We start from the raw sequence: 126,447 nt of genomic DNA, 5'->3' as shown, positions 1-126,447 counted from the left end.
TACCTCCAGGCGCAGGCACTGGTTGAGGAGCCAGTGGAGCAAACCTGCCTTCCTGGGAGGCTTCTTCACCGCTGCCTGTCATTTACTTGGAGCTGAACAGTATCTGAGACTATGGTCGGCCTTCTTTTGAGAAACATGTATAATTCTTTATTAAAGGTGACTGCAACAAACTGACAGGATGTGATCGTGAGAAAAACGTCTAAGCCAAAGAATTAAGCCTCTCTCCACACATCCCAGAAGCCTGATACCACCCTCTTTTAAAATATAAAGTTAAAACTAGGCTTGTTGGCCGCCCAGCATTTTGATGGCAAAACAGCCCGGTTTCTGGAGGAAACCCTGGTCTACATAAGGAGTTCCAGGCCAGCCAGGTGTGCATAGTGAAACCATGCCTCAAAAACTAAAGAGAGGATCTGGGCATCTTTGATCCCAAGACTCAGAAGGCACAGGCAGAAATATAGAGTTTGAGGCTAGTCTACAAAGTGAGTTCTGGGATAGCCAGGGCTACACAGAGAAAGGACTTGAAAAATAACCAAAACAAAGTAATGGTAAGAAAATGAAATACTGAGGTAAAGTCCAGGGAAGATGTGGAGTTAGAGACTACATGAGTCACTAGACAGAAATAAGGGTTCTGGAAATGATGGTGGGCTCCCCCACTTAGTGAACACTAAGAATACCCATGTAATAGTTCATGTAAGGATGTTACCACCATGCACATAAGTCCTTTGTTAGCTGGCAATTAATGGGCAGGTTCTTGTTCCAAAGCACACTATGCATCAAAGCTCAGGGATACAGCATTTATTAAGGTGCAGACAGGTGTAGGTGAGAGGAACCAAAACATTTGTTTTGGCTATGCATTCGGCAGACATTTTGGTTGTACGTCTGCCATGACCAGCCCACTATATTGGCTTTCCCTGCTCTGGGCCACTCTGTTACACAACCATCAGTGAGTATACAAGATCTCAGCAGAAGCCATGATCTAGGAATTCAGGATCAAACAGGTTCCAACAGATACTTGGAATATCTATGTAAGTGGGCAGCTGGTTACCAGATAGAATCTATGTTCCCACTTCTTGCAAATAGGTTGTGGAAATGTGACCAAATAATTGTCAGGATTTGGGTCTGGAGCCCCAATTTTTTTGTTATTGTTTGCTGTTTTTTGTTTTGTTTGGGGGGGGTTGTTTTTTGCCTTAATTTCTACATTGCTAAAGCACTGTGACTTTTCAGAGATCTGTGGAGTTTTGGCCTTTTCTGTTCAACTATCTGTTTGAAGCAAGAGGTAGGGTTAAGAGGAACCAGTTGAAATGAAGTCAGAGATGAGCATTGCTCCACTTCCCATGAAATGAAAAAACACTAGGCTAAATACTTAGCACATTAAAAGCAAACCCTTGCCCTCTGCCTTTTCCACCCGTCCCAATTCTGAAAGTAGACCCTAATCAGGAACCACCAGCATGGTCTGAGAACTGGCAGTATCATAAGCAATCCAGAGCCCACTGCCAGGCCCAGGCCCAGGCCCAGATTCTCTCTAAAATTAGGGGAAACCTTTTTGCATTTGAATGGTTTTGGCCATTTATTCCAAACAAGAATGCTCATTCTTTACATGTTCTGCTGGTCCAGAACTCCCTGTGTAGCTACTTAGCTTAGCCTCAAGTTAAAGACATGTCCCTATACTTGGCTTTGAAAAAAGACTTGTTTTAATCCAGGATATCCTGGGTTGGCTTGAAACTTGCCTTGTAGCTGAGGATGGTGCCCTCAACTCTGATCTTCCTGATTCCCAGGTATTGGGATTACAGGTGTGCAGCCACTACACTTTTGGCTTTTAGTCTGACTTTTTTTAAAAACAAGATCTTGTTATCTTGGGCTGATCTGGAACTCTATGCTAATACTTTTTCAACCTCTCAATGTTGAACTACAAATGTATCCCACCACAGCCAGCTCACACTTCAGTGGGGCTGCTTACTAAGAAGCCTGATGACCTGAGTTTGCATGGTGAAATTCACATAGAAGTGAAGTACTTCCTACAGTACTCTGACCGCCACATTCACACCCATATGCATAGAATTAAAAAGTAAAACATTGAAGAATCCTCAATGGGACTGCACAATCTATTTTGTTGTCAATTAAATCAATTCATGTGAAAAGCCTTGTTTTGTCATCTATGCCAGAAGCAGGATAGAAAACTGTAGTGCACTGAATTGGTTGAAAGAAGACCTCCAAGTTAAAAATATTCCACCACCTCTATGTGACCCACAGGCCAGAATATACTTTTGCCAAAGACGATGGATGTTCCTGCACCTTTCTATGGACCTCAAATACTGTCTTTTCTCTATCCAGAATTTATAGGAAGTGCTGTAGACACCAAAAACATCAAAACATGGCCTTTCAAGATGCCCACTAATAACCACTTGTCAGTTCTTTCAGGAATCCCCGTCTTCCCTTGAGCCATCTCATTTCTCACTTACCATCTTTTCATTTTGAGACAGGGTCTTGCTATGTAGCCCAAGACAACCTTAAACTTCTACCTCCTAAATGCTGGGGGAGGCAGAACAGCCAAGCTCTGTAGCATATTTTATTTTGCTTACAATGTTTTACCTGCATGCATATACAAATACCACTATGTACCCGATACCAAAACCAGAAGAGGGCAGTAAATCCTCTGGAACTGTAATTACAGGTGATTGACATTAGTTATGTTGGTGGGAAGCCAGCAAGTTAACTTGTCACTCCTTCCCCAACTTTTGGTTTTTGAGAAAGGTCATGCAACCTTGTCTCACTGCCTGGTACTTTACTGCAAGATTACCTCACATACCTCACTTGCTGAGTTTTGAAATTAAAGGCACACACCACCACACCCTGAAGTTTCTGTGTCGCCCTGCCTCTGCCTCGAAAGTACCAAAACTAAGGCAAGTACAGCCACTGTCTGCTGCAGGTTTTGTGGGTGTTTTGAATGTGTGTATATGCAAGATGTGTATGGTGCTTTGGAGATCAGAGTCTTGCTATACAGCTTTTCTAGCCTCCCTTATAAACTCGGCACCCTGAAGTCATGTGGCGTACATCTTTAATCCTAGCATTCAGTAGCAGAGGATGAGTTAGAAAGCATCCTGGTCTAGAGAAAATTCCAAAACAGCCAGGGCAACAGAGAAAAACCAACTGGGAGGGAGGAGAGGGGAGAGCAGGTTACTATACCATAAATAGGTGTAATTTTCTGTTTTATACCTAAATGTAAACACTAGGTCATGCCATTTTCCAACTTAGTGGACACTACTTCCTGAACTACACCAGGAAAACAGAAAAACCAAAGCACCCAACCTCATGTTCTACATGCTGAAAGACAGCACCTTCTATGAAAAACGGACTAGATTCTCCCACAAAACCGAACACTACAGGGGTTTCAGTTTTGAGCAGTTTTTCATGTATTTCAACGTAAACCTAACTACTGGGCTACAGGTATGCCCCATAGGTAGGACCTTACATGCCAAATGCACAAGTTTTCTGTTGTTGCTGTTTTAGATTCTAATTATGCATTTTATCTCTAGCTATGTCCATCTGCATGTAGGGACCATGTCAGAAGATGGCATCAGATCCTGTGAAGCTAAAGCGGGTAGTTCTGAGCTGCTAAGAAACTGAACTCAGTGCCTCTGCAAGTACAAGACACGGCTGAGGCAGCTCTCCCTGCCTAAGGCCCAGTTTTAATTTTCTATTAAGAGCCAATGTTCTTATAATAATTCTCCGTATTTGTAAAGACCACAAAACTACATTCCAGTCAATCATGTAAAAAATTTACGAACTGATGGTGACACTTCCTTGAAGGAGATTAAAATTTTTTTTTCCCCCCGGAGCTGGGGACCGAACCCAGGGCCTTGCGCTTCCTAGGCAAGCGCTCTACCACTGAGCTAAATCGCCAACCCCTGACCTTCATACAAATATCTACAGGAACATAGTATATTTAATTCATTAAAGGACACGAAGGGCAAGGCACCAATTTTTTTTTTTTTTTGAGGCAAGATTTCTCTGTGTAGCTGTTCTAGAAATTAGACCAGGCTGGCTTCTGAGATCTGCTGGCTTCTGCCTTGAGTGCTGGGATAAAAGGCATGCACCTGGCTTCAAGGCACCTAATTTATTTACAAAGGAGGTCAAAAAGTTAAGTCTGCCTCAAAAAAGAAAAAGGTTGGCTGTGGTAGTAGCTGGTACCTTTAATCACAGCACCTGAGAGACTAATGCAGAAAACGTTTTAAAACCAAAAGGTTGAGGGCTGGGGATGTAACTAGTTTTATTGTGCACATGTATATGTCACAGCTGTGTGCAGGTCACAAGGACTTTGTGTAAGCCTGTACTCTTTCCACTTAAACATGGGTTCCAAGTTCAGCTTATCAGGCACCATTACCCACTCAACCTTTGTGCCCTCCCTCAACATTACTGATGTTTGAAAGCAGGCCATTCCTTATGCTGGTGTCTACTTTTAGAAACAAATTTACTAGGATATTTAATATGCTTGTTTGTACTCAGGCAGTGAAAACTCCAAGATTCTCAGAATTCCTGGTGTGGAAATGTTTGTCACAGGCATGACATAGCTGATATACTCCATACTGACATCAATGTGACAGACCATAACAGACTGATAACTCTATTTACATGGAAGATTTTAAAAAAAAAAACAAAAACAAAAAAACCACCCAAAGTGAAAAACTACATGGCATGGAGACTGTATCAGAACTACTAAATGGGAAAACCACCAGTTGTGTTTCAGAGAGCTGAAGTAGGAAGGGTGGCTTAGGGCTAACCCTAAACTACATCCTATCAACTTGCTTTTATTATCTAATCTATAAAGCAAGGGCATAAAACCAGATGATCCTAGGGGGGTTGGCAGAGCCAAGGAATCCAACATAATAGAGCTAAATATAAAGTCCTAAAAAAGCGTAAGTACCATACCATTTTGAGTGAACTGATAACTAGGGGCATTGTGACAACAGGTCAAGAGAATGTTCTTTAGTGCATGTCTTTAAGTCAAAGCACGATTGTGGACTCAGTTCTTTTTTTCCACCTTACATGGATTTCAGAACTAAACTCATGCTACCAAGCTTATGTGTCAATTGCCTTTACCCACTAGACCACTGGACCTTAGGAGACCCACAGAGAACTCTTCATAGCCCTGCGAACTAGTAAATGGTATTCTTCTATCACCAGCTTTTCCTTATTGAAGGCATTACTACTTAGCACAGAAAGAAAAGTCCAAACTGTCATCTTTGAGTCCTCCACATTCCCCTCTTTAATATGGCATTTTGTTCTATATACATTGATGAAAATTTAAAACAAACAAAAGGAACTTTAGTCAAAACTCCCCTTCCTCCTCCAGCTTTATTGGAATAGTTTAAAATTACATTTTCTATTTTCTAAGACTTCAGTTGCTTTTTCCATCTGACTTTTAAAAACTGATTACAGCAAATGAAACACAGTTGTCTAAGTGATATAGTATACAAAAATAACATCTTGATTTCTGTGAAAATGCATTTCTCTGCAATTCCTGAATAGCTCCAAATTATGCTAACTCTGAGCATCGGATGTTTACTCTGGGTTTTAGATTTAGTCTTTGAAAAAATGTGTTCTACACCTTTGCCATCACCTTCTGTACGTCCAGCATCAACACTGGGATGAAGATGCTCCTGTATTAGGCTTTAGCCAGATTCCCTGGCATAGCCTTCAACACATTTGTCTTTTCAGTTTACTCCCAACTCAACTGAATGTTCTATGAGGGCCTGATGCAGATGTTACTCGATGTTATTTAATAGCTACTGAGGTCAGACAATCCAAGGCCGTCATTATGCTAAGAATTAAAGTTATTCATGGAAGCTTAGATGCGTCCAGAATTGGTTTTACCTCCTACATGGGAACACACTCAAACCCAGAAGGGCTTACTGGTCTGACTGAACTCTTCCCATTCATTAATCCCTATTCACCAGTGGCACGGAAAGGGGGTTCTTTAACAAAGCATTATACATAACACCTCTACCAAACTAAACATAAACTTTTTTTTGTAGTTAAATGCAGAAATTCGGTTTTTTTTTCCACCCCTTTCCTCCTTTTACACTGCAAGTAAAGCTCACTGGCCTGGGAACAGCCTCTATCTGCCAACCTTTGGCCAGTGAAGAGGATTCAGAGAAAATAATACAACCATCAATCAGAAAAAGGAGGGGCGACAAAGGAAAATAATTAGGCAGTAGCCTCAATTGTGCATTCCCGTGCAAGATGCCCTGACTCGCCACAGCGGTAACAGTTGACTTCACTTGTCTTGCTGCAATTGATGGCTACATGACCAGTTTCACCACACCTAAAGAAAAAGGGGAAAAAAAAAAAAGGAATTTACAGAGTTTTGACACTGCATCTTAGAATAAAATTGTTCTCAAATCAATACGGAAGGAAAAACTCATTAACACAAATAAGTATGTTTTTCTTTATAAGACTATCCTCTTTTTTTTTAAAGATTTGTTTATTTATTATATGTAAGCACACTGTAGCTGTCTTCAGACACACCAGAAGAGGGCATCAGACCTCATTACAGATGGTTGTGAGCCACCATGTGGTTGCTGGGATTTGAACTCAGGACCTCTGGAAGAGCAGTCAGTGCTCTTAACCACTGAGCCATCTCTCCAGCCCCGACTATCCTCTCTTAATAAAAGAGACATTACTGCCCAAGTTGTTTTTAAATCCTTTACAATGCACTCAAGTGTTTTCTTTCTTCTTTAAAAGGACTATATGCTGTTTTACTTTTGAAAACAGTCATATATAAGCCAATGCAGGCCTCAAATACCACCTTCTAGCTCTGTGTTATGACTATGTGAGTTAAATCATCATACCCAGCTAAGATTCTACATCTTTGTATCTTCTAGCTAACAGAGAAGATTAAAAAAAAAACAAACTAAGTTCTCAAAAACCTAGTCATAAGAGATTATTTAGTTCCAAGCCCAAAACCTCAACAAAGATGTTGTTTGTAAATTAATCCCTAAGGTTTCATTTATATGTCCCAACAGCACTTAGTAACTATACCACATACAAGCCACACATCCACACATAAATGGGAAGTCTTGGTTCAATGGTGGAGTCTGCCTACCAGGTTTGAGGTCCTAGGTCCAATACCTAGTACCACCAAAAAAAAAAAAAGGAGCAGTCTCTCTTTGTCAGGAATGGTCGCCCCATCAGTTAAAACTGCCTCAAATTAAAGGGCCAATTTGGGCTACATAGTGAACTCCTCTCAAAAAGGGAAAAACTAAGATGGCTCAGTAAGTAAAGTCATCTCTGCCACTAAGCCTGATGATGATCTATCCCCTAAGGAAGAACAAGTCACAAGCTGTCCTCAACAGACACTACCTCCACAAAGTTTTTCAGCACCCACTTCATGACTCACCTATAGCACTTCACCTTGGTGCAGTCTTTTTGAATATGTCCAAATTCCCCACAGGAATAGCACTTCTGCTCATCCGCGTGGTCACAGTCACGAGCCAGATGGCCTGGCTTGCCACAGTTGTAGCAGCATTGCTCTCGCTCTCTCTTGGGCTCCTTGCAGTCCTTGGCAATGTGGCCACCTCTACCGCAGTTATAGCAGGCTTCAACAATAAGGAAAAGAAGCAGACCAAGACTATAAAACCTTTCTAGAATAGTATGTTTACCACATGCTACAACCCTCAACGCTAGGACACCTTACAAAGCTGTGTGTGGGACACACTCACCTCTCAAGAGTATCGAGTGTTAAACACTTACCATCCTCCTGAAGATCACAGTCCTTGGCAAGATGACCAGACTCACCACAGCGGTAACAGATGTCAGGAAGAGACGAGGAAACAAACTGGAACCCTATTTTGAGCAGAAACAAAAAGAATTGGGATAATCAGGCCAGTCCTGTTATTAATGAATGCTGGAGTACTTCAAATTTTTTTATTCGACAAAAATACCTCTATCCGAGGTAAAACCACCTCTGCCGCGGCTTCTCATTCCACGACCCCGACCTCCACCAGTAGGGCATTCCCTGGCCCAGTGGCCAGATCGTCCACACTTGAAGCATTCGTTGCTGCTCATAGCTGCAGTTAGAGCTTTGGAATATCAAAAAATATCATTAAACACTTAGAATTCCTACTGGCTAGAAATACACCCATTTATTTACCTGAGCTTCATATACCTACTACCATATGCAAAATGAAAAACTCTGAAACTCTATCTTACAACTTCTACACGAGGCATGTGGATTAACATGCCTGTGTTAATAATCTCAGCAGTACTTCATCATTCCAGGTCCAGCCGTGTGGGTGTGTGCATGCAACCCATATGTACCTACTGCCCAAGGAAACCTAATACAAAAAAAGAAGCTTACTTTTGCCCAGGAATATTAATCTAAAATTTCAAGCCAAGAAAAGTGGAAGAGAATCCAGAGTTCCAGGGCAGCCCAGACTACATATATTCATTCTTTATCAAAAACTTGAAACAAAAGTAAACCACAGCCACTCGGCTCTAAAGTCTAATTGTCTTAGATACTATGCATGCAAATTACCTTCTCCCTTAGGCCAGGCAGCTCAGTCAGTACTCCCCTTTTATGTGCAACTGCATTTAGTTAGGGCTTTTACAGATTCTGACCATTCCCCATAGAATCTTAAAACATGGCTGAGAATTATGACTTTCACAACCTGTGACTGTCAGATTCGTCTAGAACCCCCCTTATTTGTTACACCCTTTTCCAACTTTTAGGAGCCATCTCAATGCCAAATCTATTAAAAAAAAAATCTGAATGTATCTCCCAACCTCAAATTCAGATTAAAACCCAGGGTACTTGTTAACAGCTATCAAAGCACACTAACAATGCTTTTACTCATTCCTGGAGGGCGAAGACTGAGTCATCTCATCTTTGAATCACTGCAGCACACCATACAGTGATCCTTTTGCTAACAGTTAGGTATCAAGGCTTTTGCAGAGATGGGGATGTCCTAAGTCCTTTCTGCTCTGTACAACTTGTATCTTATACAGACCCAATTCAATCTGATCAAATACTAACAGTAAAGCACTAAACATGCTTGGTATCACAAGTTACTCTACCACTAATTTACTGCGTTAAGTTTTCAATTAAGTGCTCATTTAGAGAAGTCACTCAAGGGGTTGGGGATTTAACTCAGTGGTAGAGCACTTGCCTAGTAAGTGCAAGGCCCTGGGTTCGGTCCTCAGCTCTGGAAAACAAAACAAAAATCAAAAAACAAACAAAAAAAAAACAAAAACAAAAACAAAAAAAGAAAACCAAAAGAGTAGTTAAACTCCACTTTCTCAAATCATAGGTATGATCCTATGTAGACTTTTTTAGGAGCAAAGGCTTTTGCTTCCAATAGGGATCAAGGCTCACTCTTTAAGGAACATTTCTGATGAGAAACAACTAGCCAAACAAAAAACCCAGGCTGAAGAGTTGTGGAAGGACTAGAATTCTCTTCCCAACATTGACATGGCTCCAGTTTCAAGAGCCAGCCGCCACTAGCATCTAGCATCAGGTACACATATGGCAGGCGCGCATGCGCGCGCGCACGCACACGCACACACACACACACACACACACACACTCCTATAGCTGCAGACAAAAAGAGCCATACAAAATAATAGTGCTAGTATAAAAAGCAAATCAAGAAAGTTCTCCTCTTTCTCTCGTCCCTTTCCTTCCCCTTGTCTCATTCTCCCATTAAATCTCTCCACATGGGGGGGAAAAGTTCTAAATGGAAGAAAAAAAGTATCTAAAAATCCAAGAGTAGTTGAGAATTTCCACTAGAAATAACTAAAATGAGCCAGCAGCTAAATCTCCATCTCACTGTACCTTGTCACACAAGCTCAGACCTCTGGAGAATTACTATCATGACGTGCTACACAAAATGCCAATATGAAAAAACAAATATGGGCTACAACTGTAGTTTAGAATAGTGTTGGCCTAGCATTCTTGAAGCCCTAGGTTCCATCTCCAGGACACACACACACACACACACACACACACACACACACACACACACACACACACACACACCTAAGCAAGGGAAAGAAAATATACAAAGCAGTATTAGGCAGTATTATTAGGTATTATTAGTGGCAGGTGCATGTCTAATATCCCAGCATAAGGAGGCTAAGGCAGGATGATCAAGTGTTTAGAGCAATCAAGCACTAACATGATGGTGTGATAAGATCTCAAAAAAAAAAAAAAAAATCAATTCCAAGCCCAGAATACTACTTTTCACTGCTGTTAAGAGAACAGATGTGTTCTCTTCCTTTTGCTAGTTATCTTAGCAGTATAAAGATTCTAGAATCATGGTTAAGTTCAGGTAAGCTAGTAAACTTGACTATTATGTCATCTCAAAGACACATACATGGCCCTCACCAACTATGGTGTGTGTTGAGCTAACTTTACTTCATCTGGCTTTAACACAGTGGTTTACATTTATTTTTATGCTCTAGACCCTTAAGTTATTTTTCCCAAGCAAAGGGGTATCCCTGCCTTAGCACAGTTGTTATACTGAGACCGCAGGGCAGTTCTTGCCCTCTGAACATACTTTTATGCTCCAGTAAAATGGCTTGGCACAACAATACACGCACTATTATACAAACTAGATATAATAAAAATAAAAAGCAAGATACAGCCTGTTACCTGATTCTGGCCACCAAAGAGTATCAATGGGAGAAACTGTTTTACCCTACATATCACTCACCTGACCTTGGTTATTTATACCCATATCTGCCTGCCCTGACTACCTGTGCAAAGGCTTAATTTTGCTGAGTACCTACTGTGTCAGCCATAATTTACACAATCTACTATCTTAACAAGTCTTCAAGTTATGTATTCTTACTTCTTTTTAATAAGGAAATGGGGTGGCTGGACTTGGTGGCCCAATTCGTTTAATCCCAGCCCTGGGGAGGCAGAGGCAGGCAAATCTCTGAATTCAACGCCAACCAGGTCTACAGAGTGAGTTTTAAGACAGAGAGATCTACAAAGAGAATCTTGTCTCGATAATAATAATATAATAATAATAATAACAATAATAATAATAGAACAAATCTAAGAACAAGTGACTTACTTACTAGAGGCATACAGGTAAAACCTCGGACTAACAAGATGCCAACAGTTTGCCTCTAAGTCCTCTAAGGCTAGCTAAGTGATAAAGAAAAATGCTTATACATACATGCTTCTTATATGTATTAAATCTCAATGCAGAAAGAATAGATTCACCAAATAAAAACTACAACAGGTGAGACACTGGAGTCATTTTTTAATTCATTCACAGTAGTCGTTCACAGAGATTTGATTTTAGGCCAAAATCTTTTAACCTTCTGAGTGTTAATACACACAAACACTAACAGCTTAATTTCACTAGCTAAATACCCTCATTAGTAATTATGGAGTCAACTTCAGATTACTGTAGCACTCTCATATATTTCTTTTATCTCCCCTGCTCCAACCTCTTTTGGAATAGGGGACTATGCAACCTCTGATGGCCTGGAATTTAACAGATATAGGAGCCAGTCCTCAAATTTAAGAGATGGGCCTCAGTTCTGGTATAAGTGTCACCACTCCTGGATTTTCCTACCCACTTAGAACAGAATTTTATTCTTTAGCCTAGGTAGGCTTCAAATTTATTTCCAATCCTGCCTATCCTCCTTTCCAAGTACTGGGATGATAGAGGCCTGTATCACTACATCTGGCTTGTGCTCATAATGTACAAAGTCTTCCTATTTGCATGAGGCCGTAAGTTCACTTTATTATCTCAAGTATTTAACAACCTGAAATTAGTGCCAAAACCAGAGCCCTATTAAGTGAGGCAGTGTGGAAAAGAGCATTCCCCACATAGCTGACCAGAATGCCTTGGTATTAGTATTCTGGCTCTCCACTTACTGTCAGGAGGCTAGGAGAGGAAGGCAAAAATCTCTCTGGCAATGTATTTACCTAATAGAGCAATCACTCCAGCAGTGACTTATTCACTATATATTGTTTTCAGGTCTAAAGGTAAAAAGAATCAAGTCATATCCATTACCAAAACCTTAATATTTGCAGTTGTTCAACTGCCAGAATATAATCCCTTGGTCTTCAGCTGACTTGGCTTGAAAACACTTTACAAACTGCACATCTCTTTGAAATAAATTACCTCTTGCTATCAATATGAGAAGAAACAGTTCAAATACAAGAATGTCCTAATGTGAAGTAGGAGGTAAATACAGATATAGTAGTATTAGGTTTTAAAAATTTGTTAACAGGAGTTGTAATTTGAGGGAAAAAAATTAAGCCCTTAATTCAGCCCTTGGGATTCCAATAAATTATTCCTTTTATAGTCCAGCATACAAAGAGTTCCTTGTAGACAAGAAGCAAGCTTAACAAGCTTTCTTTAAAAGAAAGTATCTAGGTCTATGGGGGTTATAATTTGATAAGCTTCAATTTTAACCACGTTAACTTTCAATTTTTTAGAGTTAAAGAATAAAGTGATAAGGACTACAGCTTATGTATCTTTTTAAAACTTTCAAAATCTTACATTCAATATATATGCTAGGAGCAAATAGCTAACAAACTTGCAAATTTAAACACAAATTCATTGGCGTAAACCTTTCCAAAATTGGGTCAAACAACAGGAAATGAGAACTTTTATCTCATAAAAAAATTTGTGTAAATGGGGATAACTTAATTCCTTTTTTCTTTAATGCAAATTAAGTGTCGTGATTTATTTTGTCTATTTTGTGTCTTCAAGAATATTGCCAAAACCTAATCAGCCGATTGCTGTGCAATGTCTCCTTTTCTTAAGACCCCCACCCCCACCCCAGATGTAGTCACTTCCTCTGAAAGTGCCTGGTGGCCTAGGCCATGTGCTTGACATGTGGCAACAAGCAAAAGCTTTACCTATAAAATCAACACCCAAACCCAAGTGAGAGCGATTAAACCGTTCTAAAACAGGTTTTCACGCTAACGAAAAATCTAGATTGATCTTTGCCAACTCTACTTCCGAGGCTTGCTTGTAATTTATATCCGTTTAATCCGAGAAATATTGGCAAAGACCTCTGCCGCCCTGATGGCCTTAAAGGCCTGACAACCTGGAGTCCTTTCCACCCCGCTCCATTTAAAAAAAAAGGGGGGGGGCAGGTTTGAAGGACCTAAGGCTTGAATCTCATCGACTCGGGAGTAAGTGGCTCCTTTTGAGGAGCGACGTCAAATAAGCCTTAGGAATATAAACTACAAGAAATCAGGAGTTTGAATAAAGATCGACAGTACGGAGAACCGAATCCAGACTCCTGAGCACTACAGCGGCATGCGCGGGCTTCGTCACCGGCCGGGTGCTGAGGCCCCGCAGCCGCTGGCACATGGCCCGCCAGGCCTCCACCCTGCGCTCGGCCTGGGGACCTCCACCACGACCAGGCGCTCTCCCCCGCCACACCGCCCAGTTTCAGGAGTTCCCGCCACACTGGCCCTCGGTGCTAGGCCCGCGCGCGACCCTCCTCGCCTCGGCCCCAAGGACGCCAGGCCTGGTGGCCACACGGCTGAGGCCTGCGTGGCCGTGGGGCCCGAGCGAGGCCCCCGCGCACCGACCCCAGTGCCCGCGCCGCAGGACGGCCAGAACACCCGCCCGAGTGCGGCGGGCCAGAAACTCCGGCCCAGGCGGCAGTCGGGCCGAGCCCCGCGCCTGACGCAGCAGGGCGCAGGCCAAGGTGCGGCCGCCATCGTGCCTCGCAGTTCCGGCCCTCCGTCGGTCTCAGCCGTACCAACCCAGAGACCTCCATTGCGCAGGTTATACCATCGGCTCTCACCTTCGGCGTCTGAGCTGCCCACAGCGGAGGAGACTCGGACGTAGACCCAAGAAGGAGACTCGCAAAGCAGCGGCTGTTTATTTTCAGGGTCCTTGCCTGCGCCACACGCGGGTCTGCACACGGCCCCACACACGCCGCTGCGCACGGCTCTCCTCCGCCTCGCCCACGGGTCCAATCAGCAAAGGAAGCTACGCCGGCCAATCAGAATCGCCCGCTGGGAGCGCGGCCTCGCGCGAGGGAGGCAGAGGCGGAGCAGATTGCTCCACGCCCGGCCTCTTCCGTTCTGCCCGGATCGCGGCCTTCCCGCTCGTAGCTAGGATCTGTGGCTCCTGTGGATGTTTCGCTGCTTGCCCCTCGATCCTTTGCTGGCCTTACTCCAACTCCGAGTGATGGTTCTCGCCAGCTGTAGCCTAGAGGACTGTCCCAGGCAGTGGTCTCTGCTTGCGGGAGCCAACTTACCCCCTTCCTGGCCTCCCCTAAGCCTGTGGGGCTCAGAAGCAGGCCAGGTTTCCAGAATACACACACTTAAGTTTGGGGGAAGGACGTAGTGGCCTGATCATAGAAGCGGCTGTGGCTACCATTACGGTCCATGGGTTTTGTGTTTCCTGGGTGTAAACTGACAGCGCGCTGCTAGTGGCCCTGGTTTGCAGTAGCCCCAAATGAAAATGCCTAATGAGGTTGAAGACGGTGACAGGTTATTTGTGTCACAACACTTCTTGTGACCCATAATGAATGACATCCCTAGGTTTTATGTATGAGAGAGGAGGCTAGGAAAGTCATTGACCTGGGCTACCCCAATCAGGAGTGACCTTCCGTTTGTATTTCATGGTGTCTCCAAAAGAGATTCTGTGTATAGTCATAGGTCCTCAAAGCAGAAGGCTTTCGTGTAAATTTTCCCAGTAAGTCCTGGGTTTGAAACCCAGCAGTACCACCACCACCACCACCACCCGCTAAATTTTTTTTCCTATATAAATTAAAAGATTCTAGAACTCTGTCCCATTTTGATGAATTTTTATTAGAAACATGAAAAATCTGGAAGTCTCAATCTTGAGTTCTAAAATGTACTAAAGTTTGTTTAAATTTTAGGTCCCGCAAGTGACTTTCTCTTTAAACTTCAACATGGGCATGCAGAAAGATGACTTAGAAGTTAAAGGCACTTGCAGCTAGGCATGGTGGTGCATACCAATCTCTTGCACTTGGGAAGTAGAGGCAGTAGGATCTCTTGTCTGTCCAAGTTCATCCTAATCTACATAGCAAGTCCCAGGTCAGCCATGGCCTCATAGTAAGACCCTTGGGCTGTAGATACGGTTTAGTAGAGCACTTGTCTCCCTTGCACAAGACTCTGGGTTCCATTTCAACCAAAGAATAAAATGTTCAACAACAGTGAAACCCAGTCTCAAACAAAAAACCCACCACCAGCAACAGCAACACATGCTGCTCTTGAAGAGAACGAGAATTTAGTTCCAACATCTATAACCTACTGGAACGACTACCTATAACTCCAGCTCCAGAGGATCTAATGTCCTCTAGCTCAGGATCTAATGTCCCGTAGCTCAGGAGAGGCACGTAAATACACTCAGCCACATACACATGAATTCTTTGTTGCTGTTCTTGCTGTTTGAGTCAGTGTCTCTATATAGCCCTAACCATCCTGGAACTCAGTACTCATAGACCAGGCTGGTCTCGAACTCACAGAAACCCACCTGTCTCTGTCTCCAGAGTTCCTGAGATTGTAAGCATGCCACCATGCCCAGCTTCATTTTTTTTTTCAACTGAATGCAGAAATCTCTGAAGACATTGAAAGGCAGGGGATACGGCTCAACGGTAGAGTGCTTGGAAAGTGTGAGGTCCTGGTTTCCAGTACCCAGTACCAAAACGAACAGAAACTCCTAAGAGTCTGGAGAGATGGCTCAGCTAAAAAGAGCACTGGCTGCTTCCAGAGGACCCAGATTCAACTACCAGCTCCCGAACGGCATTTTGCACCCATCCATAACTCCATCCTTTTGGCCTCCACGGCACCACACCCAGGGACTACACAAACATGCATGCAAGCAAAACATCAATGCACATAAAATGAAAATAAACCTAAAAAAGTTAGAAGGTGAGATTAGGATGAACCCTCCTTGCCAGCAGCTGTCCTCTCTGGGTGACTGTGGAGACGTGAGCCACTGTTATCCCTAGCACGTCATCTCAGTGGATCCTTCCGGTTCTAAAACTCTGACTGATTAAGAGACATAAAACCTAGGTTTATATCACCACTGTTACTCACCAATAGCTTAAAGCACTCAGCAGTTGGTGTTTAATCTGTGTTAATGCACAGCGATTGTGTGAGTGCATTTTAAGAACATGTGTGCTGTTTTTAAACCTTTAAACATTATCATGTTTTAAAGCATAAAAGGTTTGGGTAGCACAAAAAAATCATGCCTCCAATCATGTTGGAAAATCCATAGCAAGTGATTAAGCTATAGCATCAAGCTGACCAGAGGTAAAATGGTAGAGTTTATTTCAACTGTTTCTTAATGGAAGTTTTATACGGCATTATAAATGTACAGATTCCCTGGGCCTGGTCTGATTGTCAAACTCTAGTATCTTTTTCTTTTCTATCTTTCTTTCTTGTTTGTTTGAGACTGGGTCCCAACCACAGGATGACTTCAAAGTCATCAGCTCTATATGGACTCTTTAACTCTTTAACCAGTGGTTTTTTTTTTTTTTTAAGATTTATTACATGTATGTGAGTACACTGTCGCTGTCTTCACACACACCAGACACAGACATCGGATCCCCATTACAGATGGTTGTGAGCCACCATGTGGTTGCTAGGAATTGAACTCAGGACCTTTGGAAGAGCAGTGCTCTTAACAGCTGAGCCATCTCTCCAGCCCAGACCTTGAACTCTTAATCCCCTGTCTCCATTACCCAAGTGCTGGGGTTCAGGCACACGCCAACATATCTACCCTTGCAGATAAAGCAATTGCAGACAAGTAGCATCTTCTTTAGTCGTAGTAGAGAGTATGTATAAGGTGAGGCTATATACGAAGTCCATACTGTTCCAGGACACGAGAACCCTAAACTGTTTTTTGCTTTTGAGCCAGGATCTCACTATGTAGTCTTGCCTGGCCTCGAACTCACGGATACCTGCTTGTGTTTACCTCTTTTTACTGGAATGAAAAGTGTGTAACATCGTGCCAGGTTAAATTAATAATTTTATGGCTTGTTTCTAATTTACCATTTTAAGTACAATCGCACATAAAATGTTTAATCTTACTTCTAGGCCCAGGGATGGAATGTTTCTTATATTACAAATTGCTTTGAAGCTGGGTGTGGTGGTGTGACAACTGATGACTCTTCACTTGGTGTCCAATATTCTATAATTATCACTATTTATAAAACGAGACTGGCCGTGAGGCATTATGGTAGTTGGCAAGGAGATCTGTAATGGAAGCTAACTTGTAATATGACCACCCATTTCACTAGAAATGTTTAAAAATAAAGAAGGAAAAAAAAGCCCGCTTTACCTAAAGCTAAGCTGTGGGTCATCAAGACAGTTCGACAAGAAAGTGTTTGCTTCCAGGCTTGACAGCCCGGGCTTGATCTCTGAACCCACATGTTAGAAGGAAAGAATAGATTGCCCCACCCTACCCACAATTTGTCCCCAAACATACACAAGCATATACATACAAAAATATATAAAGTATAATTTTTCTAAGTTAAGCTGTCAATAGTACTGAAGAAACGGCCTCCTGTAGCAGTCTCTGTCTTTGGGATGGGTTTTACCCCTCCTCCATCCCTGTCCAGGGTTAGCCATTGTGCCTCGTGTCACGTGGGTTACAAATGTACTCACTTATCCTCTAGACCTTGCTCTTGAAGAACTTGCTGGTTAGCAGGGGCCGTAAGAAAGCACAGCGTGTTGGAGAGAGGACCAACTGACAAGCACTATGACTCAGCACGGTTCCGTCCTGAGAACAGGTCACAGTTGAGCAGCTACCCTGGCCAGCTCTCCATTTCCCATTCGGTGCCCAGCTTCACAGCACAAGCCTTAGATGCTGCTGTCAGGCTGAGATGATACATAGGTCTTTTCCTTTCTGTTTTCTGTGCCAGCAGGGAAACTGCTGTGACTTTACTTGGAAAGTATGTGGCTAAGGGAGAAGGGAACGGATTGATGTTTCCACCCCATGTATGCCTCCAAAGCAGAAAGGCAGGACTGGACTAAATCCTGAAAGTCAGACTGGGTGTGGCAGAGCACAGCAGTAATCCCAACGTGCAAAAGACCAAGACCAGGAGACTGCAAGAAATTCAGGACAGCCAACCTACACAGTGAGTCCTGAGAAGGTCTAAAATGTGAGATCCTGTCTCAAAAACAAAACACCAGGCAAGAGGGTGGCTTGGTGGTTAGGAATATGCACTGCTCTTGCAGAGGATCCCAGTTCCCAGATCACCACTACTTGTGACTCCGGCATGGGGATCCCAGCCCCTTCTTCTGAGTGCACACTCACAGGTATATTCTCCACAAAGTCAATGACTAAGCATTAAAACTGGGAATACAAAGCTTGCATAGCAACATCTTGCATAAGCAGGGCCATCCGTCACCTGTTACGACCTATTGAGTGCGGACTCTAGATGGTTTTGGTCTTTTTGTTGGTTTGTTTGCCTGGTCTGGAATTCACTATATAGACCAGTCTGACCTTGAACCGCAGTGATCTGCCTCTTCCTTCATCAGTACAGGCGAAGGTGGAGCCCTGGCAGGCCTTGAACCCATTCTCCTCCCACCTCTGTCTCTTCAGTATAACCCGTCAGCGTGTGCCACCAGAAGCAGCTATTTTGGGTTTTCATTTATGCTGGTTTTGATTCAGGATCTCACTATGTAGCCCTGGAAAGCCTGGAACTCACCCGGACCAGACTGGGTTAGAACCTGCCTGCCCCTACCTCCCAAGTGCTGGGATTAAAGGAATGTGCAACCACCCCAAGTGGTGTTTTTGCTTTGAGACAAGATTTCCTACAGTCCAAGGTGGGCTCAGATTTGCTACAGAGCCCAGATAACCTGGAACTCCTGATGCTCCAGCTTCTGCCTCCCTGGTGCTGGGACCACAGATAGGATTACTATGCCCACTATACCAAGCATTTTTTATAATTTCCATAAGCTTTCACAAAACTTATGTAAATTCTCATTATCCCCAGAAGGTAAACGTTCAGAGATTTAAAATAATCTGCCCAAGATCAAAATATGAGAGCATGCTTCCAACACAGCCTGCGTGTTTATCCATTTGACCATATACTCAGCTCCATTCCTCAAAAACGTGTCCTTACAAAAGTTCTATAAGACAGGCACCTCTGAGTCAGAGGCAGGAAGATCTTTGTGAGTTCAAGGCCAAGCGTGAGTTCTAGGACAGTCCTATTTAGAGGGACTTTCTCTAAAGGAGGAAAGGGGCTGGAGAGATTCAGTGGTTAAGGCACTGTCTGCTCTTCCAGAGTTCTAGTTTTAGCAACCACATGGTGGCTCACAACCATCTATAATCTTTGCCTCTTCTGGCCTGCTGCAAAATGCAGACAGGTAGGTATACATAATAATAAATAAATAAATAAATAAATGTTTAAAAAAAAAAAAAAAAAAAAAAAAAAAGGAGGAAAAAAAGGGGGAGGAGGAAGAGAAGAGATGAAGAAAAAGAAAGAAAAAATATTCCCCAGTTGGGCAGACCACATGTGTTTAGCTACTGGTCATTGAAGGACTACTTCCCATTTCTGGTTACTATGATAAGAGGAGCTGCAAAAAGAAAGTAAATCAATTGCTACAAACATTTATGCATTGCTCTTCTATGAATGTAAATTTTCATCTTGCCTCTTACTTTCCAATTTGCATTTCTCAGATTACATGGGGAGCTAAACATTTCTCCTAAAATTATAGTCTTTAAGTGTCTTCTTTCCAGAAGAACCTACTTTGCACATTTTTTCTATTAACTTGATCTCTTTCTTGTTAATTTGTGAGTCTTGTTAGCATTTTTTTTTCTTTTTAGTTGGTTTCATTTTGCTGTATGTGTACAGATGTCTGTGTACATGATTTCATTGTATACGATGGGTATGTCTATACCATGACACATGTAGAGGTTCAGAGGAAAACCTTGGGTCTTAGTCCTTGCTTTCCACCATGGTGTTTTGAGACAGGGTTTTGTAGAAGGAATTACTTATTCTATCTAGCCTGCATATAAGACACACAATCCTGGCATTTATTTACAAGCTGTGAGCCTAGATTGGGCAGGCTTTGAGCTATTCTAGCTTTCATCCCAGCTATATGTCCCTCGTTACTTGCTGCTTCTCCTAGCCATATGCTCATGGTCGGCCCATCCCTTCTCATGACTGCCTTCTCCTGTCTCCTTCTCTCTTTGCCTCCTCGCTTCTCCTTCTCTGGTCTCTTTGGAGACCCCCTCATACAATCCTCAATTCCCTCCTGTCTCTCTCTACTGCACAATCACAGGCTTTGTCCTATTATTGACCTGTTAACGTGGGGAGCAAGGTTTGCACAACAAAAGCTGGTGAACTTGAGAATGCACTTGTCTTGGGGCAACCAGATCTTGGAGTACAGAGTTTAGGATTTGACTACATAGCAGCACCAGATCAACCCCAACAGGGTCTCCTGATGATCACTGCTTTATAGGCCAGGTTAACTTGCATCCTGTATCCTTGTATAGCATTCTGTATCCTTGCATAGCATCCTGTATCCTTACATAGCCATCCTGTATCCTTGCATAGCATCTGAGGTTTAAGAATGCTTACATTACTGCTATGTTTTGCCTTTATTACCTGGATTCGAGAGATCTGAATGACTTAGCAAGTGCTCTACCCACTGAGCCATCTCCCTAGCAATCTTTCTTTTTGTTTTTGTTCTTGTGTGAAGGGACTGGAGAGACGCAATCCTCCACAGAGCAGATCATCCTGGCTCCCATCACACTTCTCCCTGCTTGAGGGCAGAGGTCAACAGCCCACAGATTCATCTCCATACATCTTTCTAATGATATGTTGAAGCATTTAGATGTATTTATTTCAAGCCAAACCCAGCCCATGCTTTCCAGCATTTTGACCAGCTCTGGGAAGCTGCTGACATCATGGTCTTCCTTCCTGCCCTGGTGCTCCCATTTCCCCAGCTCTGCAGCTAGAATTGAGAGTCCTGACTCATCCTTCAGCAGCCACAGAGAATGCTGATCATTCCGGTACAGCCAGTGCTCACAAAGTGACTTTGAAAAAAAAAAAAAGAGCTGTGGAGGAGCCAAAGCCAGTGTGCTTTTGGGTACCAGAAAGCCTCTTCTTAGTTCAGCAGCCACTGCTTTCTCCTTGGCAGAAACAGGAGCCAGGCCCCTGCAGACTTGGCCAGAAAGCTGGGGACCTTCCCATCTGATGTAGCCAATTCTGTCTTCCTGAGGGCCGTAACTGTGCAGTGACCACCTACTCCACCTTGATCTGCACTTGCGGAAGCAGCCTGGCTATCCTATCACACAGGGTTTAGGATAAGAATCTGCATAGCCCAGCAGTTCACACTTCAACCAGTGATCTTTGAGACATTCCTCGCAGCTCAAGAGGTGGTGTATGCCTGTTGATCTCCTGTTAGCACTCAGGAGTCTGAGGCAGGAGGATTACAAGTTCCAGGTCTGTTTAAGCTACATGAAATCTTGTTTTAAAGATATGTAAAAGTTCCTGCAGACAAAATCCCAGAATAAGGAAACTCTGAACCAGGAGTCGTGGAAGTCAAACTCAAGCTCTACTACTTACAAGGCAGGGGAAGGATGGAGTTGATCCGTTGGCTGCTGGCTACAGCTGGAGTGGAGTTTGAAGAAGAATTTCTTGAGACAAGAGAACAATATGAGAAGTTGCAAAAGGATGGGTGCCTGCTTTTTGGCCAAGTCCCATTGGTGGAAATAGATGGGATGCTGCTGGCCCAGACCAGAGCCATCCTCAGCTACCTGGCTGCCAAGCACAACTTGTATGGGAAGGACCTGAAGGACAGAGTCAGGATTGACATGCATGCTGATGGCACCCAGGACCTGATGATGATGATTGCTGGGGCTCCATTTAAAGCCCCTCAGGAAAAAGAAGAAAGCTATGCTTTAGTAGTGAAGAGGGCTAAAACCCGTTACTTCCCAGTGTTTGAAAGGATTTTAAAAGACCACGGAGAGGCTTTTCTTGTTGGCAACCAACTCAGTCGGGCAGACATACAGCTACTAGAAGCCATTTTGATGGTGGAAGAACTCAGTGCTCCTGTGCTGTCTGACTTCCCTCTGCTGCAGGCATTTAAGACAAGAATCAGCAACATTCCTACAATTAAGAAGTTCCTGCAACCTGGAAGTCAGAGGAAGCCACCTCCAGATGGTCACTACGTTGACGTGGTCAGGACCATCCTGAAGTTCTGGTGACAGCATGCTTTAAAGTGGCTACTGCAAGGGTCCAATAGCAGCAGCAGCTACAGAGCATTAGAGGCAAGATATGGCTCCCAGGAGTAAAGGTCTTCAAAGAACAAAACCACTCTGTCCACAATGACAAATGCCAATTAAAAAAAAAGATTTGTAAAAATAACAATTCATTTATCCATTGCCTTGGCTTTTTTTCTAAAATTTTAAAAGATTTGTATTGTGTTTTGGGGGAGGGGTATACACATACCATGGTGAGAGTGTGTGAAGTCATCAATCTTGTGAAGTTGATTCTCTCCCTCCATCATCTGGGATTCAGGATTGAACTCAGTTTGTCATGGTTGTCCTCGAGCACTTCTAATCCCTAAATCATTCCCTGCTCCTCATTATAAACTAAAAAGAAAGTTTGCTTTCTTTCATTTTTACATGTATAAATATTTTGTCTGAATGTGCTTGTGTGTGTGTGTGTGTGTGTGTGTGTGTGTGTGTGTGCGTGCGCGTGCATGCACACTCGGGTGCCTGGTCCCCTCAGAGGTCAGAAGAGGGCATCAGATTCCACCGAACTAGAATAACAAAAGGTTGTGAGCACCATGCGGGTGCTGGGAACTGAACCCAGGTCCTCTACAGGAGCAATAAGTGCTCTTAACCACTATCTGTCCAGCCTCTCATTTTAAAAATATTATTACTTTATTTACTTATTTTGTGGGAGTGGGGCACCAAAGCACAGGTTTGAAAGACAAAAGACGACTTGAAGGGCTCGGTTTGCTCCTTCTACATGTGGGTGTGAGCCTTCTCAGCAACCCTGCTTTTCTTTATTGTCATACAATGATCGTATAATTCACTAAGTGTGATATTTCAGCACACATACATGTATTTACACACATAGTATGTAATGATATACTCAGTAATTAGCATTTCCAGTTTCTTATCATTCTTTCTGTTTAGGGGTTTCGAGTTCACTTTCTCCAGTTTTCACAAGATGAAGAACAGTGATCTTGAGCTGTAGTCGCCCTCCATGCTGGGAACACTAGACTTGACCCTCCCCTCCTAAATGTATCCTTTCCCAACTCCTTTCTGTTCCCACTTCCCCTGCCCTTCCAGCTTCTCTCATGATTCTACTCTCTTCACTGAGGTCAACACTTTTGTTTTTTTGTTTTTTTTTTTTTTTTTTTTTTTTTTGGTTCTTTTTTTCGGAGCTGGGGACCGAACCCAGGGCCTTGCGCTTCCTAGGTAAGCGCTCTACCACTGAGCTAAATCCCCAGCCCCTACACTTTTGTTTTTGAGACAATGTTGTCCTTCATTGTGGGGCACTGATTTTGAACTAGCCGTAGACCAGGCTGGCCTTGAACTCACCCTCATAGAGATCCATCTGCTTCTGCCTTTCAAGTGCTGGGACTAAAGCTGTGCACTGGCTGGCCACATTCTAGAGGTCACTTCTAAAGCTTCTAGATGAGAACGCATGAGGTTTGTGTCTTGTCCTCTGGCTCCGTTCACTTAACATGAGTTTATTTCATAGCATGAGATTGATAACATGAATATGACAATCCCCCAGATAATGCACAGAGAAGCTAATTTGCAAAAATTCATATGAGAGAGCTGTGTGTTGGGGAGAAGGAGAGATTTCTTATAATTTTTGCTTAAACCAAAACAAGTGCATAAAAAACAGTCTGTCTAGGAGTACAAGAATTTATGTTTGTGCTATACAAATAATGCCCCCCAAAAAGGCTTTGGGTATTTCCAAAGTGCTGAGTTAAGCAAGTGTTCCTATATAAAAGCAGATTAAGATAAATATCTGTTGGCGTCTTTTGTGATTTCTTCTTTCCATCTTTCAATACTGAAGATTAAATCTAGGGCAGCTTGTGGGTCATGACCCCCCTTGGGGATCTGTACACATACTTATCACCCCTCCAACCCCGCAACACCACATAGGAGAGAAAGAAGCTTAGAGGAGAAAGTTCAGGGCAGAGACCTCTTTAGACCATCTCCTGCTGACTAGGAACATTGAGTTCCCAGGGCAAGTCTAATCTTCATCATCGGAATATTTCCAACCTGCAATCCAGCAATCCAGCAATTCATTGCAAACATGGTGGCAGGGAAAACCCATAGAAGCTGGGGGAGCGGGTTGGGGATTTAGCTCAGTGGTAGAGCGCTTGCCTAGCAAACGCAAGGCCCTGGGTTCGGTACCCAGCTCCAAAAAAAAAAAAGAAGCTGGGAAAAAAAAAAAGCCAGCTGGGAGAGCCCTCTCAACGTTCTCCCATGTGGGGCCCTCTCCAAAGTCCCAAATATAAACTATCTGCAGCTGGCAAAAACCACGCCCCCCCCCCCCCAGAGCACAAGACAATCATCGTTAGCAGCTACGGACAATCTGGAGCAGCACCACATCCCACACTTGGGATCAAAACAAAAATATTCACATAACATAACTGGATTTTGAAGGAAACAAAAATTCTCACTGCAAGAGTCAAATGACTTCTTCACAGGAGTTGCATAAGACCATTGGGAAAGAGATGTTTACATTATGATTCAAAACAGTAGCAAATTTACAGTTATGAATTAGCTATGAAAATAATTTTATGATTGTGAGTCACCACAACATAAGAAACTGTATTAAAGGCTCACACCGTTAGGAAGGTTGAGAAACACTTGTGTGGGACCCCACACTCATTAGGCAAACATTCTATCACTAAAGTACAAGGCTGACCTTGACCTCTACAGCTGGGGATGGCCTTGAACTTGCAATCTTCCTGCCACCCAAGTGCCTGAGAGTACAGACCTATACCCACCAGGCCTGGTCACAGTTCCTTTTCTATAGTGATTTGTCACGCAGGAAAGGTTGTTTTATAATAAGCCCCAGACTTTAGTAGGCTCGCAGATCTACTGACTCCATGATGGAAGCACCATCCAGGCTGTAAAACCCAGCACAGAGACAACACCACCTGCTGAAACTAAAAGAAAAACCTAATCCATCGAAGTCCATACTTCTGGGAAAGTCTCTAAATGCACTGAGCTTGTTTTTCCAGCATTCGTAGTTTCACTCTGGCTAACAGTTGTTGACTGAAATATGTCAACCCAGAACATGGTTTTTGTGCTTAAAAACTGATCCTGAGAAAGGCTCAGGGCTATACTGGGATCCTGAGCAGATAATAAAGACTTTCTATCAGCTTACATTTATATCCCGGCAGTCATTTCTGGCAGGTACCCCACAACAGTTTGTATAGCTTGTGTTTTATTTTGGTAAGTTTTGAGTCAGAGGTCAAGGAGACCAGACTGACCTCAGACTCATTAGGTAGCACAGAAGGACCTTGAAACCCTGGTCTTCCTACCTCTACCTTCCACCCAACTCTGTTTCATTAGCTCCGTTTCTGTTTTGTTTTGTTTTGGTTCCCACATATACAAGCACAAAACACATACACACACAGTTAATAAAGACATAACTCAAAATCACTAGTGGAAGAGGAAAGTATGAATGTCCAGGGCCTCGCCCGATACGAGCATCTGTGCTGGGTCTCTTGCTGGGCTAAGGAGCAGCTGTGTGATTAGGAGAGACTGCTTGGTAACTGGGTGTGAAGTCGGGGGATCCGCAGTTCAAGGTCATCCTTAGCTAAGTATGCATACTCATTCCTAACTACATGAGATTCCTTCTCCGCCCCAACCCAAAGTGGATATTGCAGTTAAAACTAAAGCAGTGAAGTAGCCCAGGGGGCAAAGGCACTATGGCCAAGATGACTTGAATTCCATTTCTGTCCCCCATGTGGTGGAAAAGGAGGGCCAACAGGCTGTCCTCTGCCTTCTACACATGTGCTGTGGCACTTGTTAGTGCATACGCATATTCACCCTCGGTGTATACACATACACACACACACACACACACACACACACACACCCCAAACAAATACAGGATGGAGTGATATCTCAGAGGATAAGACCTTTCTGCTCTTACAGAAGACCTGAGTTCAGTTCCAGGTACCTATATTGTACCTGAGCTTCCATAACTCCAGTTATTGGAGATCAGAAACCATCTTCTGGCCTCCCCAAGGCAACTGCACTCAAGTGCACATAGCCCCACATAGGTAGACATAAATATAATTAGAAATAACACTGGTGGCGGTGGTGGATGCTTTAGTCCCAGCACTGGGTAGGTAGTATCTCTTTAACAGGTGGATCTCTGTGAGTTCAAGGCCAGTCTTGTCTACACATCAAGCTCCAGGACAGCCAGGGCTGCATAGAGACCCTTTCCCAAAACAAGCAAGCAAGCAAACAAGCAGAATCCTAAAATAATAAACATAATCCGAAATTTTAGAGAGAAAACACAGGAGATGTGGTGCTCACTGGTAGAGTATGCGTCTTCCTCTGTCCTGTGATCTTCCCAGCATTCTCTAGGGCTGTGTTGAGCAGGAGCCAATCCCTGACATCCATTGGAAGGGTTCTTTTTATGCAGTGTTTTGCCTTTAGGTCCTTCTTGAAGAACACAGTAAATGCCTGCACTGGATTTCACCCAGGTGCTTAGGAGTGCTTGTGGGGCTAAGAATGTGCTTTCATTTTCTTCTCAGGTGTGGGAGAAGGAGCTGCTTTGAACAGTTCCCACTCTAGCAGAGGCATGGTTTTGCCAGCTGCAGATAGTTTCTGCAATTGTGTGACATTTGGAATTCTGGGAACTTTTCTTAGGACATATAAACGCTAGGACCCTGAGAGGCATGGGTTGGCTGGTGGTCATTCAGAGGGGTTGGTTGTGGTTTGTTAGTAGTCCCTCTCAAAGAAGAAACAAAAGGAAAGAAATTAGATTCAGGGACCTTTCCCCTCCCCCCATCCTTCTTTCTCTCCCATCACAGCGATAGGTTTATCACTATGCCAGGAGGTATAAAGGGCTTAAGGGGGTGGGGCAGGGAAGAAGAGCCCACAATGTAGCAAAGACCAGTTACAAGTACTGTCTCAAGTTTGTTCATACCATATATACAGGGCTTTGGTTGCTTTTTCCTTCTACCTGTGAGTGTGTGTGTGTGTGTGTGTGTGTGTGTGTGTGTGTGTGTGTGTGTGTGCGTGCGCGCGCGCGCGCACGCGCACACACACTAGACAAGCACTCCAGCCCACAACCCACTTTTAGAGATCCACTGTATATTATACATCCCTGTATAATATATACCATAGAGGGGACTCAAGGATGAAACTATAGAAAATCCATAGCAGTGCACTGGTATGACATGCATGCCTATATTCGAAGCACACAGAGGCCAGGGCAGACATATTCAGCACCCGCCTGGGCTACACATTGAGACCCTGTACCAAAAACAGCATCAGCAAACATTAGATAATTCTGCATCACAGATTGCACAAGGTGAAAGATATGTCTCACTGATTTTTACAGTCCCAGCAGTTGTTACGGTACCTGGAACACAGGCATTCCGTGAATATTTTTTTTAATCTTTAAAACGTTCTAGGAAGAATTCCTGAGAGGGTGCTTTGTTTTTGCTCTCCACTTGAGCCAGAAGTTGCACACCTTGCTCCTTGTCCCTCCAAAGAGCCAGCACTTACCACACTGCACCTGAGAGTTGCTAAGGCGAAGCGTTTTCTTCAGGTTTTTCCTGTTCCCTAAATAGCCTTCCCACCTTGACTTGCTGGGAGCAGCAGTCGGCGTGTGCCTTCTGCTGCCTGTGCCATGACACAGAACAAAGCCTGCAATGTGCAGACGAGACGTTAGCACAGGTGCTTTTTAAGTGGAATTGCCTCGAGTTGGGGAGTGTATCGGGAGAACCGCGTGGATCGGAAGACCTTGGCCAGGTGTCGTGGCATAGAATCCCAGCCCTTGGAAGAATGAGACAAGCAGATCAAAGGCTGGAGGCTAGCCTGAGCTACAGAATGAGTCGAAGGCCACCATGTCTCTATAGCTTACTTTTTAGTTTTGGCAATCATGGATAAAGCTGCTGTGAATATATGGGTACTGATGGCTGCGTGGACACAAGCTGTCAACTCTCTGGGTAAATATCAAAGGGCGCTTGCTGGTTCTGAAAACACGTGCTGGTGATGGAGTCAGGTCTAGTATATCACTACCTGGGACTTACTGAAGGAACACATCACCAGGCAGCTCGTCAGAAGTACTTTAAGACCACACAAAACTGTGTCTTCTCTTTGAACCATCTGAATCAGGTCTCTCTGGAAAGCCAGTGGATCCAAACCGGTAGCAAAGACATCAGGAGGAACCCAGCCAAGTTGAAACATGGTGGCAGACACCTTTAATCCCAGCACTCAGGAGGCAGAGGCAGGCAGATCTCTGAGTTCAAGGCCAACGTGGTCCACAAAGTGAGTTCCAGGACAGCCAGGACTACACACTAAGGAACACTGTCTGAAAAGAACAAATAGAAGGAAGGGGAAGAGATTGGGAGGAAGAGGGGGGAAAGAAGTGGGAAGAGGGAGGAGAGGGGGAAGAATCCAGTAGGCCAGAAACACCTCAGCCCAACCAGAAAACTGCAGGTTTGTCATCTCCAGCTTCGCTAAATTTCTCCCTAGAAATGGAGCTGGAGGCCCTGAGAGACTACTTCAGTAAATGCCTCTGGCAATTTAGTAAACCCTCCCCTATCAAACCCAGCCCTTACGAATACGATTATTAGAAGAGTGTGGGACAGTGGACCATGCCAGGAAACTTGATGAGGTACAGCAGGTGTGAGACCCTGGTACCCAGATACCCGCCCCCCTTGCCCTCCCTCCCACCAGACAGCAGGCACCTCCCTGTTCCCTACTAGACTCCTAGCCCAGAACGCTGTTCACATTCCTCACCCCCGTCATGTAGCCCAGAACAGAGTTCTCCACATTAATGATCTATCTTGAGGCCCTGAGGGTTTGGCCAATAAGCTTCCGTTCCCAAACATTCCTCCCAGCAAGGTATTTAATCTCTTTCCTCTTCTGAGAAGTTGTTATGCATCCATTTTCCACAATGAACAGTCAATAAACAACATGGATAACTGCAGACTGTCTCTTTCACAGAGAACCACTGTGGCAAGTGTGGAGAAGGCCTTTGCCTACAGAGCTGCAGCCTAACTCTAACTGTAGAAGACCTCTCTGCACTTCAGACAACCATCGCTAAGGACAATCACGAACCAGCTAAGCTGGAGTTCCCCCGTTTCCCTGGTCCTGTTTACCATGACGATCAGCCACCCCCCACCCCATTCCATTCCCAACTCTTCTGGACCCAGCAATGCCTGCCTGGAGGTCCAGGAGTTCGGGAGCCCGGTCAGGGCCTCATCTCAGGCCCGTGGACCCCAGATCCTTTGTTCCAGACTTCTGTGTGGCACCCCAAAGGTAACTAGATGCGCGGGAGTCAAGGAACCCCAGTTTCTGCCTCCTCCATCTTGGACTGAGTTTTCCAACCCCCCGAGTGGTATATTGGCACTCAACACTGCCAAGCAGGCTCCCTGCGTTTTACCTCCCCAGTGTGTCCTACAACAGTAGGGGGAAATTTGGACCTACAGAACAGTCTAGCTGCCACTGTTTCTTCTTTTAACATAAACGAAAAGTTCCTATTGAAATTATTTACAAAGTCTACATTACCAGCAACTTTCAATGTCTAGCATGCTATAATTTTAACCCAATTTTTTTTTTTTTTTTTTTTGGCTAGTAAATTTCAAAGCATGCACAACTTTAAGAAAAATCTGTGAGCTGGACACAAAGGTATATGCTTTTGTAATCTCAGCACTCAAGAGGACAATGCAGAAAGATTACTACAAGTTTAGGCTAGCCTGGGCTACACAGTGGATTTCAAGCTAGCCTGAGGTAGACAGCAAACAACATTAAAAGCTTTACAGGAGAGGTAGTACTTGACTTGAATTTGAGGACAAAACCACAAGCAGGTAACTAGAGCTGACGGCCTTTTGCCCTGGTGGAAATTCTATTCCAGCCTAGACCCTCATTCTTCCAATCAGTTCTGGGATCACACATAAACCCCCTTACTTTAAATACACAGTTTTTCCTTCGGGCTGTGTTTTGTTAGGTTGTATGTTTGTTTGTTTTGATTCTGGGTTTTCTTCTGTGTAGTCCTGGCTGATCTAGAACTCCCTTCGTAGACCAGGCTGGCCTCAAACTCACAGAGCTCTGGCTTCCTTTATGTCCCCAGCACTGAGATTAAAGCACCATGTCTGGCTTTTCTTTACTTTTCTTTCTACTTTTGCCAAGCTAGGGATTGAACCCACGACTCTGTACATGCTGGTAAGCCCTACCACTGAGTCATACCCCCTCACCCTCTTTCTGTTTTTTATTTTGTAACAGGGTCTTACTAAGTTGCCCAGATTCACTTGGAACTCTGCAGCCCAGGTAGGTCTGGATGATCCTGGCTCAGTCTCCAAAGGAGCTGGCATAGGCCTGTGCTACCAGGCCTGGCTGTGCCCAGTAATTTCTGGTGCTTACAGTGTAAGAATGGGATGATTTAAAGGTACAGAAAGCACAGATTTTGGAAGCGATCTGCATAGTCTGAATCAGGACTGCATTGGGAAGTAAGTCTTCAGCCCTTGTGAAGCTCGGGCTTTTGATGTTGCAGTTGTTTTCAGAGGCAGGGATACAGAGTGTTATTTGTGCCAGCCACTCAGGGATCTCACCGCCATGATGGGAAGGCTAGTCTGTGCAACATAAGGAAACCTTGTCTCAAAACTAGAAAACAAGTAACAGCCAGAGATCATCTTCACTAAACTTTATCAGGCTCAAAGAAAGTAGTTAAGATTCCTCAAAACACTCAGCTAGGATAACAGTTAGCAATTCCTGAGTAAACACTAATGTTCCATATGCCCCAGTACTCATGCGCACGAGCCCCCCCACACACACACACACAGGATTGAAAGCAGACAGGGGCATGGCTCTGTGATACAGCATCTGCCTGCCTTGTGTAGATTGAAACCTTTGCACTGGGAAGAAAAACAAACAAACAAATACACACTAGGTTCATGTCTTTAAGTCCAGTGCTTGGGAGATGGAAGCAGAAGGATCAAGAGTTCAAAGCTAGCTTCAGCTACAAATGGAGTTCAAGACCAGCAAGTACTATATGGGACCCTGTCTTACCAAGCTAAATAAAATAGGCATCATAATTTAATGTGAAAAGCACTGAATTTTGCATTTGAATGGACATGAACTACCACTATATAGATTATAGCAAAAATCATAAAATAATATTAGAAAACGCTTAGTGGGTTGAAACTTCAGAAGAAACATCCATATAGCTAATTAATTACAGAAGTCAGTATGCCTATAATTTAAAAGTAGGTACTATCTGACTTTTGCTATGAATCAAGATTTAAAAAGAGACTACCAGATTAAATCGGCAGAAATTCTTTATTTCCCCATCAGCCTTGAACTTTTGTCTGCCTATGAGTAGCTGTTAATTTAACAGTGCAGTTTAGCTCCTGGCTCCTAGGGACTAAAGAGACATTGCCTCCCCTGCAGGTTATGCTATCAGCTGGGGTGACAGAACCAGATGCCTTGAACTTTGCCAAAGGATTCCCTGGCTCACTTCCCAAGACCTTCAGTCTGTTGCCCTTTGTTTCATTTTTTAGACATAGTCTCACTGACCTGGAATTCATAATCCTCCTTCCTCCGTGTTACCAGGGCCAGGGTTAAGATAGGCCTGAGAAGCTGTTGGTGTTAAGCGTGCTCTGGGTCCTGAAGGAGCAGTGGGGAGGAAGATTTTTGCTTGCAAGAGCCATGCCTGTGGGGAGTTTTGCAAAGCACAGGGGAAAAGAGAAGCTCTCCAATAGCCAAGGTCCTTTCTCCCAGCCATGGAAACCCAAATCTATACCTTGACAGAATAATGGTGACAGTATCAGAGGCCTCGTGGTTAACAGAAGACAAGCTTAAGATGACTAACGCACAAATGACAAGAGTCTACTGTTTAGGCAGGTGCTAGGATGCCCAGAGAATGGCCAAGGCCTTCACAGTGCCCATGGTCTGGGGACTTGACACTCCAGCTCCTTCCGCTTCTCTTTCAGCCACGTTTCAAGGTAGTTTCTCCCTCCAAGCCATCCCATTCATTGCCTCCTCTGCCCTAAGGCCCTTGCTCTTGCTGTCTCCCCAGGAAGCTCCACTGAAACACTTGATTAAAACACCTAACTTCAGGGTTGGGGATTTGGCTCAGTGGTAGAGCGCTTGCCTAGGAAGCGCAAAGGTCCTGGAGGTTCGGTCCCCAGCCCCTGAAAAAAAGAAAAAAAAAAAAAAAAAAAAAAAAAAAATAAAACACCTAACTTCTGGCTGGTAGATGGCTCAGTGACTGAAATTGCTTGCTAACAAGCCTGCTGATCACAGTCATTCCCAGGGCCAGCATGGTGGAAGGAAAGAATCAACTCTCACAGGTTGTCTCTGACTGCCCTATGGCTGTGACAAAAGTGTGCCCCGCTCAAATACACGTAAACATCTTAAAGAATAAATATGTCGGGTCGTGATGGTACACACAGTTAGTCCCTGAGACAGAGGCAGGCGGAGCTCTGAGTTCGAGGCCAGCCTGGTCTACAGAGTGAGTGCCAGAACAACCAGGGCTACCTGGGAGCACTGAGTGGGAGAGACCTGGTCTGGCCAGGTCCACCCATGTGTCTTATGCCAGGCTGCAAAGCTCAGCAGATGTAGTTACTTGGGAGCTGGGATGTAGGTCAGTTGGAAGCCCTGGGTTCAGTCTCCAGAATTGCCTAATTTGGGAATGGTTGCACAAGCCTATAATCCAGCATCCCGCCTGCCTCACCCTCTCAAGGACTGGAATTGCAGGTGTGAGCCATCATGACTGGCTTGGGGTGGAACTCTCATTTAAACGTTGTGCTATGGTGGAATACGTGATCTCAAACCTCCCTTTCAGCGTGCAGCTCAGTGTCACTAACTGTTCCCTGGTGCTGTGCAGCCAACGCCCATCTCCACAGCTTTCCCATCTTTTCAAACCGAAACCCTGTTCCCATCAAACACTGTCTCCCTCCCCAGCCGCTCTTTACCGATGAGTCTCAGCCCCCAGGTAAGGAAGACATACATACTTGTCTTTTTCTGACTAGTTTAATTCACTTGATGCAGTTCCCTCAGGTTCATCGTACTATATCACGTCAGAATTCTCTCCTTTTAAATGTCTTAAAAAATAAAACAGGTCACACTATGTAGCCCTGGTTGACCTAGAACTCAACTTATAGACTAGACTTGACATGAACTCAAATCTTTCTCTCTTTCTCTCCCTTTTGTCCCTCTCTGTCTCTGTCTGTCTCTCTCTCTCCTCTCCTCCCTCCCCCCTCCTCCTCCCTCCTCCCTCTCCTCCCTCCCCCTCCCCCCTCCCCCCCCTCCCTCCCCCCCCCACATGCTGGGATTAAGGTATGTGCCACTTCCATGTGTCTGACCCTTCTAAAGTCATCTCTGGGTTTTTATTCCCCTTCTTTTGCTTCAGGTGAAAACAGCACAAGTCAGCTTGACTTCTCCAGATGAAGCAGCCAAGGCAATGTGAGGCTCTGGCAGCCCGGAGGAGCGTAGCCTGTGCACACTGACCTCTGGCCACTGTCCCCCACACTGCCTTTGCAAGGATGAACCTTTGGAAAGGGGCCTCAAGGCTTGCTCTATTGCCAGAGGTAGTGGAGAGCCTCGGAGAATTGTTTGGTTTTCTTTGCCAAAAGAGAATAACAAATTTTGCTGAGTCAGAGGCCCTATAAACATTGAATCCTTTTTAGAGGTTTTACTTTATCCCTCTCAGACAAGCCTGAGTTCTAGAGCTGTGCTTCTGAGAGATAAATGCAAATGAGTCAGCAAAGTCCCTATGCAGACTACCTCATACTTCCAGACCCAGATAATCCAATTGTATTGTATTGTATCAATCTTTTTAAAAAACTGACTTTATCTTGGGGGGATTATATGTATGGCACATTGTGGAGTTGGTGGTTAGAGGACCCTTTTGTTCTTTGTGTGCTTTGGGCTGGACAAATGGCTGTAGTGATCTTAGCTCCATCAGACCCAACACCCTCTTTTGACCTCTCAGGGCACCTGGACTCGTCTACACAAACCCACATGAAGACATACACACATCTACATCATTTTTAAAAATACAAGAAAAATGAGGCGCAAGGTCCTGGGTTCGGTCCCTAGCCCCGGAAAAAAAAAATACAAGAAAAAAATTTAAGTATATACTAATAGGGACCAGGAATTTTGAAGGTTTTATGAAAATGGTACATGTAAAATATTGTTTTATTCGTATTTTTTTTTTTTACTTTATCTTAATATAATATATGTTTGGTTTTTTGTTTGTTTTTTTTTTTTTTGGTTTTTTGGTTTGTGTTTTTTTTTTTTTTGGAGCTGAGGACTGAACCCAGGGCCTTGCACTTGCTAGGAGCGCTCTACCACTGGAGCTAAATCCCCAACCCCTCTAATATATGTTTTTTTTTTTTTTTTTTTCTAGATACATGTATTTAGTACACCCTTCTGTCTTCTGTAATCAAACTCATGTATAAACAATAAACACTGGTGCCTCTGGAAGAAATTTAAGAGACTATCCCTAAATTAAAAGAGAAAAGGAACCTCCAATGAGCCCGGCACTCCAAAAACATAGGCTGAAAGATTATGAGTCAAAGACCAGCCCTCCATAGATAGCAAGACTTTGTCTCAATAAATACATAAAAAATGACATGTTGACTCACACCTGTAATCAAGAATCCAAGGCCATGCTAGGCTGCGGAGCAGATGTGAGGGTAGCCTGTACTACATAAGGCCTTGTCGGATAAGTTAAAACCATGGCGTTTATGAAGCTGAGAGATGTCCTCGACACTATGTAAACTACGCGAAGTCACACGCCTATAGTCTTTTTTTTTTTTTTTTTTTTTTGCGGAGCTTTTTTTTTGGAGCTGGGACCTGTAACATAAGGGGATAAGTTAAAACCTGGGTGAAGAGAGATGTCCTCGACTGACACTAAACCCCAGCCCCCCTGCGCCTATAGTCTTAATTCCAACTTCCAAGAGATGGAGGCAGGAGGGTCTGAAATTCAAGGTCATCTTTAGCTACACAGGGAGTTTATGCAAATGTGCTGAAGAGAAGTCAAAGTTCAAGGCCATTTTGAGTCTGCGGTCAGCCTGAGGGTATATAGTAAGACCTTGAATGAATGACTAAATAAATAAATAAATAGCTTAGAATTGGCTAATTCACAGAAGCAAAGTAGAGTAGAGGTTACCAGGAGGTAGAGGAATGTGAAGTGAGAGCTAGTTTTCTTCTGGAATGTTGGAAACAATGATCATTGCATGTATTGCAATTTATATAATCAGTGTTACTGAACTGAATGAGTAAAACATGGCTTAAGAAATACAAAAGGAAAGCAGGAGGTGGTGAAATGGTTGAAATTCGTCATAATAGTTGACCACCAAGACTAAAGAGAAACAGACCCACACTTCTGTAGCCCCACAGCTAAATGTTCATCCTTGCGACTGACCAGCCCCCATGCAGGCTTGCCCCACCCTTCTAGACGCTTCTCTCAGGAGCTGCCTCTTCAGATATTTCCTGTCCAGCTGCTGGACTGAGCTTGGCCTGAGGCCAAGCTGCTGGCCCAGCTCCACGAGCTTCTCTGGTTTCCTTCATGACTCATTCCCTTCTCTTAGTGACCCAGCACTCTCCGCCATGCACGGCCCTAAGCTGCCCTGTCACCCTTAGCTCTGAGTCACCTGGGATCTCCCAGGGCTTTCTGCTCAGTCATTAGGTGGACCAAGAGAAAGAGATAGGACCACAGCAAAGGAAGAAGTACCCTCAGAAAGTGTGCACCGCTCTTCATGAAGACTGTCTGGGGGCTAGCCTAAGAACTGCCATCTAAGGGCGGGGACTCTTTTGGCCCTTGTCCGGACCTGCTTAGTCTTCTGTAAGTGTCCATGCTGAGATCTCCAGGGTGTTTTCCATTCTTGAATTTTAAATAACGATTCCAGGAGACCACAGGTATTCTCGCTTTGGTTTGGTGCTGGGGTCTGAACCAACGACTTCTCTAATGCTAAGCACACACTTTACCACTGAGCCACATTCCAGCCAAGGGTCCACAGTTTTGGAGTAAGCATCCCCAACAGACCAAGCTTAAAAAAAAGTCAAAGTGGAAGCACTCACACTAAGGTTCCACAGTTACCAAATGAAACCCATAGGTTTCTCTGACTCTCTGAGAAATTCGCATTAGAGATAAAGCCACAGGATTTCCAGACAGACAGCATCAGTCAGAGTACTAATGAAGCTCCCTCTGCCTCTGTCCTCACACAGGAGTAACTCCAGACAGTGGCTGACTCATCAGTTAGCTCCCCATTGTTCTGTCACAAGAATGGAGCTGAAGTGACCAATCCCTTTTGGAGGCTGTTTTTCTCTGCTGTCTTCAACCTTTTCCTAAAACCAACTTCCTTTGCTTGGACCATCTCAAGCTGACTGTGTTTTAGGGAGTGAAGCCCTGTTTTGTTTTGTTTTTTAATTTGCTTTTGTTTTTCTTTCTTTTTTTTTCGGAGCTGGGGACCGAACCCAGGGCCTTGTGCTTGCTAGGCAAGCGCTCTACCACTGAGCTAAATCCCCAACCCCCTTGTTTTTTGTTTTAAGGCAGGGTCTCATATAGCCCAGTCTGGCTTTAAGTTCCTGGTCCTCCAGTCTCCATCTTCCATGTGCTGAGATAGGAGATGTGGACCACCATGCCTGCTTTCATTGGCTTTTGTTGTTGCTGTTGTTGTTGTTGTTGTTGTTGTTGCTGCTGCTGCTGCTGCTGCTGCTGCTGCTGCTGCAAGATCTTGAATCTGTGGCTCTGTGAATCCTAGAAGTGCTTTAGCACTGAGCATTATCCCTGGCCCTCATTTTACTTTTTGTGGCTGGATCTCATTAAATTACCCGCACTGGCCTTGAACTCTAGGCCAGCACAGGCTACATAGGATCTAACTTCAAAAGAAAGAAACTGGATAGAGGAGAGTGCTTGAGTGAATTGTTGGCAGTGGAGAAATATTTTTCTCCAGTTCTGGGGGACAGGTCCTTATCAGTGTAAACACACAGGTCCTGTCCCAGGCACTATAAGAGCAAACATGTCTTCTCAGTATAACACACAGGCTGTGGGCATGCCACAGTGTGAAGTCATACCTATAAATGACAGGCTAGGGTTATTAGATTGCAAGTGTCCTCGGCAAGTTGGTCTCTAGTTCTCCCTACTCCAGAATGCTTTTGCTCACTGCAAAGAGGGGAACACTGTCCCCAAAAATTCTTCTAACCCTTGAGGTTGACAGAGTTTCCAACTAAGGGTTCTAGGTCTCCCCTGTTGATTCCAGTTTACAATGAGCTGACTGCTACGAGGGTGCAGTAGGAACATCCTGACATAATACCCTAGAAATGTTGGTACTCCCTACAGTATGATTACCCTTTGAGTTGAGGTCTCAGTAGTCTCTCTCTCTCTCTCTCTCTCTCTCTCTCTCTCTCTCTCTCTCTCTCTCTCTCTCCTCTCTCTCTCTCTCCCTCCTTTTAGTTTTTCAGAATAGAATTTCTCTGTGTATTCTCTGTGTATCCTGGCTGTCCTGGAACTTGCTCTGTAGACCTTGAACTGACAGAGGACCAGCTGTCTCTGCCTCCAGAGTGCAGGGATTAAAGGCGTGTGCCACCACGCCCAGTTCAAGGATCCCAGACTCTGGATACTTCTACCTTAGTCTCTAGAGTGCTGGGGTCACACGTGTGAACCATTATATACTATTTACACAGGAAAGACAGAAATAAAATAGAAAATGTACAAGATCGTGGTCTTTACGATGTTACTGTTCTTCACGTCGGCGGATGGAGTTAGAATTGGGGAGACAGATTTCCCTTTCATCCAAGTTCATCACGGTTTGTCATGTTTCCTTATGTTTATTTATGAAGCTCTTTGTTTTTTGTTTGTTTTTTGTTTTTTAAGAGAGGGTTTCTCTTTGTAACAGCCCTGGCTGTCCTGGAACTTGTTTTATACACCAGGCTGGCCTTGAACTCACGGGATTTACCTGCCAGTGCCTCTCAAGAGATAGGATTAAAGGCCTGCACCACCACGCCCATCTATGCTCTACATAATTTAATGAGATTCAATGTTCATCCATAAAAACAAAGGGATTGGGGTTGGGGATTTAGCTCAGTGGTAGAGCGCCTAGCAACCTTAAGGCCCTGGGTTGGTCCCCAGCTCAAAAAAAAAGAAAACAAACAAAAAAAAACAAAAAAAAAAAAAAAAAAAAAAACAAAGGGATTGAACTGGTTTTGCAATTTCAAATCTTAAAGGAAATTTTGAGATACAGTGACAAAGACTGTAAAGATTTGGTTGTTTTGTTTTGCTTTTGTTTTTTGTTATTTTAGCTAGGATGTTACCATGTAACCCTGGCTAACCTGGAGTTCAGTATATAGACCAGGTTAGACCCAACGCATAGAGCTCTGAATGCTTCTGTCTTCCATGTTCTGGGACCAAAGGCATGCACCACCATGCCCAGCATAAAGGGATATTTTTATAATTTAAAATGGTAGAGTAAGATATTAAATTGTCAGGATGGAACGGACAGTTCAGCTTGTCACACAAACATGAGGTGCTGAGTTTGATCCCCAGTACCTATGTTAAAAAAAAAAGTGGGTATGATGCTACACCCTCACCCCTTGGTCACAGCTCTTACGAGGCAGAGGCAGGCAGATCCCTAGAGCTTGGTGGCCGGCCAGCCTAGCTGAATCAGTTCCAGGCCACTGAAGGGCCTTCAAGGCTAAGGTGGATGGCTCCAGAGGAACGTCTAATACGTGCAAGCAGCACACACTTGAACATGCACACTCACACGTGGAAAAGTTAAACAAATTTCTGCTTTTATTACAAATATAAAAGTGAATGTGCACGTGGATAGCACTGGTAACGAGACTCTCCTGGTGACATCAGGACAAGTGGGACAAGTGATGCTAAGTTTGTACTTGCATTATTATGACTTTGTCAGAATTCATCCTCTGTAGGTGAGGACTCACAGGGAGAGCATGAGAGTTCCTGGCTCAAACTCACTTCTTTTTTTTTTTTAATATTTCATTTATTTAGTATATATGAGTACATTGTAGCTGTCTTCAGATGGTTATGAGCCACCATGTGGTTGCTGGGAATTGAACTCAGGACCTCTGGAAGAGCAGTCAGTGCTCTTAACCATTGAGCCATCTCTCCAGCCCTCAAACTCACTTCAAATTATAAAAAAATTCCCTCTTCTGTCTTGCTTTTCCTTTTCCCTATGCTGGGAGTGAACCCCGGGTCTCCTAGACACTAAGCATAGCAACCTCCCTCTTTTACCCACAAGCTGATAGGCCATCCCTAGGACACAGCCAGGCAAGCTGCTGACCTTTGGAAAGAGAATCAAAGACTATATTGAGAAAGGACTGTAACCAGGCTTGGCTGCCACAGGAGTTATTTAGAGCAACCCCTTGCTCAGTTACATCCCAGTGCCGGGGCCACAGGGGTCATTGGGACATGCTGACAGCTGCTGTGTTCTGGGCACACAGAGGATCTGCACCAAGCTAGGTCTTGGGAAGGAAGCCATGGGACATCCTCACAGGCTGTGCCAGGCAAGCACATGCCGTTCACATGGATCACTGCCCCACCAGGCTAAAAAGAAAAGTCAGTGCTAAATGGGCTCACATCCCTGGCTCCAGTCTCCAGAAGCAGCAAAAATGAAAAGATAAAAATTCAAACGCGGGGTTGGGGATTTAGCTCAGTGGTAGAGCACTTGCCTAGCAAGCGCAAGGCGCTGGGTTCGGTCCCCAGCTCCGGAAAAAAAAAAAGAAAAAAAAAAAAAGAGAGAGAGAGCGATTGACATTACATATCTGCCTCAGTCAGTTCACCTCTGTATAGGGGATTTTATTTATTTTTCAATGCGTTTTTTGCCTGCATGTATGCATGTGTAGCATTTCATGCAGTACTCCAGTAGACCAGAAGAGGATGTTGGAACCTTCTAGAACTGGAGTTACAAGCAGTTGCGAGCTGCCCTGTGGTGCTAAGAACCAAACCCAGATTCTTTGCAAGAGCAGCAAATGCTTTTATCTGCTGAACCATCTCCCTAGCCCCAACTTTCCAGCTCCCCTCCACACCCTCACCAGATGGGGTTTCTCTGTGTATCTCTGGCTGTCCAGGAACTCCCTCTGCGGAGCAGACTGGCCTTGAGTATAGAGATCCACTTGCCTTTGCCTCCGAGTGCTTCAATTAAAGGTGAAGCAGTCTCAATGAACCTGGAGCTCACTGATTAAACTGGGCTGTTTGGCCATAGAGCTCCAGAGATCTGCCAGCCTGTGCCTCCCCAGCCTTGGGATCATAGTCAATTAACACCAGTGGCTGGGGACCTGAGCTCAAGTCCTCATGCTTGCATGCCAAACACTTTAGTGACTGAGCCCTCTCCCCAACCCCAAGTGGTCTCCTAAAAAAAATCAATTTTAAATAAATAATAGATATGTATGTGTCTATGTATATTCCTTTATGAATATGTAAGAAAGATAGGAATCAGAATGAGCTGGTTTTTTTTAAAGACTTGTTTATTTATCTTATATATGTGAGTACACTGTCTCTGTCTTCAGACACACCAGAAGAGGGCATCAGACCCCATTACAGATGGTTGTGAGCCACCATGTGCTTGCTGGGAATTGAACCTTCCCAGCAGGACCTCTGGAAGAACAGTCAGTGCTCTTAGCCACTGAACCATATCTCCAGCCCCATGTTTATTTTGAGACAGGCTTTCACCATGTGGCCCAGGTTGGCATTACAATCACAGTAATCCTCTATGTCACCATCCCAAGAGCCAGGACGACAGGTATGAACCATCACATCTGACAAACTTGCTTTTAAATAGTATGTTGGTTCTAGCTTCAAACAGTACATCTTTTGTCCTCTGTGTGTGTGTGTGTGTGTGTGTGTGTGTGTGTGTGTGTGTGTGTGTGCGCGCATGCACGTTCAGGATTGAACCAGAGCATGCCAGGCACGTGCTTGAACACTCGCCTACCCTCCCAGCACTAGGATTTTTTTCTTTAACTCTTAGCAACCTTTCTAGGTAAAAGCTCATCAGAATTTAAAATAATAGCACCAAGAGGTAGTTTAAAACATTCTAATAAGGGGCTGAGAGATGGCTCAGTGGCCAGGCACGCTGCTTCCAGAGGTCCTGAGTTCAATTGCAGCAACCACATGGTGGCTCCCAACCATCTGTAAAGAGATCTGATGCCCTCTTCTGGTGTGTCTGAAGACAGCTACAGTGTAAAGCTACATACATAAAATAAATAAATAAATATTTTAAAAAATGTTCTAATAAATACAGAAGAAAGTCCTTTATGGATTCTCTGTATATGTGATATGCAGTATATGCCAGGTGTTAGCTTGAAGCAAGAATACAAGTTCAGGGTAATATGAGACGCATCTTCTTTTAGTTCTTTGAGTATGTCTCTGACTCACCAATAGCCTTGTATGGAGGTCATGATCTTGGAGAATGCAGAGTCTGGCCACCTGCCCCTGGCAGGCTCTGCAGTGGGAAACCAGATCTACATGGAGCCAATGCAGGCTGTGACTCAGAAGGAAAGGATTCTGGTAGGAATTGCAGTCTTGTCTTGTGGGGACACTGAGCTACATTCTCCATGCAAGGTAGATATAGTAATGGAGCCTTACAGGGTTTCAGAGGTTAGCCAAGTTAACGCATAGGAAAGCCTTTAGAATGGAGCTCACCATGTGTGTTGCTCAAACATTTGGTTTTCGGACTCATTGGTGATATGGGACAACGTCTGTGAAAACATATGCTGGTTATAATTGGAAATGGTTGGTTGCACAATCTCTGATCGTCTTAATCTCGTTCTCCTTTAAGCGATTTTCAGATAGAGCGTCTCAGAACAGACCAGGAGAATAGGCAAGAACAAGACAAGGAGCTCAGGGACAGAGATACTGACATGAAATGCACTGAGGCTGCGTGCAAAGGTCAAACAGGCCATACCTGTCCTGGCAGACTTTGCACCCTCCTTCCTTTTGTCTACTGCAGCCATTATGACTTGTCTTCTGTTCCTAAAAGCCAAATCGAGTCTTTGTGAGGACAATGTTTTACTTCCTTTTGTGTTGGCTCCTGGACATTCTTCCCAGGACCTCTGTGTGGCTACCTTGATCGCACCAGTTCAGTCTCAGGAAGCTGCCTACTTGTGTACTACTGAGTTGGCTGGGGTCTTTTTGCTTTACTCAAAAGGGAATTGTACAAGTCAGTAAGAATAGCTCTTTCCAGTTGGGTGGTGGTGCACATCTTTAATCCCAGCCGTTGGGAGGCATAGGTAGGTAGATCTCTGAGTTCAAGACCAGCCTGATGTACAGTTCCAGGACAGCTGAAGTTACACAGAGAAACCGTGTACCTATAAACCAAAATAATAATAATGACGACAACAACTCTTTATAACCACTTTCCTAGTGTAGCATCATCGTGTGCCCTTGATGCTGAAATGTCATTAGCTAAAGTGAGAGCCCCAAGCCCAGAGACCTAGAGACTTAATCATAATGCTTCAACTGCCTTGGGTTCCACTTGCTAACAGCCCGCACTCAGCAGTGGGAGGAACCATCAGTGGCAAGCCACAGCTCTCAGCCATGGTCAGAGACAGCTACAGCAACAACACTAGTGCCTCAGATGTCAGGATCCCTGATCATACAGGCTCCAGTGAACTCTCTCTGCCCTGCTGAGGTCAGCATTGGCCTTTGCCACACTTGTAGTGTCCTTGGTCCTTGATCAACTCTGCTGTTAATGCCTCCTACCAATTCCTGCCATGGCCAGTCCTACTTCCTGCCGCGGCCACACCCACTTCCGGTCACTGCCACACCTCGGGGCTCTTCTGAGCTTTTTCTGCAGCTTTTTACTATCTTTTTACCGAGTATTTTACCAGCTCAGCCCACTATACTTAGGACTTATGATAAAACGGTTGAATAGGAAATAAAACTATTATTCAGTAGTTCAAGAAAAGCCTTTCTTTGATTTGCATAATGTTATGTCCCAGCTCGAAAAAAAAAAAAAAAAAAAAGAAAAGCCTTTTCTTGTGCATAATGTTATGTCAACAGCAAGATAAGACAGGAAGGGATCCCCAGGCAACTCTAAAAGTGAGTTGACAAATTAATAAAATAAAATAAATAACAATAAATAAAGCAACAATAAGATAAAGGTACGTTGAACAGAGCTTAGTGGATAAGAGCACTGGCTGCTCTTCTAGAGGACCTGGTTTGATTCCCAGCACCCACATGGCAGCTCACCACCATCTAACTCCTGTCCCATGCCCTCTCCTGGTCACTGCAGGCACCAGTCACACATGTGGCACACAGAGACATACATGCATGTGAACATGAGTTGAACAGCCTAGTTACATGCTCAACCAAGGGCATGACATGCATTTTCACCCAACGCAACCTGGCTTCCAGTCTCACCAATCACTGGCTCCTTGTTGAATCCCAATTCCATAGATCAGATAGCTCTCAGAGAGCTGGAGAGATGTCTCTGCAATTAAGAGCACCGACTGTTCTTCCAGAGGTCCTGAGTTCAATTCCCAGCAACCACATCGTGACTCACAACCATCTGTGATTGGATCTGGTGCCCTCTTCTGGTGTGTCTGAAGACAGCTACAGTGTACTCATATCAGATAATGAATAAATAAATCTTTAAAAAGATAGCTCTCAACGTCATCTAAAATCCAGGAGGCTCATTTTGATCAGTGCAAATTGCCTTTACCAGTGAGACAGATGAGGGGACCCCTCTTTCTATGGTATGATTGGCAGACATTGACTGCTGTTAAACTCTAGTTTTGGACATAGGTATATTTTAAGTGTTTACTCTCCATTCATTTGTACGTTTACTTGCTTATAAACAGGGTCTCACTATGTAGCTCTGTCCTACCTAGTAACATAGAGATCAGGTTGGTCACTTTCAGTGATCCTGAAGTATCCAAAGCAGTGTGTTGACTATAAGGGTGCTTACAATAAGGATTTACAGAAAGTTAAATATAAAACTAATGTTCTCCTCAGCACTTACCATCTCCTCAGGAAAAAGTGAGTCCTCAAATCTGCCTCGAAAGAAGGGTCTCTCCAGGTCACCCAAGCTGAAGTAGCCATCCCTGATCCCAGAGCTGACCCTTCATATGCTGTTTACTTATATAAATTTATATTTATGGTGTATGTGTGGCTTTAGCTAAAGTGCACATGTAGAGGTCAGAGGAGAACTTGCAGAGTCAGGTCTCTGCTAACTCAGGTGGATTCAGGTTATCAGATTGGCTGTTTGTGGGACACTGTTTCCAGGAGAGGTGAACACATGTCAACTTGCCCCAAATCAAAGTAAGGATACAACAAAATCCAATTTGGTGAACCAGTTAGGAGTTTGGGTAAGGGGGCTGGAGAGATAGCTCAGCCGTTAAAGGCTAGGCTCACAACTAAAAATTGAGGAGTTTGGGTGAGGAAATACTTAGAAGGGTCAGAGTCAGAGGCAACTCTGTCACCAGAAGCCCATCCCAGCATGACTGAGAGCCAATGAACTCTGGAGCCCGGGAGCCCACTGCTCAATTTAGCGGAGGCAAGGAAGGCTAGAAAACATCGCTTTCAGGAAGCTTGGCGGGTCTGTGACTCTTCCCAGACACATGGCTTGTCTGAACGTGTCTCTCCGTGGAGCTTATGGAAATCAGTTCCACAGGCTTCCTGAGGCTTCTGTGTTGTTTACTTCCCTTTATTTATTTATTATATATGATTTATTATATTAAGATTTATTTATTACATATTAGTACACTGTAGCTGTCTTCCAACACACCAGAAGAAGACATCAGATCCCATCATAGATGGTTGTGAGCCATCATGTGGTTGCTGGGATTTGAACTCAGGGCCTCTAGAAGAACAGTCAATGTTCTTAACTACTGAGCCATCGCTCCAGCCCGGGCTCTTTATTTAGAACACTCACTTGTATCAGACATTGTCCGAATGTTATCATTTGAAACACCATACAACCAGGAGCTTATCCAGGCTGAGTTGCCAGCACTTTCTAAATAAATAACCTTGTGTATGGTTGAAGGAGTTGCTTGGCAGCAGAGCCCAGGCCTAGAGCCCTCAAGGTCCTGAATCTCATGACCATCACTTGATAAACAAAACTTTAGGTGAGAGAGCAAGTAGAAAGCCTTTATGGCAGTGGCTGTACCTGGGGCCTCTCAACCCTTGTGGAAGTCACATATCAGATACCCTGGATATCAGATAAATATATTATAATTCATAACATTATCAAAGTTGCAATTATGAAGTAACAATGAAATAATTTTATGTTTGAGGGTCACCACAACACGTATTAAGAAGTTGTAGCATCAGGAAAGTTGAGAACCATGCTTCATGGTCTGTTTCCAACATGGTGTCTCACTTCCTCTTTGGCAATTTACAACAGTTTATTCTTGTGTGGTAGATGGTTGCATGGGACAACGTCTCCAGTAAAACATATTCTTTCAAGAGACTCTTTACTAAAGATTTATTCCTTTTTGTTGTTGTGTGAGCGTTTGCCTGCATGAACTATCTGTGCACGTGCCGGAAGAGGCTGTGGAGCCCCTGAAGTGTAGTAACAGCTGTGAGCTGCCATGTGGATGCTAGAAACTGAGCCCAGGGCCTCTGCAAGAGCGGCAAAGGCTTTTAACCACTGAGCCATCTCCCCAGCCCCAGAGTGACTCTTGAAACACTGGGGTTCTAGATATCCTTGTAAAGAAGTCCAGCTATTATCAACGTGTTGGTCCAGCTTCTTCCAACCTACTCAGACTGGAATCACGAGCGGGCGAGCAAAAGCTCACCAGTGCTGGCAGTACTAGGCCTTTGAGTGTGCAAGGCCTAAGGACTGCAGAGCCAGAGGACTTTGGAGGACCTTGGGGAAGTGAAAGCAACAGCTGGCTCAGCTGCTACATCTGAAGTCCCTGGCCAGTGAGTGACACTTCCAGCTGCACATGAGCAAAGCAGTATCTTTGCAAATCTCTTCAAGGGATTAAAACAAACAAAAACAAACAAAGAGGTGGAAATCTTTATAAGCAACCTTGGATGCCACTGCAAAGATAAAAATTCTGTACAAGCTAAAGCTGAGTAAAATCATAACCACCATTCCTACCAGTTTTCGAGGTGGAGAGTGTTGCACATTAGAACATCAACTCTGTGGGGTGGGACAGGACAAGATCCAGTTGAAGCAGAGCACTGCTTCCAGAACAATCAAGGTTTGGTTTCCACACGAGGTGGCAATGACAGAGGCATAATCGAAAGCCCGTGAGGAGCTCCTAAAAATGCAGACCGAGGGTGAGCTCCAAGATGCTGTCATTCCAGGAATCTGCTAACAATCAGCACTGTGAGTATGGTTGGAGCCACAGACAGTCTGGGGCCACTCTGTGCTACAGTGGCTGCTGCATCCAGGCCACCGATGTCGTCAGTCAGAACAGGTTTTATAAAGGTCTAGACAGGCTATTCTGGAACAAGTAAACCAGTTCCCCTGCTTCCTTCAGCACACCCCACTTCTCTAATGTGGCCCTGAGTTCTGCAAGCTGTCTTCACTTATGAGTCAAAGTATGGATGTGTGAGTCTGCACTTTGTTGTACACACGCAGACACAGCCTGCAGCTGGGTGTAGCAAAGGCAGGCCTGGAACACATGATCTCCACACCTCTACCTCTCAAGAACTACTTTTGTTTTTTCTGATACAGGGTTTTTCTGTGTAACCCTGGCTGTCCTGAAACTCATGCTGTGAACCAGGCTGACATCGAACTTGGAGATCTGCCTGCCTGTGCCTACTGAGTGCTGGAATGAAAGGCTTGCCCCACAAGTGCCCTGCAAGGTTTTTCTTGAAACTTTAAAGATTTGTAGTTGTGTGTGTGTGTGTGTGTGTGTGTGTGTGTGTGTGTGTGTGTGTGTGTGTATTCCAGCAGAGGACAGAAGAGGGTGTCAGAATAGAATATTTGGATGTGGAGTTGCAGGCAGTTATGAGTGTTCTGGAGCCCACACTTGGGTCCTCTTTAAGAGTAGCAGCAAATGCTCTTACCTGCTGAGCCATCTCTCTACCCACACCCCACCCCCTTTCTTTTTCTGACAGGATCTCATGTGGTCCAAGCTGGCCTCAAACTCACTATGTAACTGAGAATGAGTTTGAACTCCTGATCTCTTCTTCTACATCCCAAGTGCTGGGTTACAGGCATGGGCCACCATGCCTGGCACCGTTTTCTTCTTAAGTTCAATAAACATGAAGGAAATTGTAGCTGTTAAATTTGTATTTGGGAAACCAGTCTCAAAAATATTCTGTGTATCTTACTGCTTTCCATGCTTAAAGACAGTCAACTGCTTTCTGTACATGGTTTTAGCTTTTATCTTGAAAAGCATTGTACTTATAGCAATAGAAGAAAGGTTCTTTGATGGTCTGTTTGTTTGTTTGTTTGTTTGTTTTTGTTTGAGACAGGGTGTCATGTGGCCCAGGCTGGCCTCAAACTGACTTGGTAGCCAAGGATGACATCCTAATCCTCTTGCCTCCACCTCCCAAGTGCTGGGATAATAGACATGCACTAACATACTGGATCAGGACGAAATAGCTTAATGAACAGGGGGAGGGAGAGGAGGAGGAGGAGGAGGAGGAGGAGGAAGAGGAGGGAGAGGAGGAGGAGGAGGAACCACACTGTACTGCTTCACATGCGCAGGTTGAAGGCTCATTGCTCCTGGGTTTCATCACTAGTGGCCCTGGCACTGAACAGCCACTGTAATCTTCAGACTCCAGCAACAGTTGGCAGCAGCGGGAAGTGTTTGCTGCATAGTCCATGCTAACAATGTGATTCATGGTGAACATCTATCTTTGTTTTCCTGGTGCTTTGTGTGGCTTGGGCTTCATTTGACCTATTGAGGCCTAGGGCTGGAAACTCAGCAGCTAAGCCTACTTCTTCTCTGTAGGCTCCAGACCAATGGGCTGATCCCCAGTAAAAACCTTGGGCACTGGCATCTGGAAGTAGCTCACATCCATAATCCCAGATGTTCAGGAGGCTGGGAGGATTGTGAATTTAAGACTAGGCTGGGCATCTAGTGATAATCTCATTGTCTCTAAGAACCTACTTCTTCTCTGAAGGCTGCTGGGCAGATGCTGCTCTTCAGTCTACATTGGAAACCTCAAGAAGCTGGGCTTCAATGCTGGCCAGGAGCACAGCAGCAGGGATAACAGCAGCAGTAACAACAAGTTTGCCAGTGAGAGTGAAGGATGACAAAAGTAAAGCTTTCTTCTTTGACCTCCTTTTGTTTGCACTGCAACTCATCCATAATCCCACTGATGGGTTCAGTGGCCAGTGGCTTTCCTTTGATCAGATCTAGGAGTCTAGTCAAGGACACACACAGACACACACACACACACACACACACACACACACAGAGGGCTGGAGAGATGGCTCAGTGGTTAAGAGCACTGACTGCTCTTCCAGAGGTCCTGAGTTCAATTCCCAGGGACCACAATGTGGCTCACAACCATCTGTAATGGGATCTGATGCCCTCTTCTGGTGCGTTTGAAGAGAACAACTCATATAAAATAAATAAATCTTAAAAAAGAAAAGAAAATCTTGAACCAAGAGTAACACAGCCATCCTCTACAAGGCCTCATCTCTTCTATAGTCTTGTCAGAGAAACCTTCCCTGCTCATTCAATTGAGGAAAATTTCTTGCCTGATCTCTATCATAAAATCCACTTTTTATTGTAACGGTTAATGTAGACCCGGTCTCACTATGTCAACTAAGCTGAAAGTCGTAGAGTTTCACCACCTGCCTCTGCCTCCCAAGTGCTGGATTAAAGGCATTTGTCACTGTGCCTGGCCAGTATAGGAAACACTAAAACTGACAGAGTTAGCTGAACTGTGGACATTAGTGAGGGCAGCAAGCTTGGCTATACAGTTTGTAGCTCATTGTCTGGCACACCACCGGTCCAGAGGAGGAACTGTAGGTCTTATTTACCAAAGAAGAAAGCAGCTCTGTGTGTGTGTGTGTGTGTGTGTGTGTGTGTGTGTGTGTGTGTGTGTGTGCGTCTGTGTGTGTCGTACACTGAGATAAGATGTCACGATGCCATTCAGTCCTGGTTTATAAGACTTGCTTAGGCTGAAAGTAGGATACTGGGTTTCCCGTGTCCCCAAAGTTTCCAAAGCTGAAGCATGTCCTCCCTGTAGCCGAAGCCACAGATCTTGGCTTCTTGGAAGGATCTATCACCAGTGAGTCCCTGATGAGTTTGTGTAGCTTCCTCCTTATAAGAGCACCAGGCCTCAGCCCCAGGTACGCAACCTTAGCAGGACTCTGGCCAGAAGCCAATAGGTCTCCAGCCTTTCAAAAGCCTATGTAGCATAGGCTCAAGGCAGAGCCCAGCTGGCTGGATGTGTCTATATAAATCAAGTAGAGAACAAGCACCAATCAAGAGAGAGCCGTCAAACCTGCAGGGGTGAGGATGACTCAAGCCTGCTGAATGGTTCCCAACCAGGCCCTCGATTCTGTTCCCCTTCCTTCCAAGGCAGTGATGGAGAAGAAGGTACTCAGTTCTCAAGCCACCACAGCCTGCACTGGGCATCTGCACCACGGCTGCTGGGGTGATCTTGGCTTGGGAATCTGCACCAGAACTACTGGATGATCTTGACTTCGAGCCATCCTGCTGCCATGGTGCTTCCAATAGACAATTGTCTTAAGTGGGCTGTCCAAGATCATGGTTGTGTCCAGTCAAGCGCAGTCTGTTTCTGTCTCCAATTGCAGCTGGGAGTTTTTCCTTTTTTTTATTCTTTGTTTCTGCATCCATGACGTGGGAACCCCTCCCATCCCATATCAACCATGTGTCTTGGCATAGCCTTAAGTCTCTACACTCTACCATATCAGCTGCTGTATTTTAAAATATTAATCTCACTTCATTTTCTCTTCTTTCTCTTTTCTTCCTTCCTTCCTTTCTCTCTCTTTATTTATTTCTTGAGACAGGACCCCACTATTTATCTTTGGGTAGCTTGCAGTGTAGACCAGACTGGTCTTGAATTCACAAAGATCTGCTTTCCTCTATCTCTCAGCTCCTGGGATTAAAGTGTGTGCTCCCCCACCCCACAGCTTATCTCTTTAGTCTAATCAATCTATCGATCTATCCATCTAGTCCTCTTCCCTTTTCTAAAATGATGCTTATGTGTGTGGCTTTATGCACCTGAGTTCAGAGGCCCATAGAGACCAAGAGAGGACATCCGATCCTCTGCACCTGGAGTCCCATGGCTATGAGCTGCCTGATACTGGTGCTGGGAACTGAGCTCAGGCCTCTGTAAGAGCAGCATGTTGTCTCTAACTCCTGAGGCATCTCTCCAGCTCACAACTCCTTTCCTAACTCTCCTGCAATCAAAGTTTAGCTGGGCATGGAACACCCTTCCAGCATAATTCTCTCAGTAATGTCTGTCCTTCACTCTCTTCCAGACCCTGGTATCCATGGAGACCCTAGCCAGTAGTAATCAAGTATCCTAATAGCTCATATAAGCTAGGCTATCAGGGACTGGTTTCCCTTGCATTGTCTCACATCATAAAACCCTAGAGAAGGCAGGACTCAGCGGTTAAGAGCACCGACTGCTCTTCCAGAGGTCCTGAGTTCAATTCCCAGCAACCACATGGTGGCTCACAACCATCTGTAATGGGGTTGGGTGTGTCTGAAGACAGCTACAGTGCTTATATACATTAAGTAAATAAATAAATCTTTAAAAAAAAAAAAAAAAAAAAATAAAACCCTAGAGGGGCAGGACACAGGGGAGGGAGATCACTAGGGGAAAAGGGAGTTCACAAATGCATCCCAGAAGCTCCAACCCCACGGGGTGAGGAATCTCCTCTTTTACTGCATTGTAAGGAAGGACCTAGTAAATTTGTAAATTAAAGGACCTAGTAAAATTACACACCTGTGTATTTGTGCACTAGCTGGCACACAAGCCATGGCTCATGTGTGGAGGTCAGAGGCCAACTTTCGAGAATCTGTTTTCTCTTTCTACCACACGGGTTCCAGAGTTCAAACTCAGGTCATCAGGTTTGACCTGTGGTCTCCAGTCTGGGGGAATGCACATTTTTTTGGTAGGCAAAGAGTGACAGAAAGGGATACCCAGTATCTTCTCCTGTTCCTGTGCATGCACAGATGTGTGCACACCCACACAGACATACCCCCACACCCCCACACACATACACACACATGTGGTACACTCATAAAAACACAAACATATACATACAAACACACGAATTAATAAGTCTTTAACACAAATCTGCTACTGGGTAGCTATTCCTCTGAGTTAAGACAGTCTTTGCCTAAGCAAGGAAGGAGGCTCCAGTAGCTAATGTAAGCAGCCAGGGCTTACAAGTCTCAGGAGGCTCAGAACGTCACAGGGTTCCGGCTGGTGAGGGCTCAATAGGTAAAGGCCGAGCCACCACTTCCAGGGGCCTGCGAGTTGTCCTCCACCCTCCACATATACCACCTTCGCTTGCTTAGTCTTTGAAGAAGAATCTCCCTGAACCTTGGGCTAGCATTTTCTTGGCCAGGCTGAAGAGCAGGAAGGCCCAGTGTTTCCCTGTTTCTACCTTCTTTGGAGCTGGGATCACTGCGTGAACAAGATGCCTGGCTTTACATGGGGATATTGGGAGTTCAACCCACACACCATAAACAAGCAGCCAGTGCTCTTAACTGTCTGTCCAGCCTCTTGGTTTGCAGTTTACACAGCTATGCTCAAGGCGACTTTTACTTATTATGTCGTGAATAATGTCTAACTTCATTTGCTGTGTTCCAAGGAGAGAGTAGTCGTTGGTTTCAAATGCTGCTGAAAGGGAGAGCAAGAGAACTGACAGAGTCCCACAGAATCTCCAGAGCCCATGACCTGTGGCAGAAGTGTCCCAGTGGAGAAGAGAGACAGGCACTGACAGAAGAGGAAGAGGCAGGGGCAGGGGATGAGGACCCCTTCTGAGGAGGGGACGCTACATATCTTCATGGACTGTCTTAGGTTTGTTTGTTTTGTTCTTTTCCAAAACAGGGTTTTTCTGTGTAGCCCTGTCCGTCCTGGAACTCTGTAGAGCACACTGGCCTTGAACTCAGAGTTCTGCTTTCCTCTGCCTCCCAAGTGCTGGGATTAAAGGTCTGTGCCACCACCGGCAGGCTTGCCTTAGATTCTTCCTGTGACAAGAGATAAAAAGAATTAGGAGGTTCCTTTAAACCCAAGTGTTGCAGACTAGCATAGACAAGATAGCAAGACCCCAACTCTTTGTTTGGTTTCAATTTTTTGAGACAGTTTCTTTGTGTAACAGTCCTGGTTGTCCTGTAATTCACACTGTAGACCAGGCTGGCCTTGAACTCCTAGAGATCTGCCTGAGTCTGTCTCTGGAATGCTGGGATTAAAGGCATGTGCCACAGCCCCTGGCACTCCCTACTCCTAAGAGAACAGAGACGAATATTGAAACCGCTGGTTCCTGTTTTGAATCCTGTAAGGTTTCTGTACTGTCCACCTCAGAGAGAAGTGGGCACACAGAAGGATGAACAAACCAGGAAGACTTATTCACATGGAGGTGACTGCTCACCAGGGAAGTGGAAGCTTTGAACTCTCTGTGGATGGCCTGAGGCAGGTGTTCCAGCTCTAAACTCACTGTGCGGACCCCCAAAGTTGAGAGTCTGTGGACATCAGGTTGCCTGTGAAAGTGAAGGCAGTGGATGAGGCAGGGATCGGCTTCCTCACTATAAGCAGCAGGTGTCAGGCTGAGGTAGGGGTAACTTGCTCCTCCTCAGAATCTGTGGAAACTGACTACTCTGACTGGGGAGAGGCTGCACACCAGTTTATACAGACTTTCCTAGGTGAGCCCTGATTGGCTGCCTGCATTCAAGTACAGATGTGAAGAATAAGGACCAGTCAATAAAGAAAATGGCAAAACTAGGTGGGGGGGAGTGTCCCCCTGTATGAATGAGCAAAGCCACGTCAAGGACACTAATGACTTGGACTCATGGCAATGGCAAGGTATGTTGACAAATGGTTGGCTTTTAACTAAAACCAGTATATGAAGAATGTACCAGCTCAGCATCCTCATCCCCATGACGACAGCCCGAGAATGCTCCTACAGAGATGAATCAACCCACCTCCTCGTTTCTATGTATATGAGAAACTTGCTGAGTTCCTGGGCTGGTGTCTCCCACCTGATCCCAGCTTTACTTGTGTCTGTCATCGAGTCCAAAGGCCCTGCAGGTTGTGGCAGGGAATGTTCCCAGTCAGGGCTGCTCTTCTGTCCTCTCATCTCCCCTCCTTTGATGCTGGAAGAAAGTCAGGAACAAGCCTTGAAGTTTCTCACCTTCGTTTCCAGCCAATCCATGTTCCCTGCTGCCACTTTGGTTTTGGGAGACCTCTCCCACCCCTCCCAAACATACATACCTGTTAGGGTTTCATGGCTGTGAAGAGACACCATGACCAAGGCAACTTTTATAAGGGCAAATATTTAACTGGGGCTAGCTTACAGGTTCAGAGGTTCAGTCCATTATCATCGTGGTGGGAAGCATAGCAGCGTGCAGGCAGACATGGTGCTGGAGGAGCTGAGAGTTCTGCATTTTGATCCAAAGGTAGCCAGGAGGAAACTGTCTTCTGCAAGCAGCCAGGAGAAGGGTCTTCACACTGGGCAGGACCTGAGCATAGGAACTCAAAGCGTACCCCAACACTGATGCACTTTCTCCAACAAGGCCACACCTATTCCAACAAGGCCATATCTCCTAATAGTGTCACTTCCCATAGGTCTATTTAAACCAACACAATACCAGATATTGAGTTCCTCCATTCTTTGCAGAACAGGGCCTCACTGAGGCCAAGCTGGCCTCAGCCTCCTGAGCCTTGAAATCACAGGAATGTACCAGAAGGCCTAGTTTTATTATTTTATTTTCCTTTTCTTGATGATTATTTTTTTAAAAGATTTATTTCTTTAATGTAAGTACACTGTGGCTGTCTTCAAAAACACCAGAAGAGGGCATCAGATCTCATTACAGATGGTTGTGAGCTACCATGTGGTTGCTGGGATTTGAACTCAGGACCTCTGGAAGAGCAGTCAGTGCCCTTAACCACTGAGCCATCTCTCCAGCCCTTGATGATTATTTTTATGAGGGGTAAATAGTACTTATTTTTTCCCAATATATTCCCTCTTCCCTATGCCTTCTCTCCCTCTCTTCTAGTGCCCAGTTTGGCTCATATACAAACATACTTAGATTTTTGTCTCCTAGGCAGTTTGTGTCTTTCCGACCAACCCCATCAATTTATTTGGCTGTCTTTAGAACCAAGAATATCATGTAGGAGGCCTCTGATGGTGCTGGTGGTTGTAGTGATGTGCGTGTGTGCGTGCGTGCGTGTGCGTGCACACACGAGCGGGTGTTTTGCCTGACTACATTTATGTGCACTATTTCTGTGCCCAGTGTCCTTGGAGGTCAGAGCATCTGTTGGAGCTGGAGTTACTGACAGCCGTGAGCTGCCATGTGGGTGTTGAGAACTGAGGTCCTTTGGAGAGCAGTAAATGCTCTTAACTGCTAAGCCGCTGCTTCAGCCTCTACCATCAGCACCCCTGAATATTCTTTTACTCAGAAAATAAAATTGCCTCAGAGACTGACCTTTCACAGTATGTCCGAGCCCAAGGCCCAGCACAAACATCAGTGCCTCCTCCCGGGGAGTTCATGGAACTGAGTCCTTTAAAATGAAAACGTGCTCTAGTTCTGTTCACATATTTGTGTGTACAGCCCAGAGTATCGTGTGGGTCTCTCTCTCTCTCTCTCTCTCTCTCTCTCTCTCTCTCTCTCTCTCTCTCTCTCTTTCTTTTTCTTTTTGAGGTTGGGGACTATGGACTATGAAGGAAAAGACAGACTTGTTCCTGGGGACTTTTAAGTATAAAACCCATAGGCTCAGGCACACCCCAGTGTTGAAAGTCCTCATGCATGGTGACCTTGTTGGGAGCCTGGCAGACATGGTTACGGCACAGTCTTTAGCTTTCTTGCACGTCCTCGTTCTTCACGTTGCTGTGGGTGGAGATGTTCCAACCCTTTCTACTTCAATGTCACCAGCTCCTGGTGAATCACTAGGAGCCCTTCCTACACCACCCCTCCTGCAGGGTGGAGGGAGGAATCTTGCAGATGCTGCTTCTCCTCTGGTGGGTGCCATAGCAACAGGAAAGCAGCTCCCAGGAGCCTGCTCTGCTAACCAGAATATAGAAGATGATGGGGGTGAACTCCACTGCTGAAGATCCGCAAGCCCACAAAACAACCAATTCAGACCTTTTCTGATTTTACCACATGAAAGGAAATGCACCATTATAAAGACATTAATTTGATTTCTATGCATTTTCCCTCCATGAAACTTTAAGTGGCCAATGTGAGGGGATTTTTCTGCTCCTTTTCCTTTCTCCCCTCCCTCTCCTCCCTCTCGCCCCACTCCCTCCAGTCTTCCCCTCTCTCCTTCCTTCCTCCCTCTCCTTTTCTTCTTCCCTTCTCTTCTTTTTCCCTTCTCTTCTTCCAGAGCTCCATCCCCAGCCAGAAAGCAGGTCTTATTCATTTGCTTTCTTGCAGGGTTGTGGTCAAACCCAGGGTTTTGCACATGCTAGGCAAACTCCCTACTGAGCTATCCCTCCAACACGAAGGGATATCTTGTTGCAAAAATAAATGGATACATAAACCCGGAGTTGTTCAGATCAGTGCGGGATCTGGGTCTGTTATTTAACTACTATTTTTGGAACACTTACTTTGTTTACTAGATACAGCAAACACTCTGAGGGTGGAGAGATGATGGCTGGTGATCACTTATCTTGGATGTCAACTTACCTGAGCCTCAAGTGCCAGATCTCTGGGCAAACATGATTGTGGGTGTTTCTGTGACAGTGGTTTGGGATGAGGTTGTTATTACCTCAGGATTCTGAGGAAAATGGGTTGGGCTTTCCCCAGTGTAAGTTGGCTTCATCTCATTAGTTCAGGGAAGTACCCTGGTTGTCCAACACACAGATGATTGATTTTTCACTCAGACTCCACTGCGATACTGCGTGTGTGTGTGTGTGTGTGTGTGTGTGTGCGCGCGCGCGTGGTTTTTGTTTTGAGAGTTTCATGTGTCCTACACTGGCTTTAAACTCACTACATGGCCAATGACGTCCTTGACCTCGCAGCCCTGCCGTTGCCTCCTGAGTACTGAGTTACAGTACGTGTCTTCATACACAGTTTATGTAATAACGGGGACCACTGCATGCTGAACAAGCATTGTCTTATGAGGCCGCTGCTCCTGAAGCAAGGGTGGCCCTGCGCCTCCTCATTACACTGAGTAGAATTCAGGCTCTTTCCGGGTCATTTCGGTGGACTGTTAGGGCCTGGTTTCCTATCTCATGTTCTGACTTCTGAAAAACAAAACTGAAAGAATTGGTGACAACAGAGGGAGACCTGAAAATCCTACAAGACACTGTACATTTTCTTTTTAAGTTGGTGTTTATGGTGATAAAATAGTAAAACAGTATCATTACTTTTTCAGATTTTATTTTTTATTTTGTGTCTGTCTGTGTACATGTATGCGCATAAGTGTGTGTGTGGGTGCACTGGAGGGCAGAAGGGAGCGTTATATCCCCTGGAGCTAGAGTTACCATCGGTTGTAAGCCAAATGGTGCTGGTCCTCCGGAAGAGCAGCAAGTGCTTGCTCTTGACCACTGAGCCGTCTCGACAGCCCCTCATTTTTGGATTTTTTTCTTTGACAATTTCATCCACGTATGCAATACTCCCCTCCCACTTCTCCCTGACTGCTCTTTCCGAGGTCCTGAGTTCAATTCCCAGCAACCACATGGTGGCTCACAACCATCTGTAATGGGATCTGATGCCCTCTTCTGGTGTGTCTGAAGAGAGCAACAGTGTACTCAGATACATTAAATAAATGAATAAATAAATAAATGAATAAATAAATCTCTTTTTTTCGTAGACCAAGTCTTGATTTTATTACTTTTTTTATTAACTTAAGTATTTCTTATTTACATTTCGAGTGTTATTCCCTTTCCCAGTTTCCGGGCCAACATCCCCCTAACCCCCCCTCCCCTTCTTCATGGGTGTTCCCCTCCCCATCCTCCCCCCATTGCCGCACTCCCCCCAACAATCACGTTCACTGGGAGTTCAGTCTTAGCAGGACCCAGGGCTTCCCCTTCCACTGGTGATCTTACTAGGATATTCATTGCTACCTATGAGGTCAGAGTCCAGGGTCAGTCCATGTATAGTCTTTAGGTAGTGGTTTAGTCCCTGGAAGCTCTGGTTGCTTGGCATTGTTGTTCATATGGGGTCTCGAGCCCCTTCAAGCTCTTCCAGTTCTTTCTCTGATTCCTTCAATGGGGGTCCCATTCTCAGTTCAGTGGTTTGCTGCTGGCATTCGTCTCTGTATTTGCTGTATTCTGGCTGTGTCTCTCAGGAGAGATCTACATCCTGCTCCTGTCGGCCTGCACTTCTTTGCTTCATCCATCTTATCTAGTTTGTTAGCTGTATATGTATGGGCCACATGTGGGGCAGGTTCTGAATGGGTGTTCCTTCTGTCTCTGTTTTAATCTTTGCCTCTCTATTCCCTGCCAAGGGTATTCTTGTTCCCCTTTTAAAGAAGGAGTGAAGCATTCACATTTTGATCATCCATCTTGAGTTTCATGTGTTCTATGCATCTAGGGTAATTCAAGCATTTGGGCTAATAGCCACTTATCAATGAGTGCATACCATGTGTGTTTTTCTGTGATTGGGTTACCTCACTCAGGATGATATTTTCCAGTTCCAACCATTTGCCTATGAATTTCATTAAGGCATTGTTTTTGATAGCTGAGTAATATTCCATTGTGTAGATGTATCACATTTTCTGTATCCATTCCTCTGTTGAAGGGCATCTGGGTTCTTTCCAGCTTCTGGCTATTATAAATAAGGCTGCTATGAACATAGTGGAGCACGTGTCTTTTTTATATGTTGGGGCATCTTTTGGGTATATGCCCAAGAGAGGTATAGCTGGATCCTCAGGTAGTTCAATGTCCAATTTTCTGAGGAACCTCCAGACTGATTTCCAGAATGGTTTTACCAGTCTGCAAGCCCATTGATTTTTATTACTTAAAAAAACTGCACATTTATTTTGCTTTCTGACTCTGTGCTTATGCCATCAACACTTTCACAGCAATTTTCTGCTCCTCAATAAGGAAAGCCCGCTTGATCCTGTCACAGACACACTTGGCACACAGGGAGCCACCATAGGCCTGTGCTTCTTTGTCTTAGACAATCTGGTAAGGACTTTGGGTCTCACTGCATGAACCCCTCACAGTCTGCCTGGGCAAACGCCACATGCGGATTTGGGTGCTTTCCCACCCTTCTTGGTGTAAAGGTAAACAATCCTGTTGCCAGGGGTTCGAGACAGCCTAGTTTTGTTAGATGCTGTATTGTAGGAGAGCCTACGATGGTATGTCAATCACTGGAGCATCCTGAGTGCCTCTAAGCACCGCCCCAGAAGAGCATAAATAAATCTTTTTAAAAAATTAGTATTGGGGGGTTGGGGATTTAGCTCAGTGGTAGAGCGCTTGCCTAGGAAGCGCAAGGCCCTGGGTTCGGTCCCCAGCTCCGGAAAAAAAAGAACCAAAAAAAAAAAAAAAATTAGTATTATGGCCTACTTAGCCACAAAAGATGTTAAAAAAAATAATCAAAATGAATCAAAGTACTAGATGTAAGAGTCAAAAGTATGACACTCTCTGAAGAGGAAGGGGTGAGAATGATCTTGGCTTAAGCAATGATTCTTGGAGATGACACCACGCACTCTGCAAGGAAAGAAGATAGAGAGCTCACAAATTTCCTTCCTTAAAGCTTCTTTTTTGAGCTGGAGAGATGGCTCAGCGGTTAAGAGCACTGACTGCTGCTCTTCCAGAGGTCCTGAGTTCAATTTCCAGCAACTCATATACAATCAATCAATCAATAAATAAAGCTTTTAAAAAAAAACCTTCTTTTTCAAGCTTAAACTTTATTAGAACTTTTAAAAAAAAGATTATTTCATGTATGTGATTATACTGTAGCTGTCAGTTACACCAGAAGAGGGCATCGGATCCCATTACAGACGGTTGTGAGCCACCATGTGGTTGCTGGGTTGAGAGAGATTCATTTTCATAAAGTGTGTTTATTTTGGAGGAGACACTCTTTAGATTCCTTACAGTGGTGTTATGGGGCTGATAAGAATAGACCTGTTCTGTTTATCTGATCTTGTAACCCTGGACATGTAATGGTAAGTCAGACACATTCTGTACTACTTGGCTAATCATTAGTCTGTCTTTGTTCTGTGAAACTTGTATAACTAAAGAAGCACCTGGTTGTTAAGCAGTCAGAGCAGCAGAAGCCACCTGATCCCTAATAAGTCAGAGTCACAGAAGCGGCCTGATTGCTAGCAAGTCAGAGCTGCTAAATTTCCCTCACTATGTGGCCTGGCCTGGCTCACCCTCTCCCCTAGCCTAATCCTTATCTCCTCTGTGAACCAACCAGTTAGCAAGGACTCTAGGCCTGGGACGCAACACCCCACCCCTCTGAGCCCCACCCAGCCCCCTCACCACTGGCAGCTAGGCATTTGCAGGTTCAGATCCCCCCTCACCCACCCACCCCTACCCTACCCAGCCCCCCCCCCCCCTCACACCCCCAGCCTCCCTCCACTAGCAACTAGGCATTTGCAGGTTCAGATCCCCCCCCACCCCACACCCCCCCTGCCACCAGCAACAGGGCATTTGTAGGCTCAGATCCCCATGTATGTGTATCACCCCCACTCTTTACAATGGTTTTATTTCAGACATGGTGGCACATACCTTTAATCCAAGCACTCAGGAGGCAGCAGCAGAGGATCTTTATGAAATTGAGGCTAGAATGGTCTACAAAGTGAGCCCCAGGACAGGCAGGACTACAAAGAGAAGCCCTAAGTTTTTATTATTAAAAAGAATTATTGGGGTTGGGGATTTAGCTCAGTGGTAGAGCGCTTGCCTAGGAAGGCATAAGGCCCTGGGTTCGGTCCCCAGCTCGGAAAAAAAAAAAAAAAGAATTTTTTTTTTTTCTTTTTTAAACACAGGTTTTCTATGTGTAGTCCTGGCTGGTCTGGAACTTGCTCTACAGACCAGGTTAGCTTCAAACTGAGAGACCTACCTGCCTCTGCCTGCCAAGTGCTGGGATTAAAATTATATGCCATCATGCCTGACTAAATAACCTTTTCTTTACACACACCGTGCACACACACACACACACACACACACACACACACACACACACACACTCACACTGCACATGTATGGAGATCACTTGTGGAATCAGCTGTAAAGCAGGCTGTCTCCTTCTACCTTTATGTGAGTTTGTTAGAAGTTAGGGGTTGCAGAGAGAGGGAAGAGGGGTGGGGGAGAAAGAAGGGGGAAGGTGGAGACCACCCCTCCTATTGTAGTATCCTCACAGGCAAACATGACTTTTGATTAATAGAAGAAGCATGCAGACATGGGAACCACATTTTTATTCTAACTCAGGTGGTGACTCTGTCTTTTAGTTTTAAAAGAATCCCAGCGGGGTTGGGGATTTAGCTCAGTGGTAGAGCACTTGCCTAGCAAGCGCAAGGCCCTGGGTTCGGTCCCCAGCTCCAAAGAAAAAGGAAAAAAGAAAGAAAAAAAAAATCCCAGCAAAGGAATTGAAAGGGGAAAAGGTCAGCCACATTAATCTGAGAATGTGGCATGGCCTTTTTATAAAGTTAACAAAGTTTTTACTGGATGTGGGAATTTTAAATTTTGTATTAAAAGTCTTACAAGGCGGAGGAAGATAAGCAATATTTGGATTCCTTGTCAAAACACAAGTTTTACAGTATTTAGTAGAAAAGACTCATTTAATAATTGTTACAATTGAACCAGGTCCTCAGGTTTGGCAACAAGCACCTTTACTTACCAGCTGAGCCACCTCATTGGCTCTGTTTTTTGAGGTGGAAGTCATGTAGCTTAGGTTGGTGCCCGAGGATGGCCTTGAACTCATCCTTTCTCTGACTCATGAGTGCGGAAATTACAATGTCCAGTTATATCTCAATTTTTATTTATTTATTTATATTTATTTATTTATTTATTTAGGTTCTTTTTTTCGGAGCTGGGGACCGAACCCAGGGCCTTCCGCTTCCTAGGCAAGCGCTCTACCACTGAGCTAAATCCCCAACTCGTATCTCAATTTTTAAAGCACAAGTGTTCATAACTCTAATATTCATTGGCTCACAAAACTAGACTTTGATGGAATCAGTTCCTTGGCTAGCAACAGGTGCCCTTTTCCCCCTTCGCGCCCCGTCTCCCGCCCACAACGACCCGCCTGGCACAATCCTTGGGGACAGTGAACTTGTCCGAGAGCAGCTTCCCAATAAATTTGCCTTTAAAATATTCTAACCTGGCTTGTTGGCTCATTTCACCGGCGGCGTAAAAATAACCTATCAGTGAGACTTCCGGAAAATGACAATAAAGAGTAACAGGGAACGTTTATGGGGTCAGCGTGCTGCAACTCTCCCATCAGAACGCCCTTTAAATTCAGCCGGCAGCAACTGCAAAGACATCAGCCACCGGAACACACGGGGGCGCAGAGGCGGAGCACCGGCAACAGCAGGTCTAAGGCCCCGCCCCATTGCTCAGCCACGCCCATTTTCCTGAGTCTCATTCCTAGCCTTCCGCTCTCCTCCACTCAGCTAGATTTTGACTGTCTCCAGACAGGCAATGAAAGTGTAACGTGGAAGCAGTTGTGCGCAGGCGCAGACGATAGAGTGCGCAGGCGCAGTCCAAAGCGCAGTGCTCAGGGCGACGTGGCGGGCGGGAGTACGGAAGCCGCTGGGAGGAATTGATCTCACCGCTACCCCGAGCATCTTTCTATTGCGTGGAGCTACCTCTGGCACCATGTTGAAGAAATTCGACAAGAAGGACGAGGAGTCTGGTGAGGGACCCTTGAAAGTGTTGGGGAGGCCAGATCCTCGCGGGGATTCACGCGACCTTCCTAGGCTTCCTTCTTCCGGGCCTCTGTCAGAACAAGATTCGAGACCAAAGAGGGGCAGGGGCTTGTGCGCAGGTCCACAGCAGTTCTTGGAGAAGACGTGCTGTTTGCACTCTCCAGTTCTGGCCAGAATTGATGCGTGACCTTGTGCGGGTCACGCTCCTCTCTGGACCTCAGTTTCCCCATCTTGTCAGAGGAGGTTCCAAGGATGGGTGCTCCCTTGTATTCCACCCGACCTCTTGGTATTTGCCAGAGCTGCGTTGGTTCTTTGCCTATCTGGATGCAACCAATCCAGCAGTTAATAACCCTGACTGTTTCTTTCATTCATTCAATAAACTACATCAAGAACCTCACTGATCCTGATATTGTAGTACCTAAGGCAAGTGCGACACTAGATGCCTGCAATAGGAATGTTAGGATGGTCACATAATGGAGGAGCCAGACAGTAACCAGATAATCACATGCTTAATTACTTAATGTAATATCTGCTGTCATCTCAGTCACAGGTCAGTTAGTGTTGGTTGTCCCTGGCACATAGACTCACTTAAGTTCTGGTTGTATGAATCAATGCTAATTGTTATACCTTGAAAGTCACAGAAAGAATGCTAGGTGACTGTGAGAGAACCTTGACTGCCTCTGGAAGTTGATATAGACTTCCTTCCCATCACCATGTTTGGCAGAATCTTGAAATTTAGGGTCCCAGTTTGGGGCTGTAACAGTTGGTAGAGTGCTTGCCTAGCATGCATGAAGCCTTGTGTTTGATCCACAGCACTGCGTAAACCAGGAGGTAGAGGCAGGAAGATCGTCCTCTGCTACATTTTGAGTTCAAGGCTAGCATGGAATACGTGAGACACTGTCAAGAAAAAAAAAAAAGCAAAGAAAAAGAAGGAAAGAAATTCATCCAAGATCACAACCTGTAATCAGTCTTCTCTGTTCACTGTAGGTGGAGGTTCCAACCCCCTCCAGCACCTGGAGAAGAGTGCAGTACTCCAAGAGGCAAGTTCCATCATACCTGTGTCTGGTCAGGGATGCCTGCCAGCCCTGCTGTCAGACACTAACATACATAGAGTGCTGGTTTACAGAGCCTGGGCCCAGGAAGGTGGGACCTACTAATTATATTGCTAAGTGTGACTAGTATGAGGGCAGCACAAGCAGAGACTTGGGGTATTACCTAGTCATAACGTAGATAAGTTAAAAGAAATAGGCTCTCCCCACTTGAGAATACATTTGTGTGGACTGAGCTTACATTCCCCGTGGTTCTCTAGGCCCTTCATGAACTGAGGGGCAGCTATGGAATGGAAGTGTACTAGGCTAGAGGTAATGGTTGCTTCTTCACAGGCTCGGGTCTTTAACGAAACTCCTATCAACCCCCGGAAATGTGCCCACATCCTCACCAAGATCCTTTACCTCATAAACCAGGTAACAAGATGGGGCTTGGCAGGGAATACAAGGGGGACGGTGTAAGTGGGGATGTACCCTTAAGCTTTCGATCGACAGCTCTGTGATTGGAACCAACGGTCTAGCCCTGGGTCCTCTTAAGTTTCCAGCTCTCACTTGTTGCTTGTGCTCCAAAGGTCTAGCCTTCTGACCTCCTGTCCAAACCTGCGTCTTTTCTGATTACCACAGGGGGAGCACCTGGGGACCACGGAGGCAACTGAGGCTTTCTTTGCCATGACCAAGCTCTTTCAGTCCAATGACGTAAGTACGCCAATCTGCATGTCTGCAGATGTGACGCCTTGTGACGCCTGTGACAGGGTGGCTGGCGGGAGGACAACTGCCTTCCACACAGTCAGGCTTCTCTTGAGTCAGGTCCTCTCCCACTGAGCAGGACTGATAGGGTCTTCTCCATGTCTTTTCCAGCCCACACTCCGCCGAATGTGCTACTTGACCATCAAGGAGATGTCCTGCATCGCTGAGGATGTCATCATTGTGACAAGCAGGCATGTCTTGGGCAGGGGTGGCTCCTCTGGTGGGACCCATTGACAGAGACAACTCGTACAGCCAAGGGACTCCTGACATCTGGCCTGTGCCCTGTCCTCCTAGGCCCACCCCCTGCCAGCTTCTAGAGTGGTCTGCTTCTTTCTCACTTCTCTGGCCTTGCTTCCCATCCTCCTCCTTAGACGGCACAACCGGTGTGGAGCTTTCAGAGAGTCTTTAGTCAGTGCTAAGGAAAAGAAAAACAGATGCAAGAAATCCTTCAGAACTGGGAGTCAAAACTGGACATGGTGCTACACACTTATACTCCCAGCGTTTGGTAGAAACAGAAGGATAGCTGTCAGTTTGAACCTGCCTGGGCTACATAACAAGATGTCACCAAGAAATAAAATAAAACAACCCCCCCCCACACACACACCTAATTCTTTTATTTCTTCTTGACATTGCTAGCCAAGGAGAGGGTCCATACAGCCAGTTTCAGGTGCATTGATACTTACTGGGGCTGGAGAGATGGTTCAGTGGTTAGAGCACCAGTTGCTTTCCTAGCACCCACATCAGGAGGCTTAAGAGCATCTGTTACTCCAGCTACAAAGGACTCTGATATGTTGGAGGGCACCGTACTCAGGTATACATACTCACATGCAGACAGATACTTACATTGCTAAAAATAATAAAAATAAATTTAAAAATTTTTTGGAAAGATGATACTGAATGGTCTTATCAGTCCATTGAATGGTTTTGGGAGTATATGAGCAAACAAGAAAGCCATGGCGTTGCGTGACAAAACTCTTCCTGGGGAGACAAAACACATACATCTACTCACCCCAAATAGGGAACCCGTGACAGACCAAAGTATGGGTACCACTGCCGTCTAGTTTGGTGAACCATGACTCTTGTTGGGGTTACTTACAGAAGTACGGGTGATGATTTACTTGTAGGAGCAGAAGTGACAAAGACAGCTGCATCATCAAAGCCCACCCTTAGCGTGGTGACAGCTCACCAAGCTGGGAACCTGGAGCACACTGCCCAGCCTGCAGGCAGATAGATCAGTAGGGTCCTTTCCAGGGGCCTCAGTTGATCCCAACCTCTTCCTGGCAGCTTGGCAGGTTTCTCCTTCCAGGCACCTGGTCTGCTCTGAGATTCTCTGTGCAGCTTAGCTCTTGGTCTGAGAGAGACTCTTGGGTTTGTAGCTTACTCTGGTTAGAGCTGGTCAGTTTCGGGGACCCCCGGAATCTGTTTTTGAGTTGTTCACCTTCCAGCTTAAGGCGCTTCCCCGCAGGGTGGAATGCTTCAGTCCTGGAGCAAACTGTTAGACAACTCCTAGCCTCTGCAGCCTCCGGATTTACCAGTAAATAACCAGGCAGCCGGGCTCTACCATGGCTTATGGCACTGTAATAGACTGAACACAGAACAGAAGGACCCCTGGGACCTAATTCTGAGCTTGAAGGAGATTTATTTGCCCCAGAAGCACAGAGGAGAGGGAATAAGAGACAGACAGAGGATGAGGGGGAAGGGGCAGGGCTAGTTGTCCTGGAATGGGACAAAGGACTGCCTCTGGATAGAGAGGGGGCAGACATGGCCCATAGGCAAATGGTAGTTTATAAATGTAAAAGCAGAAACAGTGTTAGAATGAGGCATTTAACTTTAATTGGGAGTGTTAGCTAGGTGATTGCTAGACTTTAACACTTCGATAGCTGGACCTTGGTAGTCAGCCTCAGGAGGAGGAAGTGGTCAAGTAAAGGACTAGACCTTGCTGGCTAGCTTTAGGAATGTAATCTAATGGTTTTTAGCAAGGCAGAGGGAATTGGGGAGAAGGGCTGGGCCTGTCAGAGCCATGCTCACTATGCTTAGACTGGTCAGAGTTCCTTCAGACAACAGCTTGACTTTGAACCAGAAAAGATCTTCAGAATGGTCTGGATTCAGAAGGAAAGGCCCACGCTGAGCAATGGCAAGGGAAAAGGACAGCAGAGGAAAGCACAGCTCACCGAGAAGCTGCTCTCTTTGATGCTTATGAAGCCTGGAGCTCATGGTGATCCTCCTGCCTCTGCCTCCTGAGTGCTGGGATTGCAAGCGTGTGCTTATATGCCTGGCTCTGTTTGGAGTTCTGTAAAACTCCTTGGAGCTGCTGTTTGGCTTGGAGGGGTGAGCATAGAAGGAAGCAGTAGTTAGCAGACTGGTGTGGTAATCCAGGCAGGTAGTGTGGACTAGAGAAGAGGGGTGGCCTGTGACCCCTGCATGTCAACAGTACCTCCTTTCCCCCGACAGCCTGACAAAAGACATGACTGGGAAAGAGGATAATTACCGTGGTCCTGCTGTCCGCGCCCTCTGCCAGATCACTGATGTGAGTTCTTCCTCCCTCTGCCTGCTTCCCAAGCTCTCAAGCGTACTCTAGGTTGTCTGCAGCTGTCTGAATCAAGTGGAGGAGCAGGGTGGGACTGTCTCAGTAGGAGCTTCTGAAAATGTTTGCTTTGCTCTGCACCCCATTGCTTCCATGTCTGAGCCTGCGTTCTCTCTCCCACCACAGAGCACCATGCTGCAGGCCGTTGAGCGCTACATGAAACAAGCAATTGTGGACAAGGTGCCTAGTGTCTCCAGCTCCGCCCTCGTGTCTTCCCTGGTACGTAGCTGGGCTGCGGCCTGTAAGGCTGGGGTGAAGGTAGAATAGAATGTCTGAGGGCATTGTCAAAGGGGAACTGGACACTCTGGGTCCATTGGGAAGAGCTGGGGTGAGTGGCTTTGACCCACCCATTACACGGCAGATTGTCAGGACTGGCGTCAGGCCAGGTGGGGAGAATGAGGGTGACAGCTGTGCTGTCGGTCCTTCCATGGTCTTGGTCTCAGGACAGTGAGGAGGGCCTGGCTGCATGTGAGAGACAGGGGTGGGATAAGAAGGGCACCTTTCCTTAACAAGTCCCACTGCCCGCAGCACCTGCTGAAATGCAGCTTCGATGTGGTCAAGCGCTGGGTGAACGAGGCCCAGGAAGCGGCATCCAGTGATAACATCATGGTGCAGGTGAGAGGGATACTGAAAACAAGCACATTGTCATTGTCCACCCTCCACAAGTTCTCCTGGCCTCTGGCCAGGACAGGCTCTTATTCTTTGGTCACTGGGTGTGGGGGATGGGAACTTGGGAGAAACAGCCAGGACAGCGCATGGGTGTTTAGGAAAGATTTTCTCACTGGGTGCTGCTGATATAACCAAGTATGTTGAAGGGTCGGGGAGAATATTTTGGAATAAGGCTGTTCTAACCCACCTGGCCCAGGTAGGCCGGTGGCCATCACAGTCCAAATCATAGCTGAGCTGGTTTGAGAGATGTGGGGTTTTCATCTGAGAAACTTTCCTCTGTAACCTGAACCTGGTATGCTGCCCTCTGAGCCTCACTTTCTTTGGAAAGTTGGGAGAGCAAGGGTTAAATGAGAAGACGTACACCATGAGGGATGGGAAAGGGAGTCTGTCTCTTTCCCTCAGTGATTGTTGTTCTCCTCACTCAGTGTGGATCGTGCCTTTGGGGTCCGCAATTATGCTCTAGAATACACCTCTACGGGGCAGAGACACTTACATATGGAAAGCACATACACCTGCCCTACCTTGGCCCTCGCATGCCTTGACTGAGAATGAACAGAATGAATAGGAAGAGACCTTATAACTTATATTTCCAAAAGTGGTCTCCCTGGGCCTCTAGACCTCCAAAGCCAGCTTTGTCACAGTGGGACAAGCAGGCCAAGTCCTCTGGGTGTTGGAAGGGATTGTGTCCTCTGTCCACAGGATCATGCTCAGATCCTGCTCTAGCTGTCTGCTGCAGCTCTTTCTGTTCTGGTGTCTTCTCCCACATAGTCAGGATACCTGCAGGGTCCTTGCCAAAACTCTGGTGCAAGCAAGAGCATCATGTGTGTGGCGTATTAAGCACTCCATTGGAGCTGGTTACACAGAGTGCTTGGTGAACTTGATTCAGCCCCTCTGTGTGGTGTGAGTGCTATGCTTTCCTTAAACAAGAAGGGCAAAGCTAGAGAGACAAGGTGCCCTTCCCAGGGCTGCACAGCCGCAGACCTGGCCTTATGTGTCTGTTTCCCATGCTGCCTCTGTCCTGTAGTACCATGCCCTGGGACTTCTGTACCATGTGCGGAAGAATGACCGCCTGGCTGTGAGTAAGATGATCAGTAAGTTCACCCGGCACGGCCTGAAGTCCCCCTTCGCCTACTGCATGATGATCCGAGTGGCCAGCAAGCAACTAGAAGAAGAAGACGGAAGGTGAGAATGCTGGTCTCCTGCCAGCTAGTGGTGCCTTCTGCATTGCTGGACTATCCCCAGCGTCTTGTTGCTATGTTCTTTTGTAGCCGTGACAGCCCGCTGTTTGACTTCATTGAGAGCTGCCTGCGTAACAAGCATGAGATGGTGGTGTATGAAGCTGCCTCAGCCATTGTCAACCTGCCAGGCTGCAGTGCCAAAGAGCTGGCTCCTGCCGTGTCAGGTCTCCACAACATCCCTTTCCCTGCTGCAGTTTGCCTGCTGGGCACAGGCCCTGAGCCACAGGTCTTCAGCTAGGCCATGATGTAGGCTGTCACAGGTGTTGCTCTTAAGGAGGGCTGCTTTTAGTTGCATCTCTGCTGGTGAGGCAGGAGTGTGGTCCATACTAACACTGCTAGGTCAGTTGGCTCCAGAGGAGGGGTGGGTGGGGCCCATGACCTGTGAAGCTCAGTGTGCTTGCTCATGGGGTGGCACTGGAGCTAACAGCTGGACTCACCGGAAATGCTCTGAACAGGCAGGAAAGCCCCTGTCCTCTGACCTCCTTCTCCAGGCCTCACTTCCCTTCTGAAACACAAAGGACCCTCTTGCTGTAGGTGGTAAAGATGAGATCTGCACAAGCTACTCAGCCCAGAGTGACACACAAGTATGGATGCAGTCCATGTGTCACTAAAGAGAACCCAACAATTTTTCGGGTCTAGCCGTCAGTGCAGTGCCCTGTTTCCCTGCTGGCGTTGGGATGAGAGTAGAGAATATGCACCTGGGGGTTGAAAGGCTGAGGAGCTGTTGCAGAGCAGTAACTGTTGAGAGTTCGAAAAGGGTCTACATGGGGTTCCAAGAGTAAGAGGGGTGAATATCTAACTCAGGACCAGCCCAGGAGCAAAGGAGATGAGCGAAGAGTTGTAATGATTGGACTGTTTTTTCTAGAGGTCCCTACAAGTGGTGATACCAAACTGGTAGACAGATGGGTTCCATTGTGGAAGTAGTTTCCCTTCCTCCTTGGGGCTAAACAGTCCTGTGCATTCACTCACTGACTAGGGACTAATGTACTCCAATGATAGCCCCTTATCTCCAGAAAATGAAAGACATGATGAAGTAGAAGCTTTAAAAGATACATCATCCTATTTTAAGAAAATGTTAATTCCAGTAAATAAATAACAAGAGAGTAAAAGCCAAGCGATAAGGAAAGGGATTCAGATATTCCAGAATACAGTCCCATTCAAGATATACTTGACATAGACTTGAGCTGGGAGCTTAGTGAGGCAGCCTGAGGGAATAGCGTGGTCCCTGATATAGGCGTCATCTTTTTTTTTTTTTTTTTTACGATTTATTATATATACAGTGTTCTGCCTGCATGCTAGAAGAAGGCATCAGATCCCATTACAGATGGTTGTGAGCCACCATGTGGTTGCTGGGAATTGAACTCGACCTCTGGAAGAGCAGTCAGTGCTCTTAACCACTGAACCATCTCTCCAGCCTAGAATACTGTTGCAGAGAGAAATAGACTTGCTCCGTGAGGAAAGACTTAGCTCCCTAGCTTGGTGCTGAGGTACGTTCCTGTGAACATGGAATGAGAGGTGGCTAAGTGTTTGGGCTGCAGATGTGGACAGTCGTGACTTAACCCTGCTTCTGTTGGGCAGCTGCCATTGGAAGTCACTTGAGGTACTTGAAAGTCACCTCGAGGTTCCTTAGGAGTTCAGAGAATCAGACAGGCAGGCAGGGCACCCACGCAGTGAGGGCCTAGCACGTGAGAGGTGCTTACTATATGACACCCATTGATACCCATGGGGCCCTCAGTGACAAGGTTCGGGACAAGGCAGTTCTGCTGGCCTCTACAAAGCAAGAGGCTCATGTGTGACTAGCCTGAGAGTTTATTCACCTTTGGTCCCATGCTGTTCCCTGGGGACCCCAGGTATTCCACTCACATTGCCTGCATCAGGGGCAGCCTGACATGTGTCTGCCTCCCTGCAGTGCTCCAGCTTTTCTGTAGCTCTCCCAAGGCTGCTCTTCGCTATGCTGCTGTGCGCACTCTCAATAAGGTAAGAGTTGAGAGGAGGGGTGGGGAGGTGGGCTGGTCTAGCTCCTGTCTCCTTCCTCCGAATGGACTGGGAAGTGGGTGGACATGGTCCTCAAAGGACCTCTGGCCAGGCCTACCCCATAGGTGAAATGACAGAATTGGGTACTATCTGTCCTTCCTCTGCAGGTGGCCATGAAGCACCCATCAGCCGTGACTGCCTGCAATCTAGATCTGGAAAACCTGGTCACAGACTCAAACCGTAGCATCGCCACTTTGGCCATCACCACCCTCCTCAAGACAGGGAGCGAGAGCAGCATTGACCGCCTTATGAAGCAGATTTCTTCCTTCATGTCGGAGATCTCAGACGAGTTCAAGGTACCCAGTTACCCTCACAGCCTGAGACCCCAAGACGAGGGAGATGATGTGAGCTCGCTGTCCATGCTGTGGGCTTGGAGCGTCCAGTCCTGCCTCCTGGTCTTTGACCTTCTGTCCCTTTGAACCTTGAGAACAGTACCTTTTAGGCCAGGGGGAGGGTTAATGGTTATTATTTATTCGTTCTTGCAGTGTTTATTGAGTTCTTGCTGTCCCTTCTACAGTTTCAGAAGGGGGCAGCAGTGGATGGGGCAGACAGACAGACGCCTTCTGTTGGGAGAGTAAGCTTTAACAAATGAGCAGACACGCAAGCGAGCAGCAGCCTGAGATGCAGGGGGGAGCTGGCCCGTAGTAGCAGCTGCTGCGGGGGAAGGCAGGGAGAGAGGGCAGGAGCAGGGATTGGGAAAGTACCAAGGAGATGGCCAGCTGGGCATCGGGTGCTTCGGGGAAAGTAAACGTGATGACGTCAGAACCGGCTGGGGCTGTTTGCTGACTTACAACTCATGATGAAGTTTTAGTTGTCAAAAAGTCATTTGGAAAGGCAGCGGTTTGGAACTTATTTTTTTCTGTTATTCTAATGAAGAATTTTTTTTTAAAGATTTTTGGAGCTGGGGACCGAACTCAGGGCCTTGTGGTTTCTAGGCAGGCGCTCTACCCCTGAGCCAAATCCCCAACCCAAAAAGTCATTTGGAAAGGCAGGGGTTTGGAACTTATTTTTTTTCTGTTTTTCAAATCAAGACAGGGTCTCCCTATGTAGCTCATGCTGAACTTGAACTCAAGATTCTCCTGCTTCAGCTCCTTCACTGCTAACTGGGATTACTGATGTGTATTGCCCTGCCTGGCTTTTGTTGTCCTTTTTCTTGTTTTGGTTTTTCTAAATTGGCCGACTTAGAACTCAACAGAATACAGAATAGAGTCAACCCCTTGGAGCAATCCGCCTCCTGTTTCCCAAAGGCCAGGATTATAGATGCGCGCCCCTGTATTTGGCTTGTTCTTTCTTTCTTTTTCTTTTTTTTTAATGACAGGGTTACTCTTTGTAGCCCTGACTGTCCTGGAACTCACTCTGTTGACTAGGCTGGTCTCAAAATCACAGAGATCCACAAGCCTCTGCCTCCTGAGTGCTGGGATTAAAGGTGTATACCACCACAACCCGACATACTTTTAAAACTTTTTTTTTTCTTTTCTTTTTTTCGGAGCTGGGGACCGAACCCAGGGCCTTATGCTTGCTAGGCTAGTGCTCTACCACTGAGCTAAATCCCCAACCCCACTTTTTAAACTTTTACTTTAAAATAATTCACAGGAGCTTGCAAATACATACATATATACATACATACATATATACATACATACATACATACATACATACATACATACATACAATGGTCCTGGGCATTTCTCTCAACTCCAGTGCCCACATCCTGCATAGTTATAGTATAGTGTAAATGAAGAACCAGCGATTGTACAATCAAGAGAGCTTACTTTGATTTCATTGGTTACGAGATGCATGTGTGATGCCTTTCAGAATTGCTACCACAGTCAGCCTTAGCGTCACTAGACAGCACTCAAGCACTCCCTTCCCAGCCCCTCACCCCTGGTTCTTGGCAGTCGCCAATCTACTCTTATTTGCATAGTAGATTACTTCATTATTATATAAATGGAGTCATAAAACGTGTCTCTGCAGAGTTTCTGTCAGAGCAGATAATGGTAGGAACAATTTTTAGTTCAGCAGGATAAATAATAGAGTATGGGTTGTACAAACTGGGCAGAAATGCACTCTGCCTGTGTGATATGAATTCATATGTTATATGAATGGTGACGTGGTGAGATTTGCATATGAGAATAGCCCTCTGGACAGTGGGGGACGAGTCTGAAAAGACTTGGATCTCAGAAGATGAACTGGCTTAGGAGCCTGCAAGAGGGGTAATGTGAGAGCCACAGGAGGACTTGAACCAGTTAAAGACAAGAGAGGATAGGGCAGAGGGAAGAAGTAAGAATGCTGAAGAGACTTCAGGAAGAGAGCAGAATGGAATGTCAGGTGAAAACAGGAAAGGAGGGGAGAAGCAGGCCAGACAGAGCTTGGAGACGGAGACACTTGTGCTACCGAGACTGCCATGTTTCCCCTGCCTTAGGTGGGCTCAGGACCTGTGCTCCAGTATGGGGAAATGTTCCTCCTAGTTTCATCCTCTTACGTTGGTCCAGGGCATGTCTTGCCTAAGGAGGGACTCTGTGGCATTTAGGGAGCAGGTTCCCAGGACTGTCAGGGACTGCCACTCATGCAGGTCTCTCTCTCTCAGGTGGTGGTTGTCCAGGCCATCAGCGCCCTGTGCCAGAAGTATCCTCGAAAGCATGCTGTGCTCATGAACTTCCTGTTCACCATGCTACGGGAAGAGGTAAGGGCAGGCCCACTGGGATCCTGCAAATTCTGTTGGTGCAGAGAGTGGCCTGACTGGCAAAAACTGTCTTGTGGAGCTAAGCTCAGAACACTGTTAAACGGCCTGAGGCACTTTAGACTCCATGCATGGATGAGGCAACAGCAGCAGCCGTCATAATTACAGTGGTGATGTGTGACTCACCAGCATGGCAACAGGTCCAGCAGGTGCCCCGAGGCAGTGCCTATGCAGAATGAGGGGCATAGCTTCTTTTAGGAAGTCTGGCATAGGAGGCCGCAGTGCCAGTCAGGAACTCTTGGAAAACAGGCTGAAAACACACATGGATTCTAGGTTTTGTTGATTTTTTCTGTTGTTTTGTTTTGTGGCAGGGTCTCTATGTAGATCTGGCTGTCCAGGAACTTACTATATAGACCAGGCTAGCCTTGAACTGGCAGAGATCCACTTGCCTCTGCCTCCAGAATTCATATCCATCAATAAGAAATAAACATCTACTGGGCATAGCAGTGCCTGCCTTTAGTCCCAGCACTCTGGAGGATTACTAAACAAACCTAGTAACTTGATTTTAATCTCTGGATTCCGTGGTGGAAGGAGAGAATCAACTCCTAAAAGTTGACCTCCTCTCCATGCTTGTGACATGAGATGTATAGCCCTATATTCACACACATTTATTAAACATACACACAAAATGATAATAAGTGTGTGAGGTTTTTGTGTGTGTTATTTTTTTTTTCTTAAAGGACTGGAGAAAGAGTTTAGGGGTACATACTATTCTTGCAAAGAACCAAACTTTGGATTCATATTTAGCAGTGAATAACTGCCTATAACTCGAGCTTCAGGGAATTCGATACTGTTTCCTGGCCTCTCTGAGTACCTGTACTTAGGTGTACTTATGTGCACATAGTCTCACACACACACACACACACACACACACACACACACACACACACACACATATTTAAAAAAAGAGCGAAAGGAAAAAGGATTCTGGGAGCCTTAGGTGTAGCTCAGTTGGTCGAATGCTTCCGGCACTGTGTAAGCTGATACATACCTTACATACCTGCACTTCCTGTGCCTGTATTGTACATCCTCAATTGAGAAGTAGAAACAAGGTTCAGAGCTCAAGGTTATCCTCGGCTACATAGTGATTTTAAGGTTAGCCTGGGATACGCTAGACCCATCTTAAGAAAACAAACTGGAGCATGAGGCTTAGTGTGACTCGAGTGAGTGACCTGCCTCCCGGGTTATTCTGAACAAGCAGAACACTGTGGTGTCTGCGCTCAGGCGCCTCTGGCCCTAAAGCACATGTTCCTCTCACTGAAAAAGCCCAAGCTTTGTCTCAGTGAGGGGCTCTGGCACTCAGACTTGAGAACTTGCCTTGCCCTGCCGACATCTGTCATGCAGTCAGGATGTGGCTGTCTCTAGCATTTGAGGGTTTGTAGACTGGGACCTTACTCATTGCGGTCACACACCAAGCACACAGCACCTTTTTCTCTTCCCTTGAGATTAGTTCTCCCTATGAGCTCCTGGCTGGCCTTGAATTTAGGATTGCCCTGCCTCTGTATCTTCAGTGCTGGAATTACAGGCATGCGCCATGCCTGGCCCAGATCCTACCTTATTTGTTCTTCAGAATAGCCTGTAAGGCAGGCACATGAATTATGAGTCCCTTAAAGGTGAAGCGCGGGGCCAGAGAGATGGTAAAAAGGAACTTGCCACCAGGGCCCCTGGTCCCTGAATCTGCAAGCAGAAAGAGGAGAGAGCTGACTGACGAGTCATGCTCTGGCTTCACATGCTCTGGTGCATGGTCATGAGCACCCGTGGGCTGGATGCCGTCCTCAGCAGCAGCCCAGCCAGCCCACTCTTGTGCTGTCACAGTCTAAAATCAAAGTTGGATGGAAAGAATGCCAGGGGTCAAATCCGGGCCTGTTCCACAGACCTGTACTCTACTGTAATCTGGGACCTTTTTCTTTTAAGATTTAATTTTCTTTCTATATGGGGATGTTGGGGTGTATTCGTGTGAGATGGAATTACAGGTGTGCCAGCTATGTCTAGCTCATCAAAACTTTCTAGTTTTTAAGGTTTTTGAGGGTTTTTTTTGTTTAAGTATGTGAGTACACTGGTACACTGTTGCTGTCTTCAGACACACCAAAAGAGGGCATTGGATCCCATTACGGGTGGTTGTGAGCCACCATGTGGTTGCTGGGAATTGAACTCAGGACCTTTGGAAGAGCAGTCAGTGCTCTTAACCCCTGAGCCATCTCTCCAGTCCTCACTTTTTTTTTTTTTCTTTTCTATTTTTCGGAGCTGGGGACAAAACCAGGGCCTTGCGCTTGCTAGGCAAGCGCTCTACCACTGAGCTAAATCCCCAACCCCACTTTTTAAGCCCCTTTTTAATTTATTTTTTTTTTTTTTTTTTTTGGGGACCGAACCCAGGGGTGTGTGTGATCTAAATCCCCAACCCACTTTTTAAGTTTTTAAAAAATTTTATTTTGTGTTTTGGTGTGTGTGTGTGTGTGTGTGTGTGTGTGTGTGTGTGTGTGTAAGTGCAGTGTCTGTGCAGGGTAGAGTGGGGGGTGGGTGTTAGGTCCACTGGAGCTGGAGTCACTGGCATCTGTGAGCTGCCAGCTGGAGGTGCTGGGGACTGAACTGCAGTCCTCTGGAAGAATGGCTGGTGCTCTTAACCACTAACTTGTCTCTCCAGCCCCCTTAAATGTTTTTCATTTGGATTTGTTTATTGTATTTTATGTGTGAATGTTTTGGCTGTGTGTATGTGCACCATTTGCCCTCAGCGGTCAGAGGGCGTGAGATCCCATGGAGCTGGAGTTACCGATGGTTGTGAGTCAGCCTGTGGGTGTTGGGAATCAAACCAGAGTCCTCTTTAGAACAAGAGCTTTTAACACTAAGCCTCTCCTCCCCAACCTTTTAGTTTTTAGCAAAGACTCTGTACCTGTTACACACTGTCTCCCCATCTGCCTCTCCAGCCTCTCGCCCACAGTTCTACTCTATGTTTATGATCTGACTGCTGCAGTTACCTCAGTTGAGGGGAATCGAGAGGTGCTCTTCTTTTTCTGTCTCCTCTATTTTGCTATCCTCAGGTTTCCTCTGTATCATAGCTTGTATCAGAATTTTCTGCTTTTTCAATGTTGAATAAATATTCCTTTAAAGAACAGACTACACTTGGGGAACAAGGTGCTGTCAGTCTTGTGACAGGTGCTTCTGCAATCTGTTCTGTTGCTGAAACCCAGAAATGGAGTTACTGGATCAGATAATTCTGTTCTTGGTGTTGTGAGGAACCACCATATTGTTTTCCCAGCCTTGTGTACCACTCATCCTAGTTTTTTCATGTCTCGGTGTCTGTGTGGAGAAAGATCTCACATAGCCGGACTCTCTGTTTTGAGTGAGTGAGTCTGTTAGGTACATAGCAAGCAGGAGTGATGGAAGACAGCAGTAGAACCTAAGAGCACACACACCATCCCACAGGAGTGAGCGGGAAGCCTGGGGGAGAAGGAGACCCCTGTTGACAGACTGCTAGGTGAGACTTCCATTGGCCATTCCCACCACGTGTGCTTTTACACTGTGAGATAAGCTTTGGGAAGGTTCCTGGGAGTGATTTGCTTAGCTGTCTTCAGGGACACAGTGTTATTACTTACGTGATTTACTCTTCGGGCCCCAAAGGTGCCGTTTGCACTCTTGGTCTGTATTGCAGTTGCTCTTATCAAGGGCAAATGACAAGCATCCCTGGACAAGGGGTCTTAGAAGATAAAACATGCTTGGGTCTGAGGCCAGGGTTAGGGAGCAGCCCTTCCCCCAGAGCCACCTTACAAGGCACATGACAGTTCACTATGTAATGTACCTTGCACTGGGCAGAAGAAATGGGATCTAAAATGTTTGCATTAATCTTTCTCCTGTTAGCATTAGGAGGCCCCAGTGAGCTGCCGGGCCACGCCTATTGGTTTTATCCTACAAAGAGACAGAGGCCTCGGCTCCTGCTTCCAGGCTGTCCGTGGAGCATTGTCTCTGGGCCTGGCTAGATTCAGGAGCTCAGCTGGTCTCCAGAGGCCATGAGCTCTGCTCAGCTAGACCTTTCTCTCAGGGTGGCTTTGAGTACAAGCGTGCCATCGTGGACTGCATCATCAGCATCATTGAGGAGAACTCAGAGAGCAAGGAGACAGGGTTGTCACACCTGTGTGAGTTCATCGAGGACTGCGAGTTCACTGTGCTGGCCACCCGCATCCTGCACCTGTTGGGCCAGGAGGGGCCCAAGACCAACAACCCCTCCAAGTACATTCGCTTTATCTACAACCGTGTGGTCTTGGAGCATGAAGAGGTTCGGGCAGGTAGGTCCGAGCTGGGGTGATCTTAGCTTCTTTTGCAGTGAATTTGCCAGCGAAGGGACTGAAGCTCCCAGGAGGCGAGCATCCTGGGGACATGGCCTCATAAGCTGTTCTTTACATTGTCAGGAGTTTAGATGCCAACTGGATAAAAGATTTTCTACAATTTACCTTTTAAAAATTTCACTGTATATTTGTACATAGAGTTGTTTTTTGTTTTATGATTTATGAGATAGGGTCTCGTTCTTTCTATAGCCCAGCTGACTCACACTTGAACTCCTACTGCTTCAGCCTTCTATGTGCTGGGATCCTAAGTACCACTGTTCCTGGCCCTTTTTTAAAAAAACTGGAGAGAGAACACACACCACAAAATTAATCTTTTTTTATAAGTCAGTGATCTGTCAGTCTACCATCTTGTTTTTAATTTCATCCTATTTTTCCTTTTTACTTCTATGCCCCTTCTAGGCAATTTTTTTTCCTTTTGGCAGTTAATCAGTAAGTGATGGTTGACTCTCTCATGTTTTACTCTCAGGCTTAGCTACAAATGGAGCTGCTCAGAAGTAGCTGACAGTGTTGATCACGTTTTTTAGCCTTAATCATTAGAAAGTAGGCCCTAGCGCCTGAGACCAGGAGCCGCTAGTGTGTTACCCCTTTCTCCAGTGACTGGAAGAGGAACGTGAGGCCTGGGTAGCACCAAGATCCACTAGAGTTGCACAGAATCTGCTCTGTGATTGTATTAGCGGTGCCACCCACTTCTGCATGGTTCCCACCCCGGGCACTGGTGGGCACCCTCAGCACTCGGCGGGCGGCCGAGGGCGGCGGGTGAGGCATCTTTACCTTGGATCTAGGTGCAGTGAGTGCTCTGGCCAAGTTTGGAGCCCAGAACGAAGAGATGCTGCCCAGCATCTTGGTGTTGCTGAAGAGGTGAGTGTCAGCCCAGACGCCCCAGTGTGTAGCAGTGCTCCCCTGGGTCCAGTCCAGCTTTTATTCAAATGTGTTCATTGAGGCAGGATTTCTCTATATCGCCCTGGCCTTCTGGAACTTGCTATGTAGACCATGATGGCCTCAGACTCACAGAGTTCCACCTACCTCTGACTCCCAAATGCTGGAATCAAAGGTGTGAGCCACCACATCCAACAAAGATTTAATTACGTGTATCTTATTTGTGTGGGTGTGGTGCCTGCATGTGTATTTGTGTGCTGTGTGGTGCGTAGTACCTGCTGAGTCCAGAAGTTATCTCCTCTGAGCTCAAGGGTCCCTCTGTATTTTGTGGTTTGGTTTGCCTTATGGTGCTGAGTGAGATCTTTACCAGGGAGCTGTCGACCACTGAACCGCATCAGCCCTTGTGTTTTATACTGTCGTTCAAGACCCATCACCCTTGCACTGAGCTTTAAGAGCTCTGCATTGCCCTGCCATCCCCATGCAGTCCTGCAGGGTCCCTCTGACACCCTAGCTTGGCTCAGTCAGGAGTACCTTGTGTCCCGGCTGCAGGTGTGTGATGGACGACGACAATGAAGTGAGAGACAGAGCCACCTTCTATCTGAACGTTCTGGAGCAGAAGCAGAAGGCTCTCAATGCAGGTTACATCCTAAACGGTAAGTCCCTGGCCACCAGGACCTTCCTGGAGCTTTTGGCCCTTCCTGTGGCCTTAGAGCAGGTGTGCCGTCCCTAGGCCAAGACACCCAAGACTACTCATGATTCGCTGGACTAATATAGTAGTCTCTTGGATTGATATAACCTCAGAAGACCCAGGGCCACATAGCTTAAACCAGTCAGTGGAAGTAGCCAAGTAAACTAAAGTGCTCCTTGTGTGTTACTCCAGTTTGAACCCAGGACTAGCACATGCTTGGCAACTCTCCACCACCATGCTGTATCCTCAGTCCAAGACTTCCGTTGTTGTTTTGAGGTGGTATCTCATTAATATAGCTTAAGCTGACCTGGAATTTATGACCATTCCCTCAGCTTAATATCCAGAGTGCAAAACACTCAGTAATAAAAACCTTTAAGCTTGGTATGTTAGCTTATGCCTTTATACCAGCCTTAAACTTACTTCGTGTCTACCTACCTGCCAACCCTGTGGAAGGGAAGAAGAGGATAGGGAGTAAAGCCCAGAGGTTCCATGACTGTGTCAGCATCAGCGCATCTCACAGTCATAGTAGGGGTCCCCAGCTTCTGTCCTCCCTATGCATGCCATGCCTCTCTGTCGTGCCACTAGGCAGAATGTCTCTTACTGTCTTTAGGTCTGACCGTGTCCATCCCTGGACTGGAGAAAGCCCTACAGCAGTATACACTAGAACCATCAGAAAAGCCATTTGACCTCAAGTCTGTGCCTCTAGCCACCACACCTATGACAGAGCAGAGACCAGGTAAGGCCCTGCTTATTCTCAAGGCCCATCTGTTTCCCTTGACTGTAGAGTGGACAAGGACAGGCTGGTGTACTGCAAAGAGGGAGTAGCCCTTGCCACCTTGCCTCAGGCAGCAGGGACAGCCATGCTGACAGCTTGCTCTTTTCCTTGTATGCTTCTCTCTCAGGAGAGTTGGCATTTACAACGTCCAAGTAATAAGACGGGCTCAGCAGCACCATGCTGCCTGTGACTGACTGAGGGTTACCACACCAGGTATGTTTGCTCTTGCAGAAAGCACCTCCACTGCAGCAGTCAAACAGCCGGAGAAGGTGGCAGCCACACGGCAGGAGATATTCCAGGGTGAGTAATGTCGGTATGGTCAGTAGTTGTGTGGCTTCAGAGCCTGCCAGCTGCTGATCACGCATGCCTCAGTGGTAGATGCCAGCGTGCATGCTTGACGCTCTGCATTTCAGCCTAGCACCAAGGAAGTTTAAAAGGAGCAGGGACTTTGGGTTCCTCCCGAGCCAGGTGATGGAGAACACCAGGGCTTCTTCCTCGTTTGACTCTGAGTGCTCATGGCGTGGGTTCAGAATGTCTGATGGAGCTTAGCTGGCGCCAGAGACACCGTGCTGTGCTTTTGGTTCTCGTGTGTCCAGTCTGTGTTGCCTTCTAAGCTTTGTCTACATTAAAACACTGTATTTGAAACTTAAAGGCTAGTGCCGAGGAGCTTGAGCTCAGCCCGTCTCTGAGCCTTGTTTCATATCTGTTCCTATTACTGCTGTGACAGTTCCTCAGGCCGTGACTAACAGAGCTGGCCAGTGACCACCAGGGAGAAATCTTGCCTAGATCAGGAAAGAGCATTGTCTGAAGCTGTTAGAGGCGGACGTCTTTTACAGACACCTGACTTGTGGCTCTTCAACTGTATTCTGCTTTCGGCCTTTAGAATACCAGAGTTAGCCTGGTTCAGTCATGGTGACCCTGGGCTAGGACCTGGCATCATGCATAGTAAGGAGTCTTAGCCACAGGCCACACTCAGGTTTTCCAAAGAAAACTTATTATTGATTTATTTACTTACTTATTTTTTGGTGCTACAATTTAACCTGGGGCCTCAGGCAATGCAAGTCCTCCAGCACTGAGCTATAGCCCTTGTTGTTTTCGTTATGCTGAGACATCTGGTGTAGCAGTCTTCAGACACCAGAAGAGGGCATCAGATCCCATTACAGATGGTTGTGAGCCACCATGTGGTTGCTCGGATTTGAACTCAGGACCTCTGGAAGAGCAGTCAGTAATCTTAACTGCTGAGCCATCTCTCCAGCCCATGCTGGGAGGACATCTTAATGAAGCACACAGGTAGCCTTGAATTGACTTTGTACCTTGAATTGGATCCTCCTGCTGTGGCCTCCTGAGTAGCTGGGATTAAAAGTCTGGGCCACCATGTGTGGTGTTTCTGCACATTCCAAAGTAGCTCTTCATTGTGCATAATAGCACTCGCTCGTGATCTCAAGACTCAGCAAGCTGAGGCAGAAGGATCACAAGATTGAAGGTAGCCTGGATGACAGAGTTAGGCCCTCCAGAGAAGAACAAGTAGCTCATCGTTCATCTCTCTTCACTGGCCAGGGTGGATTTGTTCTTCCCCTGAGGCTGTGTTTCAAAGGCAGTACCTCACCCTTGCAGTCTTTTCTTAATTTCCACCGTCTTTTAAGAAACCTTGCTAGGGCAGCTCAGTGCACATGCTGCTCCTGCAGAGGACCCATACTCAGCTTCTAATACCTGTGCCAGACGGCTGACAGCCGTCCCCTCCAGTCTTGACAGAGGAGACAGACAGATAGACAGAGAGATAGAGAGAGTCAGTAATGAACTAAAGGTGAGGCTCTTCAGATGGATTAGGCCATCCATCTGGTTTCCCACTTGGTGAATTGCTTCAGACGTCTTGCATAAGACACTGTGGGATATACAGCTTGAACCGGAGCCTCGTGAGATGTGTTGGAGTGTGCTGATGGAGAGTGAGCAGCCGGTTGGACATGCTCATGTCTTCCTCTTGGGGAGGGTATGGGACCTGAGGGTTTTACTAGAAACCAACACAAATTGGTCTGGAGATCCAGAAACCAAGTAAATATGGCCTGTGGCTTTCAGAGCAGTTAGCAGCGGTGCCAGAGTTTCAGGGGCTAGGGCCCCTCTTCAAGTCCTCTCCTGAGCCAGTGGCCCTCACCGAGTCAGAGACTGAGTATGTCATCCGTTGCACCAAACACACCTTCTCTGACCACTTGGTGTTCCAGGTAAGCAGAGCAGCCTGAAACCCAATGGGTGCCCATGCCCAGGAGCAATCCCAGGTCTGATGAGCCCTGTAGGGCTTGCCATAGCATTGGTTGGAGGCATAACTCGATGGTGTGTCTCATCCCTCCTCGTCCAGAACTTCTGTAACCTATGAATGTTCAACCAGACAGAGGGCTGGGGTGGGGGCCTGGTGTGGGGGTTACGGGGATATCCTGACTCTTCCCATATAGCAGCATCTGAACCCTACTCCACCTTCTCCAGTTTGACTGCACAAACACCCTCAATGACCAGACTCTGGAGAATGTCACAGTGCAAATGGAACCCACTGAGGCATATGAAGTGCTCTCTTATGTGCCTGTGCGAAGCTTGCCCTACAACCAGCCTGGGACCTGCTACACACTAGTGGCTCTGCCCAAGGAAGACCCCACAGCTGGTGAGCTCTCTGTAGATACCATTCATCCTTCATGGGAGTCCATGCATTAAAGATAGCACAGAAACCCTTTGATTTAGGGATAAGAATTGCATAGGCCAAGTTCTTTTCATATATGATCTTCTTTCTCACAGCAACTCTATGAGGATAAGTACTCCCTATTCGTGTTCATAGTTGAGGAAACTGAGGCTCAGTTAGGTGGGCTGTGTTTAGAATCAAGGTCTGTTTGGTCTGCAAACAAGTAAGTAGTATTTTACTATAGCATAGCATTCCTCAAAGACAGGCACAACCAACCAGACAGCTCAGATTCTCCAGTGATATGTCACCTGCTTTCGTTTTCCACCATGGACCATGTTCTGCAGCTGTGGCATGCATGGTCTCAGCCACACTGCATTGTCTGTTTCGTTGGTCCTTCCTTTGGGTCTGTGACTTGACCTTCCTGTTCAATAAGGTGGTGCCTTCTTTGCCCAGCATGCTGGGGTTGATAGCATGTTAGGCATGATTAATGTTCCCTGAAGGGCAGGTCATGGTCACCTGACTAGGAAGGAGCTTGTCCTCATCCAACCCTTCTTCCCCACAGTGGCATGCACATTCAGCTGTGTGATGAAGTTCACTGTTAAGGACTGTGACCCCAACACTGGAGAAATCGATGAAGAAGGCTATGAGGATGAGTATGTGGTAAGAGGATCGTGTCTGCGACTGAGGATATGGTTCAGCGGTTAAGGGGACACAAGTTCAATTCCTAGCACCCACATACTAATGAACTGTCTGTAACTTCAGTTTTTTTTTTTTTGTTGTTGTTGTTTTTTGTTTTTTTGTTTTTTTGTTTTTTTCTTTTTTCTTTTTTTCGGAGCTGGGGACTGAACCCAGGGCCTTGCGCTTGCTAGGCAAGCGCTCTACCACTGAGGTAAATCCCCAACCCCAGTAACTTCAGTTTTAGGGGGTCTGATGCCCTTTTCAGGTCTCTGCAAGCACTGTATGATTGTGGTTCACAGACATGTACAGATTTTTTTTTTTTTTTGTGGGGTGGGGAGGTTTTGAGACAGGATTTTTCTGTGTAACAGAACCCTGGCTGTCCTGGACTCACTTTGAAGACCTGGCTGGCCCTAAACTCACAGATCTGCCTGCCTTTGTCTCCCATGTTCTGGTATTAAAGGCATGTTCCACCATGCCCAGCACATTTCTATTTTCTTAAGATAATTCCTAAGGAAAGCAAGATTTTAAGACTTGAATTGCTCTTGTAATGTTGCTTTCTAGGTAACTGGGCCTCTTTGCTGTGCTGGGCCACAGTTCCTTAGTCACTAGCATGCATCTGACATTCACACTTGTGTAGTATAAGGACCAAAGGAGAAAATGGCCATTCCAGAGCTGAAAAGAACGGGGGCGGGAACTGCCGTAAGACCTCTCCTCCTAGGACCTATAGCTGGGGTGCTACTTTCACTGCAGGGGTGGCTGTATGCACTGTAAAGTCCTGCAAGAACAGGTTTCTGTGAAGAACTGTTGGAAGAATGAACAAAGGAGCTGTTGTGTGGACACTGTCTGTCCAGGCTGGCTGAATGGGAGGTTTATGTCAAGTTCACAGCTGAGATGACAATAGGGTTCCGTCTATGTTGGGCCTAGAGGACACAGCTGAAGTACAGAATCTGCTGGAGAAATGATTGTTGCCAGTTGAGCCAGTGCCACTTTCATTGAGTGCTGTGGGCTTGCTCTGTGTCCTGAAGGCCACCATGTCCCCATGGTGGCAGATACCTGCTAAGTGACCTGCAGGAAGGAAGGGCTAAGGAGATGAGTTCAGAGCAGAGGCCTGGGAATGGGACAGGAAGTCCCTCCCTAAAGTCTGACTGTACCTCCATTTCTCCAGCTGGAGGATCTAGAAGTTACTGTGGCTGATCACATCCAGAAAGTCATGAAAGTGAACTTTGAAGCAGCCTGGGATGAGGTGGGAGATGAGTTTGAGAAGGAGGAAACATTCACCCTGTCTACTATCAAAACACTTGAAGGTAAAATGTTGATGACATCATCTCTGGCTATACTGTAGCTGGCCAGTGTACCTCCCCGTTTCCCACCAAGATTCCAGGGCCATAAGGAATACCTAGGTTTGCACTGACTGGTTCTGTGTCGGGTGTGTGTGTGTGTGTGTGTGTGTGTGTGTGTGTGTGTGTGTGTGTGTATTTAATGTGTTAGGCCCAGGATTTGACTAGTACCCTACAAACACGCACAAATAATCATACACCTATGACTTAATATGGCCGGGATTTCTCCCTGCAGAGGCTGTGGGCAATATTGTGAAGTTCTTGGGAATGCATCCTTGTGAAAGGTCAGACAAAGTGCCGGAAAACAAGAACACTCACACGCTGCTGCTAGCTGGTAAGAAACGTCTGTGGCTGGAGGAGCTTCACAGTGGGAATGCCACTGGGTTCCCCCACAGGAACCAGGAGTGTTCTAATAGTCCTGGCAAGCCCTTGTCCTTTATCCTATGGGATTGGCTGCTGAGGGTGTGGCATGATGGCTCAGCATTCCTCTGTGGTGCTGGTCACCTGAAAGCAGCAGGTGTGTGATCTAATGCTGGGGATCCACGTACCATCTCCCGAGGAGTCCCCGATACAGTTTTAATGTAGTTTTTCCCGTTTCGAATGAAGTTAAGTGTCTTCTCTTCATATTTCTTTTTCAGTGACTTGTCCGATATTCCTTTAAGTATCGACTTTATTGGCTTTGTTGTTTTTGTTTGTTTGTTTTCTTAATAAGAAGAGTGGGTGTGGGGCCTGGCCTGTAACTCATTCTGTAATTTCAGCGTTTGAGAGACAGAGACAGGAACTTCTGTGTAAGTTAAAGCCAAAGGCTACATATTGAGTCTCCAAAAAAACCTAAGCAAAGCCAAATGAAATTCTCAGCACCGACATGACAGTTGACAACTGTCTGTAATTCCAATTGCCCCGGATCTGACACTTTCACACTCACATACATGCATGCAAAACATCAACACACAAATTTTTTCAAAAAAAAAAGTTAAAAAAAGGAAGGAATGGCTGTCCACATTTCATATTGGAACTTTCCCAACACATACAACATTAAATGGTGCATATAATGAACACTCACTGCTCTTCTCCTCCCTGTTGGAGCACCTGCACCCACTCTCTTCCCTAGAGTATTTTCATGCCACTTACTTTGTAATTCATATGTAAATACTTGCTATCCTGTGTCTAGCTCCAGAATGGCCTTAGCCTAGACATTTGTGGAAATGGAGCTGAGAGTGAAACTCAGTGATTGAGGCTAGGCAGATTTCTGCAGCAGAATCTTCGTGTATATCCCAAGATTCCTTGAACTTGTAATCCTCCTGCCTCAGCCTTCTGTAAGCCACCACACCTTTTATCCCTCTCCAGTGCTGATGATCAGACCCAGGGCCTCTTTCCTCCCAGGCAAGGCAAGCGGTCTATCATTGAGACACACCCAACCTTGAATGGGTTTTTTAGTGTGTGGGGGTGGTGGTGGTAGTTATTTTGGGGGTTGGGGGCAGGGTGTGTTTACAAACAGGGTTGGGAAGGTGTTCTGCTTCAGTGGGTGCCCACAGCTCACCATCACCAGGCTCACTTCTCTGGCCTTGATGAAGCAACTCAGTCCCCTGGGCCTGGCAAACACCTGCTTTGTGGTTTTCTTATTAGGGCCTGCCCCTCATCAGCACTCTCGGGTTCAGCCACTGTGAGCCTCTACTGTGAGGTATAAACCTTACATACAATGAGCCTGGCAGGGGGCTCAGGTGATCTAAGTTACTGATATATACAGTGATTCCTAGTTGCTGTGCCACTCGGTCTGCAAGGGTTCCAGAGCTCAGCAGGGAGGCCTTGATCAGTTGCTGCACGTGTCACTCTCAGCATAGCCTCCTTCAGCCTCCTAAAGCTCTGTCTGCCTCCTCTCTTCTAGGAGTGTTCCGGGGTGGTCATGACATCCTTGTGCGTTCCCGGCTTCTGCTTTTGGACACAGTGACAATGCAGGTGACAGCCAGAAGCTCAGAGGAGCTGCCAGTAGATATCATCTTGGCGTCTGTGGGCTAAAGTTCCGGCCTAAGCCCTACTGTCTTGCCCAACACTACGCTGATGCCACTTCTTCCCTGTGAAGCCGGTGGAAACCCTTCCCCAGACCTCTGTTCGGAAACAATCAAGAATCAATACAGATTTTTTTTTAAAATTCCATCCTATCATTCAGGAATGCTAGGGTAGATTTTGTCACCTTGCCTTCAAGGAGACGTCACAAATGAATAAAATGTCCAGATTTTCTCGAATACTTATACCCAAAGAAGCCGTCTCATCCGTAGTAAGTCAGCATGTATTTCTCGAGTAACAGCTGCTTCTGCAGGCTCGCGCTCAGGGCCGTCACTTTTCCTGGAGGCCTCCTTCACCAAATGGAGTAGTGCAGTTCTCCTGGGGACCGTGTCAGTGCCAAGCTTAGGATGGGGCTAAAGGCTAGCTGAGTGACAATAGCTAGCAGGTCTGATAAGCCACTCATCCTCGGGCATTTATAGATGGATGGGTCTCCAAAGGGCTAAGGTCCTTCACCTGGGTGTTACCTGATCAGCTCTGGATTAGAGGGTGTCATGACTTTCTGCTCTGGGTCTGAAGAACAGTATCTGCATTCCCTTTGGGAATCCTATGGTATGTCTCAGTGCTTGGGCTTTAAACTCAAATCAGGTGGTTTTAAACTGTTGGAAACACCTCAAGGCCTGGACCCCTGATGGGGCTTCTGAGATGGGTCAGCAGGTAAAGGTACCTACCAAGATGGACTACCCACTCGGTAGGAGAGAACCGGTTTTCAGTAGTTGCCCCCTGACCTCGTGCACACCTGTATGCTGTATGCCCATGCACATACACAGGTACGCGTTAGAACAGGGGACTGAACCCGGAGGCCGATTCCCATAACCTGAAGAGATGAGGCTACGCTTGAGCATAGTTAAGCTGTCTTTGCTAAGGCCCATTTCATGATTTATGGTCCTGGCTCCCCCATGTGCTTGGTCATGCCTGCTGTGTTGAACTAAGTCACGTGATATTAAATTTCCTAACAGGATATAAAGAGTCAGATTTTTCATTTGGGGAGTTTTCTCAGGTAGGTGACCTGAAGGCTGCTCCCTAAAGACATTCCTCTGTCCCCCACCTTCCATCCCTCTCCTGGGGTTTGGAACAGCTGCTCTTGCCTGGTCTCTCTCCCTCGTTCCTCTTTACAGGAAAAAGCCTGTCTGTTCTTCAAGGCCACATCCTGCTTAGACCTTCGTGATTGTATTCTTTCTGCCTAATACCCTCCCCTTCTACTCCCAGGCCTGGTCATAGCCTGGAAGCCATTCCATTCAAATAAACTTCACTAAAGAAACTGAGTGTCAACCTCCTTTTGTGAAGATTACTGCCAGCTCTTGTTTTCTTTAAGGGTGTATGTACACCCCACACACAGATGTTAAAGAGGAAACAAGGTGGGGCGCTTCCTGACCCTTAGGGGGTTCTTGGTGGATAGCTAGAAAGTCTCAATTCTGGTGGCCTTACACATTTCCTGGTTTCAGAGACTGGCCTGAGAAGGAGGCCTGGAGTGCTTGTCTCAGGTGAGTGTATTTTGTCTTGCTTTAAGGTGGTGAATCAACAGAACTTGGTTTCCAGCTCGCTCCTCACCTAGCCACACCCCCACCTGTGGGGAGGAAACCCCATGGCGTCGCGTCACGTCGGGGGCGGGGCGGGATTACCGAGGGGCGGGGCTGGTGTCCTTTAGGCCGACGCTTGAGCGGGGAGAGTGGACTGGACTATCTGGTGGTGAGGAGACGCGGACGCCTAGGGGACCGGCCAGCCGAGGGGCATGGGGAGGGCCTCGCCGAGAGGACGCGGGCGGGCGGGCGGACGGGCGGAGAAGGGGGCCTCGCTAAGGGGACCCGGGCCGACGGAGGATCCGACTTCCCTGAGGGGGAAGGGAGCGGGCGGAAGAGAGGACCCAGGGGAGGGGGACGCAGGCGGGCGGGCTGAGGAGAGGGCCCCGCCGAGGGGGACGCGGACAGGCGGGCTGAGGAGAGGGACGCGGCGGGCAGAGGACCGCCCACGTTCTTAGCGGGAGACTCCGCGCCGACCAGGCCCCGCCCCGGAGCAGAGCACGTCCACGCAGGGCAGTAGTGCGGTCTCCGCGATCCTCGAGTGTCGCTGGTGTGAACGCAGAGAGCTCTCACCTTTCTCTGCTGAGTCCACCGAAGCCAACCTCGGAGGACCGGCCTTCTCGCCTAACGCCTGATGAAGGCCTGCCTCTGGACTGTGGGCCCCGCAGTGGCCAGGACCCAATGGAGCCTCCGTGGAAGATGAGGCTTCGCAGGGAGGATGCTGTGACCTAGGCGGTAAAACCTTACGGTTTTGTGACTTTTTGTAGGTCTGAGAGGCATTGCTGAAGTATGTGCGGGCGAACGTCCTGTCACTTGCCTAGAGATGCTCTCACTAGAGCCTGTGCCTATCTGGATCGGCAGGGCAGGCGTCAGCTCCCGCAGTGGAGGGACCCTGATAAGTACTGCCCCTCCTACAACAAGAGCCCTCAGTCTAGCAGCCCAGTGCTTCTCTCCAGACTGCACTTTGAAAAGGTAAGGAGTGTGGCAGCATCCTATGAGCTTCTGGCCCAGCATGTAATGGCATCGACTCCTGATTCCTGTGATGTCTGCCCAGCCTCCGAAATGACCTTGAAAGCAGCCCTTACAGATACATTAAGGCCCTAGTCACCCTGGGCCTCAGCAAGGAATGAGTCCATATTCTTCAGGGTCAATTAAACTGTTTCAACGCATGCCCAAGCTATGTGAACCTCATATTTGAATACATTTAAAAATATTTTGAGATAGAATCTTAACTATGAATGTAACCCTAGCTGTCCTGGAACTCACCATATAGGCCAAGCTGACCTCAAATTTGCAGCAAACCTGCCTCTGTCTCCAAAATTCTGTGTCACAGGTGTGTATGCTCTTGACAAGCTTGAATCTTTTTTTAAAGATAACTTTCAAATATTACTGACATGTCAGTGTCATTCTCATATATAGATATATATATGAGAATATATATATCTATATATGAGAATATATATATATATATATATATATATATATATATATATATATATATATGACACAAAAACCCAAGTGGGGTGGCACACACCTTTAATCCTAGCCAGGGGAAGGCAGATCTCTGAGTTGGAGGCCAGTCAAGGCTGTATAGTAAAACTGTGTCTCAAAAAACAAAACAGAACAAAAACTGATTGTGGAGCTTGCAGCATGGCTCCCTGGGGAAGAACACTTCCTGCAAAGTAGGAGAGAACCAGCTCCTGCAAGTTGTCCTCAGATTCCACACCCACTCTGTGTCATGCACGCAAGATAGTGGACACAAACACAGAATAAATGTAAAGAAAAATTAGTGTGATTGGAGCTGGTGACAATACTCAGAGATATAGAACATATTTCATATGCTCACAGTCTTGGGTTCAGTCCTAGCACACAAAATATTTTTTACTTTTTTTGTAAAAATTTAAACAATTTATATGTATACTAACGTTTTACCTGCATGTATGGATGTATGTATGTGTACCAGGTAGGTATATGCCTGGTACCCTTGGAAGTCAGAGCTTCAGATCCTCTAGAACTGAAGTTACCAAAGGTATCATGTGAGTGCTTGGAATTGAACCCAGGTCCTCTGCAAGCGCAAAAAGTATCCATAACAGACCATGGTCCCTATTTCAGTGGGTGGATCTTGGGGAGTGGGAATGGGAAAGTGGAGTCCCTAGCAAGCATAGCCCTCCTTTGGGTCATTTGGGTTTGCCCATGTAGTGTTTGACTGCACATCGGTAATATGATTTGTTTAGATTGCTAGGGTTTCTTAATTCGGTAAATATTTGATACTTTATTTTTTTTCAAACCTACAAATTCTAACACAAAATTAGGAACATTTCAGTGGTTCAACTGCCAGCATGTAAGTATAGCAATATTTGTATTTGAAACCGCTGATTTGCAAAGTACTTCCTCTTTTTCCCCCCCATCTACCACAGTGCCACCAGCTGTTCTATTGTAAAGTCAGACCCCGTGGAGGAAAAGATGACTCGTACTGAGCAATACTTTCAGTATCCCGGCTTCCCAGCCACTTCGTATGCATTGTCCTTGAGTTTGGGGACGCTTCGTGCAGGGATGAAAACACTCAAAAGTGACCAGTAGTAAGAACAGGATTTCTCAACCAAGATGTCACTGAAGTTTAAAAATATTTTCTATTTCTCTTTATGCGCGTAGGTGTTTTGCCTGAATGAATGTCTCTGCACCGCATGTACACATGTACAGTGTCTGTAGATGCCAAAGAAGGCACCATTGAGGTGCTTCCCCCACAACCTTACCTGCCTATAGCTTGCCTGGGAGGGCTGGGGTTTCGTGAGCTCTCTTCTGCCTGTGGTGGGACGATGAATGTTGATGTGCCCATTCTTGAGTAGATCTTGTACACTTTGCCCAGCTTAGTCCTTCCACTTTTATATCCTTTTATTTAATTGTTGACAATGTCATTCATGGATCTAATGTACTGTGATCAATCTAACAACACCCATTACTTCGCAGCCCCGTCTGCTGCTCTCTTCAACTTCTACTACTTTCTTCCCTTTTCCAATGGTTACCTTTTTTTAATTCTCTCTTCCATGATGCTCCCTGTGCCTTACAGGGATGATATAGGTGTCCATTTGGAGCTGAACACTTCTTCTCATTCTTCTCAGTACTTTGACCAGCTGTGAGTCTCTGCAGTAATCTTTACCCTCTACATTCAGGAACTTCTCTGACCAGGGCAGAGAGCAGCACTGAACTCTGGGTATACTTGTAAATATTTAGCTTGACACCATATCCATTTATCAGAAAAGACGACTAATAGTATCATTCCTTGGGCCTATGACCTACTTTAGACAGTAAATCAGGTTAGTCTGAAATTCACAATACACCTGTATCATCTCCCAAGTATTGGGATTATGAATGTTTTCTACCCACTACTCTTGGTCGGCATCCTTACCCCTCCCCTTTTTTTGAGGCAGGCTGGCCTTGAATTCACAGAGACCCACCCACCTCATAGATGCTAGGATTAAAATTAAAAGCATATACTACCATGCCCAGCTAACTTTTTCCCTCTTAATAACCTTGTATTCTTTGTATATAGTAATTATGGTCTTCCTGCTGTATCTGAGCCTGTTTAATTATATTTTTGTGTCTCGTTCAGCCTTTCTTATTTTTAAATTTATATGTGTGCTCATGCACCTGTTTGGGTGTATGCCAGTGGGAACAGTTAGGTTGTAGCTAACAACATAGGTTCTAAGAACCTAACTCAGGTCCTCTACAAAAACACTAAGTGTTCCTAAACATTATGTCTCTATGTAGTCTATGCTTGCCTGGACTTTCTATGTAGCCCAAACTGGCCTTAAAGTAGCAGGAATCCACCTGCCTCAGCCTTTTGAGTGCTAGGATTACAAGTGTATACCACCAATCCAGGTGCTAAACTTTAATCTTTTTTCTCTGGCAGGATGCAGATTCATCAGATCGGATAATTTTTCCCATGCGATGGGGCTTAGTCCCATCTTGGTTCAAAGAAAGTGATCCTTCCAAGCTGCAGTTCAACACTTCCAACTGCCGTAGTGATACCATAATGGAGAAGCAGTCGTTCAAGGTAGGTAGCATGTTAGGATACCTGAGAAACATATTCCAAAGCATATTTCATTCCAGTTTGTTATTTTTGTTTTGTTTTCTCAAGACAGGGTTTCTCTGTGTAGCCCAGGCTGTCCTCAAACTGAGAGATCTGTCTGCCTGTACCTCCCAAATGCTGGGATTACAGGTGTGTACTACCACCCGGCCAGGATAGTCCCAGTTGTTAATATTGGGTCCTGTTCTGTTTATTGCTGTGTTCTAGACTAGCAATGGGCAAACTTATTGGTTATGGTGATTTGAATGAGAATGGCTCCTGTAGGCTCATAATACTTGGTCCCCAGTTGGTGAAACTGTGTGAGAAGGATTAGGAAGTGTGGCATTGTTGGAGGAAGTGTGTTGCTGTGGAGATGGCTTTCAAAACCCATGATACTCCTAGTTCCCTCTCTCATTCTCTCTGATTGGCGATTCTGCCTCAAAATATACCAATCTCACAGCTACTACTCTATCACCCTGCCTGCCTACCTGCTGCCATGCTCCCCACCGTGATGGTTTAAGACTCACCCTCTGAAACTGTAAGCTCCAATAACACTCTTCAAGTCGCTTGGGCCATGATGCCTTATCACAGTAATTGGAACGTAACAGAGACAGGTTTTTTTTTTTTTTTGGAGCTGGGGACCGAACCCAGGGCCTTGCGCTTCCTAGGCAAGCACTCTACCACTGAGCTAAATCCCCAACCCCAGAGACAGTTTTTAAAAGAAAACAGTTAGCCCAGTGTGGTAGCACACACTTTTAATCCCAGCACTTGGGAGGCCAAGGCCAACAGATCTATGAGTTCAAAGTCAACTTGGTCTACAGAATGAGTTCCAGACCAAGCAGAGATATTCAGTGAGACCTCGATCTCAAGATGGAGGGAGCAGACAGTTTTCTAGGTAAAGTGCCTGCTGCCAAGGCTAATGCCTGACACTGACCCCAGGACACATTCGTGGTAGAAGGAGAGCTCCAGCTCCTACTGCAGGTTGTCTTGCCCGCAGCGGCGCGATCAAATACTTCCCCCCCAAACGTAAATAAATAACAAAACTTTAAAGGCGAAAAAATTACCTCTCATATACTGTGGACTGACTGTGCTGCTCAGTGAGGCAGTTTTTACTGGGAATGTTTGCAGTTCTTACCTGGCAAAGGATAGATGTCTGTGGCAGTTGTGCTGGTTAGTTTTTTGTCAAGTTGACACAGGCTGGGATCAGCTGGAAAGAAGGTACCTTAGTTGAGGAAAAACTCCCATCAGATTAGCCTGTGGGTTTGTGTATAGGGCATTTTCTTGATCAATGATTGGAAAGAGGACCCAGGTTGCTGGTCCTCGGTCAGTGGGTACCACCCCTAGACAGGTGGTCCTGGGTTACATGGAAACAGAGCAAAACTGAGCAAGCCATGTAAAGAGGCCAGTGAAGAACATGGCCTCTGTTTCCATTCTTGTTGCTGCTGCTGTTGAGGCAGGATCTGTAACGTGGCTTTCTAGGCCTGCCAGCTCCCACATAATGACATGGAGCCTTTTATATTACTTATGAACGCTTTAGGCCTTAGCTTGTTCCCGTTCCTAACTAGCTCTTATAATCTAATTCGCCCCTTTATTTTAATCTATGTTCTGCCACATGCCTTGATATCTCTACTCAGTTTCATACTGAATCTTGCTGACAGATCTGTCTCTCTCTGACAAATCTACCACCTCAGACTCTTCCAGAGTCCTACCTCTCCTGGAAGTCCCACCTATTCTTTCCTGCCTCGCTATAGGCTGTTCAGCAGTTTATTATAACAATCAGGAAGTAATGGAGAAGACATTTATAAAACACTAGCAGGCGAGGTTGGGGATTCAGCTCAGTGGTAGAGCGCTTGCCTAGCAAGCGCAAGGCCCTGGGTTTGGTCCTCAGCTCCAGAAAAAAAAAAACAAAAAACAAAACACTAGCAGGCAACCTTTACACACAGTACAAGAAGACCACCCCAACAAGGATCTCTATGTAGTCTTGGTTGTTCTGGAACTCGTTCTGTAAACCAGACTCCGAGAGTCTCAAACCCACAGAGATCCACCTGCCTCTGCCTCCTGAGAGCTGGAATTAAAGTCTACCACACTGGTCTCATCTACTTTAATTCTTGCCTTGAGTTTCTGTTCTGACTTCCCTTCATGATAAGTTATTAACAGAGATAAAACTCTTTTCTCCCATGTTGCTTTTGGTCTTGGTATTTTCCTATAGCAACAGAAAGCAAACTAAGATGGCTTCTTTATGCATGGCTGATACTATAGCTGGTATGGCTAGAACTAGAAGCCTATGTTCCTAGCATGAGTGTATGTTAGCCAAACTTCTGATGTGGCACCTCATTTACTGCAGTGCTCATGATCCAGAACAGAAACTACATGAGTTCTGTGACCTTGTCTTGTCAGTCATACAGCATTGCTTATGCTGCGTTCTATTCAGAGCCAGCCTAATTAAGTCTGGGAAAGGATAGGACGGTGTGTGAGATAATGTGTGGTCCCCTTGGAGCAAACTGGAGACTAGCTGTTGTTGGCAAACTTTAACCGGGGAGATGCAATACACATCTATTTACCCCTAAAGGAAAGGCCAATGTGGTGAACCAGAGAGTTTTTACTGGGTTTACTAAGAGGAGTATGGGTATGGGTTCACTTACAGAGCAGGGATGACTTAAAAAGCAACTTCATCACTGAAGTTCTCTCCAGCACTCAGAGGATGCCACTCAGTTTTCTTCCCTAGGAGAGCAGTTGTTCACGCCTTTAAAGCTGGGGCAGGGCCTTCTAGAACCTTCTACTTCTCAGGCATGTTTTAATTACCTCCTGAGTTCCCCCTTCTTTCCTAGAGAAAACTGTCGCATAACACTATCTGCCACCAGTGGGAAAGTACTTTTGGCCTCTTTGTATGTTATTTGATTTTCAACATCTGTTTAGTTGAGTGGTGACTTTATAAAGAAAAGTGATGTGGGGTTGGGGATTTAGCTCAGGTGGTAGCGCTTGCCTAGCGCAAGGCCCTGGGTTGGTCCCCAGCTCGAAAAAAAAAGAAAAAAAAAAAAAAAAAAAAAAAAAAAGAAAAGAAAAAGTGATGTGGTGGTCTACTGGATGGCTCAGTAGGTAAAGGTTCTTGCATCAAACATGAAGATCGGAGTTTGATCCCTGGGACCCACATGGTGGAAGTAGAAAAGTGACTCCCAAAATTGCCCTTTTACTACAAACATGTACTGTCCCACATAGAAATAATTTAAAAAGCTAGGCAGCAGTGACAAATGCCTTTAATCCCAGCACTTGGGAAACAGGTGCAGCTCTGAATTCGAGGCCAGCCTGATCTACAGCCGAGATCCAGGTCAGCCAGGGCTACACAGAGAAACCCTGTCTCGAAAATGTCTAAAGCCAGGTATAATGGTGCATGTCTTTAATCCCAGCATTGGGGAGGCAGATGTGGGCAGATCTCTGTGAGTTCAAGGCCAACCTGGCCTACAGACCTTGTCTTTTTAAATGAAAAAAAAAAAATGTCTTAAGATATTTGAAGAAAAATGAACTCCTGGGTAGCTCAATGGTAAAATGCTTCCCTGAGATCAGTTCTCATCCGGCACTTTAAAAAAGATAAAGGTGAACTTCTCCAGGGCCACATACACGTCTGAATGTTTTGGTGTCTGTCTCTGTCTCTGTCTGTCTGTCTGTCTCTGTCTCTGTCTGTCTCTGTCTCTCTGTCTCTCTCTCTCTCTCTCTCTCTCTAGGCAAGCCCTCTGCCAGCACAGTACAGTGCTGAACACGAGAGTCACTATAACCATATCTTTATTCTCTCTCAGGCTCCACTGGGGAAAGGACGGCGGTGTGTTGTCTTAGCAGATGGATTCTACGAGTGGCAGCGATGTCAGGGAACAAACCAGAGGCAGCCGTACTTCATCTATTTTCCTCAAACCAAAACAGAGAAGGTATGGCAGTTGTGTATACAGTATGTTTGGAAAAGACAGAGAAACAAATCAAGGTCATATAGCAATATTTCTGTAGACATTATAGGATACATATAATGTCAATTCTACTTATTGATGTATAATCTAGAGTATGTTAAGCATACTCTCTGCTGTTAATACAACAGAACTGCTTAATGTCACATTTCCCAGAAGTATCTCATCATTAATACAGATCTACAATTTATTTTTGAGATTATAATATGATTGCAACGTTTCTCCCTTTCTTCCCTCTAAACTCTCCCATATATCCCTTCATGCCCATGGCCTCTTCCTAAGTGTAACCTGCTCAGTCTGTATACTTCTGCTTATATGTATGTTTTCAGTGCTGACCACCTGGCACCGGACACAAGCTGGCGTGCTCTTCCCTGGGAAGGTTATTTCTCCCACTGCTGGTATTCCTCAGTTGCTGCAGTGGTTTTGCAGGGTTGAGGCCTTGTGGGCCTTTCCCCCATCTACTTTGGCATGTCCATTGGTGTCCTTGTTCAGGTCACATTTGGGCATTCATGATGGTTATGAATTTAGCTTCTGATATTATTAGGAAGTACAATCTCACACAAACTCCCTGATGCTCTTACAGCCTTCCTACCCTCTTTCTCAGTGTTCTCTGAGCCTCAGGTGCTGGAGTGGTTTATAGATAGAGCCATTGAGATGGGCTCCACAACTCTTTGTTTTAATTGGCTGTGGCTTTCTGTAATGGTCTCTGTTGCAAAGAGAAGTTTCTTTGATGAGGGGTGAGGATGACACTTGTCTGTGCTATGCAGACAAATGCTTAGATTGTCGTTAAGGACTATGCTGGTTTAGTAAAGTAGCGGGTGCAGTGGTAGATCCTCCTGCACTTCACAAGCACTGAGTGGCTGGCTTTAGTAATTAGTAAGCATTCCAGTAGCACGCACGGCTTCCCTCTTATCGAGTGGATCTTGAGTCCAATTAGTTATCACCATGAGATGTGAGCCACTACTGATTATAATAACTAGGTAGACTGTTGGTTGTCCCCCTCCTTTGGAAACTTGCGTAATATGTTTGGTCCCATAAAAGCTAACCCTAAGAGAATGGGCATTTGAGTCTGTTCCAATTTAGGGATATTTGAGTCTTTTTTCTGAAGTGCATGGTGTCTTCAGCAATAGAGGATTTACTTTCTACCTTTGTCTCATTTCGTGACTCTGCCTGGACTGGAATTCAGTATGATGACCAGGCTTGCCTCAAACTCACAGAGATCTACTCACCTCTAGCTCTTAAGTGCTGGGGTTAATGTATGTACCAGCTAGACATGGTAGTGAATACCTTTAATCCCAGCACTTGGGAGGCAGAGAAGGGCAAATCTCAGCTGAAGGCCAGTCTGGCTTACAGAGCAAGTCCCAGGACAGCTGATGCCATACAAAGAAATGCTGTCGTGAAAAAGAAAATACAAACACACCAACCCAAGAAGTCATGTATCATCATGTCAGGCCAGTTGCTTTGTTTTAAAACCACCAAGTTTCCACCTCTTGTTGGACCGATGCTGCTGTGAACACCCACATGTGGAGAGGGCTTTGGGTGGGTGTATAATTACCACAATTGCTAAATCACATGGTAATTCTCTATATTTAATATTTCTCTCATTGAGCTTGCATTCTAAGATACACAATATGATAGCTCACATCTTAACATTAGAAAGTTGAAAAAAGACATGTTAACATTATGTTCTCTTCTTAGTTAGATTTAGTAGTTTGCAACAGCTAAAATCTGTTTTACTAGGTAAATTCTAGAAGGCAAAAAAGGGCTAAAAAGCAAGAATGGGAGAGTGCTGTTGGGTTCTAAGATAGTGAGTGTTGATTGTTTACTTTTTTTTGGAGTAGGGTTTCCTTCTGTAGTTCTGGTTATCATGGAATTCAGTATGGAGACGACCAGGCTGGGCTGGTCATGAACTCGCAGAGATTCAGCTGCCTCTGCCTCCTCTTCCTCAGCCTCAGTGCTGGGATTGAAGGTGTTGGCCAGCACGCCTAGCAAGATAGTGTTAGCAGGTCAAAATGGAAGGTTGGTCTTAGGGAGAGATTAGGATGCCCAATCCCTGGTAGATGGCTTTGTTTGTTTAGTATAAACAAAGCTTTAACTATTTACTCCCTAGATATTTAGCCAGTTATTTCAAAACTAAATTGAACTGAGTGCTTTCTCTTTCTTTCCTTCAAGTTTTTCTCTGCCACCAGCCGTACTATTTTTCTTTTTTCTTTGATTGGGTTTTTTTAATTAAGCCTCTTTATTTATCTAGTCACTGATAAGCTTGGGTTTTTCTTTGTGGGTGTATAATACCCCTATGTGTGCACATCTACTTGGGGTTCTTCAGTGGTGGCAAACTATCAAGCTATGAAAGGTAGAGCCATCTTCAGTCTTAGCATCCAGTCAGTTCCTTAGCCACATGTTGTTCCTCTTCCAAGGAAAGAAAGAAAGCTCCTCTATATCAAATAAGCCTCTACCGCTGGAGACCTGAGATGCCGTTACACAGCTCCCCCTTGGCAGACAGGTCACCTCCTCCAAAGCTACGTCCTGCTCTCTTCCTCTTTTGTGTGTGTGTGTGTGTGTGTGTGTGTGTGTGTGTGTGTGTGAGACAGGGTTTCTCTCTGGAGCCCTGGCTGTCCTGAAACTTTTTCTACAGACCAAGGTGGCCTCGAACTCAGAGATCCCGTGCCACTGTCTCCCAAGTGCTGGGATTAAAGGTGTGCTTCACCACTGCCCAGCAATTCTTGCTCTCTTAAGGGGCCACTAATGCAAGGTTTGCTCTGGCATCCAGGTACACATGGCCATGTGTGCTCATGCAGGAGGAGGCCGGAGTTCGATGTTGCATGTCTTCCCAGTTGTCCTTCCCCTTATTTTTTTGAGACAGGGTCTCTTGTTGAACTGGAAGCTCACTGATTTGCCATGGTCAGCTGTCTAGCAAGCTCCCGAATGGTAGCAGGCACAGGCCACCATGTCCAACTCTTTATGTGGGTACTGGGTATGAGAACTCAGGTCTTCATGCTTGTGTGGGAAGTGCTTTACTGACTTGAACCATCTCCATAGCTGCTTTTGAATTGATGGGCCTTTTAGTTTTTTGGGGGGGGTTGTTCTGTTTTTTAAGACAGGATCTCTCTATTATATAGCCCTTGCTGTCCTGGAACTCCTATATAGACCCAGCTGGCCTCAAACAGAGATCTGCCTACCTTGTCTCCTCAGTGCTGGAATTAAAAACATATGCCACTAAACCCAGCTTGAAATCTGGTTTTATATTTCTGAAAAAAGCATTTACCTATGGACTATAGATATGTTCGATTATTTGATATTGTCCCATGGTTCATAAATGATCTCTCTTGAATTTTTTTCTCTTCTCTGTGTTTCAGTTTGGATAATGTTCATCGTTTAAAGAGGAGGGTTTTTGGGTTTTTTTTAAGATTTATTTATTCTATATGTGCTACTACACTTGCACTGTCTTCAGACACACCAGAAAAGTGCATCGGATTCCATTACAGATGGTTGTGAGCCACCATGTGGATGCTGGGAATTGAACTCAGGACCTCTGGAAGAGCAGTCAGTGCGCTTAACTGCTGAGCCATCTCTCCAGCCCTAAAGAGTAGTTTTTAACTAAGCCATCTGGGAAATGAAATCATGTCTTCAGTCTGGTTCTGATTTTTCTTGGCAGTAGAATCTTTATTTTTTTTCCTTTTTTTTCTTTCTTTTTGTTTGGGGTGTGTGTGTGTGTGTGAGAGAGAGAGAGAGATAGTGTGAGTGTGAGAGTGTGAGAGTGTGTTTCTTAACAGTTTTGGTTGTTAGACACAATATGTAGGGAAGAGACCAAAATAATAATTTCTGGGAATTTTTCTATTATGCTTTTAAATATGAGATCATTCACTCTCACAGGAATGGGAGTTTGCTGTTTTCAGCTTTGTTTTTTTTTTTTTTTTTTTTTTTTAGATCTATTTATTATATATAAGTACACTGTGGCTGTCTTCAGACACACCAGAAAAGGGGATCGGATTCCATTTCTGATGGTTGTGAGCCACCATGTGGTTGCGGGGATTTGAACTCAGGACCTCTGGAAGAACAATCAGTGCTCTTAACTGCTGAGCCATCTCTCCAGCCCCCGTTTTTTGTTTTTTTTTACACAGGCTTTTTTTCCCCTCTAGTATCTCCTTGTACTTTAGGTGAGCAATGACATACCGGAGGGTTTCCTAGTCACTAGGCTCGCTTTGAACCTTCCTGAGCTGATTTCAGAGTTGAAAGTCAAGTGAAGGCATTAAATTCTGAAAGTATTAAGAAGCCAGCATCTGCTGCTTCAGTGGACATTTGCCATGAAGCCTCTAATCAGCCTGCTGTTTCCAGTCAGGTGAGAACAATGCTTCAGACAGCCTTGACAACAAGGAAGAGGTCTGGGACAACTGGAGGCTGCTGACAATGGCAGGGATCTTTGACTGTTGGGAACCCCCAAAGGGAGAGCGCCTGTATTCCTACAGCATCATCACTGTGGATTCCTGCAGAGGTCTGAGTGACATCCACAGCAGGCAAGTCACTGCTTTTTCCTGGGGAGAGTTTGCTCTGATTTTAGAAGGTAGGAAACTAACTTATGCAAATTATAACCAGTTTTCCCGAAACATGATGTACATTCCCCAAAAGGTTACCAACATGCTTGCAAAATTATACAGTGAAATCCTTATGGAATAATTTTGATTTCCGAGACTTTAAAACTATTTTTAGGGACTGGTGGTATAGCTCATGGTTGAATGTGTCCCTTGCATGACTATGGACTTACTAGGCCAGTGATTTATCACTGAGATTTACTCCCAACTCATTGGCTCAGTGGATAAGAGCTCTTGCTGCTCTTCCAAAGGACCAGGTTTGATTTCTCGGTAGCTCACAACTGTCTATACTTGTATTTCCTGGCAATCCACTCTCCTTTGGCTGCTACAGACACCTGCAGCCATGTGGATATTCCCACATGCACACACACACACACACACACACTCACACACACATAACTATAACTACAAATAAGAGAAATAAATCTTACAAAACAAAGTACATTGATTTGTTTTGCCCTTTAGTATAAATGTTTGTATATTTGTAAAACAACCAGTAAAACTGCTTTGCTAAACAACCAGTAAAGTGTGAGTCTGGGCTATACAACTGGAAACTAAGGTCCTACTTTGCTTCCTATTGCTATGACAGACACCAAATAAAAGCCGAGATGGAGAGGGTCTGTTTAATATTCATCCTAACCTCAGTCCATCATGAAGGTGAGCCAGGGAAGGAGCTCAAGCAGAGGCTATGGAGACATACTGCTTACTGGTACGCTCAGAACTTTTCACATATAACCCATGGCCACCTGCTCAGGGGCAGTACTACCCACAGAGAGCTAGGCCTTTCCCATCAACCAGTAATCAAGAGAATGCCCCACAGATATGCCTACAGTCCAGTCTGGTTTTCTCAGTTTGCCTTTCATCTTCCCTATGGCTCTAGCTTGTGTCGACTGGACAAAAAAAATAACTAGCACAGGGGAAGTAAGGCTGAGAAGACAACACTGTCTGCCAGTTGTGGTGACACAGGCCTAAAATGTAACGCAACACTGGGAGGCAAAGGCAGGAAACCTCTCACAAGTTTAAGACCAACTAGTACTGCATAGCAAGACACCGTCTCAAGTAAGACACTGTCAGTGAAACATTAAAGAAAAACAGCATCTGGTGCTGGGCGTAAGTAGAACATTTTATCAACTGACTCGTCACTGTATCACTGCTACAACTCCTAGAGTGCCATATTCACCTGCATTTGTGGCTTTTTCGTACTGCAGAGAGCTTTGGGAAATGTAGCTGTATTGAAACCACCAAACCAGTCAATCCTAGCAGCAAAAGGAGCCGATTTCGTGGCATTGAAGTTTGTTACATTAAATAAATAAATTGTGCTTTCTCTTTGAGAAATTTATAGCATTTTGTGACATTGCTCAGATAAGGAGTTTTATTTTTGCAGCATTGTCACCAGTGAGGTTTACTTCATTCTGTTGTCTTGGAGATAATCATGTTCTTTTTATTTCAAAATGCTTAACATTTCTAGTTTCTCAATATTTAAACTAGTTTCATTTGTATTCACAATCTAGCATGTTTGAGCCAGGAAACCTAGATATGTTTGAGATGTTAGATGAGTTTTTTCTTTATATATATTATACATATTATATATTTTTTTAAAGCATATTTACATTTTTTAAATTTTTTGTGCATCAGTGTTTTGCTTTCATGTATGCCTGGGACTGGAGTTACAGACAGTTGTGAGCTTCCATATGAGTACTGGAAATTAAACTCAGGTCTTTTGGAAGAGTAGCCAGTGCTCAGAACTTCTGAGCCATCTCTTGTGTCCCTGAATATTTTCAACTATATAAAAATTAAGAAATGCAAAACAGTAGCAGAAGACAGCTTGAATATGTGTCAGCCAAGATAACTGTGGGTGTCTGAGGTGGGATATGTGCATGCTTCATATATTCCTGCAATATGTAGTCAGTTTTCTGTGTTTACCTGCTCTTCTTAGTTTTCTTTTTTGTATTTTTTTATTTTAATGTGTATATGAATTTTTTAAAGTCTCAAACACATTTTTATTAATTATACAGAAACCATTACAGTCAACAAATTTTTGTCAATAATAAATAAATGTGTGTATTTCTATAGTATAAAACTAAGCTTCAAGGCTTGACACACTTAGCATTTTCTGCATCTCTGATGTGGTAGTATTTTCCCTGCTAATGGTATGGTTATCAAGACACGTAGAGGTTGGTAAGAGATCAGGTGAGTAGATGGATAAGGCAGAACTTCTCAGCCTGTTTGTTTAGGCCCTGATTAAAAAGCAGTGGTTGTGGGCTGTTGTCATGGAGAAGCCTGTTTGCCAGTGCTGCCTTTTGGCTCTGTAGTTTCGGTGCATCTCAGCTGGCTGAGCACACCTCTCAGATGTAACTCTTTCTGTGATTCAGAAAGCCATGGTAGAGGTTGTAAGTAGCAAACACCAGACAGTAACCAGGACCTTTGTTAAAATGCAAATTTAGCTTTGGAAAGTGCTTTGGAGCTTCTCAGGCCAGCCATTGAGCTGGTCATAGCTGTCGTCATATACAGCCGACTTTTTGTTCCATGTGACAACCCAATCAAGAAGTGGTTGCTGGGGCTGGAGAGATGGCTCAGCGGTTAAGAGCACTGACTACTCTTCCAGAGGTCTTGAGTTCAATTCCCAGCAACCACATGGTGGCTCACAACCATCTATAAAGGGATCCGATGCCCTCTTCTGGTGTATCTGAAGACAGCTACAGTGTACTTACATATAATAAATGAATAAATCTTTAAAAAAAAAAAAAAAAGAAGTGGTTGCTGTGCATAATAAAAGGCAGGGACTGTTCAGAGAGATTTTTTTCCAGTTTTTAGTTATCTGATAGGACCTTCACTTACCAAACGTTTCTCCTTTTTACACTGTTTCAAATGCCCATTAGGATTAGCTTTGGCGATCAGTCATTGTTGACTTCTGATGGCTGACATTATGCTCATCTTCAAAGACCCTCTTGACCCATCTCTGCCTTCCTGGGTCAACACCTATTTAGTGTTGTCATTTGTCAGCACTGCTTCATTACTTTATTAAAATTATAAATTAATTATTTTAATAAAGCGATAAAGCCATAGACTAGAGCCATATCAGTGGTGGCAATATCACCAAATAGAATGTAAGGCCAGCCTCCAAGCAAATGTGTGATAAGTCTTTCCTTCTAAATTAGCAAGCTATATACTGTGTGAGCTTTGTGATAATCTGATACATTCATTCCCTGTTCTAATTTGGCTCAGGATAATCACCTGGCTTCCATTGTGGGTCATTTTTACTGTTGTCACAAGAAACATCTCAGATACACATTCTTGACATTGACATCTATGTTGTCCCCAGGAAGAACATCATTCAAAGCCTCAGGTGCATTTCAGTAGACTTTATACTTCAGTTGTGACATTGACTGTTAACAGCAAAGTTAACCACCAAGTCCGTCTCCACTTGGCCCACAACAACAGTCCAATGCCACCAAATTTAGAGACATAAAGGAGAGGCAAGTGGAAAGGCTGGACATTTGGACAAGTTGGCGATAGGGTACAGTACACAGCTGCTAGCAGTGTGGTCCACTGGTGCTGCTGTCTCCATGAGTGACCCGAGCGATGTGAGCACTTGGCCTCAGCATATTTTCACCATTCCAAACAAATTACCACAAATGCATAGCAGGTTCATGGCCAGTTTCCTTAAAAAGTGTTTTTATATTTTGTGGATATTGGTGTTTGGGGCTCATGCATGTCTATGTACCATGTGCATGCCTGTTGCCCACGAAGGCCAGAAAGATCATTGGATTCCCTGGAACTGGAGTTAAGCACAGTTGTAAGCCACAATTTGGATGCTAGGGATTGAACCCAAGTCCTTTGCAAGAGCAGTCAGTGCTTACTGTTGAGCATCTCCAGACTATCAGAGCCAATTTTCTTAACATGGATGATTTCCTTAACAGTTTCCTCATATCTCTTCTGGCTATAGGGTAGCTCCGGGGAATCCATTTTGTTGATACTTAGAATTAGCTGTTTTATAACTCGTGTTTAAGCAAAAGGTCTGCTCATGGTTCTGCCATCTGCATTCTTGGGGAAGACATCTTCAAATTGAGCCACACCCACAGCAGCCATCAGGACAGCATGGTCAGCCCCAGATATACCTGTAAAGACCCTGTGTCCTGGGGCATTGCTAATAGGCACATGACAATTCCCTGGTCTCCAAGTCACTGGGTGATACAGTAATGGTGCTGTTCTGGGTTTTCAATTTGTCCAAAACCCATAATCTTAATGTGGAAGGACTCATTCCCATCTCAGCAACTGCCTTCTTGAATTTTTTCTTCTTTTCTTTTTTTTAAATTTATTTATTTTATGTATGTGAGTACACTGTAGCTGTCCTCAGACACACCAGAAGAGGGCATCTGATCCCATTATGGATGGTTGTGAGCCACTATGTTGTTGCTGGGATTTGAACTCAGGACCTCTGGAAGAGCAGTCAGTGCTCATAACCTCTGAGCCATCGCTCCAACCCTTGAATTTTTTCAATGACTCTTTTGTCTTTCTCACTACATTTATAGATCAGATGGCCAGTAGAGGTGTCCCTGCTCAGTACCTCTTCAGTAGCAATGATGATCATTCCCTTGCCAGTTTTGTCTTCAGTTCAGTGCTGGTTTTCATAGCACAGTGTCAGAGAGTTAGAGTTCATGATAGTCAAACAAAGGCATGGTGGCAGGGACACTGAGAGGTCACATTTTAATCTGAAAGTAGGGGGCAGAGAAAGTACATATGAGCGTTTTGTTCCCTGCTGAAGTCAAAGGAGGTTGTCAAATCCCCTGGGACTGGAATTGCAGAGCCAATATGTGGGTATTGGGAATCAGAGCTGGGTTCTCAGTAAAGTCAATAACCAATGAACTAACTCTCCAGTCCGCCCTGTATTTCTTTCTTTTTATGGATATGGGATGGGGTGGAGGTTGAAATAAAGTCTCTTTTATAGTCCTGACTGTCTTATAGCTCACCATGTAGACAAGACTGGCCTCAATCTCACAGAGACCCACCTGCCTCTGCTTCCAAGTGGACATCACCATGCCTCTTTCCATCCAGTATTTCTTGCAGATAAGATTTTGCATAAGCAAATGTAAATCTGATACATCAGATGCACTGGGAACTGATTTGCCATTTTAAAGCAAGCACTAAGTTGAGCCAGATAGCTCAAGCTGTTACTCCTGCCATTAGAAAGGTAAAGCAGGGGGATCTTGAGTTCGAGTCCACCTTAGGCAACTTAACAAAACCTTGCATTAAGAAGAAAAATGAGCTAAGTATCGTGGCTCACACCTTTTATGCAAGCACTCTAGAGGCAGAGAAAGGTGGATTTCTTGAGTTTGAGGACAGTGAAGGTTTACAGAGCAAGCTCCAGGATGGCCAGGGCTACACAGAGTAATGACCCTTTCTCAAAAATTAAAAAAAGAAAAAGAAAAGAAAAGAAAAATGAAAAAAAAAAAGAAGGTGGGATGTAGCTCAGTGGGAAACTACTTGTTTAGCATGCAAAAATCCCTAGGTTTAATAACCTAATTCTATAAAAATAAATTTAAAAATGAGCTAGTCGTAGTGACATACCGGTAAGGTATGCTGAAGAGGCAACAACACAAGGCACACCTACACACAAATAAATAAATCAGTAGGGCTGGAGAGATGGCTCAGTGGTTGAGAAACTGATTGCTCTCCGAGGACTTAGGTTCAGTCTCCAGCACTCTGTATGTACTCCAGAGCACTCCAGTTCTCTGTATGTAACTAGTCCCTGGGGAATCCAACACTGGGTGAGCCTCCTAAGGCACACAGGATGTGCCCAGGTAGACATGCAGGAAAATACCCACACATGTGAAGTTCTAAAAATGTGTGTGTGTATATAGTGGAAAGAGTCACTGGCAGAAAAATGGTGCCTTTGCATTACACCTCCCAGTTACTGATTGCTCTGAGCACTCCAGGACGCAGTGCTACAGTGTTACTGGGGTCACCTGCATTAGCCTTGTCCTAAGCTGTATGTGTGCATGTACTTACATGTGGGAGATTAGTTCTGTTTTTTTTGCCAAATCTTAAACTAAATTTGTATATTTCATCTAATCTATGTTGTTTAAGGAAGTAATGTCTGTTATTTACAACTAAGATATAATACAGCACAAGAACTTTGAATGCATCCAGATTTGAGAGATTTTAAGGGTCTTTCGTTCTCTCTCAGTCACTCTTGTTTTTTGAGGCAAAGTCTCTCCACTGTGTAAATCCAGGCTGGCCTGAAACTTTTGGTAATCCTCCTGCCCCATTCTCCTGAGGACAGGGATTACATATATGTTGCTACCTTGACTTTTTTTTTTTTTCTTTCTTTCTTTTTTTTGGAGCTGGGGACCGAACCCAGGGCACTGAGCTAAATCCCCAACCCCTTGACTTTTTTTTAAGAGAAATGACTCACCTGGTGTAATAACACTCAGGGAGTAAAAGGAGAAGCAAAGAGAAATGACTCACCTAGTGTAATAACACTCAGGGAGTAAAAGGAGAGTGCAAGGCCAGATTAGGCTACAGCAAGAATTTGTCTAAAAATTAAAACAAAAGATTAGGTCTTGCTGTGTTGCCTCAATTAGCTTGAAATTCTAGGATCAAATAATCCACTCACCTCAGCATTCTGTGTAGCTGTGACTGCAGGCTCACTTCAGTGTCTGGCCAGCCCTTTCTTACTGGAGGTCTTCCACAGATGATGTGGGAAGGTAGTTGTTAACAGACTTTTCCAGGATCTGATTTCTTTTTTAACTCTAGTCCAGGGTACCCAGGGAAATTCACCAACTTTCTAGGGGGTGCGCTGGCACACACTGGATTCAGTCTTAGTGCCCTTGACTGCCTGTGCCATGAAATCGCACAGGTTAATGAGTGCCGACTCCAGTGCACTGTCAGATTGTTTCAGTAACTTGGGGCCACGTCCATGTGTGAAAGTGAGGACCAGCACTTTCTTTCCTTTCTCTACCCTCATCTATCTGTCCATCTGACCCCTGGCCAGGATGCCTGCCATACTGGATGGAGAAGAGGCGGTCTCCAAATGGCTTGACTTTGGTGAGGTCTCCACTCAGGAAGCTCTGAAGCTAATCCACCCCATAGATAACATCACCTTCCATCCAGTTTCTCAAGTGGTGAACAATTCCCGAAACAACACTCCTGAGTGTCTGGCTCCTGCTGACTTGCTGGTTAAGAAGGTAGGGACTGACTTGTCTATTCTGAGACCACTGTTGTTGAGAATATGCCCTTGTACCATCAGAACTTTAATGTTTGTTTCATGTGATCTGAATTTAGACAGGGTCTCACTATGCCTCCCTGGCTGTCCTAGAATTAGCTGTGTAAACCAGGCTGGCCTCAGATTCATAGAGCTCCATCTGCCATAGCCTCCTTATTGCTGGCATTAAAGGTATACATCACCATGCCTGGGTTTTGTTTTGTTTTTTTTTTTTTCTAAGATTTTTTTTTTAAGATTTATATATGAGTGCAACGGCTGCAAAATCTAGAAAAGGGGGGTTGGGGATTTAGCTCAGTGGTAGAGCGCTTGGCGCAAGGCCCTGGGTTCGGTCCCCAACTCCGGAAAAAAAAAAAAAATCTAGAAAAGGTCATCTGACCTCCTGGAGCTGGAGTTGCAGGTAGCAGGTGCCCAATATGTGTGCCTAGAAATAAACCTGGATCTTCTTCGAGAACAGCAAAGTGTTCATAACCACTGAGCCAACTCTCTAACACCCACAGCTAGATTTTTGTTTTGTTTTGTTTTGTTTTGAGACAGAGTCTCACTATGTGGCCTTGGCTGGACTAGAACATGCCAGGTAGCCTCAGAGATCTGCCTGCCTCTGCCACCCAAGTGCTGGGATTAAAGGCATATACCACCATGCCTGGGCAGAATTTTAATTCATTTTAAACTATCAAGAGCTCTCATACTCTTTGGAAGGTAAGCATAACAGTAATGTTCAGATCCTACTCTAACTTGACCCCTAACAGAAAACTCTTTCATAGTGATTGCTGGGCTGCGGTGCCACTCGGTGGTGGGTGCTTACCTGTCTACCATGTTAAGAGGCCCTGGGTTAAAGGATAAGAAGAGTTTCAGACAATTAAATGCTGGACCCTGTTCAAATATGTACAGTGAATATTCAATCAAAATTTGGCTTTCTGTGTCCTTAAGAATCTCTTTGATGGGGTTGGGGATTTAGCTCAGTGGTAGAGCGCTTACCTAGGAAGCGCAAGGCCCTGGGTTCGGTCCCCAGCTCCGAAAAAAAGAACAAAAAAAAAAAAAAAAAAGAATCTCTTTGATGGAGCCGGAGAGATGGCGCAGTGGTTAAGAGCACCGATTGCTCTTCCAGAGGTCCTAAATTCAAATCCCAGCAACCACATGGTGGCTCACAACCATCTGTAATGAGATCTGATGGCCTCTTCTGGTGTGTCTGAAGACAGCTGCAGTGTACTTATATGTAATAAATAAATAAATCTTAAAAAAAATCTCTTTGAGTCTAGGATCCAATATATAGAGTAAATGTGAGAACGTTTAAGTCTGTTTCCAGCTATGATTCTTTTTTTTTATTTTGTGTGTTCATATCTTTTTGTGTACAGTGCATGTGTATATACACGCTCATGTGCACATGTAGAGGTCAGAGGACAACCTCAGATACCATCTTCAGAACACTGAGTCCACTGGCCTGAAGCTTACCACTTAGGCTAGACTAACAGCTAGAGAGCCTTAGGGATCCTTGAATCCTCAGCTCTGGATTACAAGCGTGTGCCACCATGCCGAGCATATTGATGCAGATGCTAGGGACTGGACTCAGGTCCTCACTCTTGCTTTGCAAGTGTTTTACTGACTGAGCTGTCTTTCCACCACCCAAACATGATTTTTTGATGTACTATTTTTTACAAGTTGGAGGATCTCTAGTCCTCATTCTCTTCCAGAGCATTCTTGAAGTGCTCTGTAACTTCTCAGCGTTTAGCCAGGATCCAGGTGATTTGTTTTGAAAGAGCTTAAGTGGACAGATGCCTGCGGTGGGAAGGGAACCTCCACATCAGAAAACTGGCCCCGCTGACATACAGAAACAGCTCTCATCTCTCTGTGGCATGGAGGGACCGAGAGCAACATGCTCTGTGGTACAGGACACTCAGAATGCTGGAGCAGGTGTCAGGACTGGAGGAACAGCTGGCCTCCTACGTTTCCCCTGAAGGTTCTTGTTTTCCTTACTGATGGTCACCCTCATTGCTTCTCTTTTGTCTAATTTCTCTGAAATACTCTGTAATCCTGACACTGAATTTTTTTTCCTCTTAAAATCTCATTCTGGGGCCATCAAGAGAGCTCATCAGGTAAAGGCACTTGTCAAGCCTGAGCTCTGTCTGCAGAACCATATTTGATTCTCAATCCACTCCTGCAAGTTATCCTGCGGTCTCCATATGCAAACTACATACATAATAAATGTAAATGTAAAAAGTTTTAAATATAATTACATAATCTACTTTGAACTGGACAGCTATTCTTTTGTTTGTTTTTTAAGACGGGGTTTCTCTGTTGTATCTCTGGCTGTCTTAGAACTGGATTTGTAAAGTAGGCTAGCCTTGAACTCAGAGATCCACCTGCCTCTGACTCCTGAGTGCTGGGATTAATGCTACCACTACCCAGCGACAGTAATCTTTTACTATCATGGTCTATACTCTTCGATGTTCCCTCATAGAGAACTTCTCGTTTCAGGATTAGGTGTGGCACACAGGCAGCAGAGGGAGTAGTAACATACTAAGCGGGGGGACCCATTGACTGGTGGCATCCTCCCATCAGCCATTTAGTCACTGAATTTCCCAGAAGACACTTCATTCTCTGCATTTTTGGAAGACTCTCCAGCCCCACACTGACTCTTGTCCTCTGATCTTTAAGTGTTTCTCCTACCCTGGGCTCTCAAAGCCATCGTTTATTTGTCCCCTTAGTAACGCTGTGCTAGCATAGACTTGGAGTGTGCCTGGTACATGCTTCTTCCTTCAGATTGGTACTCCCTCTGAAAATCAAACCTGGATGCTATGAGAATATTCTCTCTTCTAGGAGCCCAAGGCAAGTGGCAGTAGTCAAAGGATGATGCAATGGCTGGCTACAAAGTCACCCAAAAAGGAAGTCCCTGACTCACCCAAAAAGGATGCATCAGGTCTACCCCAGTGGTCCAGCCAGTTTCTACAGAAGAGCCCATTGCCGACTAAAAGAGGTGCCAGCAGCAGCCTCCTAGATCGATGGCTGAAGCAGGAGAAGGAGGATGAGCCGGTGGCCAAGAGGCCTAACAGCTAGTGACACTCCTCCATACCAGGCCTCAGCCTGATACAGTATTACTGATGTCACCAGCTGCCCGGAATTGTATCCATTTACTTGGAAAGGTGGTGGTTCTGTCAGCTGACCTTTATGGACCTAGAAGAACAAGTCTACTGTGAGACAGCCTAGGAGGGCTAGCAACCATGGCTCCCTGTGGGCCCTGCTACCCCTGGCTCCTTGCTAGGAGCTTTCCTGTCCCTCCTGCTCCACAAAGGAGGCTCTTCGCAACCTCTGGGCTCTCCTTGAGAGTTAAGTTTTTTAAATGTATTTGTTCTAAATAAATTGCTTTTGATAAACCTTGGCTGGCAAGAGTTCTGGTCTTGCCCAGTTCTCCCTGATATGTTTTAAAGTGTTGATTTTACCACAAAAGAGTGGGCTACTTGTACCTTTAAACAGTTTGGTGGCTCTAGGCCCCTGTACTGCCTTCATGCTTAACACTTCAGAGTCCTCTGGGTTTGGTTTAAAACCAACCTGAGTGAAGTGGCGGCTGTACTCAAGTGAGTGATTTGGGGAAGAGTTGGGTACAGAGCTCTTCTAGACTCTTAGCACGGAGAGCGAAGGACCTAGGTGAGAAAGCCTGTAAAGCTGCAGCAACTCAGAGCGGTGGAGGAGTGGCGCCCACCTACCTCAGCCCTGAGTCAGAGCCCTTTGCTGTGGAGCCCCTTGCCTTTCCTTGGCACCAAATCCCTTCCTAATGAGTTGTTTGGGATGCTGTTTCCCTTGGCAGGGACTTTTTTCCACGTTTTCTCCTGTTAACAAAAAGTCAAAGTATTTGACCAGGTGCTGTTCGTTTAGTCATGTTAGTCCATTTTTAGCATAATTGCTGCGTGAGCGAGCGCAGGGGCAAGTATTTGTTGCATGCGATCCTGTGTACCTCCACACCAGCACACCATAAAATAAGTACGAGGGACAGGTGCTCCGAGGGCTGCCTCTGCTAAAAGGGCTGGTCGTCTCTGCGAGGCCTCTCGGCAAACCCCTTAGTGCAAAGAGATCAGGGCAGCTGGCGGGCATGGCTCCCAGGACCTCTCAGGTATGTATGGGGACATGAAAACCAGGGAACGACCTCTTCTCGCAGAGGAAGCTGCAGCTGGGTGGGGTCCTGCAGTGCGGGCCGAGCCAGCCTCGGGTTTATGCAAATTAGGGGTCGGGGTTTCCACCAATCCTGCACGGATCCCTTGTTGTGTGCGTGCGCCAGCAGCGTCCACCCAGTGCGGGCGGGTCCTTGGGGCAGAGCCAGGTGCGTGCAGGCCCACCACCCTGGCCTGCCCAGGCTGCCTCCTTTCAGGTTTTTTTTTTTTTTTGAACTTGCGCCGCCAAGGCGGTGGATTGACCCTTGCAAGTCAGGGTCCAGGCACCCTGTGCTTCTGCTGTGGCCTCTGGTTTAGGGAGTAATTTCATTTCTATGAGGTTTTTGTTTTGTTTTAAATTCAGATAACTTACTAGAACATTCACAGATTTACATATTGATATTTACATCGTGTAATGAATTTCCTTTGTTTTTATTACTCTCTCCCCCCCATATGGTTAAATTCCTCAGCAGGGCTTTTATATTTTAACATGAATACAGTGCATGGGTAACTTTTCATTCAAGTAGCACTTTCTTGTAAATAACACGCTATCCTGCTCTGGTAGTACCCACTTGTTACCCCAGCACAAGGGAAGATGGAGGCCGGGGTATAGGGAGTTCAAAGCCAACCTACATAAGACCCTAAATTTTATATCTGAGAACATAGTTTCATTGCTCGACATGTAAATGTGTTTGCCTCAGGGGGTTTTATTTAGCCTCCAGTTTTACTGCATTTGCTAAGTGCTTGTCTTTTTTTCACTTATTTCAGAGAACTATGACCTGATTTTCCCGCCTTCTTGATGTTTTTGATCCTGTCTATAGAACTCTGGAGCATCCTCTATTGTGTGTGTGTGTGTGTGTGTGTGTGTGTGCGCGCGCGCGCGCGCACACGCGCGTGTGCGCTGCATCATGTGGATTCAGCTCAGTGGTAGAGCACTTGCCTAGCAAGTGTAAGACCCTGGGTTCAGTCCTCAGTTCCAGAAAAAAAGAGACAAAACAAAAATAGCAAACTCATGTGTCACACAGCACACGTGGAGGGAGGTCAGAGGAAAGCTGCAGTCAGTTGGTTCCCTCGTCTTCCTGGGTTTCAGGGGTGGAGTCTGGCTAGTAAAACGTTTGCAGCACACTCTACCCACTGAGCCATCTCAATAGCTGGGGAAATCTTCTGTTTTCCTTTTTGTTTTTTTCAAAAATTGAAAGCCCTTACTGATCCAGTTACAGGGGTGGGAATCAGAGTATCAGCCAAGAGATTCTGCCTAGAGAATTCCTTACCCCAGCCCTTCCTTCCCCTGACTTCTGTTTTAGACCCAAAATCACAGATGAAGGCCATTTTACTAGTTACCTAGCTCTTTAGAAGATTAGAAGACAAGAAACGCCCAAGTGTTTAGTCAGCAATTGCTGTAACTGCCCAGAGCTCCACATCTATTTCTTTCTCAGATTATTCCATTTTACAAAGAGAATCCAGGCCTGTTTGATCTGGCCTTCAAGCTCTATAGCAGACACAGGGAGGCCAGCTGTGATATGCCCTCCCTTCTGTAGCACCACCAAAGCCAGTCCTGAGATCCAATGGGAAACCTCAACCAAGCAGGGCAGGGTGGTCTGCCAGTCTGAGTGTGGTATGTGGCATTCTCCAGAGCAGGTAGGCACCAGTAGGATCTGGCTATCTGGGCCCACTGCTGGCCTCCCAGATTGTGCCCAACACACAACCAACAACTAGGGGATGACAGCTTATCCTTAGGGGATTCCTAACTTCACTCTAGCCTTGGGGGAAGCAGACTGCACAGGATGTCTGGGTTGTGACAGATACTGCGCCTCTGTCCTCTTTGCAGTCCATCTTGATTCAGTGTCTAAGGCAAAACTGCTTTGCATTAAGGCAAAAGTAGACTAAAGCAAGAAACATAGTCCCTAGCGCATGACTTAGCACAGGTAGATTGGGGAACAATCAGTGGGGCTCCTAGTGTGGGAGGAATGTTTCATCCTGGGAAACATGGAGATTTTGCTTATAGGTGGGAAGGTCGGGAGGGCAAGTGCTACGGTGAGAACTGAACTCTCAGACTTCTGACAGGCCTGAAAACGTTCAAGATAGGCCATTTCAAAACGTATACTGTATACAGTATACGAGATACTGTATAGATCATAGGAAGTCCAAACTGTCAGAAAAGATCATGTCATCTGTCCCTTCCTACATGCAGAAAGAAAGGTTCTTTTAGGGGTATGTGCCCAGGCCTTGGTCACCAGAGCCTGAGGACTGGGGCTGTAATGGCCTTGAATAAACACGTTTGTAAAGTAACCCTTGTCTCCTATGAATTTCTACACCTCTCCGACAGGTCTCTCTAGAATATTCCTGTAACTGACCTCTGCAGTCAAGGAGTCACAGGCTCAGGCTGTGGTCTTCCGGAAAGGTGTAATGCAACAGTATGACAGCATCGTACTTATGGTCAGACGCTACTGTTATAAAGGTCACTCTACATGTGCGAATGACTCAAATTAGGCTTTATTCTCCTTTTGTTGGGTTGGCTTTGTTGTCATGTTTTTGAGACATGGTCTCACTTTGTAGCTCTGGATGTCCTCCATGTACAGCAAGCTGGCTTGGGACACCTCACAGTGACCAGCTTCCTTCTGCCTCCGGCGTGCTGGGATGGAGGGTGGAGGCCACCAGCTGCTTGTCTCTCACAGCTCTTACGCTGGGTTCCTCGATCCTGCCAAAAGGCTCGAGTTGTCAGGGATTGCTCTCTCCCCTCCAGCTTGCAATCCTCTCCTAATTCAGAGGATGAAGCAAAAGATGCAAATTCCCTGAACAACAACAACTTGGCCAGCACGTGTGGATAGCCTCTGCCAAGTCCTTTGCCCTCTAGGGACAAAGTTAGACCCCAGGAGCCATGGGAGAGTGGGGGGTACTCACAGCCAAAGCCTCAACACCCAAGAAGAGCAGGAGCCAGCCCCTGAGGCTCAGGACCTAGCTTCAGCGCGGCATGCCTGTTGGGAAGATGACCGAGGACTTCTTGCAGGCAGCACAGAGGTAGGCCATGCTGCAGGCTGTGTGGACAATGCCCTCAGCAGGCAGCGGAAGCTGAAGGGCTGTTTGGAGGACCAAAAAGTGGGCCCTCAAACTGCAGAACAGGTCAGAAGTGCAGGGCAGTCCTGACAGGGCTGAAGTAAGCAGGAGTGTCTGGACTCGTTCCTGCAGCATACTCTTGGGTCCTCAGGAGCATCCTATGAGGAGAAAGTATCATTGCATGACAAGTATCCAAGACCATAGCCTGAGTGACTGTCAACAGCCCGTGACGCCCTCAGGACATCCCCGTGGGGCCTTCTTGGTTTAATTTTGAAATTGTGTACATGAGCACGTGTGCGCTCTGAGACATACCACAGGAGGCATGTGAACGAGGACAACCCAGGGAGCTGCTTTATTCCTTCCATGATGCAGGACCTTACTCAGGGCATCCAGCTTTGCAACAAATACTTTACCCACTGAGCCACCCCACTGGTTTTGGAGAGGCCGGAAGAGAAAATCGTAGATCAAGTTGAGAGACCTAGGAGTTTGAGAACTGCAGCTAGGTGCAGTGGTCAAGACTTTAATCCCAGCACTCAGAAGGCAGAAAAACAGCAAAACCCTGTCTTGAAAAACGAGAGAGAGAGAGAGAGAGAGAGAGAGAGAGAGAGAGAGAGAGAGAGGATCGAGAACTCCAAGACACATTCAGCTCACACTATATACTTGGCCCACAGTGATTATTAATCTGTATGGATATTTTGCCTTCAAGTATGTGTGTCGTGTGCATGCCTGGTGCCTGTAGAGACCAGAAAATGGCATTAGATTCCCTGGAACTGGAGTTCTAGGTGGTGGCCGGCTGCCCTCTTTACTGGGAATCAAACCTGAGTCATCTAGAGCAGCAGCGGTGGTCTCAAGCTCTGAGCTGTCTTTTCAGCTCCGTAGTCTTTTTAGGTTGTGGTAAAAAGCTCTGTCCTGCTTTTGCTTTCAGTTGCTGTGATAAATATAACCAAAAGCAACTTGGAGAGGAACGGGTTTATTTGGTTCACACTTCCACATCACAGTCCATCATTGGAGGAACCGGGACAGGAACTCAAGTAGGAAACTAAAGGCAGGAACTGAAGTAAAGATTATGGAGGAACACTTGTTAGCTCTCTCCCCTGGCTTACTCAATGCTCTGGCTAGTTTAATGGTAACTTGACACAAGCTACAGTCAACAGAGAAAGGGAACCTGCCTTCATAAGATTGGTCTGTGGGCAAGACTGTAGGGCATTTAATTCGTGCTTAATGTGGGAGGGCCCAGGCCATCCTGGGACGTAGCACCCCTGTGCTGGTGGTCCTAGGCAGAAATCCCTGAAGGCCATCAAGGAGTAAGCCCTGTCCCCAGATTACTCTGGTACCCAAGTCCCTCCAATCCTAGACCACACTGGAAAGCTCCATCCCCCTCCCCCAGCCCCCAGCCTGCCTCCTGCTCAGTTCTCTGATGCTTCTCCCCTGGGCAGAGGCAGCCATCCTCGTGTGGTTTTCCCTTCCAATAAATCTGATGTGAGATTTGTACAGTGTGACTTTGGCATTCCTTGGCTGCTGACGGCCAGGATATCTTTCCCCGCTGAGTTGTAATACTTTCATTGGTGCCAGGACCGGGATAGGCTCTCCTGGTACCTTTGCTTCCCCTCCCCCTCACCTCCAGCCCACCCACAGCAGACTCACCTTTTACTCACCTATCACTCAGCACCCCACTCACTAGTGGCAATTAGGTAAGTTTCTCCTTTGGTCGGTATAAATATTTCCCCAAGTCTGACCAAGTGACCACTGGGTGTCTGGCACCCCTCTGGTACTCTTGAAGGCAGAGGTGACCCCAGCCATGGTCTTTGAGGCTGTGGTTGGCCCTTCACCTGCTGCCACCCCACCACCCTTAAGTTGCAATCCTGTAGCTTCTTTAGGCCCCACCAGCCTGTTGTAGCCCTTCCTGCTCTCTTCTCCCGCCCTGACTTCAGAGCTGCCCTCTGCTCCTCTAGGCCCATGTAGCCTTTGAAACCTTATTCCCAACAGTGGCAGGCTATTTGATCACACTGTGAGCCCTCAAGATTGTGTTGCTTAATGAAAAGCCCGTTTCTAGCTGTGGTGGGCCTCTCAGCCTTAGCACACAGCTTTAATCCCTCTGGTTAGAACACCGTTAATCCCAAATAGTGAAGATAAAGTTAGCTTGTAGAAGGAAGCACCTATGTTTGGAAGTGATGATTGAGTGGTAGACAAAGTGATGAATAGAGGAAGATTTTACAGAATAGGATATGTCCACCTTTCACCAGAAGAGAAAAGAGAAACTACATGAGAGAGAGAAGGGTGGGGGTGGGGGTTACTGGAAGAGTTTTACAGGGGAAGAACTGTAGCAGAACCCAATTAAATACTTAAATTGATTCCAGTGATGGCAGCAGTCCTCGATACCCACCTCAATGTCTCGGCTCTTGAATGAAAGACAGACAGACAGACACACACACACACACACACATACCTTTATATTTTGATGTGCCTAAATGGCTGGGTTACTTCTTAACCTCCACATAGCCAATCTACCTCTCTCTGATATTCCCAAGTTATTACATACTAAAATCTTTTCTCTTTGTTGTCCTGGACCCAGTGGTACTGTTTGGATTCTTCTCAACTAGATTCCAGTCACCTGGGAAAGAGATCATGGACCAGATCTGAATGGCGGCATCATATGCCCAAATGACATTTGTGCTGATTAAGCAATACTTGGGACAGTGCGTGGATAGAACAATTGCCTTACCACAAGTTGCTTTTGAAATACCAACCTTCTTGACTGTGAAGAGTCTCAAAAAGCACACAGGTGACTGGTTTGAGTTTATGGGCGTTCTTTGACATAACGATACCATCAAGCTTGCTCCAAGAGCTTTCCCAAGTCTGTCAGCAGCGGCGCTTTTCTGGAGTAAGCATGAGAGTGCAACGATGATGGCATTCAAGGCACCTGTGGTCAAGCCTGGTTCAACCTTGACAGAGCCTTTGCTATGCCAGGCTTGAGAACATCAAATAATAAGATCAGGAATAGGCTGAGAAATGAGTCCTGAGCCAGACTGTTCTCAAGGTTGTTGGTGTTACTGGATTTGCCATGGAAAAGTGAGCCAGTGCTATTGGGGGGAGGGGGGAGGAAGGAAGGAAGGAAGGAAGAGAGGAAGGGAGGAAGGAAGGGAGGGAGGGAGGGAGGGAGGGAGGGAGGGAGGGAGGAAGGAAGAGGAAAGAACATTGGGCTGCTGATTGCACCTGTGGCCCCTCACAGCATGAGACATCAAAGCCAGGTCACCCTCAAGCCAATATCCTAGGTCTGACCATGGAAAACTGAGAGGGCCTGGGCTCCCTTGGCTCAAGCATTGCCATCTTCAACAGGGAGACTTGGGTAGTCATTACAGTGTCAGGGTGACCTGTCTTTCTTTTGGATACTGGGGCTACCTACTCAGTCCTAGAGTTTTGGGGACCTATCTTTCCTTGTTCCCTTATTGTCAGGATAAAGGGACAACCTTACCAGCCTTATTGAACCCCACCACTTATCGTTAGGGGTGTTTACCTTACCTATTCCTTCCTATTGATACCAACCTGTCCTGTCCCCTTGCTGGGAAGGGATCTCTTAGCCAAAGTGAGAGCCTCTACTTCTTTTGTCCCTCCCCCACTTGATTCCAGCCCCACCCTTGAATCCAGGCTCTCCGACCATTCCCTTCCTCCTCCTCCAGCAGAGAACGATGGTCTTCGTCTCTTCCTCACTGAGGAATGTTGCTTCTATGTTAACCGATTGGGTATAGTAAAAGATAAGATCCAACAACTTCACACGGAGCTTCAAAAACATAAGAAACAGCTCGGATCATTAACAGTCCAGTACGAAATCGACATGACCCTTCTCAACCCCTTTCTCCTTTTCTTAATCCTACTAATTGCACCCTGTGTCAAACTTTTTGTCTAGATTTCTTCAACAACAGATCCAACGACTGGCTCCTACCTATGGGAGCCAGAGGCCTGCAATTTACACTAGTGTAGAGGAATTTTAATCCAGCAACGTGGCTTTCTGATCACCTCGAAAGACCTTCCAGGTCTGTGTGATCTGTCTGGAATGTAGACACAGCCTTAGTACTCACCTTTACTCCCTCTGGCTGGAAACCTTTAGTGTACGCCTCTAATTCCAAATAATGATGTCTAATTGAGGGGCAGACAAGGTGAAGAATCAGAGAAAGATCTGACAGAATGAGTCAGAGATAGGATACACCCAACTCTCAGGAGAACAGCTATTTAAGAGCAGTGAAGAGAGAGTTTAGTTGAGTCAGTGGGGAGGCAGTGCAGTGAGTGCAGGTCAGTGCAGGGCAACAGAGGCAGCTAAAGCCAGGAAATAAGAAGGAACCAGAGGTAGTTTGAGGCCAATCAGAGCAATTCAGTGAGAAGCTGAGAGAAGCTAGATTGAATCAGCCAGCTTGAAGAGGTATTTGAGTCAGAACAACTGAGTTGAACCCGATGACCAGAATTCAGAAAAAAATTCGAATGGCTCATTCAGAAGTAAGCCTCTGAGATGACAATTACATCTATCAAATAAAAGTTATTTTGGGGTTTGGGAATTTAGCTCAGTGGTAGAGCGCTTGCCTAGCAAACGCAAGGCCCTGGGTTCGATCCCCAGCTCTGGAAAAAAAAAAAGTTACTTTTGCACACTAAGTTCCATAAGAAAGCAAGCTAAGCAAGCTAAGCAAGCTATGAAGAACAAGAGAGCAAGTCAGTAAGCAGCACTCCTCCATGGCCTCTGCATCAGTCCATGCTTTCACGTTTCTTCTTGACCTGACTTCCTCCAATGATGATGAGCAGTGATCCACAAGCACAAGGGAGGCAGTGCTAACTGGAAAACTGTGTGGGATTTTGAAACCTCAGAGCACACCCTCAGTGATACACCACTTTCAACTAGGCCAAACCCCTAATCCTTCCCAAACAAGAGTTCAAACATATGAACCTATGGTGGTCATTCTCATTCAAACCACCTCAGGTGGCACTACCAGGTACATTTGGACTATAAGAAGAACTATCAAGAACCAGGGCCTAAGTCTTTATAGGCAAGGGCCTCCTCACAGGTAGAAAGAGAAAGAAATCAGGAAACTTTGGTAGCCAGGCCAGTGTTCTTGACTTATCCTCTCCCTGGGACAGATTACACTACACTAACTGTTCCCCGTCATAGGCTGGAGCTGCTCCCCTACATAGGCTAGAAAGTTCTTAGTCATTGTTTTGTGGCTATGAAAAGACACCGAACCCAAGCATAACCAAGGGAGCGATGCAATAGCAAGAGGTTTAATGATCCACGTAGTGGGGTCGCTCATCCTCACAGGGAGAGGCGACCCCGAACCCAAAAAGCACACATCTTTTATTCTCTACAGAGGGCAGACTTCAGCAACAGGGTTAGCTGGCCTATTCTCACTGGTGGAACACAGGACAAAAGATCTGGTCAGGTATTGGCTGGCCTGCTCAAGGGCCTGTTCTTGGCTCAGTTGGTCACTTTCCACATCCAGCCCTGCATCTGGCCTTGGGGAATCACTGGGAAAGGGCTAAGTTGGCACTTCCCTTAGAAGGGGGGTGGGGAGGAAGGGATGGGTGGTCTGGCAGGGTCAGGATGACATCTTGTGGTTGTTCTCAGGATTTACCACAGGGAGGAGTAGGGGTTTTTTCTTTGTTTTGTCTTAGCTTATCTTAGCTTGCTCTTGGTCAGTGAGGCCTGGTCATTCTGATTACTAAAACTTTGTCCTAACATTAGGCAACCTGACATTAGATGTATTTCTCAAAACCTTGTTTTTACAACTTTGTTTTTCAAATCTATGAAACTTTAATTTCTTCACTTACAGTTTCAGAGGGTTAGCCCATGATCAAGGACGGAAGCAGGCAGGTATGGCACTGGAGCATCAACCAAAAAATAATACATCAGAGGAGGGAGGGAGGGAGGGAGGGAGGGAGGGAGGGAGGAGGGAGGGAGAGAGAGAGAGAGAGAGAGAGAGAGAGAGAGAGAGAGAGAGACTGGGAAGTGGTTGAGCTTTTGAATCCTCAAAGCCCACTTCCAGTGACACACCTCCAATAAAGCCACACTTCTAAATCTTTTCAGAATAGCCCACCAACTGGGGGGGGGCAAGCATTTGCATATATGAGCCTATGGGGTCATTCTCAGTCAGGAATGCAGGTGAGAGAAGGGCAGCCCCCACCTAACATCTTTCCTTCATCTCCTTGCAGAACCCAACCAATTCCCACGGCAGTCATTACACTCATTCAGTTGCCTCCTGGGCAGGACTAGACCCACAAAGCCTTTTATTTTTTTATTTATTTATTTTTTTGTTCTTTTTTTCGGAGCTGGGGACCGAACCCAGGGCCTTGCGCTTCCTAGGTAAGCGCTCTACCACTGAGCTAAATCCCCAGCCCCGCCTTTTATTTTTTAAATGAGACAGTGTTTCACTGTGTAGCCATAGCTGTCCTGGAACTCACTAAGTGGATTGGCTTTGAATCCAAAGATCTACCTGCCTTTGCCTGCAGAGTGCTGGGATTAAATGTATACACCAGCATTGCCCAGTTGACCCCTAACTGTATGTGATCTTTTTCAGGCAAGAAGCTGGGTCTCAGTATTCCATGAAGGAGAGTGAGGATGGCCTCCCAGTAGGACCTCAATGATATGTTTTGCAACTAGATCTATTTTGCAAAATGAGAAAAGTTAAAGGTGTCCGACATGCATAATTTTTCTCTCTGGGATTACCCTCAATTAGTCAGGGGAGGGCAACAGATGCATGTTATGCTGGATGTTGTCAGCAGGACAAATCTCTTTTTCTTAAAGGTTAGGCATTCCTTCTCACCCTACCTATCTTTATTTCTCTTGTACTTCTGACTCCCTCCCTTATTCCAGAAGTCCCAAGATTCTATATCATACCTGGTTTCTTTGGAAAATCAGTTGTGTTGGATGGTGTTTTACTGGGGCAGATACATGAAGGAGCGTTTTCCTGAAGTAGACAGAGGTAAAAGGATGTTTTGTATTAAATCAAACCTGTGAAAGGACTCGTGATGTTAAGGACCCCACAGTGGATGGATGACCCCAGATGGTACTGATATGCCTGCCATTGTTTGCCATAACTTCATAGAAAAACACACCAGACAACTCCTGGTGGTGTTCTGGCAGCTTCTTGCTGCTTCCAAGGACTTGGGCTTGTTCCCAAAGAGTGTCAGCTGACACAGACTCACGTGGAGTTTTGATAAGACAAACTGGTGGTGTTTTGCTGAGGCAAGACCCATGTGACACGTGATGTTTGGAGGGAGTATAAACAGGACTCAACTGACATTGACAGTGGGCTTGCATAGAATAGCTAACTTTGCAGTGCACTGTTGGTCTCTAGTCTTTGCCGATGTTCACTTTGTTGAGAGGGGCATGGCAGATAACTTCTGGTGTCTGTTCTGGTCCCGGTCCCTCCTGTTGACTCCTGTCTATTATTAAAATAAAATCTAAGCCTACAAAACTCTATTCATAGTACATGTGTTAGGGTCCAAGAATCACTGAAGGAAGACACGAGACTCAAATAGTATGCAAGGGCAAAGAATGTTTACTCTGCAGAAACGACCAACAAGCAGGGGTCAACCATTCTTCAAAATGGTGACCACCAGAGGAACTCACAGGCCCCCTTTAATGCAGGGTTAGAGGAATTTTCCAGAACTATGGAACCTCTAATATGATTGGAAGGGGGCAAAGCAGTGACAGTGCAGTTTTGATTGGCTGCTCTGTGAGTTTCATTATATTCAGTGAGATCTTGAAGTTCAGAAACCAGATCAATTCTGACCTCATCTCCTCTGGCCAGGTGACCTAGGAGCAACTAAGCTCCAGAATGATCCTCCCTAAGTCAGGGCCATCACTCATCAAGGACCCACATCAGTGGCTTTCTCTGAGGAGCCCAGATTGCCTCTCAGAGAATTGAAGTTTTTTTCCCAAGGTTTTTATTTCTTAGTGGCCCTCTCATATGTAACCTTGTAGCTGGGTTCTATGGTGTAAGGGCTTAGGATTCGATGTGGTCTCTGACTGACAGAGCATCAAGGTCTGTAGCTTTAATTTTTTCTCAACCCTAATTTTTTTTTTTCGTTTTTCCTTTTTTTTTTTTTTTTTTTCCGGAGCTGGGGACCGAACTCAGGGCCTTGTGCTTGCTAGGCAAGCGCTCTACCACTGAGCTAAATCCCCAACCCCTCAACCCTAATTTCTTAAAATGCTTTAACCTCCCTTCTAGACCACCACCCACTAGAGGTAGTGGAACAGAAAGGTTATTAGGATACAGGAGAAGTAGACATACTTAGAAATTGTTCTTTGGAGCAAATCCCATCTGCATTGTCAGGAAATCAGCAAAGCATGATTCAGTTCACAGAAGTTAGCAGCAGCAGCTCAATCCACTCACAAATACTTCACGAATTTACCAGCAACCTTGTTCAGTAGTGTCAGGATAGCAATCACACACCAGAAGTGGTGGCACGACCTAACAGAAACAGCCAGGCCAGAGCCGAATCAGCATGAGTCATTAGGAGGGATTAGGCCAGAAGTTCTTTGCTGTGCCTCTCTCATGGAAGTGAAGATCATCAAAGACTCAAGACCAAGGAAGCATTGCAAGGCTAGCTATGCAAGCAAGCCTCCATGACTGTCGAGCCCTAGTTACACTCCCTCCAAACATCACATGCCCTCCAAGGGTCTTGCCTCTACATGTCTTGCCTCGGCATGTGAGTCTGTCTTAGCAAAACTCCTTATGAGTCTATCAGCTGACACCATTCTTCCCAGTTGGCCTGAGTCCACAGAAGCAGCAAGAAGCCACAAGAACCTCATGAGAACAGTTTTGGTGCATTTCTTGTTGGGAATTAGTTCTAATGCTTTGTCTTAATTTGGCTCCCAAAGCAGCCCTTCCAGACCTGTGGGTCCCTTCCCCTAGCTGGCTTTGATTGATAATAAAGAATTGCAGTATGGCCCAGTCAATGGCTGAGCAGGGAAACAGAGGGAACTTTTAGATTTTTCGAGTAAGGGATAGATGGAGAGAGGAAGGACAGGGAGAATCACCATGATGGGGGAGCAAGGAGAACAGACTTAAAAGGCCCACTGCCACATAAGAATCCAGGAAGGCGGCCCTTGGGGCCACTCCCCCAATTGTGTCTAGGGTAACAGAAATGAAATATAGATTTTAAAAGATATTAACTTAAGAATACCAGAGGTGGGCATGTGCTAGCTGCAAGGAGGTTTAGAAGTGCCCAACCATTGAGCTAGTCAACACATATCAAAATTAGCTGGCATGCACATGTGTATGTGTGTGTCTGCATGTGTGTGCGTGCATTTTTTTCTTTCATTTATGAATCCAGTGAGCTCTTGGGCAGGTATAACACATGAAACCCACGGGGAGCCAAATCTGTTTAACTAATTCACCACTACAGGTTCTCCCTATAGGATCACAGCAAAAGGAGCTCAACCACACAGTGTAAGGCGAACCAATACATGTGTTAGCGAAGAATCCTTCAGGCATCCTTCATGTGCTTTAGCAAAACATCTTTTCACATGTGTATACTTCAGTGAAACATTCCTTAACATGTCTGCTTTAGTAAAGTATCCTTTTACCTGTGTCTACTTCAGGAGAACACCTTTCCATGTTTGCCCCAGCAAAACATCATCTGTCTTTCCAGAAAAAAACCCAGAAGTTTCCACTTCAGAAGTCAGCAGGCTATAAAGTACATGAGAAATCTCCACCCAAGGATGGGTTCTGTTGACTGAGAATCAAAGTTAATGATAAAGGTCTAGGGAGGAAGAATCTGGGACAAACATTCTAGGGAAGTTGGGTGAGGTCTGGCTCTACAGAGAGCAAAGGTCATCAGGTCATTAACGACATCACTCCCACCCTTCCGGGTGGAAAACAGGTATTCATTCCCTTCTTTGAGGAACAACCCTGTGTGACTACACTTCTGCTTTCCCTGGTGATCTGTGAGTACAAGGATCTTTGTGCTCCCAGGAGAGAGGCAGAGGCCACATATGTCTAAGTTCAAGGCCAGCATGATCTGTATAGAGCTCCAGGCTAGCCAGGGCTACATGGAAGAGATCTGCTAACTAGTTTATGGCAACTTGACATGGGCTATAGTGGTTTGAGAGATGGAAACTTCAATTAACAAAATGCTCTTGGGTTGTAGGAAACCTGTGGGGCATTTTCTTAATTAGTGGTTAATGTGGGAGGGCCCGGCCCATTCTGGCATGTGCTCCTAGATTCTATAAGAAAGCAGTTGAACAATCTATGAGAAGCAAGCCAGTAGACAGCACTCCTTCATGACCTCTGCATCAGTTCCTGCCTAAACTTCCTGCCCTGTTTGAGTTCCTGCACCACCACCCCCGCCAATGCACACACAAACATGGTCAGAGAGTCTTGAGGGAATGATGTTCTAGCCCATAATACTCCCCTTTATGGGTAGTTCAGTAGAGGCCTAATTTACAAGGTTAGTACAATAAGGCTGTGTTTGCCTTTCTCCCCACACTCCTCAGATCCCAGAATAGTAAGTGAATAACTTATTATTCTCTCCTGTACTTGAAGGATACCTTCCTCTATGTTCCCTGCATCCTGGCAGACAGCCCTTATTTGCCTTGAAAGGCATTTGTAAGGCAGGATGAACCCCTTAGACTGTCCTGCCCCAGGGATTCAGAGCCAGCCTCTGTTTATTTGGAATGGCATCGGCCCAGGATCTCATGAACTGATCATACTCCAGTATGTTGATGACACTACTTTGTGGGGCATCTGAAGAGGAAAATTCCCAGGGAATTGAGTCCCTTCTCAACTTCTTAGCTCAAGCGGGTGATATAAGGTCTCAAGAAAATCAACAATACTCAAGTTATACAGTTGGGAATGTTAGGGGAAAGTGTAGCTTCAGTTCGGAATGAATCCAGCTGTTAGTGTACCCCTTCCTCAGACTGTAAAGCAAGCGAGAGGTTTCCTCAGATGACTCAAGGAGCTGGGTTCCTGGTTTGTACAACTTTTCTGACTTCATTTTTTTTTAAAGATTTATTTATTTATTTTATGTATGTGAGTACACTGTAGCTGTCTTCAGACACACCAGAAGAGGGCATTGGATCCCATTACAGATGGTTGTGAGCCACCGTGTGGTTGCTGGGAATTGAACTCAGGACCTCTGGAAGAGTAGCCAGTGCTCTTAACCTCTGAGCCATCTCTCCAGCCCCTACTTCATTTTTTTAAAGTACTTTTTTTTATTGTTTTATTTATTTACATTTCAAATGTTGCTCCCCTTCCCAGTTCCTCCTCCAAGAATTCTTCATCCCCTCCCTCCCCTTTGCCTCTGAGAGGGTGTTCCCTTCCCATCTTCCTCACCCACCAACCCACCCACCTCTCCCCCCTCCCCCTCCACACATACATCCCCTTTCCCTAGGCCATCAAGTCTC

At 45.7% G+C, this 126,447-nt stretch overlaps 4 protein-coding genes and 1 pseudogene across 8 annotated transcripts; 3 read left to right on the top strand and 2 right to left on the bottom strand.

Moving 5' to 3' along the window:
* Positions 1-5,239: 5,239 nt before the first annotated feature.
* Cnbp (CCHC-type zinc finger nucleic acid binding protein) lies at positions 5,240-13,948 on the bottom strand. Of its 4 annotated transcripts, none has more exons than XM_032906146.1 (5): positions 13,786-13,948; positions 7,962-8,078; positions 7,750-7,842; positions 7,397-7,598; positions 5,240-6,322 (listed from the first exon to the last, which is right to left on the bottom strand). In XM_032906146.1, the coding sequence occupies exons 2-5, from the start codon at positions 8,062-8,064 to the stop codon at positions 6,205-6,207; spliced, it is 516 nt and encodes a 171-aa protein (XP_032762037.1). In that variant the 5' UTR covers positions 8,065-8,078; positions 13,786-13,948; the 3' UTR covers positions 5,240-6,204. The 4 variants fall into 4 exon arrangements, with proteins under 4 accessions (XP_032762037.1, XP_032762035.1, XP_032762038.1 ...); XM_032906144.1 differs by having other exon boundaries at positions 7,941-8,078; positions 13,786-13,947; XM_032906147.1 differs by having other exon boundaries at positions 7,397-7,595; positions 13,786-13,947.
* Positions 13,949-21,479: 7,531 nt separating this feature from the next.
* Positions 21,480-22,215, top strand: LOC116902734 (glutathione S-transferase alpha-4-like). The gene has a single exon (XM_032905083.1). It carries the CDS (start codon positions 21,555-21,557, stop codon positions 22,179-22,181), a length of 627 nt encoding a protein of 208 aa, XP_032760974.1. The 5' UTR covers positions 21,480-21,554; the 3' UTR covers positions 22,182-22,215.
* Positions 22,216-58,204: 35,989 nt separating this feature from the next.
* On the bottom strand, positions 58,205-58,551 carry LOC116902733 (annotated as a pseudogene).
* A 3,237-nt stretch (positions 58,552-61,788) lies between these two features.
* On the top strand, positions 61,789-87,772 carry Copg1 (COPI coat complex subunit gamma 1). 2 transcript variants are annotated; one of them, XM_032906143.1, is made up of 24 exons: positions 61,789-62,030; positions 63,031-63,083; positions 63,426-63,506; positions 63,714-63,785; positions 63,948-64,027; positions 66,288-66,363; positions 66,547-66,639; positions 66,949-67,035; positions 68,114-68,271; positions 68,358-68,491; positions 70,237-70,304; positions 70,469-70,657; positions 72,949-73,044; positions 77,135-77,378; positions 78,221-78,296; positions 78,864-78,967; positions 79,613-79,738; positions 80,009-80,077; positions 81,851-81,993; positions 82,253-82,424; positions 83,002-83,099; positions 84,283-84,421; positions 84,690-84,788; positions 86,340-87,772. In XM_032906143.1, the coding sequence occupies exons 1-24, from the start codon at positions 61,994-61,996 to the stop codon at positions 86,468-86,470; spliced, it is 2,625 nt and encodes an 874-aa protein (XP_032762034.1). In that variant the 5' UTR covers positions 61,789-61,993; the 3' UTR covers positions 86,471-87,772. The 2 variants fall into 2 exon arrangements, with proteins under 2 accessions (XP_032762034.1, XP_032762033.1); XM_032906142.1 differs by lacking the exons at positions 61,789-62,030; positions 63,031-63,083; positions 63,426-63,506; positions 63,714-63,785 and adding an exon at positions 85,802-85,842 and having other exon boundaries at positions 63,929-64,027.
* Positions 87,773-88,086: 314 nt separating this feature from the next.
* Positions 88,087-111,275, top strand: Hmces (5-hydroxymethylcytosine binding, ES cell specific). The gene is made up of 7 exons (XM_032906141.1): positions 88,087-88,204; positions 88,803-89,007; positions 91,946-92,089; positions 95,893-96,018; positions 100,387-100,565; positions 107,635-107,827; positions 110,680-111,275. The coding sequence occupies exons 2-7, from the start codon at positions 88,825-88,827 to the stop codon at positions 110,914-110,916; spliced, it is 1,062 nt and encodes a 353-aa protein (XP_032762032.1). The 5' UTR covers positions 88,087-88,204; positions 88,803-88,824; the 3' UTR covers positions 110,917-111,275.
* Positions 111,276-126,447: the final 15,172 nt, after the last annotated feature.

The sequence above is a fragment of the Rattus rattus genome, chromosome 6, assembly GCF_011064425.1.
Source record: "Rattus rattus isolate New Zealand chromosome 6, Rrattus_CSIRO_v1, whole genome shotgun sequence".
NCBI lineage: Eukaryota > Metazoa > Chordata > Mammalia > Rodentia > Muridae > Rattus > Rattus rattus.
The sequence above is the reverse complement of the archived record's forward strand: the minus strand, read 5'-3'. Positions and strand labels throughout refer to the sequence as shown.

Bases quoted from the DNA above. Each gene is read 5' to 3' on its own strand.
- Hmces (XM_032906141.1), top strand. From the start codon at position 88,825: ATGTGCGGGCGAACGTCCTGTCACTTGCCTAGAGATGCTCTCACTAGA. The intron at 89,008-91,945 runs GTAAGGAGTGTG...TTTCTCTGGCAG, and splicing joins CCAGACTGCACTTTGAAAAG to GATGCAGATTCATCAGATCG. The intron at 96,019-100,386 runs GTATGGCAGTTG...TGCTGTTTCCAG, and splicing joins CTCAAACCAAAACAGAGAAG to TCAGGTGAGAACAATGCTTC.
- Cnbp (XM_032906144.1), bottom strand. From the start codon at position 8,064: ATGAGCAGCAACGAATGCTTCAAGTGTGGACGATCTGGCCACTGGGCC. The intron at 7,599-7,749 runs GTAAGTGTTTAA...TCCTTATTGTTG, and splicing joins CTGTGATCTTCAGGAGGATG to AAGCCTGCTATAACTGCGGT. The intron at 6,323-7,396 runs GTGAGTCATGAA...CTTTTTCTTTAG, and splicing joins ACCAAGGTGAAGTGCTATAG to GTGTGGTGAAACTGGTCATG.
- LOC116902734 (XM_032905083.1), top strand. From the start codon at position 21,555: ATGGAGTTGATCCGTTGGCTGCTGGCTACAGCTGGAGTGGAGTTTGAA.
- Copg1 (XM_032906143.1), top strand. From the start codon at position 61,994: ATGTTGAAGAAATTCGACAAGAAGGACGAGGAGTCTG. The intron at 68,492-70,236 runs GTCTCCACAACA...GCCTCCCTGCAG, and splicing joins GCTGGCTCCTGCCGTGTCAG to TGCTCCAGCTTTTCTGTAGC. The intron at 70,658-72,948 runs GTACCCAGTTAC...TCTCTCTCTCAG, and splicing joins AGATCTCAGACGAGTTCAAG to GTGGTGGTTGTCCAGGCCAT.